The sequence below is a fragment of the Lontra canadensis genome, unplaced genomic scaffold (assembly GCF_010015895.1).
Source record: "Lontra canadensis isolate GAN:19392208 unplaced genomic scaffold, GSC_riverotter_1.0 scaffold12, whole genome shotgun sequence".
NCBI lineage: Eukaryota > Metazoa > Chordata > Mammalia > Carnivora > Mustelidae > Lontra > Lontra canadensis.
The window spans coordinates 16,006,556-16,120,023 of record NW_022631006.1 but is presented as its reverse complement, the minus strand read 5'-3'; the positions used below and the strand labels follow the sequence as shown (position 1 = coordinate 16,120,023).

The window sequence follows — 113,468 nt, the reverse complement described above, 5'->3', positions numbered from 1 at the left end:
TAATGCAATTTTTTAAAGATTTTATTTATTTATTTGACAGACACAAGTAGGCAGAGAGGCAGGCAGAGAGAGAGGATGTGGGGCTCGATCCTAGGACCCTGGGATCATGACCTGAGCTGAAGGCAGAGGCTTAACCCACGGTGCCACCTAGGCGCCCCTATTAATGCAATTTTCAAGGATCACCCATCTCTGCTCCTTTGGGGAAGCAAAAATATTTTCCTCTTTTCTTTCTTTAAGAATAAATGCTATCTAGAATGGATAAAGAAGATGTGGTATATATATACAATGGAATACTGCACAACTATCTAAAGAAATGAAATCTTGCCATTTGCGACAACGTGGGTAGAACTAGAGGGTATTATGCTTAGCAAAATAAGTCAATCAGAGAAAGACAACTATCCTATGATCTCCCTGATATGAGGAAGTAGAGATGCAATGTGGGGGGCTTGGGGGGTAGGAAAAGAATAAAGGAAACAAGATGGGATCAGGAGGGAGACAAACCATAAGAGACTCTTAATGTCACAAAACAAACTGAGGGTTGCCCGGGGGGTGGTGGGGGGGAGATGGTGGTGGGGTTATGGACATTGGGGAGGGTATGTCCTATGGTGAGTGCTGTGAAGTGTGTAAACCTGGCAATTCACAGGCCTGTACCCCTGGGCCTAATAATACATTATATGTTTATAAAAAAATTAACATTTTATTTTAAAAAAAGATTAAAAAAATAAATTCTATCTAGTCAATTGGATATTTGCAGTTCTTCAGCATTTCTCCCACTGTTTCTTCCTTCTTCAGTTTCCTCTTAACCACCTTTTCCCTTTTGAGGGTTGAACATTGATTTAAAAAAAAACAAACTTTTTTTTAAAAAGAAAGAGATGCTAAACATGACCCTTGCAGGTTGAGACATTATATGAAGTAAAATATACTGGGTGATATATTAGAGGATGTTATAGTTTTTAATTGCTGCACAAAAAAACCAACACACACCTAATGGGTTAAAACAGAAACCCTGATTTAAAAAAAAACTTTTTTGACACAGCTGTAATACAAATTTTGACTTGACAACCATTACTATAACACGTCAACTTTGACTTTTTCTGTGTTGCCAATCCTTGCTCTCTATTTTTTATGACTATGAAAGTGATATATACTTCTCATTTAAAAAATCTTAATTAATATACTTCTTACTAAAAAAAAAATGAAAGTCATTCTCAGTTCTACTCCACCCCCAAAGATAAGCACTAGTAACAATTCATAAATGTTTTCATAGTTACCATCAATACATAGACATGATTTATTTTTACCCAGTAATAAATATTAGTCATTTTTACATGTTCACAAAATCTTTGTAATTATAGTTTTTGCCAAAATACTTTTGTTTGGACTGGAACCCATTTAAAAAAAATTTTTTTTAAATTTTTATTTAACAGACAGAGATCACAAGTAGGCAGAGAGGTAGGCAGAGAGAGAGAGGAGGAAGCAGGCTCCCTGCTGAGCAGAGAGGCTGATGCAGGGCTCCATCCCAGGACCCTGGGATCATGACCTGAGCCTAAGGCAGAGGCTTTAACTTACTGAGCCACCCAGGCACCCTGGGACCCATTTTTTTTGAAAGATTTTATTTATTTATTTATTTGAGAGAAAGAGAGAGAATGAATGGGGGGCGGGGCAGAGGGAGAAGCAGACTCCCGATGTGGGACTCAGTTTGAGGTCCCCGGGATCATAACCTGAGCCAAAGTCAGACGCTTAACCCACTGAGCCACCCAGGGGCCGACTGGAATCCATTTTTTTTTTTTTAAGATTTTATTTATTTATTTGACAGACAGAGATCACAAGTAGGCAGAGAGGCAGGCAGAGAGAGAGGAGGAAGCAGGCTCCCTGCTGAGCAGAGAGGCTGATGCGGGGCTCCATCCCAGGACCCTGGGATCATGACCTGAGCCAAAGGCAGAGGCTTTAACCCACTGAGCCACCCAGGCGCCCCCTGGAATCCATTTTTAATGTTTCTCTTTTCCTCTTATTAGAAATACCTTGTATTTTTGAACAATGAAGAAAATTACAAAAGGAAAGTAAGATCAACCATAACGTTGTCACTTAGAAATGATCACTATTGCAATTTTGGTGCATTTGCATCTATAAATGTAAATCTTTGTCCAGATTTTTTAGCATTTTCTTGGGATAGGTTCCTACAAGAGGAATTGGTTGGGGAGGGGAGAGGGCTTAAATATTTTAAGCCTCTGGAGATATTTCCTATCCTAAATTTCCTAAGCATGAGATTACTCGTCTAATATTTCAAATATTAGACATATTTGACAGACAGAGATCACAATCAGGTGGAGAAGCAGGTGGGGGGCGGGGGCAGGAAGCAGGCTCCCTGCTGAGCAGAGAGCCTGATATGGAGCTCGATCCCAGGACCCTGGGATCATGACCTGAGCTGAAGACAGAGGCTTTAACCCACTGAGACATCCAGGCGCCCCACTCATCTAATATTTCATTGTAAATGGTTACATAATATTGTTTGGTTCTGCAGTTTACTTAACTATTCTTTTACTGCTAGATGTCCAGATGTTAGGGCTGTCTCACAGGGCTGCTGAGAAAATTAAATGAGAGAACATAGTAGGGAACCCTGCTCTGGGCCTGACTCGGAGGGCAACTCCATTACCTTGGAAAGAGCAGAGATTCTGGAATTTCAAGGGACCTGGGTTCAAATCCTGATTTTGCCTGTTACCAGCTGGATACTTGTGGGCAATTTGCTCTCTGAGCTTCAGGTGCCTCCTCTGTACAACTGGGGCAACAATATCTCCCCAAAAAGTTAGTATGAACATTAAATGAGGAAATTTATGTAAATATGATATAGAATCTTAAATGTCAGTTCCCTTCCCCTAGCCAATTGAACCTTGAATGAGAACACTAGGAAGCCTTTTTTCCTAATATGGGGGCTTCCATTCATTTGAGATGACAAGTGTAGAAGGAAATAGTCAAATTTCAGGTCTGGAAGGGATCTTAGCTTAATCCTTTTATTTTCTTGGTGAGGAAATTGAGGCCCGAAGAACTCAGGTGACTTCCCTAAGGTCATGCAGTGATGTTAGTAGGGTGGCTGGCGATCGAATCCAGGTCTTGATTCCAGCATCCAATGTATTTTGGGCAGTCTTTCCTAGAATCTCATGGCCAGCCTCTCTCTCTCAGAAAAGGAAGTGCTTTACATCACAGTTCATCTGAGGTCACCCTCCAGGGAGGAGAATTCCTGTGAAATTGGCTGGAGGGATTCTCACATCCTTTATAGAGTTCTGGAGACTGGGTTGGAAAGCAATTAGCTCACCTTGTCACCTTCCATTTCAGGCAAGGCAAAGATAGAGTGGCTTCCAGATGATTTGGGGGTTAGGTATCCCTAGAGGGTACCGTAAGTCTCCTCCTCTCTTTTTGGGGGGAGATGAAAAGGTGGGGGAGTTGTCACACAGGACAGGCCTGGACTAGAAACAAGGCATTAACATCACTCAAGAGCAAAACACTCCAGGGATACCTAGGGGGCTCAGCTTAAGCATCTGCTTTCAGCTCAGTTCATGATCCCAGGGTCCTGGGATTGAGACCCACATTGGGCTCCTTTCTCAGCCGGGACCTGCTTCTCCATCTGCCTGCTTCTCCTCCTACTTTTGCTCTCTCTCTCTCTCTCCCTCTCTGACAAATAAATAAATAAAATCTTAAAAAAAAAAAAGATTCTCTCTCCCCCTGCACCACCCCCATGCTTATGTGCTCGTATGCACACACTCTCTCTAAAATAAATAATAAATAAATAAACCTTTAAAAAAGAAAAAAAAAAGAGCCCTTATTCTCAACTACTTTGCTAGATTGGCTCCACTTACTCAAAAATTCTTAGGAAGTGAGTGGGAAGGTTTCCACATTTTGTCAACTTTCTCTCCTCTCAAGTGGGGTAAAAAGTCAGTCTGGAAAGTTGGAAAAAGAGCCAAAGAGCTAGCCTTCATTCCTTTTCTCCAGAGCTTAGCCTCAGCACTTCCCCATTCTCATCCACCCCTTCCCGCCTGACCCTGAAGCTTTTCCATCCAATTTCATCCTCATCCTGATCTCCTCTATCCCCATTCCCATTGCATCCAATCCCACATGATACCTTCTCCATCCCTGTTCCATTCTCATCCTCATCCCTAACCCTTTGAGGCAGAATTTGGGTTGGACTTTGACCCAAGTCCTGAGATCAACATCTGTGACCTGAGGTAGAGCTTTGTTCCTTTTACACTGTTAGTATGAACGTTTCCATGAATTTCCTCTAAGTCACCCTTCCCCAGTCCTCTTTCCCTGAGGAATTTTTGTGGCTTCCCTTGTGTACATAATTTTCCAGAGTCCATCCTCTCCCCTACACCCACTTGCACAGTTGATGACCTCATTTTCTCAGCCCAAAGGCACATCGTGTGATGTCTGCCTCTTCCTGACTTATCCCAGGGACACTTACTCTTATCTCAGCAATAAATGGCTTACTGGAAACCTTATCTCAGCAACAAATGGCTTACTGGGCAAGGTTAGGCTGAGCAGCCAGATCACAAGAATATATGACTAGCGGGGCACCTGGGTAGCTCAGATGGTTAAGCTTCTGCCTTTGGCTCAGGTCATAATCCCAGGATCCTGGGATCGAGTCCCACATCGGGCTCCCTGCTCAGTAGGGAGTCTGCTTCTCACTCCCCCTCTACTCCCCCTGCTTGTGCTCTCTCACTCTCTGTCAAATAAATAAATAAAAATAAAATCTTAAAAAAATATATATGTGACTAGGGTTGACATGTAGAACCTGCCTGGAGTAGGGAGTCAGAACTGAGGCCAGGCCAGCTGAGTGCCACCTGAGGCTATTCAAGATCATGATGGCACGTCCTGCTTTCCAGCTAGACATGCACTTGACATTTTATGGTGTCTGGCCAAGCGTGATCATGGAGTCTTCAGGAGATCCTCGGGCCCTAGCATGGCAGGGAGGGTGGGGCTGAGTAGAGTGTTATGGATAATCATGGCAGCCATATCAATAACATCCTCTAGTCTGGCAAGAAGAGGTGAGTTAAGATGGGGCAGATAAATACTTTATCTTTTAAAAGATTCAGTCTTTAGAGGCACCTGGGTGGCTCAATGGGTTGAGGCCTCTGCTTTCGGCTCAGGTCGTGATCCCAGGGTCCTGGGATCTAGCCCCGCATCAGGTTCTCCGCTCAGCGGGAAGCCTGCTTCCTCCTCTCTCTCTGCCTGCCTCTCTGTCTACTTGTGATCTCTGTCAAATAAATAAATAAAATCTTTTTAAAAATAAATAAATAAATAAAAAGATTCAGTCTTTAGAAAGGAATAAGGAAGGCACTGATGGGCCAGATTTAGGAATAAGCTAAGGTCAAGATTTAAGGGACTAGAGTTTAGGATTAATCACTGGTTGTGCACCAGTGAGGAGCAGGAGGGCTGGAAGTTATAGGCTTGATGCTGTTAATAAATAGATAGATTAATAATCATCACATACTGCAATTGTACAATACCTTCTTATACTGTAGTGCAAGCCCTGGTCATTTTTTCTTTCCTCTTTCCCCCTTTCCTTTCTCTTTTTTTCTTTCTTCCTTTCACTTTCCTTCCTTCTTCCTTCTTTCCATCTTCCTTTTCTATTTATTTTTGATTTTTTAAAAGATTTTATTAAGTTACTTGACAGACAGAGATCACAAGTGGGCAGAGAGGCAGGCAGAGAGAGAGGGGGAAGCAGGCTCCCTGCTGAGCAGAGAGCCCGATGCAGGGCTCGATCCCAGGACCCTAGGATCACAACCTGAGCTGAAGGCAGAGGCTTTAACCCTCTGAGCCACCCAGGTGCCCCTCTATTTCTTTTTAAATGCAAGTGACTAACTTAACTTTTGATTGCATTGGCACAGTCAGTTGAGCATCTGACTCTTGGTTTCAGCTCAGGTCATGACCTCAGGGTCCTGGGATAGAACCCTGTATTGGGCTCCATGCTCAGCGCAGAGTCTGCTTGTCCCTCTCCCTCAGCTCCTTCCCCTGCTCTCTTTCTCTCTCTTCCACAAGTGAATAAAATCTTAAAAAAAAAATTGTCAAATGACCAAAGAAGACATAAAAAAGATCAACAGGTACATTAAAAGATTCTCAATATTGCTAGTCATTAGGGAAATGCAAACTAAAACCTCACACCTATTAGAATAGCCATCATCAAAAAGATAAGAGACAACAAATGCTGAAATGGCTGTGGAGAAAAGGGAACCCTTGTGCACTGTTCTGTTAGGAGGATTGTAATTTGGTGCAGCCACTGTGAAAAACAGCATGGAAGATCCTCTAAAAAGAAAACACAGAACTACCATATGACCCAGCAATTCCACCTCTGGGAATTTGTCTAAAGGAAACAAAAATGTTAACTTGAAAAGGTATTTGTACTGCCTTATTCATAGAGGCATTTGTGTTAACCAAGACACAGAAACAACTTGAGTGTCCATCGATGGATAAATGGCTAGAGAAGTTGTGGTATATAAGTATATATGTGGACTATTATTCAGTCATAAAAAAAAGAGGAAATTCTACCTTTGAGGTAGCATGGATGGAGCTGGAAGGCTTTATGGCAAGTGAAATAAGTCACACCGTGAAAGATAAACCCTGTATGATCTCGCCTATGCATGGAACAATAACAGAAAAAGCCACCAAACTCATAGAAAAAGAGATCAGATTCGTGGTTACCAGAGGTGGATGTGGGGAGGGGGGAGTAGAGGAAGGGGATCAAAAGGTACAAACAGTTATAAGATATATAAGTTCTAGGGATGTAATGCACAGTATTACATTAGCTAACACTGCTGTATGATACACAGGAAAGATGTTATGAGAGTAAGTCCTGGAGGACCTGGGTGGCTCAGTCATTAAATGTCTGCCTTCGGCTCAGGTCATGATCCCAGGGTTCTGGGATCAAGCCCTGCATGATCTCCTTGCTCAGTGGCAAGCCTGCTTCTCCCTCTCCCACTACCCCTGCTTGTGTTCCTTCTCTTGTGGTCTCTTTCTGTCAAATAAATAAATTAAATCTAAAAAAAAAAAAAATGAGAGCGTGAATCCTACAAGTTCTCATCACAAGCAGAAAAAAAAAATGATTTTTTTTTTCTTTTTATGGTAGTTATATGAGATGATGAATGTTAGCTGAAGCAATCGTGGTGATTATTTCACAATATATGTAAATCAAACCATTATGCTGTACTCCTTAAACTTATACAGTAATAGAGTGATACAGGTTAATTATTTCTCAATAAATACGGGGAAAAAAAGAGGCAGTCATTTAAAAGATTGCTATCTCGAATAAACACATTGCCAGCCACACGACTAGATAAAGAGCCAGGCCGCAATCCCTCCCACCTCACCACTCAAAGCTCCATTGTTTAAGAAATCTACGTTGAGTTTGTTTGATAACTATTTGAGCTTCTTTCTTTTTCTCTTCCTGTACTTTCAATTCCCACCCTTATGGGGTTTTTTATTTTTATTTTTTAGAGATGGTGAGGGGCAGAAAGAGAATTTTAAGCAGGCTCCGTGTTGGGGCTTGATTCATGACCTGAGCCAAAATCAAGAGTCAGATGCTTAAATGACTGAGCTGCCCAGGCACCCCTCTTAGGGGTTTTAAAAGATTTTATTTTTAAGTACTCTCCACCTAACTTGGGACTCAAGTTAGAGTCCCCTGAGATCAAAAGAGCTGCGTGCCCCACCTACCAACCCAGCTCGCCAGACACCCCTCCACTCTTATGTTTTAAATTCACCAATAAGGAGTGAGCTTGCAAAACCCTAAACATCCATCCTCTACCCCAATAGAAGCAGAACCCCAGGCCTGAGCTATGACCTCACTGTGTGACCCCAGGTGTGCCATGTAATTTCCAACTCTTAAAAATAATAAGCCTCATCTCTTTCAAAGTCCCCTGATGGTTATCGCTAAGGACATCTTACAATCACAAGGAGAAATCCAAGGGCTGGCCCAGCTATAGCACTAATTATTTTAGGCTGAGACTGGCACACAGCACATACATTTTCTCATCTGAAACATTTTCTGTGCCTGTATCGGTATCTGACTTCCTAATACCCACATAGACATTTTAATACATGAGGAAACTGGCTCAGAGAAGTTAAGGGTTTTTTTCCTCTGTAGCTACTTAGGGATAAAGTTGGCCCCAGAATTCTGGTCTCTGATCCAGCATTCTTCCATTTTTGCCAGAGAGATTCCTTCAATATAGAAGGTTGGGAGCCAAAGGCATTTGGCTTGTAGGAAGAGAGTGGGTGGGATCAAGGAAGAGAGGAGCCTGGGGAAGGCATGTGGAGATGGACAGAAATTCTCCCTCCCACATGTTGGTTGGAGACTCCATGATCCAGCAACTCCATTACTAGATATATACCCGAGAAGAATGAGTGCAGTACGTGCAACAAAGACAGGTACGAGAATGTTCATCGACGCTTTATTGAGAATTATCAAAAACTAGAAACAACCCAAATGTCCATCAGTGGAAGGAAGGATAAACATTTTGGCACATCTCTATAATGGAATACAACTCAGCAATGAAAATGAATATACTATTGATAACACATAATATGGGTGAATCACAAAGACATTCTGCTTCGTGTAAGAAGCCAGTTTCCAAAGGATACATTCAGTATGACCAAAACTAATCTGGAGTGACAAGAATCACATCAGTGATTGCTTCTGCTGGTTGGGGAAGACTGACTGGAAAGGGTACAAGGAAGTTCCTGGGGTGATGGAAATGTTGTATGTCTTGACTTGGGTAGTGTTACCACATGTTCATGTAACTTTAAGATTTGTATCCTTTGCTGTATGAAAATTATACTTCAATTTATATTTAAAAAACTAAAGCTCAACTTTTTAGGAAAGGGTCAGTTACAGACGGAAAAGGAAGTGTCTCAAAGAGCCCAGTGTAGAAGTGACATCCCAGGCTGCCTCCTGTGGGGGGTGACCAACTTTGTCAGAGTTGCCTGGGACTGAGGGGTTTCCGAGGACAGGAGACCTTCGGTGGTTGTACAGGGAGAGCCCTGAGCAAACCAGGACAGCTGGTCACCCCGCTCCTGTGGAAGTAGGGAACTAAAAGGGAATTCTCGGCATCTGGCAGACAGGCTAGACTACCTTGGTCTCAGAACCCAGAGGTTATTCCACAAGCTCAAAGAGGGGCCACAGAAAGATCACAGCAGCAGGCATTACTAGTTGATCATGGGAACATCAGGACTAGGGAGCCATGTTTGTTCTTTGAGCTCTCCTTAGGGGCAAGAAGGGGTTAGGGGTGGAGCTGGAGGGACAAGGCCTCAGAGACTGAATACAGGCAGTTTGACTGTCCAGGTTCTAAGCATCATGGCTTCTGAGGTAGGCTCTAGGGGAGTCTCACTTAGCTCTCTCTTCACATCAGATATCCCCACCCCATTGTCCCTTAAATGCCTTGGTCAGGAAAATACCAAAGAAACACACTGATTTTGTGCAAGGAAAACAGAGACATGGGGACCTATCAGAGGCAAACCCTATTGTATCTCTTCACCTCTACAGATGTTACAAGGCAGCGGCTGTCTCCACACTGCTTTTGTTTGCCATAACCTGCTGTGACTTGAGCTGGAGGGGTCTTTTCTACCTTCTCAGATACGGCCATGAGGGAGGGGCTCTTCCAGCTTTCTAGCTGAGCCCTGAGGTGGATTCTGACAAAGAAGATGCCGACAGGGCTGGTCCACAGAGGGGAAACAGGAACCAGGAACTTCTCAGAGGTTCTCAGAAGTTCTCATAGTGGTGCACGAAGTGGGCCTGGTCCTGCCTGTTGATGAGCTGACAGGCCTTCTCTACATTCTTGGTCATTCCTGGAGGGCCACAGCTGAACACTCCAATCTTTGGTACCTGTCAAATGTGTTGAGGGGAGTGGTTGCAGAGAGGAGAGGCCTGAAAGCTTAAGATGCTCACCCCCTGGGAAGAAGCTGCTTCCAGTTCGCTGGAATGACCAGCGAACTGACTCCCGGCCCAAAGCAGGAGGCTTGAGCTGGGGGCAGCAGGGGGTTGGGCTTCAAGCCTTCCTCCAACTCTTGATCCTATCCTGGGGCTGACATGGGGTAGTCCTCCACTCAGATTACATCTATAGGGTGCTTGAGGGCAGGATATCCTGGCAGGGGAGGGCCAGGGTCCCAGGACAGGTGGGGTGGGACTGACCTGCGGGTGGACCTCCTGCAGGGACTTAAAGAAGCGCTCGAACGGGGGGCGGCCGAAGTGGGTGATAGAGCGCAGGCCCGTGAACAGACTCCGGTTCAGCACCTTCTGGAAGTGCCGCTCACAGATGTACTGGGAGAGGGAGTAGAGGAGGAAGGGCGCCGCCAAACGGAGCCAGAGTTAACTCTTAGTCTAGATGGTGGCCCACCTAGCTGCCCTGACTGCCGGCCCTGCCCTACCAGCATGGTGGTCCTGAGGTCAAACTTCTCGGCCAGCTGGGTGATATAGATGTGCACGGACACCAGGTCCTGGCAGTCATTCTCCTCCACCTCCCGGATGATGTCAGCCAGCCACTCAAACTGCCGCTGGGTTCGCGTCACCCAGATGAAGTAGATCTGGGGACACATGGCTGGAGCTCAGGACCTGGTTCCAGTTACGGTTCCTCTACTCCAGATGCCTTCACCCAAGAGGCCAGAAAGCCTCCGACCACCCACATACACCAAACGTTGGCAGCCCCACAGGCTTTTAACCAACAAACTCCAGTAGAGGCCCTTCTGTCTATACCTCCTACCCTCCCTCAAATGTTGAGCATGTGGACAACAGCATATGAATGACCCCAGCAGAATCGGTGTCTAGAAGCTGAGGGCTTTTCCTCTTATTGTTCTGCTGTGACGTGGGGCCACAATCAGGCAGTCTGTCCCCTTCAAAGGTTGGGAAAGAGACACTCACCTTTTTACAGAGCATTTGGCTGCCCAAGGATGACTTGAAGACCAAGTCTTTGAGAATGGAGGCAAAGGGGGTGACCCCAATGCCCCCTCCCACCAGCACTGACACCTCAAACTTATGCCATTCCTGGTGGCCCTCTCCAAATGGCCCATCGAGGTACAGCTGCAAGAAGAGTGGGTTGGAGTTAAGCTCCACCACCACAATAGTTCTGAAGCAAGAGTTGGGAGGCAGGGAAAGGCGGGTATGTTTATAGAGTGAGGTGAAAGGGGGTACCATGGCATTACCTGGAAAGACCGGTCTTTGGATTGGGGGAGGGGAGGGACGCTGGGGACCCTGGGGCTGCAAGGCAAGGCCTGCTAAGGGGATGTGGGGTGGGTAGCTCATCTGGCCTGGGTCTGCTCACCTTTGGGTATTTGGCACAGCCATCTCCTGTTGGAGGTGAGTAGATCTCCCTGAGCCGAATGGTCCAGGGCCCTACCGCCCGGATGTGCAGGCTGAGCGTGTCCTCGTGGGGCGCAGAAGTCAGTGTGAAGGGGTGGTACTCAGTGGTCCCCAGAGCCAGACAGGCAATCCGCACCCACTGTCCTGACTTGTACTCAAAGCCTTGGGGCCGCTGGAACTGCAGGTGGGTCACTCCTGGGGGTCATGGGCAGGCAAGGGCAGGGATCAGAAGGCTTGCTCCTAGTACCTGAGGACAGGTAGATACCCTGTCTTCTCCACACGCCTGAGGCACAGGGAGTGGGCATGTATGGTCTGAGCAAGTGTAGTTCCTGGGGGTGGGAGTTGGAAGATCCCCTTCTCTCTTTCCTGGGTAACCCAAGAGCTGAGTTTCTCTGCTCCTGGTTCCAGCTCTTGCCTCCCCTCCAATCCTTATTCCCATGAAACACCCAGGCCCTATATCACTGTCCTGAATATCGGCCTACAGGTCAGGGGACCTCGGGCCATCTCAGTGTTTACCAAACCTCTACCATTTGAGAATTACCTTTGTGATGGGCCATTTCTGCACACCTCTGCACTATTGTTTCCCTAATACTTTTATTTAAATTGACTTACTTTTTCAATTTGATTTACCTTGACAAACTTCAGCTCACTAAGATGGGTGGAAAACCAGTACCATGTGTTCTGAATAGAAGGCAGCACATTTTATCAGATTTTAGCTGGATACTATTTGGTACCTGACCGTGGCTGAGCTTCAGGCCTGTTCTCTCTTTGTTAAAAAAGTTGTTAAAAAAAAAAAAAAAGTTGACTTGCGAGTACTGGAGAGTACAAAGGGTATACTAACACCATGCTGAGCTTTTGTCCTTGAGTAATCTTAATTGACATAAAGTTGAAATTAGGTTAATTTTCTTACTTGGTCTTGAAGATTAGATGGTCCCACAATACCTACAATCATCTGCCAGCCTCTACAGTGATGTGAATCCCCATCTTGGTCAACATAGACTCTCAAAAACAGACTCTTGAAATGTGGGCCAGTTGCCCATCTCTGAATGGGGGGTTATTTGTGGAGAAGGGAGAAGTATATATGGTTCCCTAAGGTGCACTCAGGCCACACACAAGGCGGGGGGTCTGTGTTGTCCTTAAACCTCTCTGTATGCACTCCCAGCTGCCTTTTCTCATGGTTACTTCTCCTTGTTTGCAAGTCCTCCTGGGGGCAAGCATAGCTCTTTCTGGGGCTCCGTTTGCACCAGGAAAGGCACAGGTTCCCCAAGGGGCTCTCAGAAACCTCAGTGGTGGTCTGGAGGCCTAGGGAGCTGTCTCCACATATCCCTGGAGTTCACTTCTACTGCTCCCCCCCTGGGGTCAGGCTGGGCCTGGTACCTGAAGGCAGCAGCTCAGCCTTCACCACGCTGATCTCCACCTTTTTCCGGCTCAGGCTCACCAGCTTGTCTCCCACATAGATCAGTGCCGGGACCAGGAAGTAGATGTGGAAACGGGGCAGCTGGATCAGGCCAAAGCTGCCATGGATAATAATCTGGAGAAAAGTCCATTTAGTACAGCTCAGGCCCAGCCAGGCGCCCCACCCCCCGCACTCCCCTTGCCCAGACACTTCCTGCCTGGGCCCTCGGCCTGGGTTGGGTCAATGAAGCCAGTATAGACTTCATAGACTGGGGTCTCTGACCTCAGGGTCTCACTCTGAGATCTTAGGTCCAGTTCAGCCAGCTCCCTATCCCCTCATGAGTGCTTATCCCTGCCCTGTGGCCTGGCTCCGCCCAGAAGAAGCCCTCACCAGCACATAGAGCAGGATGTAGAGGTGGTGGGTCAGCCAGAAGCCCCGGAAGCTGCGGCGCCGGAAGTGGTGGGAGGCAAAGACATACATGATGGCCAGGACCAGGAGCAGCAGCACCCCCGTCATACCTGGGAGCAGGGGAAGAGGGCCAGAGAATGCTCTCAGGACCTCCGCATGGGCTGAGAATACAACAGAGCATGCCCCCATTCTGCCCTCCTTTTCCGACCTCCCACACCGTCAGAACAGCTTAACTGCAGCTGGGGCCTGTCCTGGAGACGAGAAAGAAACCATGACCACTACAAACAAGGAGGTACTCATGGGAAGAGGAAGTCAAGCAGAAATCCTCAGCTAGAACCCCCAGACCCCACATACAGCCCCACTCCCTACCTGGGACCGTCTGGAAGAACCACCAGTAGAACTTTTGGGGAAGCTGGGACCTGTGGGACAAAGGCATATGGAGCTTCTGGCTGGGGCAGGATGGCCACCGCCCACCAACTGTCACCATGTGATGCTGCTCCCACCAGCACTGACTGCTGAGCTTCCTGGACCACCACCACTCAGATGGCCAGGGGTCCACCCAAGGAACATGGCACCCAGCCTCCCACAGGTCTACCCTCCGCTCTCTCGGCCATTCTTCCTCCTGTGTTATCTTGAACTCTCCTACCACAGCTGACATTTGCTTCCTTGAGTGCTTGGTTCATATTCTGTAAGCACCGTGGGGGCGAGGGTGGGGCTCTGCTCTGCTCTTTGCTCTAATTCCTATGCTCAAAACAATGTCAGGCACGTAGTAGAGACTCAGTAAGTATTTGCTGAATGAGTGTGTGAATTTGGCCTGCCTGTTCTCTGCACCTGGATGGGCCCATAAGATGTGCTCTATAGATGTTTGCCCAGTGAATGGAGGATAGGCTAAGATGCCACGCTCTATGACAGGCACACGCGGGAAAGGGTCTCTGATTCATCTCCTGAACACCTTTCCCAGATAATTAAGGCCAGCTTCCTTCCACGACAGGCAAGTCACTTTCAGCTTCCCCAGCAGGGTTCTCACCCTCATTCAAAGACAGAGCAGAGTGTCCACGGCCATCTCTTGCTTTTCCATTATGCCCTTTGGCCTGCCCAAATGTCCCAAGGGGGAGCCCTCCCCAGAACTGACCCATCATTCACAAATACGTTGGGAAAGACGCAGGCCAGCAGGCTGAGGGGACTGACTGAGAAGATGAAGACATTGACCGCGTGGCCAGCACTGTGCAAAACTGAGAGAGACCCCATTCAAGATGCCACCCAGGCCCGACCCTACCTCCCACCCTGAGGGATAGAGGACGCCCAGGGGGACAGATGGGGGGATGAGTAGCTCCAGTCTCACTATTTCCCCCACAGGTAGACCCAGGAGGTTACAGCAATGGGGGTGGGAGAGGGGGCCCAGGAGCCACGGACTGGCCAGGACAACAGCAGCCATGGCAATCCAGCGGTGGAAGTCCACGGCGGCATCAAAGGGCACATAGCGGTGGAGGAAGGTCTCTCGCAGGAAGGTGATGAGGTTGCGGCACATGGTGAGCAGGATGTAGGAGAACATGAAGGAGATGCTGGCGGCCGTGCCCCGGGACAGGATGATGCCCACAAAGGTGGTCTCCGCAATGCCCGAGGGCGGCGAGGCAAAGGCGTAATCTGGGGAGGGGGCAAGGAGTGGATCAGCACGGCCCAGAGGTTGGGGGCCCGGGCCTGAGTTGGCACACCCGGGCTCTGGTGGAAAGAGCCCCCAGAAGGCTCTCCATGTCTCCCTTCCCACTGCCCGCAGCCCAGAGCTCTTACAGTACGCGCGCTCTGCAAACAGGCCCGCACAGATGGCTGAGAAGACCGCCACACACACGATGTGCCGCCGGTAGTTCTCCACGAAGCGCTTGTACTGCCGAAGCTTCTGGGCCAGGAGGCCCCGCTGCATCTTCTCCTTCAGCGCCTCTGTGTATAGCCGGGGAGTGGACCCTGCCACCCTGCAGCTGTGGGAGGCACTGGCCATGAGACCCCAGGGGCCCTAGCATCCCCTGAATGCCGCCCCATGAAGGAGACCTGGCAGGGTTAGGAGGGGCCGGGAACAGATGAAGGAAACAGCACCTGGTGAGCAGACCCCAACTTGTACCTGTCATCTTTATTTGCTCCATCTACGCCCACTCTTCTGTCTCTCCATTACTCCACCTCATCTCCCTCTGTCCGACTATCCTTCCCTCTTGCTATTCCCTGCACAGGCCATGCAGCTGTGCCCAAAGCAGGCAGGAGCCAAAAGACCCCCTACTGCCATCTCAGTCTTGCCTCTGTGTGCCAGGCCCTATGCCTGAAGATGAGGTTGCAGAGCTTGGAAGATGTCAAAGAATCATTGACTCTGTGCCCCACCGGTCAGGGAACGAGACACATGACCTTGTGTGTCCAGGAGGATTAGGCTGGGCCCAGAGTCTCTGAGGCTTCTCCCCATGTTTCCTTGGGCCTGATGTTCTGGAAAATACTCACTTTTTGCCAAACCTCTTCTTCAGCCCAGGGCCTCCGAGCTCTGAGGCTTCTGAGGGAGGGAGCTCCAGTTTCTGGGAGCAGGAGCTGAGAAATGGAAAAATGGGGCTTGTTCTCTCCTTGTCTTTGCAGCCAGGAGAAGAACCACCAGATCAGAACTTCAGAAGATGGGGATGGATCCTGGGACCCATGGGCTGCCCACAGAACCTGCCCGTAAAACTGGTCAGAGAGAAGCCAGGCAGGAGAGGCAGGGCAGAATGAATGAGTATGATCTGGTCTTCTGTTTTAGAAGATTCTGTCCTGGAGTGGCAAGGAGAGAGCCAGGCTCCTGAGCCACATGAGATGTGGGAAGCAGTGGAATTTGGGCCAGGATCGATCATGGACTAAGAGCTACTTTCAGACGGCAAATATCTGGTCCCAGGGACTAATGCAGCCAGTCCTCCTTCCTTCACTTCTCTTCAGGGGACCTGCTGATACCCCATTCCTGCTCACCGTTCCCCAGGAGTCCGAGTGATGAATGAGACTCGACAGCTGATATTTGGTTTAAAGATGTCACCAACACCTGAAGTGAAGAACGAGAGTCTGGACAGGCTTCCCCACCAGGGCGGAAGCATGGGAGACTGCCTCCGACCCCACCACCCCACTTCTCTAGGAAGGCTGCCACAGTACTTGCCAGTGGCTTTGTCACATTCTCATCTCTTGTTCCAGCCTTGTTCCCCTCACTGCCCACACTGAGCACCCATTGTGCACAGGGCAGTCACTGCTCGGTGAGGTAGTGACTTGGTACATTTGGGAAAGGGGACAACTGCAGGCAGATGCAACCCTGCATCCTTTGTATAAAGAAAATAATGCCTCTTCCTCTGACTAGGTGGATCCCAGGCAGTGCACACAAGCTCAGTGAGTGGCATGTAGGCTGGATTTCAGCCCACCCTCTGACCTCTCAGTGGGCATCTTTGTCCAGTGCACAAATGGTACAGCTGTACGTGACACCCTTGATGACAAGTGTTTGGCTCTATACCAGGCACAAAAGACTTGGGGAGACATACAACCCAGGTCCTATCCACTCTCATGTTGAAGGAACACCCCTCCCTGACTCCTACAACTTCTTACATACACACACCTCCACCTCTGACGCAGAGCTGTGTGCGGCGGAGCTCGCTGTCATGGTCCCGCAGCATGAAATGGAAGTCTTCCCACATCAGCTCCTCCTTATCCTGGAAGCCAGACTCCCGGAACATGGACTCCACCACCTCTGTCAGCTGGGCCTTGGATAGGCAGTTGTTGGAGATCTCAATGAAGGACCTTGGGGGAGGAGGAGAGACAGAGCAGCCTGTCATCCAGCAAGGTCAGGTTCAGGCAGGAGCTGGGTGGGGCGGGCCCCAGATTATCTTATGTGGTTACCAATGACCCGGGAAATGGCACTGAGAAGGTGTTCATCTAGCCTGCTGCTGACGTGAAGCTGGGTGGGGCGGCCAAGGGTTTGAAATTGAAAGCGACCTTGACCAATTACAGAAGGCAGCCCTCAAATGAGGGGGCATTGAGAGTTGGGATAATTGTCCATTTAGCGTAGGGACACGTCCAGATGGGCCATGGGCTTCTCACGTGACAGGCTCTCTGCCCACTCTCTTGCCTTAATGCATCCCATGCTGCCGCTAGCCTCCCCCTTTCACAGTCCAGTGAGGGCACAGATGGCCCAGGTGTGGGGGAGGAGATGTAGCTATAATGGTTGCTGCTTCCTTATGCCAACACCCCAGGGCCCATGCAGGAGTGTCTCCACACCCCATCTGATAGCACCCAGACTGGCAGATGCGGTGGCCACATTCTTTTTATAGGCTGAGCTTTGGGACACAAACCAACGAACCGTGCACATTTGTGTGAGTCCCACAGAAGACGTCTGTGCACATGGCCCAGCAAACACATTTTAAAAATGCATCATCCAAGCGAGACTGAGCAGGATTCATAACTGGGTAGGAGGAGATGGTGGTTGCTCAGCCCTAGAGGACAGGGACTCTCTCCTGGATTCCCTAGAGTCTCACCCGGGCCTGGGCCTGCAATGGCACCCCCAGTGAGGGATGGACTGCAATCGGCTTCACTCTTGCCTTTTAAAGATTGATTGATTGATTGACTAGAGAGAGAGAGAGAGGAGAGCAGAGGTGGGGGGGGGGGCAGGGGGAGAGGGAGGGAGAGAATCTCAAGCAGGCTCCAGGCTGAGCATGGACCCAATGCCGGGCTTGATCCCACAACCTTGAGATCACGACCACTTAACCAATTCAGTCACCCCGGCAGCTTCACCCCAGCCTTTTAGACGCCCATGCCCAATTGTGGGGATCTGGGGTGCAAGAGGGATGCAGCAGTTCGGGGAAATGATGAAGGCAATGGAAAGGTAGAAAAGGTAAAAGACTCCGCACCATTTTATGCATTCTATTTATTAATTTGTTCACTTATTCCATGTGATCCAGGTAAGTTTGTATTTAGTACCTTCTGTGTGCCAATCACAGTGCAGAAGAGGTGGATTCGGCGGGAAACAAAAGAGAAATCAGACCCTTGACCTTACGGAGCTGAAGGGGGCTGTGTAACCGGAACAGTGTTTTTTTTGGAATAAGAAGTCCATGCACTCAAAACTGGTCTTTATCAGCACACCCTAACCAGAAATAGCTTACGCAAGAGGAAGAAAGAGGGTTGGAATATAGAGGAACTTTCTATATTTCTCCTCCTGTATGTCACAGTGATTAATACAGGAAGAATGACCAAGCTCATCTTGGTCATTATTTCACAGGGCAAAGCACAGTGTTATGTACAGTGGACAAGAGTTTATAAAGGTCCAAAGGCATCCAAAAGGGGGATGATAGAATTTTGTTATTGGTCATATTGGTTTGGCTGTTGTTGCTTGTCTCTCTGTCTGTTTTTAACTAGGGAGGGAGAATTTTCTGGCTGGTACAGACAGTGCAGATAACAGACCCTACTAGAGGCAGGGGCCTGACCAGATAAACTTCTTATGAAGCTAGATGCTCTTCGAGTCTAGGAGGATGCAGCTAAGCCACCTTTCAGTACAGATGGTCACATACCCTCCTCACCCACCCTCTGATTTGACCTGTCTCAAATAGCAGGGAGTCTCAGAACTGGAAGGGCCCACACCATACCGCATCATGGTGAAGAACTCATCCTTGGAGAGGAAGCCATTTGCGTCAAGGTCATACATGGTGAACATCAGGCGGGACTTGTCCTCTGGAGAGCCTGGGAAGAAAAAGAGAGATGCAGGTCACCTCTGCGCTGAAAGACTGCGGGTTCCTGGAATGGACCACCCTTCCCCTACCTTTCATGAAGACCACCAGGATGTCCAGAAACTCCCGGAAGGACAGGTAGCCATTGCCATCTTTGTCAGCCAGGGAGAACATGGACTCCACAAACATGTCCTGGGGCTTGAGGCCCAGGGACTCGGCAAACTCAGCTCTGCTCAGCTCACAAGTCAGGGCCTCCCGTACTTTCTGGGATGAATCTAGGGGCAGGGTCCCTGCGTCTGCCTGGTCAATGTCCAGCACCTGCTCCCGGGCAGCAGCAGAGGAAGGGAGAGAGAAGGAGGTGAGGCCTGGGATGGGTGCAGTTCAGTGACACTTTCCATCTCCCCAAAGTCCAATTCAGAAAGGGTGAGCCCTGAGGCTATTCCCAGTCCTTAGATACACTTCTGACTTGGGCCTTGGCTCTCCTGTTGAGGGGGTGACTCCAATTACTAGCAGCCAGCCCATTTTCTCCCTGGACCCAAGATCCAGGAGACTTATACAGTAACGAATCGTGCTAACTGGGTGTGGTGGGGTTGGCAGGTCAGGCAGGGAGTGAGTGGCAAAGCTACGATTCAGTCAAGGCTAACTGTCTCCAGCCCACAGACCAGAAGCTTAGTTCACCCCAGGTAGGATCCTGTCCAGCCATGTCCCATCTCCAAAAGACACAGCCATGGCACCTGGGCAAACAGGTGTCTGAAGAAGATCTCCAGGATGCGGCCCCGCTGCTGCTTGGTCACAGCCCTCCTGAACAGCTCTTTCTCTCTCATCTCAGCCACGTCAAGGCCTAGAGCCCACTGTGCACAGAAGTCCCGCAGGTGCTTCACGAAGATGCTCCGCTCCTCATCAGAGTTAAACAGCAGCACCTGGGTGGGAGGAAGCCCGCGCAGTGCTTGGAGATCCAGCTCTGGCTCAGCCTCCCCTCAAAAGGACCTTGAGTTCAGGGAAGACGAGAAAAGTTGTCCCCTGCCCCCTCCCTCCATCCAGGCTGGAACCAGAAGAGTGGCCCAAGGGGGTCAGAGGGAGCGTCACGTGAAGTGCCGGGTCTGCCTCTCCCCAGCGCTGCCTTCACAGAGAAGCTCTGAGCTGAGGAGAGGGTGAGCTGACAGGACTTGCTCTGAGAGGGGAGACTGGTGAGCATTCCAGGTAGGGGAGGCAGGATGGCCATACCAGGTCATACTCCTTGGGGATCTTGAGCAGTAGGGCGCGACATCCGCGGTCGCCCGAAAGGATGAGGTTGACCTGCTGTGGGGAACGCAACTGGACGGTGCGAAGCACAGAGAGCCGCCTGTCCAGGACCTGCAGGCGCCTGTCTGGGAGCAGCTGGATGGTGATGGGATAGCTCTTCTCCTTGGGGCCTGGCCACTCCATTGCTGGGGAAGGACAGTTGGGCAGAGCGGTTCAGCAGAGGTAGGTACCCAGGCCCCGACCTCAAGCGAATTCCACTCTACCAGTCTGAGCAGGCACGCCAAAGCCTGGCTTTCTCCCCATATCAGTAATCTGGTTTTTCTCCCAGGGCTCCCTATCTGGCCCCCAGCTCCCTCACTCCCCTCAGCCCCATCTCACCTGGCACACCATCTTTGGCTGCTTCTTTCTTCACACTCTCTTTGCCTTTCTTCTGTAGCCTCTTGCGCTCTCGGCTCCGGAAATGGGCCACCACACCAGAGATAAGCAGACTCACTAAAAGGGATCAGAAGGGGACTGTGGAGAGGGGAGCCTGCCTGCAGCTTCACTGAGGGTTCTGCTGCTGTTCCTCCCTCAAAGAGTCCCCTGAGCCGGGCTTCGACAGTAGCAAGGAGCTCATGCCACAGACCAGCAGATTATGAGGGGCAGAGACAGTCAGCAGGCGCAGGGGTGGCCAGGGGAAAAAAGGTGGGTGAGCATGTGGAAAGCTCACCTAGCGGAAGACAGCAGAGAGCCACAATGGTAATGCCAAACCCAGGACCACTGCCCTCGAAGTAGTCCAGTATGGTCAGGGGCACACAGCGGGGCAGGCCTTGGGTTGTAAGCTGCCGAGGCTGAGGGCAGGGGTCACCTGAGGGAAAGGACACAGAAGACCTCAAAGTCAGCATCTCACTCAGGGCCAGGGACTCCTCCTCTTTCTCCTGTAAAGAACTAGGTACAATTCCCCTTCCAGGCCCACCTCTCTAGGGCTTGTTCTCCTCAAAAAGTTCCCTTCCATATCCTGTTCTCAGCACCCACCGCAGCCTGACCACAGAGTGCAGCCTGCAAACTACTCCAGTCCTACTAGGGGAGGCAGCCTAATGCAGGCTTCCCAGCACCACAGCAAACAGGCTGCCTGGCACCTGCTTCCCTGGACAGGACCAAGTGCTCCTATCCCCCTTCCTTGGTCCTCTCGCTGGTTACCATTCGCTATGTTCTCCAGGCCACCCACCGTCCTGCCAGATAAAGACGTTGGGCTGCAGGGCACTGGGGTCCACGTTGGTAACAGCCACCAGCACATCCCAAAGGGTGGTGTTTCTGATTTCTGTGATTTCCTCTTGGGAGAACAGCCTAAGTTGGAGAGAGTCAGGAATTGCTGGAATGGGAAGAGGCTGCCAGCCTCCAGGAATCTGGGACCCAGGGCCTCAGATGAGGGAAGAAACCCAGAAGGGCTGAGGAGGAGGAGGAGGAAGGCCAGCTGGGAATCAAGGGCCCATGTCAGCCACTGATGTTACACGCAGGCAGCCTGGGGCCCAGGCCAAGGTGAAGTCTGAGGAAGGGACCCAGGCAGGCCTTACCCATTCCCGGTGTTCTCAAACCAGTAGCGGTCGCCATCCCGCAGCCGCACAAACTGGTCGAGGACGATGGTGCTGAAGAGGGTCCCAGGGTCCCCATGGCTCTCCAGAAGCCCCCCGGGGAGCAGCTCCAGCCGGGACAGGTCCTGGTTGTACAGGGCAGCTGTGGCCTCCAGCACCTGGGCACCATGGGAGGTGAGGAGTGTGTGTGTGTTTGTGCATGCCCATGTGCGCGTTAGGGAGAGCACTCACTGTTGCTCCCTCCTTCAAACAAAGGACTCCGTCAGCTGCCTATCTTGCTGCTCAGGCCCGAGGGGGTCTCCTCTTCCTAGGCAGTCCCCCTCAGGAGTGGCAAGTCCGATGGAAGGACCAGTGTGTCCCTGCCCAGGCTAAGACCACCATTAAGTGCCTGAGGACCATATCCTCTGACCACCAGTGCCCAGACTATCTGGTCCCAGTGATGAGCAGCTTCAAGGTCACCCAATTCATTCCTGCAGGAGGGAGCCTGCAGAAATAGGACACTAGCACCCAACCCAGGCCACCCTGCAGGAGTGATACAGTGTAGTGGTGAGTAATGTACTCTGGAGTTGGTTGGCTGAATTTAAATCCTGTCTCTAGGACTGACTTAGCGGCTATGTCATTGGTAAGATAAGGATGATGAAAGTTTCTACCCTATAGCATTTTTTATATAGATTAAATGAGTTACATGTATACAGGTCTTAAAACAAGAAAGTTTTAGCTCCTATTGCCATCATTACTATTTCTTACCTGGGGGTCCACACTGGGGTTGATGTGACTCCAGTTCTGTGGGGTATCCAACCCCAAAGCCATCAGGGCTTGGGTATAGCTGGGCAGTCCCATATCTCGGCCACGTTGGATACTGCTGGCCACGTAGTCTGTGCGGGAGAACTTGCCAGGGCCTGGCCAGTAGTCTGAGAAGGAGAGACACCAGGCTATAGGGCTGAATCGTCCTGACCCTTCTTCGCCCAGCAACCTTACATTAGGCTGTTGGCACTACCTGTCCCTGGCACACTCCCCACATGTGACCTGTGCCCATATCAGCCTTGCCTCTATGTGGGAGCAATGTTACCATGTGTGATCAAGGGCAGTTTTTCTGGCAAGAATCTTCCCCCTGGGACTCAAGACTGTTCTAATCACCAAGCAGTATATTCCCTGTTCTTTACCTCCTCAACCTGAAGACGGGACTGGATGAAAATCTTTAGAGACCTAAGCACCAAGAAGATTGTGCTGTCACCCCTCTCCCCTACATATTCAGACACAGGTTAATTTAGAATGAAAAACCACACTAAACTCAAATTAAGCAAAAAAAAAAAAAGTTAAAAATGTTTTCTTCTAATGGCTATTTGCAGCGTGTATATCTGTGCTTCTGCATTGTAGGTACCCTAGGGTCTGCCTCTTGGTTCACTCAGGAGGGTGCCCAGGCTCCCGAGCCTCTGGCCTTATCCCCTCTGGCTCCCAAGCTCACCCCTCAGATCTTCAACCACTATCCTGTCCTCCAGCTCTGAAATCTGGGAGGCCATTCCCAGTAGCAGCTGATCCACGGCCTGGGCACTGTTCAGGCTGGCATTCTGGAAAAAACAAAAATAATAACACATTCAGGATAGACTCTTGGACCTCTTCCCGAAGCCTGGTCCCTGTCACCCTAAACCATGCAGTACCTCAGGACTGAGAGCTCTTGGCCCGTTCTCACTCTTGAGCTGCTATCTCCAGATAATTTTCTGATCATTCCCCCCTTCATCTCCTACTATCTGGAGTGGCAACACCCAAGATCTGGAATGGTTGCTTTTCCCAGACTGTGTGCCAAGACCGACATTGACCCACCGTCCCCTGACCCAGACCCCAGGCTGACCTCCCGACGCCAGTAGTTGTTGCAGACCCTGAGAGCTGGGGAGCGGCCAAAACCCTCATTCAGGACCATCTGGAAATGACAGCTGGCATTTCTGAAATGGGGAATCAAAGATGGGATGAGAACTCAGAGGGAAACCTGAGATGAGGTTGAATGGGGTGAGGGACTCCGAGGGGTTTGGCCAAGACTGAGGCGGAACTTCTTTGAACACAGCAGGGATGTGGCAATATGTGTGGATTGAAGGTATGGGTTGCTCTTTGTCCACCTAGAGTGGGAAGGGAAGGAGGGACCAGAGTAATAAGCTGCTGGACAAATCCTGTTGTCAGCAACTAAAGCTCAGCCATTAGGAGGGGTTGTTAAGGTTGAAACTCCTACCCCCTGGGTCTTATTTAGGGTTTCAAATCTGCTTCTCTTCCCCTTTAAACTGTGGAGGTCAGGACCTAAGGTCCTTGACCCTTTACCTCTGCCAGTGTGCTATGCCCTCCCACTGCCAGCCTCTCCCTCACCTCATGTAGATGCCAGGAGGCACCATGGTGGAGAAGAACTGCTCAGACGCTGCCAGGAACTCTGGGGAGATGCTGGGATCCAGGAAAGAACGATACCCTGCCCAATAGGGGTAAGAAGATAAACAGACTCCTTATCACACCCTGCCATCACATGCAGCCACCTGTCTTCTTTCCCCTGTATATCCTGACCATTGTCCCTCACTGTCCCCCCACCGCAGTCCAGGTGTCCCCCCCCCAACTCCTTTACCTGTATATCCTGGGGGTGTTTTCTGCAGGAAGCTGGGCAGCCACTCATACAGAGCTATGTTCTGAGGGTCAAGACAGGGCAAAAGGGAGGCAAGTGCTGGAGCAGCCACGCTGAGAGCCATCTGAGCCCAAGGAAGGCTTAGGTGGGAGGTGAGGGCCAGGCAGGGGCAGTCAGGAGGGAGGCAACTCCAACAGGACAGGGGCAGAGGCCTGTCCCCCACTGGGAACATGGGATGGCAGTGGGCTAATAACTAATAACCACAGCCAAGTCTCGTGTATAATGGCCCTTGGCCTGCTCCTCATCTTCGGGGTCCATTCCTAGACGTTAGCTCCAGTTCTGGGGGCTGTTTGTGTGAAGATGGAGGGCTCTGCGGGGCAGCGGAGTCACCCGCGCTGCAGCGGGTGTGTGTGTGTGTGTGCGTGTGTGTGTGTGTGTGTGTGTGTGTTCACCGAGCGGGGAGAGGCGGGGACGGGGCGTGTGACTGACCTGGTAGGTGGCGATGACCCTCTTGCGCGCGTGCTGGAACAGCTCCTCGTCCCCCCACTGCGGGTGCTCGCGGGCCAGCCGCTGCGCGCACAGGTTGTGGTAGCGGAACCACAGCAGGCCCAGCGCCTGCAGGAAGGGGTCGCGGTTCCCTCGCTCCGCCCCGAAGGCTGCACGCGACGCGGGGCCGCAGGGCGCCGGGGCCGCAGGGGAGGACGTGAGCGGCGGAGTGACCGCCAATGTGGCCACCCGCCGCCCGCAGCCCGCCCCGGCCCGCCCCGGCCCGCCCCGCGCCCCGGCCGCCACAGCCCGCCCCGCCGCCTCACCGTACAGCCCCCCGGGGCCCGCGCTGTCCGGTGGCCGGGTCGGGCGCAGTCCACATGAGCAGGGGGCTTTGCGCGTCCGGGGGGAAGGCGGGGTCGGGCCCCGACGCCAGCTGCCCCCCAGAGAAGCTCCGCAGCGCGTCGCTCCAGGAGTGCGAGGAGCCATAGATGGCGCTGCCGTCCAGCCAGCCCGTCACGTCGTTGGTCTGCGGGGACACCGCAACGGTGAGCCGCCGGGGTGAGCCGGCGGTCGGGGAGCAGAAGCGGGTGTCGGTGGGAGAGGGGGTGGGAGCCTCTCCCCGCCCCGCCCTGTCGGGCCGCGACCCCGCGACCCCGCGACCCCGGCCGCCTAGTCTCACCAGGTCGCGGGGATTACTGGGACTCCGCCCGGTCTCGGGGTCCCAGCGGCTCCTCTGGAAGGGGAGGACCACGTCCCCGCGCCCGTCGGGGTCGAACACCGGGTCGCCGGGCGGGATGTGGATGTTGAGGAACTCGGCTGGGCAGCCGGGGGTCTCCACGCTCACCAGGTCCGAGAGCACGTGGTAGCCTGCGGCCACGGCAAACTGATGAGAATCGCCACTCACCATGGGCTCGGAGTTTCTCTAGGTTTCTCAAGACTCAAAAGACATGTTGGAGTGCAAGCTCGGCCACCAGCTCCGCGTCTTTTTTTCTAATTTTCAAAGTGGGGGATATAGTACCCTCTCCAGCCACCTCATAACGTTGTTGTAAGAATCAAAATAATATAATTAATATAAGGGCTCCCCCGAATCAATTCCCGTCTTCCAACAGATCTTGCCTCCTCCTTTTACTTCGGAGGAAAGAGGATATAATCGTACGGGTAGGAGAGTGGTGGCAAGGGACTCAAGTCCTAGAGCTATAATGGAGGTCCAATGACACTCCTAGGTTTGGAGTAAGGAGTTAAGAGAAAGATTAGAGAAGCAAGTATCCCTGACTCGACACTTCCAAATCCCTCGAGATAAAGAAGGGCTGGAAGAGTTGCTTAAGGCGGAGGAGGTGCCTGGGAGTCTGCGGTCCGTCTCCCGGGCTTTTGCCGACGGGCCGCAGGGCCCCTCTCCCCAGGCGCTGAGCTAAGTGACTGCTCACCCCCGGCGTCTTCCCACTTGGCTCTCACCAAAGAATACCCCCAGCACCGTGCGGTTGCGGCGGGATGGCTGCCCGGCTGCGCCCCGCATGGCGGCGTCGCTGAGTCGGCGCGGGTTGGGCAGCAGCGGCTCCCCCAGAGCCTGGTAAACGCCGTCCGCGTAATTGGCTGGCACAAGGCGCTGCAGTCGGGAGCCTGTGGGAAGCAGGAAGCTGGGCTGTCAGAGCACCCCTGTCCCCTACAAGCCCACAGACTTCTCCCTACGCCTACTTCAAATCCCCATCCTCACCCGCAGGACCCTCTTCGCGGGAGTCTCCTGGCCCCAGGAGTGCGTAGGAGTTCGCTACGCAGACAGCCGCGGGGGCGGAGAGATTGGGGTGGGGGCGCGCTGTCTCTGCTTCTCCGCGCGTGGTCTCCCGCGGCCCCGCCCTCCACTAGTCATCTCCCTAACCCCTACCCAGACCACAGGACGCACCGGCTGCGCCACGCTCGTGATGCCTCAGGTTGTTGAACCAGCCGTCATAGCGCTGCACTTCCCAGGACAGTGGGAATGCGTCCTGGCCGCCTGCGGGTCAGAGAGCGGTCCCCTCAGCGCTTCCCTCCCTAAGACTGCTCCCGCTCACGGAGCGCCCCCAACTCTACCCAAGAGGCAACACCTGAGCCTCCTTGAGGCTGCGCTGGGAAATTTCCCATTCCGCGGAGCGGCGCTGCGATTTGACCGATCTTGTAGCTTGCCTCCATCTGTTTCTTCCCCCCACCCTCAGGAGGTGCAGGGTGACATCCCGAAGCTAGGGGCACCGGACACTTACCCGCTGGATCCAGGGATGCAATCAGCAGAGCTCCCAGGAGCATTACTGCCTCTGGCCTTGGGCAGAGCATGCTGACCCTGCCGCCTGGGAGGTGGGAGGTGAAAAGTGACGGACAGGGAGCTGGTGTCCCCCATGCCTACAGCCCACATAGGAAGGTGCCTGCTGTTTTCGTTTCTGGAGCAAAGCTTTTAGAAGCATCACCCTCTTTTCAGTACACCTGGTAGGCACTGACACTGGTCCCTGCTTTCCACCTGCTGGAAGAACTAACACTGGCTAAAGGATGCCCTCCACCCCTGCCCCAGGGCCACCAGTCCTCTGGGGTTTGTCAGTTCCAAGCAGAAATTTACATCCAGCCTGGCAGCCTTCCCCTACCCCCCAACTCCCAACCTCCAATCTCCATCCCCAAGCCTTCAGTAACTGCTTCTCCTAGAGGAGGCAGGCAAGGGAAAGTGGTTAGTGAGCTGGGAACCGGGACCTGCAGCTCCTCCTACTCTACGAAGAATGCCTGGGCATGGATAGGAGGGTTGGAAAGATCAGGCCCCAAACTCCCTCCAACCTCTGGTTTACAGCTTCCCGCTGAGGTCAGAAGTCTTTCTTCTTGGAATCTTTGCTTCTCTGCCCTCCTCGCAGGCTCCATCTTCCCACCACAGCAATACCTCTACCCCCCACCCCTCCCAGCTCTGAAGATCCTTCCACCCAACCCCAGCAACACCCTTACCCTCTTCTCCGGATCCTTTAAGGCCAGCCTCCGTGGTGTCCACTCAGGTCAGAACAGCGCCAAGTGACCACATCTGGACGGGAGGCTCGCCCTCTTACTGTGAAGGCTGGGCTCCCTCATTTGCATAGTAGCCTCCGCCTCTTATTTGCAAGATCTCTTCCGAGCTGCACCCAGCTGCCAAGCCCTGCCATCCGCCCAGCAAGCTGCCCAGGCTGCTATAAAAGGGCTCCAGGTCTTGTACCACTTTCAAACACAGAGCCTCGAAAGTAACTGGCTATAGCCAGTGAGAAATAATTCCTCTCTCCCGCCTACCCAACCCTGCCTGGGCCAACCCAGAGCACTTGAAGGCAGCCAGCCAGCCGCTGTGCTTCCTTAGGGGAGAGTTGAGGAGCTCAGACTTGACCAGCCCCTTAAGTCCTGTCCAAGAACGCAGGGAACAAGGTAAAGAGAAGTGCGACCCCAGGCTTGGTTGCCAGGTTTGCACTTTTCCCTCTCCAGCGGACCCAGCTTGGCCCAGTTGCAGCATGACTCTGTGGAATGGCCAGCTGCCTTTCTACCCCCAGCCCCGGCATGCCCCCGGCTTCAGCGTGCCATTGCTCATCGTCATTCTGGTGTTCTTGGCCTTGGCCGCCAGCTTCCTGCTCATCTTGCCTGGGATTCGTGGTCACTCGGTAGGTAAGCGGGTGCTAGATGCTAGGGCATGAGGGTCATGGGCAGCTTGTCTGTGAAAGACCTGGGACAGGTGCTACTGTAACAAGGACCTCCGTGACTAGTCAGATGAAATGTTGAACCAGAGGAGCATAGGTGGAGCAGACCCAGAAGTCTGGTAAAGCAGGGACCCCTCCCTGCCCAAGGACTGGGAGAGGTGGAGGCCCTGTGTAAGACATTCTAGACTGACCCTACCTGGATCATCCAAGAGGCTGCTGCGGAGAGTGGGTGCCCAGCCCAGTAATCCAGGAGCTAATGTTAGTCTTCACATGCTGCCGGAGTTCCCCTCCTCTCCTCAGACTGGGCTGCACTCTGATCTCAGCCTTCAGGTGCTTACCAGTCGACAAAGAGGACAGAAACCAGCAGCTGAGACTGGTGTGCTGGGTTGACATGCATGTGTATGTGTGCTCCCATCCTAAGGACTGAGGGACTTCTTCAAAGGATTCAAAGCTGTAGCAGACTGAGTACTTTTCCTTCAGCAATCCCCCCCACCCACCTCTCCCCGCTCCCAGAACCTAAGTTGTTTTTCCAGTCTAGGAGTACCTGGCCTCCCTGAATTTTGATCTGTGTCAGTTTCCTTGGGAAACTGGTGCACCTAGGAATATCTGAGAGGCTGCATTCCTACCTCCTCTACTTGGCAACAGGACCCTGGGGCTGCCCTCTCCTGGGGGAGGTGACCCCAGCCTGCCTGGCACTTCTGGACTCACTGAGCCTCATCATAGTAGTGACTCCAGTAGCCGGCAAGACCAGGACCAGGAGCCAGGTAGCCGGGGGAGTGAAGGTGATGTGATAACACCAGGCAGGGAGCCAGGTTGCAGGGTGGACTGGGAAATGGGTCTAGGGAGGCAGAAGTGCCCGGCTAGAAAACATCAGAAATGCCAGTGGTTCCAGAGGGACTTGGACAAAAAGCAAGACTGACTTTAGCTTTAAAACATCAGGAATATAAGTGGGAAAAGAGTATGGGGCAAGAAGGGACAGTTGCAGGGTCACTAAAGCTCTAGGTGGCATGGGGTCAAGGGAGGTCTTGGGGACTCTGGTGGCAGTTACCAGGCCTGACCTAGGTGCCTGTTCCTCCAGCGCTGGTTCTGGCTGGTGAGAGTTCTTCTCAGTCTGTTCATAGGCGCGGAAATTGTGGGTGAGTGTGTGGTGCCACAGATGGGGAGAGGACCTGGGGTGAGGATGGAGGTGGATGGAGGGCACCCAGGAAAATGGAGATTTGGGGTCTGTTTGCTGCACTCTCTTTCCGTTCTTCAGCTCATTCTAGTGCCCACTCTTCCACCCTTACCATGCATACCATCTCTCTGCACAATGTCCTACCTGCCATGACCACTCCCCTCATTCCATCTCCCCAGTCCTCTCCCTAACCCTCCCCTCCGACACTGGTGTCTCTCCCCACAGCTGTGCACTTTAGCGCACAATGGTCAGTGGGTGGGATGAACACCAACACATCCTACAAGGCCTTCAGCGCAGCACGAGTCAGCGCTCACATTGGTCTCCACGTTGGCCTGGAGGGAATTAATATTACGCTCACAGGTGAGGGGGCTGGGTCAAAGTGAACTTCTGGATTGGCAGACCCCATGGCTGGGGGAGTGTGGCAGGGGCAGCTGGAGGAAATCTCAGACCCCACAGGCTCGAATAGTTTTTAGCCCTCGTGGATCCGAGTCCCCCCCCCCCACCCGCCACAGCTGCCAAACCCATTTCTCTCACACCTCCCCTTTCCGACAAGTACTAGCTTAGTTGCGGCGTCCCGGGTTGTGCGCAGCTCCATGACCCCGGTCGCCCTCGGCCTCCCGTCGCAGGGACCCCAGTGCAGCAGCTGAATGAGACCATAGACTACAACGAGCACTTCAATTGGCGTCTGGGTGAGAACTATGCCGAGCAGTACTCGGAGGCCCTGGAGAAGGGGCTGCCCGATCCTGTTCTCTACTTGGCGGAGAAGTTCACGCCAAGCAGTCCCTGCGGGCTCTACCGCCAGTACCGCCTGGCGGGACACTACGGCTCCGCCACGCTGTGGTGAGCGCTGGAGGGAAGGCACGTGGGAGGGAGGGAGTGTCGGGGCGGGGCCAGAGGCTGTGAGGTCAATGTGAGCATAGGATGTGAGCAGCTACAGCCCCTCTGCCCCGGCCGTGAGAATTACCGCCTCTCGGGTCGCAAAGTCTTGAGGTCCGCACAGACCGTCGAAACCAAGAGAGACCCAGCAAAGGCTGGGAGTCGGTTGCTCCCCGGGAGGGTTCCCCTGCGCCTTCGCCATCCCAGCTCCGCCTTTCGTACTGTGGTAGGGACACAGAACAAGCGGGGCTGGGGGAAGCCAGCTCACTGTGCGGCGGGTTCCCTCCGCAGGGCGGCGTTCTGCTTCTGGCTCCTCTCCAACGTGCTGCTCTCCATGCCGGTCCCGCTTTACGGCGGCCTCGCTCTCCTGACCACCGGCGCCTTCACGCTCTTCTCCATCTTCGCCTTCGCCTCCATCTCCAGCGTGCCTCTCTGCCCGCTCCGCCTGGGCTCCTCCATGCTCACCACTCACTACGGGGCCGCCTTTTGGGTCACCCTGGCCACCGGTAAGGACCAAGGGGATCGATTCCGGGAGGCTGGGGGTGGGGGCGGGATTTATACTGATGTGTTCGTCTCCCGTTTACAGAATGAGTTCACATATATTATCTAATTTGCTTCTCTTAATAGTTCCTGGAAACAGGCAATTATGCCCATTTTACAGATGAGGCAGGGGGCTCTGAAGGGTTGGGGGGTTTACCCCAGTTAGCGCATGAACTCAGGTATCACGTAATCCATATTAGAGGTCTTTCTGCCGTGTGGGTGGGGGGAGGAAATGCAAGGGGTAGCCCCCAAGGGTTGTAGGGGACAGGCCAGACTCTGGCCTGGAGCCCTGACTACCCTGTTTCTTTCTGTCCGCGCCGCCGCAGGCATCCTGTGCCTCCTCCTCGGAGGGGCGGTGGTGAGTCTCCACTACTCTCGACCCCGCGCTCTTCGCACCTTCTTGGACCTAAGTGTCAAGGACTACGGTAGCCAGGCGAAAGGGAACTTGCCTCTCATCCTGAGCAACCCACTGCATAAGCAGTTCGGAGCCCTGGACTTAACGACCAGCACTAACCTTTGAGGGGTATTCAACCTCGGACTCCTACCCGGCCTCTGCTCCCTGCAGGCCGGAGAGCAATACCTGCTGGGCTCCGGCCAGGGGAGCTCCGGAGAGTCACTGCGCCGCAGGCGCCGGGAAAAGCAGGCGGCCTCAGACGTGCCGCATGCCTGCGCCCGGGGAAAGGTTTCCCAGGGTGAGATGTAAATAAATTTTTCCCTTTTTTTTAAAAAAAAAAAGTTGTTTCTATTACATTCCACAGCTTTTCCAGGCTTGGGGGATATAAGTCCTCGGCAGATTTCTCTGGGTTGGAAACAGCCCGCTCCATTTTCTCTGCCTTGCCACAAGGCTCTGTGAGAGGGGCGCCCTCTAGTGAGCCCAAAGGGGAACCCGCCTGAGCCAGCGTCTTCCTGAGCTGCCCCAAGGTAGATGGCAAGTAGCAGTGACCAGACAGGTCGCCTTCCCATTTGATCCCCTTCTGCTGGCTCAGCTGAGTGGACTAGGAGGGAATGGCATTGTCATTTGCTAACCAGTTTATTCACTAAGAGGTAGTGTCCAAGGGCCAAGGTAGATGTCAGCAAGGCATTAAAATGTAAATCCTGGGATTTTTTTTTTTTTTTTTTTTTTTTTTTTTTTAGGTCTTTGGCGAGACCTACAATCTTATTTGGCAAATTTGAGACGTGAAGCTTAAAGATAATGTAGCACATTCGGTTAATATTAGACCTGGGACAAGAAGTTTGGTTTCTTCTGCTGCCCAGGGCTTTCATTGTACCAAGAGATCACACAAGTAAAAGAAGGACAAAAGGGACCCAGGTAAAAGGAAAATAAGAGGTACAGAGGGATGAGGGGGACTACTTGGGAACCACATTGTAATACCCCCACCACACACACACACACACACACACACACACACACTATGTAGATGAAGCAAAGTTTCAATAAATGGCCCCTCAAAGAGGCAGGGCATCAAGGGAAGACAGGGTTGCTGTGCAGAAATGGACAGCACCTGCTTGCTTTTAACATGGAGACAGGATTTATAGGCAGCCCCAATGTCTGTTTAGCATATTAGGGCTTTTTGTTTGTTTTTGTTTTTACACCAGTAGGAAGAGGCTCTTTTTCTGACTCCACCTACAGATTGGGGCTGGGGACAGATGGGATATAACCCATCCTGCAGTCCGTTCTGGTAGGTTGATGGGGCTCCAATGATATCTGCAACCAGACTGGAAGTCCAGGTGTCCACCAGGGAGAAGAACCTTATAGGGCACAGTCAGGCTCTCTGTGATGCTCCTCCTTACAGCATGCCTCCGAGTAAGCTTCTGACAGAGGAATGTCCTGGGGCTCAGGACTCTCAGCTGTGGACCGGTATCGTGGGCTCAGGAGTCCCCCTTCCTCAGGATTCCACTCCAGTGCAGGATCCTCGCCTGTACTCTGGTTGAAGAAAGCCTTCAGCCTCTGGGGCTGCACCTTGTGGGCCACTGCCATGGCCAGGCCGAGTAGCATACAAAGCAGTCCTGGGGATGAGACAACAGGTGTCCTGCCTTGGTGATAGTAATGCCCTCCCAAGGACATCCTCTCCCAAGAGCATCAGAACAACTCTAAGAGAATTGCTGGAGTCCCTGTTTCAGGGCAACTTGGGCTCAGAGCAGTGACTGACTTAGGGTCATATGGCTGGTGTGGCTCTGTTGTTCTGAGTTTGAGACTCTAAGCCCAGTGCTCTTTGCATTACATCTCAAAAGAGAGAGAACTCTGAAAACAGAGAACCCTGGGGGAAAGGCCAAGCACAGAGGAGGAGGCATGAGAAAGGGCATGAGAGAAGAGGAGAAGAGAAGAAACTGCAGGACAATTTAGGACTATGTGAGGCAGGGGAAGAGAAGGATGGGGGACACAGAGAAGAGTGTTTAGTGGAAGTGAGCAGGGACATAAGACTGGAAGATTTGGGGAGGGGGTGGGTGAAGAGAGAGTGAGGGGCTGAGGGAAATGACAGAGCCAGAAGACACAAGGAGTAGGCATCTATGGAGGTGAAGGGGGTCGAAATTGGGAGAGAAAACCCAGAGATGAGTGATGTAAGAGAGATGGGGCTTTAACGAGAGGAAAGGCATCCTGGCCCCCAGAGGCAGACCCTCAACCCCCACCAATATGGTGGTCCCTGGCCCTCCCTCCCTGCCATTAAGCCCTCCAGTGTCTGGTCTTCAGGGCTGCACCTCACCTGTGGTCAGTGTGAGCCAGAAGGCAGGCCCATGGTGAGTGTGCAGCGTAGCAGTACCCAGGCGCAGGGCACAGGGTGATGTGAGTGACGTGGCCGTGGAGAAGAAGAGCAGTCCCAACAGCTGGAAGACGCCTGTGGCCAGCACCATGTGGCCACCGTAGACCAGCACGGGCATGCACAGCATCACGTTGGCCAGCAACCAGCAAAGGAAGGCCACCCTGGAGAGCCAGGACCTGTTGAAGGCTGGCCTGGACACCTCTACTTGGAAGGGCCCAGGTGGAGGCTCAGGGATTCAAGCATACCCCAAAGAAGGGAGATAGGGATTTCTGCCTATAGGTTTCCCAACCAAGCACTGTGGGGCTGGTGCCACCCTGTCCCACCAAGGATTTCCACATAAGTGAAAGAAAGATGGGTAGAAACTCCATTCCCGGGTCTAGGCCAGCAAGGCCTCCATCCCAACCTCACCAGAGCATGGCTGAGGTGTAGTGTCCCGCCAGGCGGTACTGGCCATGTAGACCACATGGGCTGTTCGGGGTGAACTTCTCAGCCAGGTAGAGCACGGGGTCTGGCAGCCCTTTCTCCAGTGCTTTTGTGTACTCCTCGGCATAGTTTTCACCCAGCCGCCAGGTGAACTTCTCATTGTAATTGATGGTCTCATTCAGCTGCTGCACTGGGGTCCCTGGGGAATGGAGCAGGTGTGCTCAGCAGGAACCCCAGGACCAGAGTGGGCATTTGCCTGGGTAGGGGCTCATCACATTGGACAGAGGTACAGGAGCTGGTCTCAGTCTCTGGAAATTTCCCTTCCTACCATCCCCACCCCCATCCTGTAGATCCAAATTAGATCCCAAAGACACAGAAGAATCTTCTCCTCCCTCCCAGGTTAGAGCCATCCCTCACCTGTGAGTGTAATGTTGACTCCTCCCAGACCAACCTGCAGCCCCACATCAGCGCTGATCCATTTGGAACTGAAGGCCTTGTATGATGTGTTGGTGCTGACCTGGCCAACGAACCACTCGGAACTGAAATTCACAGCTGGGGTTGGAGAGGTGGACATGTGGGGACTCAGTAAGGTCCAGGCATTACTGGGTTAGAGTCAGAAGGAGATCTACAAGGGGTCTAGGTCTGTTTTGCTCATAATTAAATATCTGTTAACTAGATCAGGGTCTGAATCACTGTTAGTTTGTCAATAGTATGTTTGCCCAAGATGAACAAAGGGTCAGAACCCAAGATTTCCTTTGGTGACACTCTGCTTACGGCCCTCTCACCCCTCCCTCCCCTGAAGCAGAAGATGCCATGAGGAAACAGGGAGAGGAGAGGCTGGCTGCAGAGGGAACTAGATGGGACAGAGGCAATTGACCAGGATTATACTCACCCAGGATCACAGCCCCGATGAATAAGCTGGTCACCACCCGCAGCAGCCAGAACAGCCTCTGAGTCACAGGGTAGGTGGGGTTAGGGACGAACACCCTCCTTCCAAATCCACCCTTTCTCTTTCCAGACTTGGGTGTGTGTGTGGGGGGTTTTAAAACTGGGGTCACTTGGTCAATTGTGATCAGAGTGTCTGGCATGTAATAGGTGCTCAATAATTATCCACTGAATCAATGAGTAGGAAACTCCCTCCTGGGGGTGGGGGTGGGTGACACTTTCTCAGGACTGAAGTCTCTTTCCTGAGTCTGGTTGTAGTCAAAGAGTCTGGCCCCCTCACCTTGAGGCCAAGATCTCTCTGGGGCTGGGGTCTCCAGGGCTGGGCTTGTTTCTCACCATCTTGCCCCGAATGCCAGGCAGGATGATGATGAAGGTGACCAGTGCAGTCACAAAGATGGCAACGATGACGGCCAAGGTGGTATCCATTGGGAAGATCGGCTTACGGCCCACATAGAAGGGGAATGTGTGTCCCAACGTAGCCATTTTGCCAGGGTTGTGCAGGGGAGGTGTATGCTGTAGGACAACAGGCATGTATGTCTATGTGCCAGGCACTGTTCTTGGTGCTGGAGATACAGCAGAGGATAAACTAGCCCAGGTCGCTCAACTCTGGAGCTCACCAGACGCTACTGCTACTGCCATTCCTCCGCCCCTCTGCCATTCATCTCCCTTTGTTTCGACTGTGAGGGCACAAGGGTCTTGGTCTGATCAGTCTCTGTTGCCCCATGCTCCTTTCCTAACCTGCAGATCCCCTAAATCAGGGACCCAACTACCCTCAAGCGTTCTCTGCTCCCTCTGGGACTGTGTTAAGAAATATAATTCTCTTTTATCTCTCTCAGGCCTCCAGCACAATCAGACAGATCACAGGACATAAAAAGATCTATGTTTACTATCAAGTGAAGGCATAAGGGTGAAAGATGGTATAGATTACAAAAAGTTGGCTTTCCTTCTCAGTCCCCAAAGAAACAAAGGCCAGAAAGCATTGCTAAGTATCTAATCCAACTACATCATCAGAGGACTGATTCCCAGGCCTGGCACGGCTCACACTGGTCTGTCCAGCTTTCTCCAGCACCCTGGCTCCTGCTCTGGCAGCTCCAGAATAAACAAATTAACTGAGTTCACTTTATCTTACAGTCAATGATCCCAGCTCTGCCAGTATCCCTGTGTGTGATCTGTACTGGAGCCTTGGTTTGCCTGGGAGGCTCCTTTATTTATAGTCTGACCCGGTAGTGTCTTGTTAAGCGATGTAGTGAAAGAATAAGTTTGGAGTTGTGCAGCTCTGTGTCTGATTTCAGCCTCTGCCACTTCAATAGATGGGAAAAAGGGGACATTTTATTGCTCCATTTATCTCTTTATCCAATCCTTCTTGGAGGGAACCCTGGGCTAGAATCAGTTCTGGGTCCAGTTCTATTCCTCACTAACTTTAAAACATTGGGCAGTCAAATGACAACCTCCCTGGCCCTTGTTTATGATGCTCATCTACATTTGTTTATGATGCTCTCCAGCTCCACTCTATTTCTAAATTCTGTGATTCTTCTTTAATACTTTGTGGCTCCCAACCTTCCACTCTCTTCCTCGGCTGGCCACCTCCTATGCTGTCTCTGAGGTAGCATAGTGTCAGGCAAAAAGACAAAGTGACAGTTTTCTTTTAATCCTGTCTTTTGGACAAGTCACACAACCTCTGAGTCTCAGTTTTCATATGAAGTTTGTTTGTTTGTTTTTAATTCTTCAATTCTTCCATTCCAGAGGAACAAGTATCTCTTTTCCTCCTGGGCTCTCAGTCCAATCCTGCCTGCCTTCACTACCACCTTTCTTATTAGCCATGCCCTTTCTCTTTACAATTTTTCAGCTTCTCTTTCGCTGCTGGCTCCTTCTTCCAGGGATATGTGTAAATTTCTCCCATCTTAGGAACACAAAGGAACACAAGCACAAAGACTCTCTCCCTTGACCTTCTTAGTCCCCTCCAGCTACTGTCTTATCCCACTCTCCCCTCTTCACAGCCACGCTTTCTGGAAGAACAGACTATGTTGGTGTTTTCACTGCTTCATCTCCTTACCCATTGCAGTCTGGCTTCTCTCTCCAAGAACTCTCCAACTTCTCCATTAGGTTACCACAGGCTAAATCCAAAGGGAAGTTTTCACTTCCCATCCTTCTTGACCTCCCTGTGGTATTTGGCATGTGGAAGTTTCCCTCTTTCTTGTCCTCTTTAGACCTCCATAACACCATGCTCTCCTGGGGTCTCCTACTTTTGGTCATTCCTTTTGTGGCTCCTTGGCCAGTCCTTCTGAAATGTTTCTGTTTCCCAAGAATCTGTCTCGGTTTTTTCTTCTAGCACTCTTCATGATGCCCTGAGCAAACTCATTTATTCCCGTGGCTGATGCATCTCAAATATATGTCCCTAGGTAGACCTCTTACCAGGGCTCCAAACACAAAAGGTCCAATTACCCTGTTGACATTTTCACTTGGCTTTCACATGGATGCCTCAGATTTAACAGTTCCCACACTGAATTCACTGTCTCTGCTCTACTTTTTATTCTGTTTTGTCTCTTTGGTGGCATCACCACTGTATCAATAAAATAAATCAGAAAGCTAGAGCATCTTACCTCCTAAACATTTCTTGAAACCATCCATGCATTTCCTTCTCTACTGCCCTAGTTCAGCCTCATATCATCTTGCCTGGTGCCAGAACATTTTTTTTCCTAGCAAGCAAATATAATCCTTTTACTTCTTTGCTCTGGGAGAGCAGAGATTAGACTTCAATCACAATCTCACAATCCCATATGAAGTCCTCTGTAATCTGATCTCACCTCTCATTGAGTCTCTGTCTTTGGCGCAGCCTAACCTCCAGACATACTGAATTATTGGCCTCTTCCTGAATCTGACATGCTCTTTCAAGTCTTCATGCCTTTGTATCTGCTTTTTCCTCTGCCTGGAATGCTCTTACCCGTTAGCAAACTCCTTTTCACCCTTCAAGTCTCAGCTTGTGTTACTTCCTCTGTGAAGTTTCCTCTGACACTATTGGGCCAATGTGGATGTTCCCACCTCTAATAATCTGATTACATTTTGAATACACCTAAATGATCACAGTAATTACACCCTATTGTAATTGTTTGAACATTGGTCTTCCCATTAGCTTCTAATCTCCATCTTTGCATTCCCAGCATGTAGCATATACTACTCAGTCTGTGGGGTGAATGAACGAATATATGAACGAGTGACTTCCTCTCCCTGGAGGTGGCATCCTCTATTTCACACACAAGAGGGAGCTCTAGAAGGTATTAAACTGTCATTCAACATTGTCACCAATATAGGGCTAAGATTGGGCAGGAAGGGATTTGACCAACCCTGTCCATTTTTAGTGCTTTCACAAAATTTTGAGAGCGCCTCTTCCAGTAGTTGGAATCCAAAGCATGAGTGGTCATGTTTAATCGAATCTGAAACATACATTTCAACTCTAGCTGAAGATAAATTATTAAGAACTTGTAACTTATCTTTTATAAAATGTGATATGCTACTTATTTTATTTATTGGCTTAAGAATATTTTATCTATGACACCTAGACTGAAGCCATTACAATTGTGATAGAAGGCTATATTTTTAAGAAAAGTCTATAAAATGTAAAACATCTTGGGTAATAAGGTAGGAAGATAAAGCAAGTTTCCTGATACTATGAATATATTTTATATGCCGAATTTTCAAAAACAAACATTTGCAATACAAGCAAATAAAGTGTAATGTATTTGGGTTAGTGTTATGTGTTAGCATTATTCCTACATATATTTTAATGGGAGTTTATAAAATATTTTACAAGAATGGCTCATCTCTATTAACATCATGCTTCAAAGAAACACTAACAAAAGTCTCTCTAAGTACAAAAGAACAATGTTAACTTATTTCCATTCTCCAGAATATTTATTAAAGATGACTAAAGGAAAAAGATAGTTGGTGGATAAAATTCACCTTCTTTAATTTCTTCTTACTTAACTTAATGAATTAGGTTTTCCTTAATCTGCATCCCCTAATCTAAAGTTAATTTTGGATGACCCTGACCCCAAATTAGTTTTAATTTATGAAGGTAACAGGCTTCCTGCATGAAGTGGTGGGACTGAAATGAAAAGTCCCTGTGCCCAGCCATCCTGCTCTTCCTACAAAGCTTGTAGTTTCCCTCTGGAACATTTTCCTCCTTGGCTTGCCAAAGAGGGTCTGACAGTAGAATTTCCTCCAACCTGAGAAAAATCTCTTGTCAGTCTTCACTTAGTTCTCCCCTCGCTCACCACCATGCCTGGCAGATATACACAATGGACACTGATATAAATAAGACAAGATACAGTCAGACATACACCTATAATTTCATGTACACAGAAATCTAGACACAAGAAGTAAGTAGTTCTCAGTAACATAGAGAACTGGACACAGAAGCCCTCAATTAGAGGCCCCAGTGACAAAACTGAGGTGCTTTCTCGATGGGCTGGGCCAATCCCCACACTCAGGTCTTCCTTCCTCCCTGGCCTGGAGAAGTAAGGGTCACTTTTTCCCCTTTCTGAACTCCTTTAAAATACTGAAACATTTCTAATGCTCAGTTGTGTTTCAGACAGTTATCTAAACTTTACCTATCTCAGGTTGAAGTGGGGTTCCTGTGTGTGTGTGAGGGGTGGGCAGGAAATAAAGTTATACATCTTTAAGAAAATTTAGCCTGGTACAGTTGGTCTTTAGTATTCAAAGTTGTCACATGCTTTCTTAGTGCTCTGTGGCCCCTCTTGTAGCCTCCCTCTGCCCACATCCCCCATCTTCTGGAACCCAGAAAGACTACGAATTCCCTACAAAGGGGGAATGGTTGACATGGCTGGAGTTGCCACAAGTTCTGGTTGATGACACACAGCTACTAGAATGTTGATGACACACAGCTACTAGAATCTCTGGTTGGGGTTGGTCCCATTCAAAGTTTACAGCTCTAGCTGGCTATGGGGACCCTGTCAGGAGCTCCTGTCCCGGCCTCTTCTCTTGAAGAAGGCGTGTGGACATTTGTGTGTGTGTTGTTGCACTAAGTGTTGAAATAGAAGATCTGAAAACTGGGGTTGGGCAGGAATCCCCAGTAAGGGCTGACGTGAGTAAGGAGTCCCGGGGTGCTGAATCATGCAAGTCAAACTATCTAGTCTCCAGGTAAGCCAAGATAAGGATCCCATGTCTGTAAACCTAGTGGCATTTATGGCCTTCTCTTCATTTCTTACCAAGGCTCCTTTGAGGAACTGGCTCTTGATCTGAACTTGCCCTTGGTTGGATGCCGGAAGTACGCCCCTAGGGGCCGGGGCAGGGACTGCACTCTAAGGCTCCCTTCAACATCCACCCCCCAACAGGGACCGCACCGACCCCAGCAGCCCCATCCCCGCCACTCACACCCGGACCACTGTTTCCTACCTCCGCGTCTCGCAAACGATGCATGCGTGGCAGCCCGCGCGACTCGCCTCCTCCTTGTGGAACCTCACGGGCAGCGCTTCTGAGGGTGGGTTTAGGGCGGGAACTAGGGCCCGATGTTCTGTCACCGAAAACGCACTCCCCTTTTCTCGGCGGAGCTCGCGTCCCACCCCCACGCTTCTCTTAATGCACTGAAGGACCAGGCTTCGACCGGGCAAACCGGGTCCGGGGTGCTTCCCCGCCCACCACTCCAAGTTGCTCTCAACCTTCCCAGACCGCACCCGAGGCTCTGAGGCACTGCACAGCCCCCACCCCCCTCCTCGGCCTGGGACAGAGGAGGGACGGCGCACAAGAGCCGTCCCCTCCGCAGCCATCCCTCTGGCCCCCCTCCTCCTGCCCCCTGCCCCAACCCCCGGCGGCTCCCGCACAAACCTAGCGATGCAGTCCGGGGACCGGCGGGGCGCGGGCGGGCTCTAGGGCCTGAGACCTCCGAGAGCTCAAGAGGAACCCTGCGGGGGGTGGGGGGCTGTTGGTTAAGCTTGCCACAGACTCTTTCAGGGTCTTAGGACGAGTGCCTTTCTTGGACGCCTGGCCTGGACTGCCGGCATTGACCGATCCTCTTGGTCTCGGAGCGCACATCCGAAGGTGTGGAGAGTTTGGGGGAGCGCCTCCCCCGTCCCCCCACGCCCGCTCCCCAGCCACAGCAGACTTGCCCCTTTCGCTGTCCAAGTGGCCGCACTAGCCGAGCCCTCGCCACGGACCGGACCCGCCTGAGCCCTGCGAGCCGCCGCCGTCTCACCTGGCGAGTCCCGGTCCCCTCGGAGTACCTCGGCGGGTCCCCGGCGCGCTGGCTGGTATCCCGCCCCACTCCGCCCCGCCCCGCCTCAGAACCCGCCGCGCAGTCCTTCTTCACCCCCAGCCCCGCCCGCGCCGCGCAGAGCTGCGGAGAAAGCCGGCCGGGAGCGGGCGTCGCGGCAGCGCTGCTAGCGGGGAGGAAGCCCATCCGCCCTCGGGGGTCCAGGGACGCCGCCGCCACAGGTCAGACCCGGACGGCCCGCGGGCCTAGGTGCTCCGGGGGAGGGTCTCCGCCCGCGTGGCTTCGGCGGAGCGTGCCCCTGCTCCGCCAAGCTTTTTGAGGAAGGGGAATTCTAGCCTTGGGCCCCCTGCGCCTCAGTTGTTAGCCTGGAGCTAAAATTGAGCCTGTTCAGACCTCTTCCTTCCACACCTCCACCACCAAAGTTTTGGGTTCTTCGAGAACTGGGAATGCTGGGTGGCCTGGTTTGCTTGGGCCTAAAGGATCTCTGCGGAGGGACATCAGGGAGGTAACTTTGGGCTTTTAAGAGTCCAGGCTTCCCCTCAACCTTCCCTTGGGACCGGACTGGAATCCCTATGGCCTTGGCTTATATTTCTCCCACCTCAGGGTCACCATTGTAGGACTTCAGGCTGGAAAAGTAGCCATGTGGGACAAGCACAAGGTAGGCCTGTGTTCCCTCTGGAGTTCTGCCATGGCCTGCAGCTTCACTGCCCTGTCATAAGGTTATGCCCTCCACTCAAGGCTGTTAGAAAGTTATTGAACCAATGTTGTATAAGTCATTGTGGCTACCCACCCGAAAGGAGTGGTTATTAAGCATGCCCACATTCCTCTTCAGGTTTATCCCCACAGCCGGGCCTGAAAGTTCACTGCATGCTTTTCCCGGCTGAGTGGTCTCTGGGGCCCAGATCCTGAAGACACAGTGGAAGGAGGGAAGGGGCAGAGCATCCTAGATCAGGGAAGGACCACCGTGACCAGTTCAGCATGCCCATCCTTATGACTTCAACCATTCAGGACCCTGCTTTTCATGCACTATCAAAGGTCACCATGTGGACAGTCTCTGGGATGGAATGGGTGGAGTGCTGACATTTTGAGTTATGACAGGGCCTAAGGTTTTTCACTTGTTTAATGGGAGATGGCAAGTTGGGATGAGCTCACCCTCTGGGACTAGACAACCTGTTCAGGAGTCCTAAGGGTTTGGTTTGAGATAAGGCTTTCTCTGATAGTTCCCCAGTCCCACCCCCAGCCCCCAGTTTCTATGCCACCTTTGGAAGGTCTTTACTGGTCTGAGGCACTTCCTGTGCCAGTCAAGAGTCCCAGCCTGAGTCCCCTGCTGCCTCTGTTTCCCTCTTGTCCCTGGGTGATTTGTTAGCCTAGGGAGAGAGAGCAGAAAGCTGGCACCAAAGACAGGAGAGGCTGGCACTGTATTCTTTGAGTCCACCAAGAGGAGCCTAGCTCCAACTCACCCTCTGTCTACATCACATTTATATAACACCTGTTGCCATTCTTGCTTTGTTCAGCCTCATTCTCACATTCGATTCTGGCAACCATGCTAGGAGATAGACAGTTCAGGCATGGTTACTCCCATTGCTGGGAGAAGTAACCAAGGTCCAGACCAGGTAAGTGACCTGCCTAAGACCACACTCGTGGACTAGCAGCAGCTCAGTGTCCTGGCCCCCAAGTAAGGCTCTGTCCAAGGAACATATACTTCAGGAAGCTGCCAAAGCAAGATGTTTCAGTTAATCTAAGAAGGTAAGTCCAGGAAGGCAGAAATTTCTGTCTGCTTTGTTCATCACTTAATTTCCAGCTCCTAGGTCAGCCAGTGCCTGCTACTTGTCAAATGTTTGTTGAGTGAGTGAAAGATGATTGGGAGACCAGGAGTCTCCTGCTCTTTGCACCCCACTGTGGTATTGGCCCAGGCCACATGTAGATTCCCAGGGACCTTCAGAGGCCCTGGCCTGACTCTCCTGAATTGCTGGGACTCATTCTTCCTGTTCTCTTCTTCTAGGGTCTCCATTTTAGGGTGCTTTAATATCTGAGCCCAATTATCATATTCATCATGGGTTTCTGTCTGGCTCTGGCATGGACACTCCTGGTCGGGTCATGGACGGCCATGGGTAAGTACAGATTGAAGAAGTATAGCTAGGAGCAGAGGAACCCTGCTCTGTCAGCATTTCCTATTTCATTCCTTACAGTCTGAAGGCCCTGTCTCTCTTCTCTGTCTTTCCTCTTTCTTCATAAAGTAAGGACCCCTGATCCCAAATGGGAAAAGACTGATGAGGCATACAAGATAATAAAGGATCCTGTGGTCAGACTAGACCAAAGCTGAAGGGAAGTCACCAATGTTTCAAAACAATATGAACAAAACAAAAACAAAACCAAAAACAAAACCAACCAACCACCACTACTAATATGAGCAGTCCGTTTGATTTCATCTTGTTTCTGTCAGCTTTGGACAGTCTCTTACTAGACTCTGAGGCCATTCTCTGAAGTCTGGGTCTCTGAGAAGGAAAATAGATTTAAAATGCTACAAGTTAGGTTAAAAAAGAGCCAGTTCCTGAAGTGCCTGGGTGACTCAGTTGGTTAAGTGTCTCCCTTCAGCTTGGGTCATGATCCCAGGGTCCTGGGATAGAGCCCCACGTGTCTTTGTTGAGCTCCCTGTTAAGCAGGGAGTCTGCTTCTCCCTCTCCCTCTGCTTGTGCTCTCACTCGCTAGCTCTCTCTCTCTCTCTCTCTCTCTCAAATAAATACCTACCTTTTTTCTTTTTTTGAGAGCCAGTTCCTTATCATCAGGGGCAGGTGGGGGAGATAGAAGAAAAGGAAGCATAGAAAACCTTTGGAAAGTCCTATTCTGAATGAAGGCAATAGACCCCTACAGCTTCTCCCAGGACAGAGCTGTTTCCATTCTCATTCCTTCTAGCTCTCTCTTTGCCTTGACCTTGGATTTTCTTTTTCTTGTTAGCTCTTGCCACTTATTCCCAGGAGGCATTCTCCCTTTTGCTCTCCCCCAAAGACCCTCCTCCCCCTTGTTCTGCCACCAGTTCATCTTTCTTTTTTTTTTTAAACGTTTATTTTATTTATTTGACAGAGATCACAAGTAGACAGAGAGGCAGGCAGAGGGGGAGGGGAAGCAGGCTTCCCGCCCAGCAGAGAGCCCAATACGGGGCTCGATCCCAGGACCCTGAGATCATGACCTGAGCCGAAGGCAGAGGCTTCAACCCACTGAGCCACCCAGGCGCCCCCAGTTCATCTTTCTTTAGAGATCATATGTATGTAGCTGTGCCAGTTCCTGCCCCAAGTCCAGGATTCTTAGCTGAGGTCTTCACTCGAACATCAGAGCCTGAGTCATTTTCCTTCTCTGACCTTCTGATGAGTGAGTGTGCACAGGAGAGGAGCTCTGAGATCTTGTGCTTGGTCTGAGTGGAAAGACTATCAGGAATGGGTCTCTCTCTGGCTGATGCGGGTCCTCTGTTCTGTTCACCGAAGTGAGCAGAGAGAGAGCTTCCGCCCTGTAGCCTTCTAGTTTGGGGAGAGAGATCTGACTGGTCATCTGATCTACGGACCAGAAGGACCCCCATTCCACTTCTGATTCTGGATCCTTCCCTCTCCCTTCACTGCCTGAGTTCTTCCCTCAACAACTGAGTGCTCCCTCCCAGATCCTAGTTTTTGGAAAGTATAATAGAGTCAATAAGAGGAATTACATGAGGAACATGATGCCTCAAAAGAGGAGGGGCTAAGGTTATCCCATGACCAGGCAGTCCCTGATCTGGTCCCCACCCCAGAACCTGGAAAAGAGACCAGAGTAGCAACAGGCCCCAGAGCCACAGCCCCAGGGCCCACACCCTTGCCCTCGCTCTGCTGAGCAGGAGAGGGCTAAGCCCCTCTCCATACTTCCCCTACCCAGGGAGTGGTCACAGCATGACCTCTCCTTCCCTGGTTGGAAGAGTGGTTGGCTTTTGGGGTGCCGCTGGCTCCTGCTCCATATGATATCTTAAAGCTGGGAATGGTTTCTGTCCTGCCTTGTCCTGGCAGGAGGTGTGAGGGCAGTAGAAGGCTCCTGTGTGCCCTTCCACACCACCACTGTTCTCCAGCTCCATCTTGTTCTGGTTATTTGTCAGCACACACCGCCTCTGGCTACACCGCTTCAGTGCTCCCTGCCATGTTTCCACGAGCAGCTGGAAGACTGAGCTTGAGTTTGAATATCACTTTGTCCTCTGTTCTCTCCCTCTGCTGCCCACCTTCCACACTGTGCTGGGTGTCCACCTTCTGCTGCTCCTCTTGCCAGGCTCCCAAGAGCCTTATCCTGCAGGCTTGCCTGTCCTCTCATGCCCGGACTCGCCCAGCTGCCCCTTCTCTCTGTTCTCACACAGGAGCTCAGAACCCCATTTCCTGGGAGGTACAGCGATTTGATGGGTGGTACAACAACCTCATGAAGCACAGATGGGGCAGCAAAGGTAGGTGAGGGCCAGGTAGAGACAGCCCCAGGGGCAGGGTTGCCCAAAGGGGCAAGGGCTGGCAGCCACCAGCAAAGGCTCATCCATTCTTAAGGTTTTAGGATCTGTGGTATGGAGGGAAGCCTGGGAGAGAGGGGGCAAGGGAGCCCCACTGAGGATTTATCTTTGTCCCTACTCCCTCCTACCCCAGGCTCTCGGCTGCAGCGCCTGGTCCCAGCCAGCTATGCAGATGGTGTGTACCAGCCCTTGGGAGAACCCCACCTGCCCAACCCCAGAAAGCTCAGCAACACTGCCATGAGGGGCCCTGCAGGGCAGGCCTCCCTACGAAACCGAACAGTGCTGGGAGTCTTCTTTGGTGAGGCCCTCAACCTCTGGGGGAGGGCAGCCAGTAGGGTTGGCTGGACACCTCTATGTCTGAGTGGGGAGTCAGGGAGTGAGGGAGAGAAGTGATGGAGGATCTTAGAAATGCGGGTGAGAGATGGAGGGAGAGGCAATGAGATGGGGTATTCTTACCCAAAACTGGATTTGCCTCTTGGAGGGTATTGAGCTAAAAGACACATCCAAGCCAAGGATAGGAAGAGTTTTATTTAGAACAAGTAGGGGAGAACATGGAGGATATTTCTCAAAGCAGTGTCTTCCTGAATAACAACACTGAGGAACTTTTAAGCTAAGGGTCCATATGGATTCATGAAGGCACTTTTACAATGGGGAATTCCCCCTAGAATTTAGGCAAAAGTCATCTGGGAATGACAGAGTCCAGGTCTTCTTTTTTTTTTTTTAAACAATTTTCTTTTGGGACACCTGGGTGGCTCAGTGGGTTGAAGCCTCTGACTTCGGCTCAGGTCATGGTCTCAGCGTCCTGATATTGAGCCCCGCATGGCATCGGGCTCTCTGCTCAGCAGGAAACCTGCTTTCCCCTTTCTCTCTGCCTACTTGTGATTTCTCTGTCAAATAAATAAATAAGTAAATAAAATCGTAAAAAAAAACCAAAACAATTTTCTTTTTTTTTTTCCAGATTTTGTTTGTTTGACAGACAAAGATCACAAGCAGGCAGAGAGGCAGGCAGAGAGAGAGGGGAAAGCAGGCTCCCTGCTGAGCAGAGAGCCCCATGCGAGCCTTGATTCCAGGACCCTGGGATCATGATCTGAGCCAAAGGCAGAGGCTTTAACCCACTGAACCACCCAGGCACCCCCAGAGTCCAGGTCTTAACTGATGGAACTCACAAGGGCTAGCAAGGGTTGGCATCAATTGTCTGCCTTAAATTGATCTGATATCTGAGTGGGCAAAGGGGTTTAAATCCTGCAAAGATAACTCAAGAATGTGCTTTGGGCAAGTAGTCATAAAATCACAAGATGTCTGGGGCCTAAAATGACTTTTCTTAAGTCAATAAAGCTATGTCTTGTATTTCTTTTTCTGGGGAAGAAAAAGTACAGGGAGAAAGTCTGGTTGGAGGAGGCATAAATTTGCCTTACATTGAGCTGTTGATGGGACTGCAGGTAAAGACAGGAATATGACAATAATCTGGTAGGGACTCTTGGTGGGACCCTATTCTCACTCTTTGCCCCTGTGACTCCTAGAACAGTCTCAGGGCAGGGTTTTGATTTTGGCAAGAGGGTTGGTGGGTGGGTGTCAAAATGGGGATGCTAGGGTGGTTGGCCAGACCCCAGTGACTGTGGGTTGCTGCTCCCAGCAGGAATGCCAGGCTCGTGCTGGTCACCCAGGTTGTCTATATTTGATTCCCGGTGTCCAATGTTGCAGTGAGACTGGGAGATTCTCTGTGTGGGCTGCTCTCAGCTGCATGTTGGAGCAGGTGTTCCCAGCCCGACTGCCTAGGCACACTCACCAGGGCACCTCCCAGTTACCAAGGAGAAGACCAAACTGGCAATGAAAACAGTTTGGACCAGGGTGTAACAAAGGACTGGGAAGGGTGAAGGAGGTCAAGACTTGGGCTTGCCAAGACTGGCTGAGGAGTCTTTTGAAGCTTTGGGGGAAGTTGGGGAAGGCTTATAGATACTTGATGAAGAAGAGAGAATGGTCCTTAGCTGGTCCTTGCCCTCCCTCCCCTGTTGCGGACAGGCTACCACGTGCTCTCGGACCTGGTGAGCGTGGAGACCCCCGGCTGCCCAGCCGAGTTTCTCAACATCCACATCCCGCCCGGCGACCCGGTGTTCGACCCCGACCGGCGCGGGGACGTGGTCCTCCCCTTCCAGAGGAGCCGCTGGGACCCCGAGACGGGACAGAGCCCCAGTAATCCCCGCGACCTGGTGAGACTAGGCGGCCGGGGTCGCGGGGTCGCGGCCTGACAGGGCGGGGCGGGGAGAGGCTCCCACCCCCTCTCCCACCGACACCCGCTTCTGCTCCCCGACCCCCGGCTCACCCCGGCGGCTCACCGTTGCGGTGCCCCCGCAGACCAACGACGTGACGGGCTGGCTGGACGGCAGCGCCATCTATGGCTCCTCGCACTCCTGGAGCGACGCGCTGCGGAGCTTCTCCGGGGGGGCAGCTGGCGTCGGGGCCCGACCCCGCCTTCCCCCCGGACGCGCAAAGCCCCCTGCTCATGTGGACTGCGCCCGACCCGGCCACCGGACAGCGCGGGCCCCGGGGGCTGTACGGTGAGGCGGCGGGGCGGGCTGTGGCGGCCGGGGCGCGGGGCGGGCCGGGGCGGGCCGGGGCGGGCTGCGGGCGGCGGGTGGCCACATTGGCGGTCACTCCGCCGCTCACGTCCTCCCCTGCGGCCCCGGCGCCCTGCGGCCCCGCGTCGCGTGCAGCCTTCGGGGCGGAGCGAGGGAACCGCGACCCCTTCCTGCAGGCGCTGGGCCTGCTGTGGTTCCGCTATCACAACCTGTGCGCGCAGCGGCTGGCCCGCGAGCACCCGCAGTGGGGGGACGAGGAGCTGTTCCAGCACGCGCGCAAGAGGGTCATCGCCACCTACCAGGTCAGTCACACGCCCCGTCCCCGCCTCTCCCCGCTCGGTGACCACACACACACACACACACACACACACACACACACACACACACACCCGCTGCAGCGCGGGTGACTCCGCTGCCCCGCAGAGCCCTCCATCTTCACACAAACAGCCCCCAGAACTGGAGCTAACGTCTAGGAATGGACCCCGAAGATGAGGAGCAGGCCAAGGGCCATTATACACGAGACTTGGCTGTGGTTATTAGTTATTAGCCCACTGCCATCCCATGTTCCCAGTGGGGGACAGGCCTCTGCCCCTGTCCTGTTGGAGTTGCCTCCCTCCTGACTGCCCCTGCCTGGCCCTCACCTCCCACCTAAGCCTTCCTTGGGCTCAGATGGCTCTCAGCGTGGCTGCTCCAGCACTTGCCTCCCTTTTGTCCTGTCTTGACCCTCAGAACATAGCTCTGTATGAGTGGCTGCCCAGCTTCCTGCAGAAAACACCCCCAAAGTATGCAGGTGAGGGGAGTATGCAGGTGAGGGGATGCGGAGGGAGAATGGGGGAGCTAGCAGGAGTTTTTTGGATGGGGGAGAAGAGGTGCAGAGGGAGCAGGGAGAAGAGGAGGGGAAGAAGGGTCGGTGGTTTAAGGGCTAAATGTTACTGTCCTCTCTCTTCTCACCTTCCCCCAGGATACCGCCCTTTCCTGGATCCCAGCATCTCCCCAGAGTTCCTGGCAGCCTCTGAGCAGTTCTTCTCCACCTTGGTGCCTCCTGGCATCTACATGAGGTGAGGGCAAAGCATAAATGTCTGTGTGTTAGGAGGATTGGGGATGTCATTTGAGAAAAATCTGCCCTCAGGAGCCCTCAGGAAAGGATTATCAGTCTGAAGTGTGCTAATTTCCCCAGAGAACAGTGAATTTGGAGGGGGGGAGAAAATTGTTTAAAAAGACATCATTGTGGTCTTGAAGCACTTTGTGTCCATTTTCCTACAGCTGGTGTATGTATAACCCCCCAATTAAACACAAGCTAATTGAGGCTTAGAGGGTGAGTCACAAACCCTCCTGGTCTGAAACTTAGGTCTTGACACTACACTGGGGGCATTTGTAGCTATAAGCACAGGACCTGGGTCTTGTAAGCCTTTCTAGGGAATTATAATTTAAAAAGTGTGAGACCTGAAGAAAAATTTTGACTCCAAAATAATGAAAAGCAAACTTTAAACTAAAAATATACATATTTAATTAAATGTATATGGAACAAAACATCAGTTTGCTTTTTACAATTGCATTATAATTTGAAACAATTTGTTGGTTAGGAGCACCTGGGTGGTTCAGTCAGTTAAGTGGCTGCCTTCAACCTGGGTCATGATCCCAGGGTCCTGTGATGGAGTGCCGCATCAGGCTCTCTGCTCAGTGGGGAGTCTGCTTCTCCCTCTCCCTCTACACCTCCCCCCTGCTTATGCTTTCTCTCTCTCACTCTCTCTGTCAAATAAATAAATAAAATCTTTTTAAAAAATTCATAGGTTTGATTTTCTTACTCTGGAACAACTTTTAGATATGCCTAATGATAGCCAAGAAATCATAGCAGTTGACTTATCCATAGACAAGTAATTTCAAAAGAACAACTAAAAATCCTTTTAAAATCTTTTAACTCACATATATATGTGTATATATATATATATATATATAATGAATTCCGTCTTTGGGAATCGGGAGAGGAGGTGCTCTGAATAGAGCCCCAGGTTTGCGTGTGTGTGTGTATGTGTGTGTGTATACACTCAGTATACACACACACATACACACACACAGAAATGGAGAAAGAGATGGGGGAGGGGAATTATGTGGATGCTTTGGGTACATTTTTAAATGTTTACAATGGCCTGGCCTCTGGCTATATCCAGTCTTGGAGACCAGCACTGACACCTGACTTTAGGACCCCATGGCCTAAGTCATCACGCCCCCACTCTTTGCATTTCAGAAATGCCAGTTGTCACTTCCAGGAGGTCATCCATACGAACTCAAGTACCTCCAGAGCTCTCCGGGTCTGCAACAGCTACTGGAGCCGAAAGGTCAGCACCGGGGGCACATATGTGGGTGGGCGTGTGTGTGTGGTATGTGTGTATGTGTGCACATGCATTTGTGTGCATCTGTGTCTGAGGTATGTGATGCAGGTGGCAGTAGGGCCGAGGGAGCCAGGTGTACATGCTCAAAAACCAATCCTCCACCTCCACCTGAGGGCTGTGTGAGGGACAGTGAGGCCTGTGCAGGTGTGGCACTACATTCATTGCTTCCTTGTGGGTTTTTCTTCTCCTTTGTCAGCTCTGAGTCCCTTGTAGGCCTTGGAGTACCCCAGCCATCCCATCCCTCCCCCCCAAGGAAATGTCCCAGTAAAACATACCTAAGGCAGTGTGTGAATGTGTATGTTGAGGGGGGGAGCAAGGAGGAGGAAAGAATTCTGAGATTATCAGGGATAATCTGTCCCCCTCAAACCAGGCCAGTGTGGGTGAAGAGCATTGACAAATAATTTAAAACAAAATCTGATACTTTGTGTAGAGAAGGAGAGGTGGGAGGAAAAGGGAAAAGAGGAAAGCACAGGAGAAGAGTCACAGAGCTGAACTGAAGAAGACCTCAGTGTTCTCCTAATTGTTTTATTTTAATTTAACTTAAATTAATTTTATCCCTAATGCCCTTTTTATTAAGGGGAAGGCACTGAGTTCAGAGAGGTCCTGTGATTTGCCCGTGGTCATACACCTGTTCACTAACAGAGCAAGGACCAAGACCTAGCTGTTCTAGTGCCTTTGTCGATCATAATGTCAATTCTCCTAAGTGGAAGTAAAGTTTTAGATCCCTTGTGTTTGTGGGGACTTGTCTCCCAGCAGCATGAGCTTTGGATGGGGACATCACTCACCCTGAGTGAGGAATCAACCTATGGAGGAGGAATGGCCTGCTAGTTTTAGAGCAAACACCAGCACCGGGTGGGCCGAAGACATGCACTGTGGTGTGGGGAGATCCTGGCTGCTCAACCTCCAACCCCGCCCTCTCTCCCCATTCCCAAAGCATCCAAACCTGCAAAGAGCTGAGGACGTGGATGCGCTGCTGCTGGGCATGGCCTCCCAGATCGCTGAGCGAGAGGACCATGTCGTGGTCGAAGATGTGCTTGGTGAGGCTGAGGCTGTCCCTTCAGCCTGTGCCCTGCTGGCCCCTGGGTGGGGCTTCTGCTGGAGCTCCCATGTCAGGGCAGAGAGGGTGCCTGGGATTAGGAACCTGTACTCTTTAACTGCTGAGAGACCTAGTGACCATGATTCCCTCTGTGTGACTTCAGTCCCCCTGGGGCTGGTTGGAGCCTGGGTCCTGGACTAGTGTTGCTGTGGTGGCCCTGAGCTCCCTCAGACTCTCTGCTATTTCATCCCCAGATTTCTGGCCTGGACCCCTGAAGTTTTCCCGCACAGACTACCTGGCTGGCTGCCTGCAGAGGGGCCGGGATCTGGGCCTGCCCTCTTACACCAAGGCCAGGGCAGCACTGGGTCTGCCTCCCGTTACCAGATGGCAGGACATCAACCCTACACTCTCCCAGAACAACCACACGGTAAGGAGGCGTTGGGACCCAGAGGGCAGGGTGGGAAGGTGGAAGCACATTGGCCCAAGACATGGAAGGCAGTCAGTGAGATACAAACACTAGAGACAAGTCCCTGGGGAGAGGGGTGGGACTCACCCAGGTGGCATCCCAGTGTCATACACCATGATGGGAGTTACCAGACCAGCAGGATTTAGCAGTAGACCTTGTAACTCTGCAAATCTAGCAAATGTTTGTTGAGCATCTCTTGCATGCCAGGCACTTAATAGGCATTATCTCATTTGCTCTTCCAACAACTATCTGAGCAGGTGTAGAAGGTCCTTGACCCAGGGACAAGCTGTACTATTTTACACTTTTCTGATACTCAAGCTGCCTTTGGGGAGTCAACTGTCACGCCCTGAGCTATCGCCTGGGCAAGCGACGTTGCTTGCCATCAACAGACCAGTTCTGGTCACCTTACCGTCATGGCATAGTGACATTTCTACAGTTGCATGCTTGCTTTATTGCTTTTATCCTTACTGTTTTATAAGATTGTTGAAAAGTGGAGAATTTGAAAGGTTGATGAAGAAGCACTATGCACATGGGGCTTGTAAGCTTTATAAAATCAATATAAAGATAGGGATCACCGGGCACACCAAAAGTAACAAATCTTTATCTTAACTGGGCCTTGCTGGAATTAAGCTGGGCAAATGTTTGTTTACATTGCAGAGAAAAGAACTAAAGTAAAGGTCAGGTAGAAAGCGCGGCTCATATAATGTTGAAGTCTGTCTCCAAAAAGCAATGTATATGAAGGGATTTGATTTTTAAGAATTTTTTTAGCTCTCAAGAATAGAAACCTTTTCTAACACATCATTCTACCTTTCCAACTTTTGTACTGATTTTGATCCTCAACTTTCATACCTTTTTGAGAACAATCCACATAGGGAATTGGCTGCCCATTTTATTCCAACTTTCTAAAATAGGCAGCTGAGTCTGTGAGCGAGTTTCCATAAATGAGTTAACTTGTGTAAAGCACTCAGAATGGTGCCTGGGGTTTAATAAGTGAGTAATTGTCACTGTCATTTATTACCATCATCCCTGGGGCTGATCCCTGCAAACTACCTCTTTGCCCCAGGGTGGGTGCCAGGTCCTTGCACTCACTGCTATCCCTTCTTGGCCCCAGGTGCTGGAGGCCACAGCTGCCCTGTACAATCAGAACCTGTCCCACCTGGAGCTGCTCCCCGGGGGGCTCCTGGAGAGCCACGGAGACCCTGGGCCCCTCTTCAGCACCATCGTCCTTGACCAGATTTTGCGGCTGCGGGATGGCGACCGCTACTGGTTTGAGAACACCGGGAATGGGTAAGGCCTGTCTGGGTCCCTTCCTCAGACTTCATCTTGGCCTGGGCCCCAGGCCCTCTGTGTATAATGTCAGCAGCCCCTTGATTCCCAGCTGGCCTCCCCCTCTCCTTGGCCTCTCTGAGCCCTGGGCTAGAGCAGGCATTTCTCTCCCAATACAACATCTCCCCAACTCTCCCACCCCCAGGCTATTCACTGAGGAAGAAATCACAGAGATCAGAAACACTTCCCTGCGGGATGTCCTACTGGCTGTCACCAGCATGAACCCCAGTGCCCTGCAACCCAATGTCTTCTTCTGGCATACAGGTGAGTGGCCCAGGGGATGCTTGGAGTGGCCTGGGGTCTGGTGTCTCATCCCTCCTCTGCTGTGGGCCTGGTTCAGGTGTGGCTGGGCAGTAGACTTCAAGGAGGCAGTGAGTCATGGTTCTGCCCTTGGGAACTTTGGTTCTTGGCACCAAGGTGGCCACATGTGGCTGTGTAGTTTCCCTTCTGCACAGCCCCAGGGGGTACCCAAGTGGGAGCAAGACAGACTCAGAGAGACCTAGGGAGGAGACTCTCATCTGCTGGGCTGAGCCTGGGGTGGGTGTGATATCAAGAAGGCCCAGTGCAGTGAGGCTATCCTAATCCCACAGCTGTGACAAGGGAAGTGCTGTGTGTGTGTGTGTGTGTGTGTGTATACATATGTGTGTGTGAGGGAGAGAATGGCTGAGGCTCATTTTTTACCCCACTTGCTACCTCACTAGGCAAACACCCCATTCTTGGTATAATGACAAGGGTAAGCAGCTCCCACACCTCTGCTACCCAGAGGCCCCCCCACCCTATGTTTCCTGCTACCCTAACCTCCTCAGTGGTTCTGTACCAGAGCCTCTGGCCCAGCACCCTCAGAACTCTAGCTTCCTCTGCCTCCCCAGGAGACCCCTGCCCGCAGCCAAGACAGCTCGGCACCGAGGGCCTGCCAGCCTGTGCTCCCTCCATCGTGCACGACTATTTTGAAGGCAGTGGATTTGGCTTTGGGGTCACCATCGGGGCTCTCTGCTGCTTCCCCCTGGGTAAAAGTGATGGGCAGGGTGGTGTTGGGTGAAATGCGAAAGCTGAGGGGTGGTAGTGGGGTGGTTTCATCTAGGACACTGACCATGCAGAGTACTGTTTCTCTGGGTGTATGACGAAAACATCAGAGTAGGAGGGGACATGAGAAGTGTCTGACCCGCAGATAAGTCAGCTTCAGGGAAATTTGCCTTTCTGTCCTCCTGGAGTCCCTCCAGGGCCCCGGTTGGTCAGGAGCCACAGGGAATCCAAATCTCACAGTTACTTGCAGGAGCCTGGGCCTGGGAAACTGTCCAAGGCAAACCCTGCCTGAGAATCAGTTGAGAACTAGCTGGGGCAGAGGCTTGAGACTTAGACTTTGGCATGGCCACGTGTGAGTCCACCAGGAGCATGGCAGAGCAGGTCCAGTCTCTGGCACAAGGACTCTGGCCTTAGTCTCCAGCTGGCAAGGGACCTGAGTGGTGGAAGCCACAGAGGCTGTGCTGGTCTTTTGGAGGATACTCAAAGCTCCCTCCCTACCCTACAACCAGGGAGCTTCACAATTTGAGACAACTGAATGAGCTGACCTAAGAGGTGGGGAAAGCATGGGGTCTTGCCTGTTAAAGGGGCCACTGATCTCACCAGACCCCCCACCCCTTCCTCTGAACATCCTCCTGCCTCTGCCCACTCAGTGAGCCTGCTTAGTGCCTGGATTGTTGCCCGGCTCCGAAAGAGAAATTTCAAGAGGCTCCAGGGCCAGGACCGCCAGAGCATCATGTCTGAGAAGCTCGTGGGGGGCATGGAAGGTAGGTCTGGAGCCGCCAGGGCAGTTCGGGGGAGGACATGACTCAGAGCTGCAGACCACCCCCACCTCAGCAGCCTAAGGAAAAGGCCTCCCTTTTCTAGGCCTCAAGCAGATCAGGGCAGGTGGGAAGAGCCATGGAGGCATCAGGTGGACTTTGGACCTCGACTCCTTCACCCTCCGTAGATCCTCCCCATGGTCCCACAAAAAGGGGGTGTGATGGACTCACGGGGAGGAGTCACAGGGCCCTGACTACATTTCATAGGCTTACCAGGACTCTTTAGAATCCTCTGCAATGGATGCTGTGTGGCATCTTACCCTGGAATTTCAGGCAACAGAGAAGAAATTAATGGAAGTCCAGAGTCACACTGATGGAGGACTGGGATCTGGATTCTACCACTTGGGCTTTTGGGCCTTAGGCAGATTTTTTTAATCCCTTTAAACCTATTTTTTTCTTATCTGTTAAACAGGAATAATAATAGCACTTACCTCACAGGTTTATGAAGATTAAATTAACTAGTTCACTCCAAGTGGTTGGTACAGTATTGGGCACACAGTAAACACTCAGAAAATGGTAGTTGTGCTTCACATGGGCTAGAGGCACAGCAGGACTCTTGGGGAGGAGCCTCTGTACCTAAGAAGGGGCCAGGAGCTACAGAGGCCTTGACCTAACTCCAGCCCGAAGCCGGCCTCATTCATCCTGGCCCCAGCTGACCCAGCCCTCTCTCTCCAGCATTGGAATGGCAGGGCCACAAGGAGCCCTCCCGGCCTGTGCTGGTGCACCTGCAGCCCGGGCAGATCTGCGTGGTGGATGGCAGGCTCTCTGTGCTCCGCACCATCCAGCTGCGGCCCCCGCAGCAGGTCAACCTCATCCTGTCTGGCAACCGTGGACGCCGTGCCCTGCTGCTCAAGATCCCCAAGGAGTATGACCTGGTATGGCCCAGCTGGTCCCATTCCTGGGCCACAGCCAGGGAGGCAGCCAGGTGGAAGGGAAGGAACACTGAATCAGGAAGGGTTTCCGGCTTCTAGTCCCAGGATATAGTACCTGATAGAGAGAGAAACATGAACACGTTCATCCAGCTCTGGGCCTGTGGGGTGATGTGATCTCCCCAGTGCTGCCTTCTTCCTGCACAGTTTTCCCCCCTTTCTAAGGATGCCCCAGTGGGCCCTGGCTGGGAGTCCTTGGAAGAAGTCAGGCCCTCTTCCCTGCCCTCTGATTATAGGATCTAGTGAATTGTTAGAGATTTTGGAGAGGAACTCAATCAGAGGCTGGTTTTCAGCTCTGTTTGACTCCTGGTCCCTCCCATCATCTGTCCTCCCTGCCTTCCCTTCTCTTCTCCAGTGCGAACAGAGAGGGAAGGATGGCTGCAGACATGTGTCTGAAGGCAGTCTCTGCACCTATAAGCGAGCCCAGAACCCCACTGAGCCCAGGACAGAACAGTAAATCCCTTTTATAAGGACACTCTTTCCATGGCCTCCGACAGAACTCATGCAAAGCTCCTGGCCCCAGGAGGCCTCCACAAAGGTTTGCTCTCCCTGTCACCACTCCGTAGGTGCTGCTATTTAACATGGAGGAGGAGCGGCAGGTGCTAGTGGACAACCTCCGGGCGGCCCTGAAGGAGAGCGGGCTGAGGTTCCAGGAGTGGGAGCTGCGGGAGCAGGAGCTGATGAGGGCAGCTGTGACGAGAGAGCAGCGGAGCCACCTCCTGGAGACCTTCTTCAGGCACCTCTTCTCCCAGGTATGTAGCTAGGCTCGGGTCTGTCCGTGCATGTCTGCTTGTGGCGGTGCCCTTGCCTGTGTGCGGCCATGGGGTGACTCCAGGGAAAGTCAGGAGCCCTGACACTGATAATCAGACCTACCGCACTTTGGGCCCAATCACCTGGCCTTTCTGTAAGGAGATGCTCTGAAGCCTACCTGTGCGACTCCAGGGAGGCCACATCAGAAGCTTATCTGCATGTTTCACTCAGCTTTCTCCTCAGTACTGTCCAGCCTTTCTGCCCTCACTTAACTTATTCTGGCTAAAAGGCTGCAGAAAGCCTGGGTCAGTGTGGGGGCAGTGAGGGCCTTTGGTCCCCCCCTCCTTGGTGGTGTGCTGCTGCCAGAGGCCTCCATGGGGCATTGGTGCCCACCTTGCATACTTCCAAGAACTACTGAGAGGATGTGGGGAAACAAGCCAGGAAGAGAAATGCAAGGACTCAAGTCCTTATCTGGCACGGTAATAAAGTAGCCTGGGTCCAGGAGGGTGGAGAGGAGAAGCTTGGTAGAGATAAGATCCATTCAGCCCAGGCCCCACTCAAGGACTCTGTCGTGCCTCTGGGAAGAAGGAACAGCCACAGAAGGGAAGATAACCAGCACAGAATGATGGCTACAAAACAGCTAGGAGCTAAGCAGTGTAGGAGTTCAGCAAAGGTGGTGAGTCTTTAGGCTGGTGGACAGTCATGGTTCGGGTCATTTTTGGTGAGAACTTAAAAAGAGGTAGAAAATTTTTGGCTCAGAGGAAAGGAACAGGAGGGACTGCACAGAGGTGCCCAGTAGAAGGGCAAACAATTAATATTTGAGGAGAAGGAGCAGGGTTGGCTGGCCTGGGAGAAGATTTGTGAGGGAAGAGGCCATTTAATGGTTATTTATGATGTACCAGGCACAGGTCTTTTGTCATTTACTCCCCAAGCCCATTGAACTGGAGTATGCGCTAGAATGGAGGGAACCCCAGGAGGGGAGAGTCATTGCCAGGGCCCGGTGGGGGGCCAGGGCACCTCTACTCAGTTGGGGACCCATCAGGACTACGGGGACTCCTTGTGCTGGGTGTGCGAAGGTGGGCTACTATGACTTGGGGGTAGCTGCCAACCTCTCTATCTGCACAGTGCTTCCAGTTTTCAAGACATTTTCCACACAGTTTATCTTGTTGATTCTCACAATAGCCCTGTCAGACAAGTAGGGCACATAAGGAAAATGAAGGCCAGACGACTGGAGAGACTTGCCTGTGGTCATACAGCAAGTGGGTGGCAGAGCTGGGACAGGAACCCGGTCTTTTGCCTCTAACCCCAGGGCTCTTTCCACTAAAGCTCCTTGTTTGAAGCAACCAGGTTTGCCTCATGAAATCATAGCCAGGTTTGTACCAGGGGCCCCCAGTTGACAGGCAGGAGAAACAGGTCCCGTGGCCTGAGGTCTGCCTCCTTCCCCTGCTGCCTGTTCTGATGCTTGGGAAGCTCCTGGATGGGCTGCAGATAGCCCACTGTGAGAATTCTCCTTTCCCAAGCCCAGCTTTTTCTCAACTCAGCTGAGGCTTTTTTTTTTTTTTTTTTCCCAGTCAAAACTCCTTTGGGTGTAAGAGCAAGCTTGTACTGACAAAGGATCAGTTGACTGAGGCTACGGTGATATCTCAGGAATTCCAAAGGGAAGACTGTGTCCTGGCCTGGAAGGGGCGAGGAAAGAGAGTTGCCAGCCAACAGGGTCACTTACTTCTCTCTCTTAGCCTGCCTGGTTTTCTCTGTATGTTTACTTCCCTCTGTCTGTGTCTCTGAGCACTTGGAAGAACATGGTGGTCCACAACTTCTGAGTTTTCTTGTGCTCAGGTCAAGACCTGGGACCTCTTAGTCCCATCCCACATTGCCTGCTTGAATCAAGTGTGCATCCCTGGTCCACCCAGCTAACACAGAGGACCAGAGCTCTGTAGAACAAATGACCCCAGGGACCACCTGCAGGGCACAGGGCAGGTGCTCAGGAGATGGTGGGGGGCAGATACCTGGAAAAGGCAGCTTCTATAAGCCTCAGCTGGACTTCAAATCAAGGATACCTTGTCTCCTTCTTTCTCCCTCCCTCTGCTGCTGCCCGGGGGTAGGTGCTGGACATCGACCAGGCAGACGCAGGGACCCTGCCCCTGGACTCATCCCAGAAAGTACGGGAGGCCCTGACTTGCGAGCTGAGCAGAGCTGAGTTTGCCGAGTCCCTGGGCCTCAAGCCCCAGGACATGTTTGTGGAGTCCATGTTCTCCCTGGCTGACAAAGATGGCAATGGCTACCTGTCCTTCCGGGAGTTTCTGGACATCCTGGTGGTCTTCATGAAAGGTAGGGGAGAAGGGAGTAATCATCCAGGTAGGCAGTGATGGAAGGGGCTAGAGACTGAGGCTGGAGGGTAGCTGACCCATTGGAGATGGGGAAGTGCCAGGCCAGGTCTCCAGCCACAGCAGACATCTGGGAGCACCCAGGTAGAAATCAGGAAGCAGAGTGACCCCTTGTTGTGCTCAGCAGGGGGTCACACTCATGTGAGGCCCCTTCTGGCCAGCCTGGGGTTTAGGCAGGTAAGTTGGGGCTCTCACAGGGTCCTCCTCCTCCCAGGCTCTCCTGAGGAGAAGTCTCGCCTTATGTTCCGCATGTATGACTTTGATGGGAATGGTCTCATTTCCAAGGACGAGTTCATCAGGATGCTGAGGTTGGTCCTGCGGGATGGCCAGAAGAGTGGGCCAGGACAGGGACTGCTGGAGGAAAGGAGTGGGGGCATGAAGGTGGGAACAGGAGGGTAAAGAGCAGGGGCCATATAGCCAAAGACTGTTATAAACTAGGAGGGGGCTTGGGATTTGGCCAGTTGGGGCCCTTCTGTATGGGCTCTGAAGGCCTGGTGGGATGGCCAGTAGGCCCTCTTGTCTAGGCCTCAAGCTTCTTTTCGGGGTCTGATGGCTTCCCTCCCCCATCCCCAGGTCCTTTATCGAGATCTCCAACAACTGCCTGTCCAAGGCCCAGCTGACGGAGGTGGTGGAGTCCATGTTCCGGGAGTCTGGCTTCCAAGATAAGGAGGAGCTGACGTGGGAGGACTTCCATTTCATGCTGCGGGACCATGACAGCGAGCTCCGATTCACGCAGCTCTGTGTCAAAGGTGGGGCGGCCTGGGCTTGGGGCTGACTGACGTAGCCATTAGACACAGCAGGCACAGTGCCTTGGGCCCACCTACACCTACTTTTAGAAGCCCACAGAAATGTTTTAATCTCTTTAAAATCAGAAGAAGGAATATAATAATAATGAATAGATGGCAACATATCCAGCCTGGATTATATCCTTCTATATACCAACATGACTGTAAAAAATATTTACCTTTTATAAATACATGTATTTACTTTTTTTTTTGTTTTGTTTTTTTTAAGGGCAGAAGTGGTTTAGTAAGTTGTCAGTGCCTAGGGCCCACAAGAGTCCTAATGCAGTTTTGCCCCAGGGGTGGGGGGCAAGGCCGGGATGGGGTGCAGGGACAGCAGATAAGATTCTGCCTCTCCCAGCTCTCTGTCAAAACCCCTGTCCTGGGTGCCCAGCACCGGGGGAAACAGTGTCTCCCTGTTACAGCCCTGGGCCATATTCATCTGAGCTACTCGGTTTGGTGGCAGGTGTTGATGGGGGGAGGGGTGGCTCTGGTTTTGTTTGCCTTTATATCCCTTGTCTGCGCGCTCAATTCATGTTTGCTTGAGTGCACGGAGACCCACTTCTGTTGTCCTTCCCCCTACTCCTGTCCCACTCAAGTCTGACTCAGGTGGGTGGGGGCTAGAGCCAGGGTGAGGAGGGGGCAGGTAGCAGGACTCTGTGGCCTCCTCCAAGCTGTTAAAGTACCATTACATTGTCTCACTGGGGCAAGTTGAGACCAAACCCAGCCCCTCCCAGGATTACGAGAACATGGGGGAGCTGAGCAGCTCAGATCGGGGAGAGGGGTGAGTTGGGCAGGACAGAGCTGACGCTCCGGGGCTAGAGAAGAGCTGGTGCAGTGCAGACCCAATACTCCCAATTCTCCTGCTTCTCACTTTTCCCAGGCAGCCAGGGCAGTAGGCACCTGGGCCTGAGGGCAGAACAGGGGCAGGTGCCTGGAGATGAGCCCAGGCCAGAGTCCCAGGAACATCCAGCCCCTGGGGTGGAGGACCAGGCTGGGGGAGTGAGGATTATGTAGAAGAGTACCTCTGAGTCCTATCTTGTTTTGCTTTTAGTCGTTGTTGTGTCTTGCTGTTTCCTTCAGATTTACTATGAAACATTTTAAACATACCTACAGGAAAGGTACAAGAATAGCACAAGGATCGTCCCTTTCCCTGTGCACCTAGATTTGCCTTTTGGTACCATTTTGCCCCTCAGTGCTCAGCCCAGAGAGGTATGGGTGGCTCATGGGAGAGTATCCCCCTCCCCAACATTTTATTATGAACATTTTTATTTTTATTTTTTTTAAGATTTTATTTATTTTCTGACAGACAGAGATCACAAGTAGGCAGAGAGGCAGGCAGAGAGGGGGGGGGGAAGCAGGCTCCCCGCTGAGCAGAGAGCACAACGTGAGGCTCGATCCCAGGACCCTGGGATCACGACCCGAGCCAAAGGCAGAGGCTTTAACCAACTAAGCCACCAGGTGCCCCGATTATGGACATTTTTAAACAGAGGAAGGTGGCAAGGATTTTATGGTGATCTCCATTTATGCACCTCCTAGGGCTACATTTAATTCCCAGTAGCTTTTAAGCTGGAGGGTTTAGCAGGGGTTTTGTGGCAGAATGGTCTCAGCAGGAAGACTGTACATAGTTCCTGAACTCTATCCCATAAGCCTGATTCCAGTTCCAGGAGTGGGGCTGAAGGTGGACATGCACCCAGGGGACACTGCCTGGCCAACTTTGTTTTAGGCCTTCTCCCTGCCCACTCATGGTTGGGACTGGGTCCCACTGGGAGCAGAGGTTAAGGCTGGGGCACCCAAAAGGCAAGGGTACTGGCCAAGGACCCTCTATGGTTTGGATATGGGGTGAGTGCCAGGGCTTCCTGGGCTCTGGGCCCTGAGCTGCTGCTCTGTGTTACAGGGGTGGAGGTACCTGAAGTCATCAAGGACCTGTGCCGGAGAGCCTCCTACATCAGCCAGGAAAAGATCTGGTGAGCTCTCATTGGGGAATGTTGGAAGGAGGGCTGAGGTGGGAGGTTGACTTTTCTCTCCCCTACCAGCCCATGTTGTGCCTTCCTGCAAATTAGAAAAAAGGGCTCCGCACTCTAGGCAGACATAGCCCTGCACCAGGAAGAGCAGAGAACCTGCTGGATTTCAGCCCTCATCTACTTCCTGGGTCAGATGCCCTTGTGAAGGGCACCACTGTGTGTGTATCCCCAGGACGTAACTCATTCCCTCTCTAGGTCTCTAGAGAATCCTGCTGTCCCCTGGCTGAGAGCTCTGACCCCTCTGAAGACAGACCGGGGCAGCAGAGGATCAAGTGGCTCAGGTGGCCAAAATCCTCTCTCTCTCATTCCTGTCCTAGTCCCTCCCCCAGAGTGAGTGCTCGCTGTCCGCACAGCAACACTGACGTGGAGTGGACAGCACAGAGACTGCAGTGCCCCATGGACACAGACCCTCCACAGGAGATCCGGCGGAGGTTTGGCAAGAAGTACGCCTGCTCCTCCCCTTAAGGCCAGGCAGGTCATTCATCCCTTCAGCATAAAGGGGTGCAGGCAGGAGGCAGAGTTCATGCCCAGGGAGATCGCAGTCTGACAGGATGGTCTGGTACATTGATAGAGTGTCCCACTGATGACTATTGTAATAGTGGTCAAAGCAAGGGGCTTCAGAGCTCAAGGAAGTTCTTACCTCTGCCTGGGAAGTCAAGGCAGGCTTCCTGGAGGGGGTGTCTTCTGAGCTTCCAGCAAAGGGTGAGAAGAGAGCAGGGTAAGAAGGGCCAGCTGCAGACTGGGAGGGGAGAGGGCTGTCTGAGTGTGAGTGGGAACTGGGCTACAGGAAGAGCATCCCCTGGGATGTACTGACCAAGTGAGCACTTGCAAGACTGTCCCTACTCTGACTGCTTGAGGAGTGTGGTAGAGCCTTTGGGGGTCTGCACACTGTTTGGCTTGAGCAACTGATGGCCTTTCTTTGCTCTGGGAAGATGGGTTTGCACTGGGGGAGGGGGCGCTCCATAGCCAGAGCCAAGACTTCCCATCTCCCAGGGTCACATCCTTCCAGCCTCTGCTGTTCACAGAGGCTCACCGGGAAAAGTTTCAGCGCAGCCGGCGCCACCAGACCTTGCAGCAGTTCAAGCGCTTCATTGAGAACTACCGCCGCCACATCGGCTGTGTGGCTGTGTTCTATGCCATTGCTGGGGGCCTTTTCCTGGAGCGTGCCTACTGTGAGTGCGGGCAGCCCTGTAGTCCCGGCTCCTGCGGGCCCAAGGGGACTTTTTGAACTTGAAGAGAGGCTGTGGGGGAGGTGGCCGGGGTGGGCCCTTAACCCGCCTCCACAGCTCTCTGTCCTTTGCACCGCTCTCCTCTCACCCGCCTGGGCTCCCCGACAGACTACGCCTACCGGGCTCACCACACGGGCATCACGGACACCACCCGTGTGGGCATCATCCTGTCCCGGGGCACGGCTGCCAGCATCTCCTTCATGTTCTCCTACATCCTGCTCACCATGTGCCGCAACCTCATCACCTTCCTGCGAGAGACCTTCCTCCACCGCTACGTGCCCTTTGACGCCGCCGTGGACTTCCACCGGCTCATTGCCTCCACTGCCATCATCCTCACAGGTAGGGCCCCGCAGTCCCAGGGGTTCTCTCCATGTCCTCCTGCACCCTGCTGCCTGCCCCTCTGCTCTCCTTTGTGCTTGAGTGTAAGCCCCGGATGTCCTTCTTAGAAGGATGGAGCTGGCCCCATGGTGGTGTGAAGTGAGCCCAGGAGCCCCACATGCTCTCTTCCCATGCTCTCAGGGCCCCCTCACCAGCCTCTAGCTGACAAGCTACACACACCCCAGAATGAGGGCGCATCAATGCCATCTTTCCCAGCTTTTATGTGGTAAAACATACTCTTTGAGAGAAACCCAAAGAATGAACTTCCAATGGTATAATTTCAGATTCCTGTGGCTGTGCTCACAGATGGTATATATGGGGCATGGCGGGGGTGGGGAGGGACAGGAGGATGATGAGAGACCAGAAGTGCAGACCCCTAAGGTCCTTCTTCAGGCCCCCAAGGCTGGGTGGCTGGAGTCCTCCAACTTGGGCTGAATGGGTTGAAGGCCCCCACCAGGCCGCCCCCTGACTCACTCCCACCCTGTCTGGTCTTCCTTAGTCTTGCACAGTGCGGGCCATGTGGTGAATGTGTACCTGTTCTCCATCAGCCCACTCAGCGTCCTCTCCTGCCTCTTTCCTGGACTCTTCCATGACGATGGGTGAGTGAGTAGATGACTGTGTGCGTGTGCATATGTGCGTGTATGTGTGTGTGTGTGTGTGTGTGTGTGTGTGTCAAGGTGGGGGATACTTTATGGAGCCAAATTTTCTTGGCTCAGAGGAGAGTGTCACCTTCCAGGTGATAGGACAAACAATGATCAGCCAGAGCCCTGGCCCCAAGTGGGCAGAAAGGGAGACTGGTGGCTGGGTTGAGGTGTTTCCTCTGGAAGATTCTTTCTGGAAGTCCCAGACATCTCTCAGCATCCTTCCTTGCTTTCCCTTCTCCACAGGTCTGAGTTTCCCCAGAAGTATTACTGGTGGTTCTTCCAGACTGTGCCAGGTAAGAGCCCTCCCTACTCTGAATTTCTGGGTCTGGCTCTGAGCTCCTGGCTCTGGGTTCCAATTGCCATGAGGCAGCACTCACTCAGCTCTCAGGGTGGGCCAGGCTCTGCCTTCTGGTCCCGAGGACTCTCTGGGGCAGTAAGAGCCTCTGCTTCCCAGTCCTTCTCTTGGGAGTTTGGCTGGGCTCCTGCCCCAACTCTGAACATCCTCTGCTGTGGTATGGGAGTGGTCCCCTCTCCCTATACCCCAACATACACACCTACCATGACAGTGGCTTTGAGGAATGCTATGCTCCAGCTGCATGTTGGAGGGATGGGCCTTGTCAGACTAGGCAGAGCCCTCCACCCCTTGTAGTCTGTCTTGACAAGGGCTGTTTAGGGACATATTCCTAACTCCCCATAATCACCTATTTTAGAACTATTAGCTGTGAATCTATTCAGAAGCTTCTCAAACCTATTTATATTTTCAGTCTGTTTCCTCCTTGGGGTAATACATTTTCTACACTCCTCTCTGTGAAACACAGCATTTTTTTTTTTTTAAATCCTAAAACAGTCTGCTTTGAACTTCAGAGTGCTTGCTAATTCCTGCACACTGGGATTTAGTGGGTAAGGCTGTGTTTATGCCCTCCTCTCTGTTCAGGCCTTTACAGGCTTTGGTTAGATCCCTTCTTAACCTCAGCTTTTCCATACTGCAGGGCTCTAATCTTCTTAATTTCTGCTTCTCTCCTCCTTGACACTTGAGAGGCCATTCTCTATCCTCGCTCTCCCATCCTGAATCTAGTACTGCTCTCTTGTGTACCCCAGGCCTGGGATCCCCTGTGAGAGGAGGGTCCTCCCACCAGCACTGAGCTGAACACAGGGGTCTCAGGTGGTTGTGCTTACTCATTAATGGTCCCACAGCCCACACTGTTGTAGCCAAGGCAGGGGCTATGGGGCTTAGACAGAGTCTTGACTCCATGGGAACAGGACCTGCAATGTCCAAAGTCTAACCCAGAGGGTTAGAGGGCCCAGAGTTGTTGCCCCTGCCTTCTTTCAGTCAGCACACATTTATATGAGGCCCACAGGGTGCCAAGCCCTCAGGAGGTGCTAGGATTCTGAGCTGAACCAGCAGCAGCCTGGTCCCTGTTCTTGTGGGCCCGACAGTGAGGGAAGTGACAGACAAAAAACAAATGACACCAGTACTCGGGAAATAACAATCAGGACAAGGCTTAGGAGGGATGAGCAGAGTCTGTTGAAATAAAAGGAATCTGTAATCAGTGGTGTGGGGAGAGAACAAAGGAGAAGCCTGGCTTCCATGGCCCCCACCCAGAGCAATGAAGTGGGATGGGAACCCTGACCCCTGGCCGCCTCAGAACAGCCCCGCCCTTCTGTCCTTCACTCCATGTTCATTTCGCAGGGCTCACGGGGGTGCTGCTCCTCCTGGTCCTGGCCATCATGTATGTCTTCGCCTCCCACCACTTCCGGCGCCACAGCTTCCGGGGCTTCTGGCTGACCCACCACCTCTACATCTTGCTCTACATTCTGGTGAGGGCTCCTGGGGTCTGGGCGGGATGATCCCAGGAAGGCCATGATAGCTTCTCCATTCCCTTAGTACTCTCAGGAATCCCCTCCACTTCTCACTTCAAAGCTGGAGAATCTAGTGTGGGGCTGCTAAGCAGATGGACCCGGGGATGCAGCACCTGAAAGATGGGTGCCCTGGCAGGGGTCTGGCAGTAGCAGCCCCACCAGGCTGGTCTGCCCACATCATTTCTGCCCAGCCAGTGATTCTGCAGTTCCGGTGGCTAGTGTGAGCTCCTGGGTGGGCTGCCTACATGCAGGGGAGCAATACCCTTTTTATTTGAGAGAAATGTATCTTAATTTGGTTCTGCCACTTTTGTTCCGATCCTGTTTTCTGAGGTCTTAGTACCCCAACCCCTCTGCCCAGTGGAGTGCCACTTGTAGAGTTAATGAGCTTGCTCAAAATGTCTTCACTTGGTCTGTTGATAAGATGGATTTTTAAGACTCTACCTGTTCCCTTTCCTTCTCCTTGACCCAGGCTCTGCCTCCCTCCCTTCTCTTGTCGTCCTCTTCCCTTTATCTTCGGTGGGTTTGCCATCAGTTGCATGAGCTAGTTAGTTCCAGAGCTGACTCCAATCTGTGCCTGTGTCATGGTTCTGCTTGGCTTGCCTTCCTCATGGACACAGGCAGTTCCCTAAAGAGCACCCGAGAGTCCTGCTGAGAAGCTAAACTAAGTCCCAAGGCCCCAGCGTCCCCACCGATGATATCTTGGCTACCAACATTCAGAAGCACAGAGCCCAGATGGTTGCCATCTGTCACCTGGCTCCAGGCAGAACTGCACACAGTCGTGAGACAGAGGAGAGAGTCCATGGTGGCCTGAGTCAGGCTGGCACCTGGGGGCTGCCCTGCCTCCTCTCAGGTGCAGTTCTGTCCTCACTGATCAGAGGGTCTCTTTCCCTGTTGCCCAAGGCTCAGCACTTCACGGTTCTGAAGATGAATACCCAGCCTTGGGTGAGGTCGTTTCCTAGAACTGATGATGTTTGTTTCCAAAGGGATCTCTGCGTTCTTTGGAAGCTGGCTAATTTGTCCCTCCCTACCCACTCTTGCTAGGGTGGAGCCCCAGCCTCCTGGGTTACAGTTTCTGCTAGGGGTAGAGGTGATGTTTTGGGTCCTGGTGAAAAAGCAGCTCTTCTCGATAGGAGATCCAGAAGGGTGGCCAGACTGACTCCCTGAGACCAAGACCCCTTTCTGACTTATTCCTGGGTTTTGGGGATCACTGGAGTTCAGAGCCACCCTTCCCGCCAGCAAGGAAGTCAGCGGCTCAGAAAGGTGCAGGACCCTCTGCTGGGCAGTCCTAGAGCTGGCCACTAGAGGGAGTCTCACCTGGGGGGATATCGGGGCTGAAACACCCACTTATCCCTCATGGCCACTTGACTTGGGACAGAAAGAGAAGCTACAATAAAGGACCCCAGTGTGGAGTGGACCCTGCAGAAGGACGTCCAGGCTCCTGATCCAGGCAGAAGAGGGCAGGGCTAGCTCCCCCCACCCCACCCCAGCTCCTCAGCCAACCATGAATCTGCAGCAGCTTTGTGGTTTAAAAGTAGAGCCAACACTAAATGGGATGTATAAACAGAGCGGTATGAGGTCACCCAGACATTGTGCTCAGCCTGGTTCAATGCTCAGAAAGCCTTGGGGGTGGGTGTGGGCTCCATAATGAAAGAGGAGCCAGTTCAGAGAAGAGCCCAGAGAGGTTTGGGTTAGTCCTGTGGGCAGAGGAACACTAAGCTGGGGAAAGGGAGAGCTGAATGAGGCGCCAGAGTTCAGTTTAACAGTTATCTGTTGAAGGGTCTAGTTACACGTTTGTTTGGTGGTATGTGGTATGCCATAGTAGTTGGGTGGAGGACGGGGAGACTCAAAGCTAGGCCCTCAGGAACTTGGGATTTGCTGCAGAGATAAGGGCCATGAACTTGAAATGGTCAGAATGAGCAGACAATATAGGATTAATTGCTGAGCTGAGTGTTCCAAACACTGAGTTTATAGTAGCTCACTGAAGGGAGTTTCATTTGGGCCAAACTGGTTAGGGAAGACGTTGGGGAGAAGATGGGACTTGAGCCAAGTCTTAAGGAGAGGTAAGCTAAGATTTGACAGGGCAGAGTGGAATCTGAAGAGCATTCCAGATAGAATAAAGGGCATGAGCACTGGTGCAGAGGTGGAAATGATGACAGAATATTCAGGGCACAGATGGGACAGGCCTGGCTGTGGATGGCCCCAGAGTATTAGGTGGTGGCAGGACCTGTGTGGGCTGCGGTGGCCACTGAAGGGCTGTGGCTCAGTGGAGGGGCCGGGCCACATGGGACAGCATAGACAGAGGAGACTGGGCAACATGCAGGATCAGGGCTGGGAGAAGGAATAGAGAGCCAGTGGAGGAGATGGAAAATGAGTGGCCCAAGAGAAGCAGAAGATGTGGCAAGGAGTGGGAAGTTGCTAGTGCCACAGATGGCCAACCATGGGAGCAAATGAAAGGAGACCTTGGGGTCTGACCATTCATGGGACGGGTGAACCCCCAGCAAGCAGGTCCTGAGAAGAGGTGGAAGCAGAAGCCAGACTTACCAGACTTAGGAACACGCAAATGGAAGCATGGGGGCAAGTTGTGTCTGACCTTGTTAGACCAGCTTGTTGGAGAAAGGACCAGAGCTGAACAATTCCTCAGTTATTTCATGGAAATACAAGTCCACAGAAAACAGTTATGTCAGTTATTTCATGGAAAAGGGGGACTGGTTAGGTGTTCTTAGTCTCCAAAGGCAGAGGATAAATTGGGGTAACTCCTTTTACTAACTTAGCAGTTATTAAATGCCTGCTGTGTGCCAGGCAGCAACTGCTAAGAGCTGAGAGTATGGTGGCAAAAAAAAAAAAAAAAAAAAAAAAAAAGGACATACACAAACCCCCAGTTTAGTGGGGAAACTTGTCAATGAAGAAACAACATTAGTGTGGATGATGACAAATGTTCTGATGGAAGTTGACTGGGGGATACAACAGAGGACCCAGGGAAGGCCTAAGGAGGCCTTCTCAGCCTATTTGCTGAGCCCTGACAAATGAGATTGAGGGGTACACCTGGGTCATGATCTCAGGGTTCCAGGAGCAAGTCCCACATCAGGCTCCCTGCTCAGCAGGGAGTCTGCTTCTCCCTCTCCCTCTGTTCCTCCCCACTGCTCATGCTCTCACGCGCTCTCTCTCCCAGATAAATAAATTTTAAAACAATGAGAGAGGTAGCCAGGGGAAGAACCAGGGAGAGGGCATTCCAGGGAGATGGAACAGCAGGTGCCAAGGTCCTGAAGCAGAAAGACTTGCTATGTTTGAAGAACAGGGAAGGGGAAACAGTGGCAGGCAAAGGCCAGAGCATCTCAAGATCCTGTGGTATAATGGGAAGTCCACTAAGGCTGGTTAAGTTGAGATGGCATGATAAAATGAACTTTAAAAAAGTCACACTGGCTGCCTTGAAAAGAATGGGTCACACTGGGCAGCCCCGTAGAAGACCACCCAGGAGGCTACTGCAGAAAACCCACTGAGAGTCAAAGGGGCTGGTTTAGGATGGTGCCAGAAAGGCGCAAGTAGTTGGGGTTGGAAGTGGTTAGATCTGGGAACCTGGTACACAGGTACACAGAGAGGTGGGGGTGGAAGGTGACCGTGGGGTGGGGTGGGGTGGGTGGAGGATACTAGGGAGTAAGCTCTGAGCTGGCCACAGGCACTGTTGTGGGTATGGCTTGGTCTGAGCCGAATTCTTCATTCTATCCAGCTCATCATCCACGGCAGCTTTGGCCTGATCCAGCTGCCCCGTTTCCACATCTTCTTCCTGGTCCCGGCACTGATCTATGTGGGGGACAAGCTGGTGAGCCTGAGCCGGAAGAAGGTGGAGATCAGCGTGGTGAAGGCTGAGCTGCTGCCTTCAGGTACCAGCCTAGAGGCAGTCAGGGATCACCTGGGTGGTACTGACAAGGCCCACAGGGCATGGCCAGAGCCTGGACCTTGCAGTCTCCTGGCCTGGCCCAATGGAGTTGGCAGGGGCCTTGGGGTGGCAGTGATGAGGGAGCTGGCAAGAGAAGCTCTTGGCCAGGGGACCTGAGCCTCTCTCACAACAGAGAGGGAAGGAGCCCAGGCCAGGCTGCCCGTTCCCTGTTGACCATGAGTACCGGTGCTTCACTGCCCTTCCTTAGGGTGGGCATGGCCCAAAGGGAGTAACGCTTTCTGGTGGGAAGAGGCCTTGGCATATTCTAGAAGAAGAGCTGAGGTTGCAGATGGGGGAACTTTCTAGAGGCCACAATGGTGCTGGGTCCTGGATAGCAGCCTCCTGCCCACTTCCTTTCCTCAGGAGTGACCCACCTGCAGTTCCAGCGGCCCCAAGGCTTTGAGTACAAGTCAGGACAGTGGGTGCAGATCGCCTGTCTGGCTCTGGGGACCACTGAGTACCACCCCTTCACACTGACTTCTGCGCCCCACGAGGACACGCTCAGCCTGCACATCCGGGCGGCAGGGCCCTGGACCACTCGGCTCAGGGAGATCTACTCACCTCCAACAGGAGATGGCTGTGCCAAATACCCAAAGGTGACCAGACCCAGGCCAGATGAGCTACCCACCCCACATCCCCTTAGCAGGCCTTGCCCTGCAGCCCCAGGCTCCCCAGCATCCCTCCCCTCACCCAATCCAGAGACTGGTCTTTCCAGGTAATGCCATGGTACCCCCTTTCACCTCACTCTATAAACATACCCGCCTTTCCCTGCCTCCCATCTCTCGCTTCAGAACTACTGTGGTGGTGGAGCTTAACTCCAACCCACTCTTCTTGCAGCTGTACCTCGATGGGCCATTTGGAGAGGGCCACCAGGAATGGCATAAGTTTGAGGTGTCAGTGCTGGTGGGAGGGGGCATTGGGGTCACCCCCTTTGCCTCCATCCTCAAAGACCTGGTCTTCAAGTCTTCGGTCAGCTGCCACGTGTTCTGCAAGAAGGTGAGTGCCCTCTCTTCCTGCCGAACCCTGCTCCCTATCACTGCATCCATCTCTGCCTGTCTCCCCTGCCTCTGTTCTTCATCTGAAGAACAAGGCACAGTTGGCCTGACCCCCGAGGGGTCAGGATATCCTCAGACCCTAAGGAACTGAGTTGGAGAGGGTTAAAAAACCCACTCTGTCTTACAGAGGTGGCCAGCCCCTGAAGGGAGCATTGTTAGGTTGGGAGAAGGAAGGGAACGTTTGGGGTGGGGCAGAAGTGAAACAGGCTCTGCATTCAAGAGGAAGAAGAGGGGAGGTGGTGCGAGGCAGGGCTGGTGGGCTGGGTTGGTTCCGGGAACACAGCCCAGGCCCTCAGGCCCCCTCCATCCCAGGTCCCTTCACCCCAGCCTGGACCCGGTAGCAGGCCCCAGCTTGTTTCTCTGGGCCTGGCGGGTGAGTCAGGGACACAGGAACGCAGCAGGCAGAGGCCCAGCCCATGCGCTGTCAGCACTTGGAGGGTGACAGGCAGCTCCTCTTCTCCTCTGTCCATGCCAGCTCTGCCTCTGCTTCTTAACTCACACAGCCCCGCTTCAACCTCTTCAGAAGTTGGACGTGGGTCTCTCCGTGGCAGCTTCCATCCTTTCAGTCTCTCTTTCAGCCCATTCCCATCTGCTCCAGGAAGCCAGCTGGGTCTTCCCTAAGGCTGCTCTGTGACGTGCCCCTTAGTAGAACCCTATCCCTCTGGGCTAGGGTTAATTTAGAGCCTCGCAGCCTGAGGAGGGCCCATTGGAGGGAATGGCAGGGCAGGCTCAGAGTGAAAAAGCTGCTTCCCACCCCATCAGACTTTCAGCTCACTTGACAAGTGTCCTTTTTCACCACCCCAGGTTGTCAAAGCCTTCTACCTCTCTATGCTCTGGGGTAACTCCACACACACCCCCCACCCAGAACCTGGCCTTGTGGTCCCTGCAACACACCATCCCCCAGGGTGTCTGGGGAGAGACACAAGCTGGCCAAGACCAGAAGAGTTCTGTTGCTGTGGGGATCCCTGGGATATGGGGACCCTGAGCTAAGCCAGGTCCTGAGCTCCTGCCATGTGTCCCCAGATCTACTTCATCTGGGTGACACGAACCCAGCGGCAGTTTGAGTGGCTGGCTGACATCATCCGGGAGGTGGAGGAGAATGACTGCCAGGACCTGGTGTCCGTGCACATCTACATCACCCAGCTGGCTGAGAAGTTTGACCTCAGGACCACCATGTTGGTAGGGCAGGGCGGCTGGGTGGGTACCTGGGTTGACAGGGTGACACAGATGGCCAGGCCAGGTGTGTGGACAGCCAGGTTCAGACAGAGGGGGCACAGAGATGGTGGTCCTGATCCTCAGCCTCCAGCTCCCTCCCCACCCCATTCTCTGTCTCCTGAGCTGCAGGCTGGCTTGGGCTAGGCATGGACCCTGACTGTCCTTGGCCTGACCTGCCCCTGTGCCCCCAGTACATCTGTGAGCGGCACTTCCAGAAGGTGCTGAACCGGAGTCTGTTCACGGGCCTGCGCTCCATCACCCACTTCGGCCGCCCCCCCTTCGAGCCCTTCTTCAAGTCCCTGCAGGAGGTGCACCCGCAGGTCAGTCCCACCCCATATGAAGGTTCTCCTGGCCTTTATCCCCTGAGGTCTGAGCAAACCTCCCAGGCCATCTCCATGAGGGAAGGAATTGACAGGTGATGAGAACACATCACCCAGGAGATAAGTGGGTTTCATGGAGTAGAGAAATAGTAGGGGTCACTCTGAGGGGCTAAGGGGGAAGCAGCAACAGAGACTTGCCTCTTTTAAAGCCAAGGTGCCTGTCCAGAGGGAAGGGTGCAGTGACTGAGCTTGTCCTTACCGTAAAGTCAGAGCTACGCTTACCATGAATACCCAGCCAGCCCTCACCCTAGATGCTGATCTTTACCATGAACACTGGGCTAGCCACTGTCTCATAATGGCCTAGCCCTCAGTGAGACACTAAGCTAGCCTTTAACTGGAACGTTTATTAACCCAGCCCTGATCTGAAACACTGATCATGTCCCCAAAGCTGACAAATGCCTTCAAGGGGGTGGAGGTTGGACCCACACAGAGCAAGTCTACCAAAACTGAGCTAGATGTAAATACACCGGGCCAGCCTTCACCACACATGGTGCACAGCAAACCTTTACCAGAAACCTGAAGGAGCCCTCATCAAGGACTCTTGCCTGTCTTTAACACGAACACTGAGCTAGCCTTCACGTTCCCCGCCCCCAACAGGTCCGGAAGATTGGGGTGTTTAGCTGTGGCCCCCCAGGCATGACCAAGAATGTGGAAAAGGCCTGTCAGCTCATCAACAAGCAGGACCGGACTCACTTCTCCCACCATTATGAGAACTTCTAGGCCTCCTGTCCAGGGGTTCTTTCCACTGCCCAGCTGAGCAGAGGTTTGGGCCTGTACCTTACTCTGTACTTCCTATTTCTGACTCCCTCTGCCTCCTCCCCATTCCCACCTCCAAATTTTGGTCCAGGTGGCCATGGTCAATCATCCATATGGGTTCAGAGACCCCCAAGTCCAGAATGTCTCAGCCTGGAGAAGGGGGAGGCACTGGCTGGGAAACACGTGGGACCTGGCAGGAGAGCTGTTATTACTTTGGGGCAAAGTGATACCTCTTCTTCCAAGCTAAGAAAAAGTCTCAAAAGACTGGAGCTGACAAGCAGTGTGTATGTGTATTAGGGGGCTGTGAGCCTAAGGATGGAGTGGGAGCACAGATGCTGGCATCTTGGAACTCCCCCACAAAAAAGCCTCCCTCTCCCCTAGGCTCCCCACTGTCAAAAGGGCTGGCACATGCCTTGGGGTGAGGTAGAGGCTGGGCCCGCAGAGAGAAGTCTACAGGAACTCCCTCAGCATTCTAGTCTAACAGCACAACTGATCTTCTCTCCCCAGTTTTTAAACATGTACTATAGTCAGAATCTGGCCCAAAATCTATGTAGTGCTCCTCACGCCTTGTCTCTTCTTCGTACTGCAGCAGTCTCCTTTACAAATAAACCACTTTTCTGCCCTCTGGGTTTCTTTATCCTGCCCCAGAGTGACGGTAGGCACTGGCAGAGGAAGCTACTCCACCAGCCAGCTTACCCAGGCTGGTGCAGACAGTCCTCTGAAACTGCCAGCACCTTCTGGATAAAGGAACCGGCCCAAGGCCGAGTGCTTTAGCTGGAGACCTCTTTCCCAGCTCCGGTTCCTGATGAAGGGCCTCTCAGGGCTGCTAGTGTGGGGCTTCTGGAGCCTGATCAGGAAGGGGTGGGAGTTCCTGAGAAGGTGGGCGGGGCACCAAGTGTGGGTGTGTGTGGCAGGACAAGGCAGGAGCCCACAGGGAGCCAGAGTCTGCCTGGCTAGCTCCAGGACCTCTGAGCAACAGGAGTTGGCCACTTGGTGCCTACATGGGTCTTCCCCATAAAGAGATGAAAGCGAGGACACGGATGAGCACATCCCCTAAACACTCTGAGCCTGTTTGCTCATCTCCAGGGTGACTCAGTACCCTTCAAGTTATAGGGCAAACCTCTGAGGGAATTTCTAAAACAGGGCCCAATTTCAAGTGAGACTTTCGATTGTCCTCACAGAATTCTATTTGTGAGATCGCATATCCTCGATTTCGATAAAATATTTCGATAAAATAGAAAATCCGAAATCCCACGTTGGACACTACATTCGGATGTTGCAGGTCCCAGGGAAGCGGATGTTTGTTCAGCCCCACGGGGAGCCGCGTGGGAGCAGGAGGGCGGGCCTGGGGCGGGTCGCCAGCGGTTCCGACCGGCGACCCGGTGGGTAATCCCGGGAGCATGGCCCACAGGCTTTGGCCGGTCCAGGTGTGGGCGCGGGCCGGGGCGTCTCCGTGGCCGGGCGCCCGCGACTCGCGGTTAGAGGCACGGCCAGCAGGGGGCACGCGCGGACCGCCCCGCCAGGCTCAGCAGCCAGCCGGAGGCCTCAGCCCGAACGTAGATCAGGCCCAGACCTGCAGGCTGCAAGTTTCCGGGGGCCAGGACTCCGGGTCGGCGAATGGGGGAGGCGCGGCAGGCCCCGCTTCCTCTGGAAAGAAAGCGCAGTCGGCCGCGCCAGCTTTCCCGCCTCCGCGGGTGCGCGGCTTCCGCGTGGCAGGGCCGCCCGCTCCCCCTCGCCTGGCGCGCTGCCTCTTTGTCTCTCCGCGGCTCCCCTCCTCCCAGACGAATGGCTGTTGGCAGGAAATTGGACGCGCTCTTGGGGAGCCGCGCAAGTCGGCGTGGCGGGGAGGGGGCGCTGAGCGGCCGGCCGGCCGGCTCCCGGTGCCCCCGGCCGCGGCGGGGGCGGCGGGGGATGTTTTGACATCTCGTCAAGGGAAGGAACTTGATGCTTCGAAAGTGCTTTTCACAGCCGGCCTGTGTCTGCTCCCAAGCTGATTTATAAACAGAATCTGCTCTCGCTTCGCAGCTCCCTCCCTCGACAGACCGGGGGGCGGCGCTGGAGGCGCGGACGCGGCTGTGCCTGGCAGGACTGGGTTTATTTATTGCATCTGGCCGGGAGCCGGGGCGGCCCGGGGACTGCGCAAGTTCCCTCCGGCCCGAGCCCTTCCCCTCGTCTCCCAACCCCCAAGGCCCGCTCCATCCTTGGTGGGGCGGGGATGGTGGTGGTTTCTGGCTTCCCCAAGCCCCGCACCGGACTCTGGACGGAGCCCGCCTGTGGTTTAGGGGTGGAGGCAGAAAGATGGCCAGGGCGCCCCAAAGGCCCGCGTCCTGCCCCACCCCACACTGACCCAGGGGGAAGGAGACGGTGAGGAATGGGGTCTCCCCCTGTGCCCTAGGGGCGGAAAAGGCGGGGGGCTGCGGATCTTAAACTCCTCTGGCGACCAGGGGCTCTGACGCCCCCTTCCTCCAGGGGCTATCCTCTCTCCCCAGAGATTCCTCTGTCCTCAGCTCCAGACAGCCTTTTACTCCAAGGCCCCATTAGGCCTTCCCGTTTAGAATAAATTAAGGAATCTCCAGCTTCCACTTGATCTTGGGAAGAGGGGAAGAAAGGTTTGACAGAACATGTCCCTGGGAAGAGCCACAGCCCTCAGCAGGGGGGTGGGCACAGGGCTGGGTCCAGATTTGTCACAGTGCCCAGGCCTCCCATCTACAGAGTCCGAATGGCCACAGGGTAGAGCAGGGACATGTGCTCGGCCCCCTTAATGGGCAGCTTGCGGCTGGCGTAGTGATGCACGATTTCAGGGACGCTGCTGAAGGGTGGGCTGTTCTGGCCCAGCACGTACTTGTGTTCCTTGGTCCGGGACAGCTTCATGTGCATGAAGCCCTGACTGCTCCTGGGAAGAGGAGAGGAGACCCTGGTGAGTAGGGACCCTCTCCGGTCCCCCTTCCCTCCCCAACCCTTACCCCTGCAGCAAATGCTGTGTCCGGCCAGCTGTGTGTGGAGGTGACTAGGGAAGGTGGAGGCCACTCCAGAAAATAGGGAGGAGGCAGAGAGGATTTTGTGACTGGGTAACAGTAGGCATTGGTTTTGTGGTAAGGGCACTGGGTGTGCCAAGAATGTGTGTAGTGAGTGTATAGGGCGTGTGCAGGTGGAAATGAGCGACCACTCTCCCTGCCCCAAACCCTGGGACCCAGGCACCGGTGTCCTCCAGTCTGTATGGCCAAGGCTGGTCTGCCCTCCCCATCTCTGAGCTGTGGAGGGGGTGGGGGTGGGGCTCCTAGTGACTCATGTGGAGACACACACATCCTTGGCAGGGCATTGTTGACAACCAAGTGAATCTTGGTTGAGGCTCTCTCTTGCAGAAACCAGGGGAGGGTGTGAGCTAGGGACTCTGGAAATCCTTTCCAAATCTGGAAGTCTCAACTGCCTTGTCCTAGGGATATCCCTTTACCCTCCTGCTAACTGGGCCTTGGGCCAAGCCCCCCCCCCCCCTTTATCCCTTCAGCCTGGGATGACATCATCGGTGAGGCTGTAACTCCCTCCCTCAGAGAGAAAACGCTCCACTGCCTCTCCCATCTCCTTGACACAATCCAGGAAATCCACATTAGTGCCTGGCCCTGTCCCCAAGACAAGGACCCTGCTGCTCAGAGCTCTGGCCAGCTCCCAGCTACCCGGACACCCTCTGTCTTAGAGAGAAAGCATGGGGGTGGGGTGGGGCCCAAGCAAGAACTGCGTCTGCCCAAGCTACCACAGGCCTGGCCCACAGGCAAGGAGGAAGCAATCCTTAGGGGAGCTCCAAAGCCTGAGTACTTGTTTCCCAGCCAGAGCCTACCTGGGGACAAGTGCAGGGCTCAGAAGCTAGTAAGGGAAGTAGGACTGGTGAGGGGGACCCTCATATGAGGTAAGGCTGGCAAACTTCATTTCCTTCCCCTGCCTGGGTACAAAGAGGGCTCTGACTGGACCCATTTCACTGGGCCCACAAGGGAAGATGGAGAGTGGATGACTGAAGAGAGGAAAGGGATGACAGGAAAAACCCTCCCAATTCCTTCTCCTAGGATACAGTACCCTAAAGCCTGCTGGGAGCCCCAGGCTGGGTGTATGGGGCGGGGGGTGGGGGACACAGGCATCCCTCTTCTGTAGGCCTGAGAGAATGACTGAGGCTGATGGTGACCACATAGGCCTGGGGAAACTGTACAGTCCCTGGGGGGCAGTGCAGAGAGGGGGAGGCAGTGAGTAGATCCTCTCCCCTGTCTGCCCTATGCCATGGCCCAGGCCCAAAGCTGTGGGTACTAGCTTGGGCCTTGCTTTCCCTCACCCTCTCACAGTTTGGGGACAAGCCTCTACCCACAGTCCACTTGGGATAATCACCTCTCCCAAAAACTGCATTGCATCTTCTCCTTGAGGAACAGCTCTGGCCAAAAAGGGCAATAAGTGGCAATAAGCCTCCATCTGGAGAACTGACCTCCTGGGATAAAGTCCCAAGCAGAGTCCTTGCCCAACCCTCAGGAGCCTGGATGGGACTAGCTGGGCCGCAGGGCCAGAGCTGACATGGATTTCGGAGGAAGCTGTTTAATTACCAGTGAAAGCCCTTCTATTACAGAGAGCAGAGAAACCATAATTGTATTTCAGAGAAGCCATTTATATGCAAACGAGGCTCTGGCAGACGGATGCTGGTGGGGCCAGATGAGGCTGGGCTGAAGCAGCATCCAGGCCTGCCTCCCCCTTGTACTCCCCAGGCTAGGGCTGAGCCCTGGCCCACTCTGTTCAGGGAGCCAGACCCTTGCTGTCTAACCCAGCCTTGGACTGTTCCAGATTTGATGTCGGGTGGAGCTATGCGATGGAAAACTGCGGTTCTTGTAGTCAGGCTGAACTGAGCTGGGTGCAAATCCTGCTTTTGGCACTTCATTACCTGTGGCCTCAACCAACTCACATAGCTCTTTGTATTTACTTCTGTCTATAAAAGAGAGATTCATCTTATAGGTTGGTGGTTTGGAGAGGGTATATACACTGCTCAGCACACAGGAGATGCTCTGTGACTCTAATCTATTAAAGCAATACACATTCCTGGTGTTATATCAGATTTTTGACAGATTAGCTTTTCCTAAATGCTCCTTTGATTTTATGATAATTTTCAGGGTATGAGAGTGGCAAGAAACCTAAGTGGTACCCATTAATGCATTTTGCAAAGGAAGAAACCAAGACCCAGACAGGTTTCATGATTTGCCTAGGGTCACATAGCTAGTTTTATTAAGCCCAAGAATAAAATTCAAGTTATTTGAATATAGACTGGCATGTTCCCATTATCTTTTAGTTGAAGTTGAATAATTATCCTCAAATGTATCTGTTTAATAGTCCCAACTTTTCTGTATATTGCATTTGTTTGAAGTGGGGGTATACCTGTAATCTAATGCCCCCAGAAAGTGTGGTAGGAGGTGGTACAGATGTCCCAGCAGTGTTGGGGGGATGTGAATGGACACACCATCTGACAGGCTGTCGTGTGGAGTGTAGGATCTACCAGGCAGAACTCCTGGGGACGAAGGGGAGGGCTGGCCATTCTACCAGGATGGCCTAGGAGGCCAATGCTGATCTATCAGTTCCTGGGAAGGAAGGCTGATGGGAGGGGAGGGTCCTGCCACCCCCTCCTCCTCCTGGATCCTTTAAGATTCAGTTATCAGCCACTAGTACCCAGACCGCCTGCCCACTTCTTCACAGTGAACAACAGCTTTGTGTCCGCTGTTCCACCCTCCTCCCAGGACCTAGCCTCTCTAGAGCAAAGTTTCTCTCTCCTTGCCTGCGCTTTAAGAACATTTGGACTTCTATTAATAAAGATGATGGTGATAATTTATTTAGCATTTAGCACCATGTTAAGTGCCTCCCATATATTACTTCATTTGATCCTTCCCTTAAGGTAGATATTATTATTCTTCCATTTTATAAGTAAGAAAGCTGAGGCCCAGAGAGGTTAAGGGGACTCCAGGCCACACAGCTAGTAAGTGACAGGGGAGGGGGTGGCAGGACCCTCCCCTCCCATCGGACAGGCTTGACTGTTTCCTCTAATGGACTCTGAGCTCCTTGAGATCAGGGGCTGAGCCTCAGACTGCTCCAGATCCCCAGGGCCTGGCCCAGGGTCAGCAAATGTTCATGGGGACGGAGTTCTCCCCAGCTTGGTTGGGTATGGGGAGAATGCTGGTCCTCCTGTCCTGCTGGTTGTCTTCCCATGGATTCTCCTTGGTGCCATGCTGATGAGCTAATCCTGCCTAACACTGCTAGTTGGCCCACCCCTACTCACTTGAGGGACAGGGAGAAATCATTCTTGCTGGTCTCACTGTTGCGCACCAGGTAGCTGGCCTCTTTGCACAGTCGGAGCAGGTTCTCGGCATCTGTTCGACTGATGGCCCCGTGGTACCAGCTGAGGACAAGAGAGAGGAAGGGGGGCATCTCTGCTGGGTCCCTCGCCGTCCTGGCCCACCCATTCTGGGTGTCCCCTGCAGGCAAGCCAGTGGCAGGAGGGGAAGGGAGGGGAGAGAGTCCCCAGCTGGACACAGACACTCACACCTGGTTTTCCAGAGGCAGTGCTGGGTCTGTCCACTCCCCAAGGGGGCTGCTGGGCTCCACGCTTAGGGGCTTTGCTGACTTGGGGTTCCCTGCAGAGAGTCGGGGAGGTAGCCGCCCCTTCTCCTCCCGGCCAGGTGATAGGCAGCTCTTCTCAGATCCTTCAAACTGGGCTGTGGGGAATATACCAGTCATAGACTCCAAGGACCCTTAGAGACAGAGCTCTATAGAATAACCAGTGCTCCCCCCATTTTCTGCCAAAAAGGGTCAAAGGAATGTTCTAGAAGGGTGGGACATGCTCCTGGGCTTGACTGGCTCTGGGGACAGAATCGTGGGTCCACTCTCCTTTTGGGGGTGGGGCTCAGCCCTCCTATACCACACTGTCCCTACCAGTCCCCATGCTGTGGGAGGAGAGGAGAGAGAAGCAACATGAGAAACCACTTCAACTTCTCCTTCTGGAGCAGCTGCCTGCCTTCCCCTATTCCATTACCCCTCGGGGTGGCTTCAGCGCTGATAATATTGTTTCTTTCTCCTCCTCAGAGTTCATTACCGTTCTCCATATCACCCTGCCAAGCCATTCTGTAGAAATGACTTATCGATTTGAGAACAATTATCCGATTCCCCTTGGTGCCATCCTGACAGGCTAATCCTGCCTGAAGCCGCCAGCCAGCCCGCCCCTCCCCCCGCCCCCAGGGCTGCTGCCCACAGGCTCCCTGCCCCCACCAGAGAAACCCAGCTGGGGTGGCTCTGCCCCACTGAACCAGCCCCCTGGAGGGAGGAAGCCAGTGAGCCAATGGGCACAGGCACACATGGACAGGTGACAGAGACCCTCTTTCATCCTATATTTACAAAATACCCCTCACACTCAGGCACAAATGTACAAACAGGTGTTCACAAACCCTTGGCTGCCCATTCTGTACAAAACTGAATGGAGATGGAAGTGCTCAATGCTTCCTTTCTTCTCATTTGGGTTTTTTCTCTCCTTGTAGCATTTTCAGGATCTTATTATCTCTCAGTTACCAGATGCAAGGATCAGACCCTTCACTTACTGGAAGGACTCAGACATTTCCTGTGCTAGCATCATCCCTGCCTCAAGAGTTATTTACACTGTCAAAGGGTGGGGTCAGGCAAAATCCTATGCAAAGAAGTGAATCTAAAATAGTAGATTTTTGTGGCATGGTGGGAAAGATATTTGGAAAGGGACTCCTTTAGGAGACACCTTCCCCACACGTTTCGGAGGAAGGAGGAATGTGTGCTTTGTCCCTTCTCTCTTCCTCCAGGATGAAGGGAATTCTTCCTGGGTTCTCCAAACCTTGCCCCATTCCAGCTCCTCCAACCCAAGCCCACAGGGCCTGAGGCACGAGAGAACATGTCACCCTGGCCAGAAGTTCCCACAGGACCCACCGCTGCCGTCCTCCAGGCTGGGCTCAGGGAGGGGTGAGGCTGGACCGGAGATGTCCCTGTCCCCGTCAGGGAGGGAGGGGCTGCTGTCCAGCTGTCCCACCGGCGGAGGCCAAGGTAGGTCTTTGATGACCTTAATGTCAACTGGAGCCAGCAGCAGGGAGAAGAGACACAGACAGGGACAGAGACAGAGAGAGAGACAGAGAGAGGCAGAGGTTGAGACACCAAAACCCAGAGCCAGGACACAGGATAGCCTAGAAAGGAGGAGGGTCAGAGCAAAGGCAGGAGTGGCTTCTGAGGGGGGAGCAGGACTCTCAGAGGGTTGGATGGAGCCACAATGACCACACCAGGCTAGCTCAGTCAAAGGGTGGGGGGCACAGATAGCAAACAGGATGCAGAGTCTTGCCCTGCCAGCTGTGTGGGTCCCCTTCATTTGAAGCCTCAGAAGCCTCCAGGGCCCAAAAGGAGCAGGAAAGGAAGAAAGGAGGGACAACGAGCTGCCCTCACCTCCCGGCACCACACCCAGGTTCCCACAGTCTCCTGGGACCCTCAGACTTGCCTCAGACTTTCCTCCTTTTACCCACGGTCTGGGAAGTCATGGGCAGCGAGACTGACAGCCCAGCTCCAGGCTGTCAGGAATACTCTGATGTGGGGGCAGATGTTTTATTGAAATTTAGCCCCACACCCTCAATCTTGAGCCCCGACAATTAAGAAAGGGATGCCACTGGTTAGCAGGACTGCTAACGAGGTTTCCTAATGACAAGCATAGATTTTCCCATTAAGCAATCCAAACAGTATTGATTCTCCAAGGAGACTTCTGGAGATAAATGGTCCCTCCTCAATGGTGCACGCTTTACAGGAAACAAATTAGAAACCTGTGGTTTCCCAGTCTAGCCGCCAGGGCGGGGAGGACAGGGCAGAGAGCTGAGTTCAGCTCTAGCATGAGCCCCCTTGCCCAAGGAGGGGTGAAGGGGCCATAGGAGTGGGGGTGAAGTCAAATGACATTTACATCTTTTATGTTCTCACTGAATCAAGAATCCAGGGGCTAAAACCCTCTCCAGCCGCACCCATTGAGCACCACCACCCCCAAACCTCCCTGGGTTGGACTCCAGGCCTGGGATCTGCACGGGGGTGTATGACACAGAAGAAACCTAACCCTCATTCAACCAAGGGGATTTCTCACAGCCTCCCTCTCCCCACCTGTTCCTGCTCCTCAGAAATACCCTCAGGGCACAGGTGCCCCTAGCCTGCTACTGGGAGACACAGCTCTCTGATTCACAGCTGGGATCTTTAAAGGTTACGCACACAGCATTTTCATTGTCTGGGCTGTTAAATGCCTTCTTTTGTTAAGGGTAATAAGTATTTAACATGTCACAAGTTTTATCTTTTTTTTTGGAATTTCTGTATTTTAAGATACACCCTGTCTCCCAAAAGAGGGAAGTGGCCTAAGCCTCTTGGGCTCTGAGAGGTGGTGATGCAGGGAGACCCTCCATCCTCCCTTACCTGTTCCCTGACCCGCACACAGCGCTGCACCCACATGGCCCAATTCACCAATCTCTGTGATGCACGCAACTATTCCTCCCTTGGGCCCAGCTTCAGGGCCTCCCCCCGTCCCTGGGGTACACTCCTTCCACTGCCCTGGGCCTGGAGAGCTGTTTGGAGACCCCAGCAGACCCACCAGCTCCACCAGGGGCTTACCTGCAAAGGCTTTGGAAATCCTCTCCTTCTTCCACTCCCAGGGCTGGTCATACTCCTCAGGGGGCCTCTCATCATCCTCTGGCAGCCGGGACTCCCGAGGCCAGGTGGCCCCCTCACCCTCAGGGGTGGTCCCCTCCTCCTCTGGCTCGTAGGGCGTGTCATACAGAGGCAAGGCCTGAGCGGCTGTCTCCTTGGAGCTCCGGATCTCTGCCAGGGCAAGGCAGGAGGGGAGGTGTGAGAGCGGCCCTGGCTGCCCAGCTCAGCTTCTCTGTCAGCACCCTCAGCCACACACCAAGCCTCCTTCAAAGGAGATGCCACTGGCTCTGGGGGCCCAATGGCCCTCAAAACATCTCTGGGGTTCCAAAAAGCATGGGATCCAATGGAGGCAGGGGCAAAGAAGCACCAGAGTGAAAGACAGAAAAAAGATCTTTAGATGGCCAGCAAGGGGTTGGGAAATGAGGCTTACACATTTCAGAAACTGAGGCAGGGTCCTCTCCTAATCCACCTTCTCCTGACTACACAGCTCGTTTTTTCCTTGCATCCCAAGTAATACCACTTGACAATCAGAAAATAATTCTTTGTTGCTCAGCTACTGCTGAGCACTCCCTCCTTGCAACTGTCCCCTTCTGACAAGTCAATTACGTGGTTGTCCTCTCTGGTTACCTGTTTGGACTCCTCCCCTGGCCCCTCTCTTGGTCTCTGTTCCCCAGAACCAGGCCTTATTCGCCCTCACTCCTTGCCCAGTCTCATGGCACCATATACACTTCCAGTTGCCAATAAGATCTTTCACTTGAATGTTTCAAACTTGCCACTTTCCCAAGAAATTCTTCTACTCTGTTCTGTGATTTTCTTTTTGGGATCACTGGCCCCATTGAAAATACAATAAAAGCTATGGAGCTACTCTCCAGAACATGTGCAAATTCTCACATACAATTCCAGGGCATTCATGAGCCTCCGAGGGGTACACACCACTCTGATCTAAAGAGGGTAGTCACCCTCCCACCTTCTCCCTTTCTGTCCACTACACTGCTCTCCTCGGTCCTGGCCCTCCTTCCTGCTCTAAATCCCACCTGTTTGCCCCCAGTACCTGAGGACTCTTAGCCTCATCTCTCCACATCTAGATTGTTGCTAGGGTGAGCCCTCCTCTACTGGCTCAAATTTCCATGAGCTCCATGGAGAACACTTCTGACCGCTCTCTGCCCCCTCACCCCACTCCCAAGGAGGGAGAGCAGCTTATCTGATCACCAGCGGATGTCCATTCTCTTTCTCAGCTCTGCCTTCTGGCTCTTTCTCCTCCTGCCTCCTCGCCCTGCTCCTGTGACGGGGCCTATAGCTGTGCTGCATTGCCCAAGCCTGAGTGGGGAAGTTTAATTCTGTGAATTATTAAGCAGCCCACTGTGGAGACATAGCTAAGTGATGTTCTCCAATCTACTGTATCACTAATAAAGCGGACATTCTTATCTTCATCCATCTATTTCCTTAATCTGACTTCTCAGTGATCTCCAAGCTCAGGAGGGGAAGAAAGCGGTGCTAATTATTGCTCCCTTAAAGCCTCAGCAGTTTCCACAACTGCTAACTCATCTTTCTGATGCCCAGTTCTCCTGGTCTGTTCTGTACACCAAAGCCTCAGTAATCACCTTAAAATGCCGTATTTGTCCTGTTTCTGTCTTGCTCAGGAATCCATATCGGTTTTCCTCCTCCTCCACAGCAAGTCCAAATGCCTCATTTCCGCCTTCAAGGCCCTTCACTGCCCCGGTGGCCTCTCTCATTCTGGCTCCTCAGTATGCCCAATACTAAAATTGTCTGCCCTTGAACAAACCTTCCTCCCCTCCTGCCTTGGGTTCTTGGCTTGGACCAACTCACCCCTGTCCTCCTCTCAGATCACCCCCGCTTAGTTCTCTTTCCCTGGACCTTCTCTTGACCTCTGCTCTGCTCCCCAGGACCAAGTCCTACTCATTGCTCTCTGCCTGCACTCCTTGACCAGCTTGCCCTTCTCCAGCCCTGTGGTTCCAACCGCCATAAAGCTGTTTCACTCTGACATCACAACCTCTCAAGCTCACCACCTTCCCTAAAGCTGGTGATTCTCTTTTTTGGGTTCCATGACCCCCAGCCCACACCACTTATCCTGCCCCTCCTGACTATCCTAACTCTATCGGCCTGACCTTTAGTTGTGTGGCCTTCTCTACCGCCTCACATCTCAGGCACCACAAGTCATGGCTCCTCCAAACCGATGCTCTTGAAGGCAGTGGCCAGTGACCCAAGGTGGTCCGTGGTGGATCCATGGTCTCCAAGGACCAGTAAGGAATCATGGAATCAATCTTCAGTCTTGTCGGTCCCAGAGCCTGTTGTGCCAATACCTATGTCTCAGACAGCAATCCCCCACCCCTGACTCCATCACGCACCAGCCATCATCTTTTGGGCCTCATAGGGTTCCATGTAGCCGTCATTTTCAGGGACCTTCTCTGGGGCTCCTGAAGCTCCTGCTGGGCCTTCACCAGTCTCCTGAACATCAAATGGGTCTGCGTAGTCTTCAAGGATTGCCAACTGTGGGAAGACAGTGAGGAGAGCAGGCTTCAGACATCTGAGAGACAGCTCTGCATCTCCCCAGATGCTTTGTCCATGGGAGTGAGTCCTGGGCAGAATGTCTTAGACCTAGAGGAAGAGGCATCCAGAGGCAGGCTCTGAGCTTGGATGGGGACAAGCTCTGGCTCTTCCTCTGCAGGTTTCCCCTACTAGGCTGCCGACAGAGTGGCAGATCTATCTTTTCTGTTAATTTTTTGCCTCTGGGTCATCCCTTAGGATAAATGGCCAGGACAAAGCACTGAGGCACTAAGGCCTGCCTCAGTCTGTGTCCAGGCAGAACAACAGAGGTGTTCAACACCAGATGGTTCAACAGAGGGAATCAATTCAGAGAACTGGTTACAAAGGTGTCGGAGGAGTTCACAGAACAAGTAGGGAATAGCAGGCAACTCAGAGATTAACTTGGTCCATGCCTACAAGTTCCATCCCAGATGCTGAACAAAGAAAACTTTGCTGACCACAGAGAAAAGCAAAGCCAAATACTCACTTTATGGCACAGTCCTGCTGGTCTAGCCTCAGAACATTCATCACCACGTCATGTGTGCATTGTTACACTCATTTTAAGGAAATGGAGGCTTAGGGCAGGTAGGGAATAATACAGCCAAGACCATTCCACCTAAGCGGGGGAACCCAGTTGGAACCTGTGCCCTTTGTGCAAAATGCTGCTGCCAACCTGCCACCAGTGGGCGTCTTGGCCATCCCAGGAGAGAGACCAACTTTGACAGCCCTGAGGAAAGCCAGGGTTTGGGCTCAGTTGAAATCCCCTGGTTCCTGGAGGCTAGGAACAGGGAAGGCGTAGCCTTGACACTCCACATCCCACACTGCCCCTTTCTCCCTCACAAGTGGTTCATGACCAAACCTCTTGTCCCTGCTCCAGTCAAGGCAGAGCGAACTGTAAGCCACACACCCTGAGGAAGAGCCCAAGGTGCTCAGGGCGGGGTGCAGCAGAGGACAATAGAGCCTTTCTCCAAGCTGGGCACAGGCTCCTTGAAGGGGGCAGGCCTAAGCGGAGACAGAGCCCAGCCCACCCAGGGCTGCCAGCACCTGAGGGGAAGCACTGCACTGAGTTGACAGGCATTGACAAGAGGTGGCTCTGGGGCCTGTGGCATGAGGAGGGGCCACTCCTGCCTCTCCTCCATTCTCAGTGTAGGCTTTGGGTCTGGGCCAGATCAGAACTGCAGGAGCCAGTTAAGCAGGGAGGCTGGGGGGTGATTGTCTGCCCTGGGTCAGTGGATCTGGGACCCCATAGCAAAGCAGTGACGGGGAAAGGAAACTGCCTACCACAGGGACTCCTCCTGCACGTTCCTTGGGCCCCCCACGAGCCCCTCCAGGGGTCTCTGAAGCACATCCCAATGACTCCTACCATCTCCCCCTTCAGTTCAGCTCCCACCATGTTCCACCTTGTATCACCCAAGTCCCCTATCTTCTTCACCTCCCTCAAATCTCCACCTGCTTCTGAGAAGACCACCATCTCAAGTCATACTATCCCCACCATCAGCTCACCCACCAGCCTAGAGTTCTTTGTTGTTTCTGTCTCTCTAGCTCTCACAAGCGCCTGGCTCACAGTAGGTACTATAAAAATGTTTCTACTAGATCACTGCCTGTCTCCCCTCGGAGCCCTCCACCCCTAGTCCTCCTCCTTCCAGGAAGGAGAGAAAAGAAATCCACTCCCACCCCAAGCTGCTTCCTCCCAGACATACTAGCACTCACAGCCCCACCCACCCAACCAAGGGGGCTCTGCAGTAGGCACTCAGCCTCACACTCCTATGTAACAGCTATTTAACAGGAACCGAGTTATCGGACGAGCTATCCTTAAGCAGTGTAATGCCCACAAGAAAAAGTCCAGAGTTAAAGGGATTTAAAGATTCCACTTCCCTCTTCGGCTTCTCCCTACCCACCTCAGATCCCTGTTACCTGAAAGGTCTGTGCTTTGTTTCTTACCAAAGAGGCTTTCCCTCTGCCTACATTATATGATTTTCTTTCTTCAGAATTCCTTTCCATTCTCCCCCCAGGTATGGTTAGATGCCTCTGTGCTGGGGTATTATTATTACACTGTGTAATAAATACTTGTTTCATCATCTGTCTTCCTGCAGATCCTGAGCCTCCTGAGGGTAGGACCATGCTTACTGCTAAATTCCCAGGACCTAAAAGTGCTCAGTAGGTATCTGTTAAATTAGTTCACATAAAACAGGAATAATGGACAAAGGAAGCACTTCTCTTTGTTTATTCAGAAGAGAAAGGCATCATGAGTCCGGTGGGGGGGTGGGGCACTGAGTCCTGGAGAAACTGCTCAGTGAGAAGTGCTGCGCCCAAGCCCCGGTCTCCCAGGCTCTGCAGAGCCCCCTTCCCTGGCTCTTCCCCCGCCCCAAGCCAGTGCCCTTCCTGCTGGAGCCCTGGGCTGGACTTGAGCTGTGACCTCTCCCTGGCCCAGCACGGGCCTCCCTAGGGCCAACCCACGGTGCCTATGGGCACCCAGGTGGCAGCTCTGTGGGCAGTTCAATGGCTCCTCTGTTCCACCCCAGACTCCACACCCTGCTCCAGGAAAACCTAGCCCCCCGCCCTGGGCGGGTTACCTAGAGGAGCCACCCACAGGGCTGGGAGACAGGAGCAGAAGCAGAAACACCTGCTGGGAAAGTTGGCAAGACCGGCACCCACCCGTGGTTTCTAGGCCATGTGAGAAGGCCAAACTGCTCAGTGGGGGGAAGCTGCCTCTTCAGGCTTCTGACACCTTTGCTCTATCACGATTTATTTTGTTCATGGGACCTTTGCCTGACTGCTGTACTCACTGCTGTATACCACGTCCGCCACAGGGCCTGGCACAAGGGAGGCACTCCGTGTACATTTACTAGATGCTCCAAAGGCCTCCCTCTCTAAGACTCTAGTTTCTGGAGCAACACAGACTCTCAGATCCCCCATTCACCCCAACTCTGAGCAGCTGTGAGACCAGTAGCAGCTGTGGGAGCAGGCTGTCCGGAGAACCGCACTTGAGCAGGTATCAAAGCCTCTGGTTCAAGGGCAGAAGGGAAGAACTGGCAGGGAAGGCACCTAAAACCAGGGCTAATATTTAGGCAAACCTCTGGTAGGCAGAATGCTACTGAAAGGCTGAAATACTCCCAAATTAGTAGGCAAGTAGCTGCTGCCCGGAGGCCCCCTTGTCCCCACGCCTCCTGCCAACCAGATCCCCTCCCTCCTGCCATCCAGCAGGCTCCAGACCCAGCTCTTGTGCCTGTTCCAACTGGGCAGTGCCCCTCCCAGAGCAGCTGTCCTGCTTTGACTCTCCTTCCTGCCTGAGCCTCTCCTAAGATAGCTGGCAGGCCTACCATCTGGTGCGACCTTCCATTCTGCAGTTGGGCCCCACTAGGAGCTCCTGACCCTACCCATGGGGCTCGCTGGTCCAAGGGCAGCTAGCAGGGGGCACATGTCACAGGATTTGGGCTCTGCAAGGTTGCCAAAGTCTACCCCTGCCCCTTTCCTCCATGTCTTCAGTTGACATTTAATGTCTGGAAGCCTCTGGTTTTTCACCTGTAGAATGGGGATGGTATTACTACCCACCTCATAGGATTGGAAAGAGGACAATGAGTGTAAAAGTCCTTAATTCAGAGGCTGGAATGCAGTCAGTGCTCAATAGATGTTGGCCCTGCCACTGATCTCTTCTATTCAGACACTAAAGCCCAGAGTTTAGGTGCTGGACAGGGGACACAGATGGCAGCAGTAGAGACAAGACTGGCACCCAGGTCTCCTGACTGTCACTGCCTTGCTGCAGATTTTCCAGACAACTCAGGAAATGTAGCATCCTCTCTCCTCCACTTGTAGATTTAAAATACACTTTAGCATGTTAAAGGCTCTGAGAAATCGTGTAGCAAAGAGAGCTGTCTAATTTTGTTTAACTCGGCATTTCTCCAAAGTATTTAACCGTGAAATCCTTTTTCTGCCGAAAGTCTGTCAGTTTTGGAAATGGTATATACTATTTACCTTTCCCAAAATCTAACTTTCTGTGCCCTCTGTTCCCGCTTATTGGAATCACCCTTCCCAATTTTATCTGCCATGGAAACTCCTTCCCACGAAACAAATCTGTTAGCATCTTTTTCTAATTACAAAGAAATGTCAAACTTGTAAGACATTCGAACATCACGAACATCACGGATACACAATGGAGGTCGACAACCCTTGTAAGGTGTGTCTGAGGCTACCTCAGGACTGGGTGGCAAGTGCTGGCCTTTTGGTTCAGAAAATGGAGAACCCAGCACGGGGTGCACTCTTCATTCCTTCTCTAAGTCTGCTCCCCACACTCGGTGAACAGCTCCCCGAAAGGGGCCGTGGTCCCACAGCACGGTGTTGGTAGCCAGTCTGCCATCAGGCCGCCTGGCTGTGAACCTCAGCTCTCCTACTAGCTGTGAAATCAGGCACATGTGACGCAACACTCCTGGGCTTCAGTCTCCCTCTAAATAACCTGAGGATAATGACAGAATCTTATCCTAGGGTCGTTGTCAGAAACAATTGGTCTATAACACATCAGCTGTTTCAAAATAGTACCAGGCACATGGCAGGTACTAGGTAATGGTCTGCAAGTATACCATGAAAGATGGAAAGACCAGATCTCTGGGTGCTCCAGGGGCTCACAGGGACAGCCACAAAGGAAGCTCTGTGAGTGTGGCACCCCGAAGGGCTGTGAAGCCCTGCAGCTGCGCCCCAAGCTCCAGACGCCCCGCAGGCTCCCTTTGTGCTGGTGGGACTGAGCCCCAACTCTGCTCTCGCACAGCATCCCCACTGGTTCTGCAGGGTGGGGGGCGAGCTGGAGGGGGCAGCAGCTGCCCTTCCAAGCCCCAGGCCCCAGCCAGCTGCTCCCACCCATGGTCCACAGCGCCCTAGCTGTTCCTGGCTCCCAACAGGTGGCGTGCCAGGGCTAACTGAGGTGTCCTTGAGTCACTGGCCAAGCTAACAAGCTGCAGATGCCTTCCCCCAAGAGTGAGTGCCGCAGTGTGAGGAGGCAGCAGTGGGAAGAGTGGTAGGCCCACCATAAAGTCCCCCGGTAGCCGCAGGCCTTGGCAGTACCCCTTCACCCCCCGCAAAGCCCCAGTGACAGCAAAGATGGCCAGCCCTGGCCAAAGGGTTAAGAGCTCTAACCAATCCACAAAGGTCCCTTCACCTGGACCCTTCTTTTTTCCTCCTCCTGCCTCCACTGGAGGACATGTGCAAGATAAACAGATCACAACTCCACAGACTCTGTGGAAGTCAGAAAAAGAAAAATTAAAGCAAGAACAAACAAACTCAAAAAAGGCAAGGACCAGGTCTTCTAGGAGGTGAGTCCCTTTCAGCGCCTGGGCTAGTGTCACTTAATGTTCTAGAACTCCTCAGTGAACACTGGCTGAGGCACGATCTTACGGCAGCAGTCCTCAGGTCAGACTCCTGACCCCAGAGCAGGAATGTCTTGTTTGCCTTCTGACACCATCAATGTCTCCTTCCTTTTCCTCTCTCTACCTGACTTTTCACTTGCTTCCAAATTTGGGCCTGGAGGATCCAAGTCCATGTGAACACCATGTATTTATTTTTTTAAAGTTCTTGATATTTTGGGCCCTATGAAACCCTTTAAGCATCTGGGAGCTGTTAGCCTTTTCCCAGAGAAATGCTCATGCACCCAAATATTTGCACATAATTTCTGGAGGTTCATGAACCCCCAAAGCCTCTCCATGAGCTAAGAACAAGAGCCCTAGTTTCTTTTTTTTTTTTTAAGATTTTATTTATTTATTTGTCAGAGACAGAGGGAGAGAGAGTGAGCGAGCATAGGCAGACAGAGAGGGAGGCAGAGGGAGAAGCAGGCTCCCTGCCGAGCAAGGAGCCCGATGTGGGACTCGAGCCCAGGACGCTGGGATCATGACCTGCGCCGAAGGCAGCCGCTTAACCAACTGAGCCACCCAGGCATCCCAAGAGCCCTAGTTTCAATGCATACAGGGTGTCTGTCTTATTGTTCACATCATCTCTTTCTCTGTCTCTCTGTCACTCACACACACACACATCTTGGCAGGATGGAGGCAAAGGACACACCGTGCAGATGGTCACAGGCAGCTCCAAGCTTTATCCAATTAGGGCCCCTTTTCCATACCCATCCCCCTTTCCTAATTAGACCAAGTTTTTCCTGTCACAGATCTGAGAAAAGGGAGCAAAGCAACTAAGGCCCAATTCTCTCACCCCTCTGCCCAAGTGTGGCCTGGAGGCCAGAAAGGGTCCACCACCATGAGGGAGCTCTTCCCATGGCCAGATGGTGCGGCCCTGACCGCCTGGTCCAGGGGGCAGCTCCTGCAGCTCCCACACCTGCACTGCCAGGCCCGCCCAGATGGCCACCCTTGCCCCCTTGCCAAATGCAGGAGTGGGTCTCAGGGAGGGCCAGTAGCCAGAGCCCTGCATGGGGAAACACTAATGGGCCTAAGCTCCCTAGGCCTCTCAGGGCCCTGTCAAAATCCCCATTCTCTCCTGCCCTCTAAAGTCACTTTCCACAGGGCTCATTTCCCCTCCATCTTCTCATCATAGCAGTATTTCCACGCATTTCATCAAACCTCACAACCAGGCCCTCTCACGGGGTTCTGAACCACCCGGCACCAGCTACTGGGCTCCAGGAAGGGAAGGAAAGTGGGCCAGCCTATGGCCCATCCCGGTCTGCAGTCCCCATCTCACCTCAGAAAGTAACCCCAAAGCAAAAAGCCAAGAAGACCCGCATGGTCGAGAGGACAGGAACAGAGGATTGGAACAAAACACTTCACAGAACAGGAACTCCAGCTCAACAGGCCGGCTCACCATTCAGGGACAGCAACTTGGGTTTAGGATAAGGGGCTCAGGTGCCTAGCTTGGACTCTTCCTAAGGGAAGACTCTGGGATCCCCCAAACTGTACTCCTAAACAAGTGGAGCTCCTCTCTCTCAATGGTGGGAGGCTCCAGGTTGGGGCCCGCAGAGACAATGTCCCTGCCCCTGAGCCAGTTTGGATGGCATCCTGGATCCTTCTCATCACACCCACTAAAGAAACCACAGATTGTGTAGCTCCTGGGAGATCCTGCTGGATTTCATTCCTGTCCCTGCAGCTGACAAAGGAGTCAGACACCTCTCGGCCCCTAACGTCTGAATAGCCCACAGATCACAGAGCCAACCCAGGCTGAGGCATGGATGCCCTCAGTGAGAAGAGACCATGGATCTCTCAGTTGTGTGGATGCAGCCCCTTCCTTGGGGGGTCTCTGTGGGGAAATGTACAAAAGGGAGCTGTAGTTAAGGGAGTCTCTGACCTTCAGGTCACCTTAGCAATGGACAGTCACCATTCAATGGATGTATTTTATTCACCCCCTTTTTATGCAAGCATGTCAGGCACTTGGGAAATTCAGACATGAGGAGGACAATGATCCTTGTCCTAGAGGAGCCCATGGCTTCAGGGGCAGCCTATTAGGCCATTCCAAAACTTCAGAGAGGAAGGCCAGGGATAGCTCAGGCCTATGTGCCAATGGGCAGTGGTCAGGGAGGACACTAACTGGTCAGTAATAAGAACAAGGCTTAATGCTTCCTCTGCCTCACTGCCACTGCCACCAACACATCACCCAACAGTGGGGGACAATGAGGAAGGAGAAGATCTGAAGGTCATGTGATGAAACCAGTCTCCTTCTGCAGGCTAAGGATCCTGGCCCAGGATGGACAGTCAGGTCCTGTGGCAGGAACGAGGGGGAAAATAATTCACATTCCTGAGGCTTCTGCTCTGATCCTGACACATCTCTCTTATCCAGGACAGAAGGGCAGTTTCTCCACCGAAAGCCTCAACAGGGGATCCTATGGATTCAGACAGCAACTTTGCTCTCCAACCAAATAAAACTGTGTTCTCTGCTGAGGAAAGGGATTAAGCCCCAGGGTTGAGCTTCCAGGGATGTGTGAGGAGGGGACAACAGAGCCAAGGCAGTCCACAGAGTCACTGTCATGGAATTTAGGGCCAGAGAGACCTTGATGGCTTTCAGCTATCAAGGAGGGATAAGACTTAAATGGAGCTGGGCAAGGGCTGGTTCTCCACCAGTGGCCTCTGAGGCCCAGCTCTCCCTTCATCCCATGCCTGCACGTCCCCCAAAGGCTCTAGCCTCCCTCAGAATGGACCCGGGAAAGAGGAGGCCAGGAGGAGACAAGTGGGCTCAGCTGCTCAGCCCCTTCTGGGCAACAGGTCCGAAGCACTGACTGCCCCCTTACACCAAGGGAAATAGTGCAGGAGTGAGCCTGCCTGGACCTCAGTGGTCAGTAATCCTTGGTGAAGAACTACCTACTGCTTGTTCTGGCTTCCTGAGAACAACAGTCCACCAGGCTCCAGTACCACTGGGTAAGGCAAAGGCCAGCTCTTGCTGTATCCACAGGGAGAAACCTCAGCCCTCACCTCCTTCCTGGGGCTCCAGCAACTGCAAGGATGCTTGGGCTCCCCCCGAGGAGGAGGAATGGAGCTTTGTGCTGCCTCTGTCCTGGGGGGAGGGGTCAGAGATCAAAGGGCAGGGAGCCACTGCTCCCGGAGGGCAGAAAAGCCATAAACTGGCTTGGGGTGGGGGGTGCTCAAATACCGTTAGAAAAAAGCTCGCTGATTAGGCCCTGGGAGGAGGAGGAGGGCTGACATGAGGAGGGCAGAGCCCCTGAAGAAGAGGGTCACTAGTCCTGGGGCGATAACAGGGACAGAAGCAGAGTTTGAGGCACACGTCCCAGATTAGTCTGTCGAGAATTTGAACAAAGGTGGATGAAGCCTCCGAGCCCCCGGGTCAAGGATTAAGATCTTGTCCGCCAGGAACCGTGACATTAAGGGGCCCAGGCCCGGCCCCGGGCCAGGCCACCTTTGTCCCTCTTGAAAGCCCCAGACCTCCTACCACCTCTCCTCCCGGCCACCCACGCCCGGAGCAGCACTCACCCTGTCGCTGCTAGCTGGGGGTCCAGAGATCCGCTCCTCGGGAGGAGGCGCTGGGGGACCAGGGGTCTCAACCCGAATAAGGCGGTGGGGTGGCGAGCCGTGGCGCGGGGGCGGCGTGGGGCCGGGGACGGCGGGGGTGGCTGGGGCAGCAGCGGAGCTGGACGGCCCCCCAGAGTAAGGGTCTTCGAAGTCGCGCTCTCTCTGCAGCCGATAGGCGGCCAGGATGTCCGGGGGTGGCGCAGGGGGCGCGGCCGGGGACGGTGCTGGGGGACGGTAGTCCGGCTCCGGGGGCGCCGGCTTGCCCCCACCTCCGCCGCCGCCCCCCCCCGCGGAAGCCCAGGTGCTCCCGGAGCCACTTGGCCACTCCGCCACTGCCGCCCCCTCCAGGGCCGGCTCCCGCTCCCCCGGCGCCCCGGCGCGACCCCCCCGAGCCGCTCCCCGCGCTCCCCTGCGCCCGCTGCCCCGGGCCGGAGCCCGCTGGAGGAGCTCCGCTCAGTAACATGGGTCCAGCCAGACTGAGCGAGGGGAGCTCTGTGGCCGGGCGGGGGGCGGGGTGGGGGCGGAGCTCCGCCGGGCGGCGGGAGGGGGCGGGGCTCGTCAGTAACAAGGGAGGGGCGGGGTTCCGCTCCCTATCGGGGTCTACCTCTCCCAGGCAGGGAAGAGAAGAGGGAGTGCGGGTTTCCAGCTGGTGTGGACGTACGAGAAGTAAGTGGGCGACCCCAAGGCAGACGATGCGAATCCTGCACTTGAAGGTGAATCCTCCACGTGTCCCCACACGTGCCCCTGTGGGGGCGCACCTGTCTCCATCTGTTCCCCTTCTCCAGATCGCAGCTCACACGCGGCGCCTCACACCCCTGGGTTCCCAGCCCTCGGACGCCTCCGGTTCCTCCCCTCCCTTCCCCCAAGGACTCCTAACTGGGAAATATCCCAAGAGGAAAAGCTAGGGAGGGCGAGAGATGGGGCTGTTCCTGTAACATTCTGTTACAGATGTGTTTGTAACAATCCCCTCTTCTGTGTACCACGGGAGCCCCACCTACCTCCTCCCATCCAGCTGCTCCCACTGCATTGCTTCCCAATCCAGGCAGACATATCTCACATCACAGATAATCAACTCTCTAGTGACACCCACTTCTCCCGTGTCTTTTCCACACATGCCCTCCTCACATGCAAACAGCCCTCATATAAACACCTCTAACCCAGGCACAGCGGCTTAGAGCAGGCCCACCCGGCCCTGATGGCAGCATGCACACACGCAGAAATCCCTTAAAGTCAAATCCCAGGTTTCATTGTCAATCAGATAAGTGACAGAATAGAAACAGACAAGTCAATAAATCAAGTCTAGAAACAGTTCCAATGTCGTCTATCACAAACCCCTTATCCTCTTGAGGCTCTGATGCTCAAGCCATAGGCATTTTTGTCTTAGAAATAAAGCCAGTTTCTCCACAGAAATAATGTAGCCCTGAAGCAAACGCCAACATTTGCTTTTGGCTCTGCTGGGAAGGTGGCAGCTTTGCCTCATCATCATCCCCCCAGGACAATGCCTCAGAGTCTGTCTCACCCTTGGGCTTGAATCTGCATGGGAGGGAGCAAAGAGCCACATTAGGCCCCAAAGGGAAGGGGTCTCAGAGGCGGGGGGAGTAAAGAAAGATGTGATGGCGAAACTGCGAATCCCCTAGAAATCTCAGGGCCCAGGTCTCCAAACATTGGTTGGGTTTCGGCTTTGTGCCAACTCTAGCTGGCACCATAAGACAGTGCTTCTCGAAATTTTTTTTTTTTTAAAGATTTTATTTATTTATTTGAGAGAGAGGCAGTGAGAGAGAGCATGAGCGAGAAGAAGGTCAGAAGGAGAAGCAGACTCCCCGTGGAGCTGGGAGCCCGATGCGGGACTCGATCCCGGGACTCCAGGATCATGACCTGAGCCGAAGGCAGTCGTCCAACCAACTGAGCCACCCAGGCATCCCTGCTTCTCAAAATTTAATGTGAACGCAACCACCAGGGAACTTGTTACATTGCCGATTCTGGTTCTGTAGGACTAGCTGAGGTGGGGTCCTAGACTGTGGTTCTAACAGGTTGACAGGTTTATACAGATGCTGCTGGTCCCCACCCCCATCCCCAAACATACACACATGCTTGGAGCAGTAGGGTTGCAGGACACGCTGACTCAGGAATCCAATGGTTGCAGGCTCTAGCCAGATCTCTGGGCAAGTTACTCAATGCAACCGATCTTCACTTTTATAGCTGCAAAGGGCATAATAACTGTTGTGGGAGGATTAGGGGAGATGATGGACAATGAACAGGTCTTGAAACCTGTAAAATGCTTATAATAGTAGGTGTCAAATGAAGCCACCTTTAAGAAGTAGGAGTTAAGGTGCTGACAGCTCAGAGGAACGGAATCAATCAAATCTATACAAAAGATGGCAGACTTCATGGGGGAGGTAGACCTAAGCTGGGTAGGATTTGGGCACTTGAAGCAAAAGAGCCAAAGCTTACTCTAAGCTATGAATGAGGTCAGCATGAACTGAACCAAGGCAATGAGGTAGGAAGCAGCATAAAGAAGGGGAGGATTCCTGGTGGAGAAGAATAGGAAAAAATGTTAGATGGGGGGGAGGGTGATACCATAAAGGTAGATTTAAATGATAATTTTAAAATGAATACCCGTGTGTACCTTGCACTTCCTGTTGTTTTAAATGATTTGTTAATGCACTTTCTTCCCTCACCAGAGTGTGGACTCCTGGAAGCAGTCTGTTGAACACCTCATGGGGGCCAAGCAGCTTGCTAGGAACCCAGGATGTAGAGGTGAGGTCATCATGGCAAGGCTCTCTGAGACTTGGGTGAGGTTTGCCAGATCCAAAGTCTTGCATTTTAAGCATCACACCATAAAATCAGGATTTTGGAGGGGAACAGGGTCCTCCCATCTCTTAATGCAGAGCTGGCAGGATCTTAACAAATGTTGAAATGAATAAAGATCACTTCTCTTGTTCTTATTTTTATATAGCTATAATTGTCGTATACACAATTTTATGTCCTTATTTTTTGTTCACTTAACATTGCATACTTTCCCCATTTTTATTATGTAAGCTTTATTTTCTTCCATTTTTTAAAAAATGTCAAACCTATAGACAAGTTCAAAGAAAGTACAGTGGAAATCTGTATACCCTTCACTTAAATTCACTACTTATTAACATTTTGCCACATTTACTCTATCCCTTACTCTTTTTTCCTTAACCGTTTGATGCAAGTTACAAACATCATGACACTTTTGCTTTAAATAACTCAGCAGCCATTTCCTAAAAATGAAGAATTCTTCTATAGGGCCATTCGGACACATCCATAATAGTGTTGTTTATTATGTAGTCCGTATTAAATTTTTTCCATTTTGCTGAAATATCTTTTATATATATATGTTTTTGTCCTGATTCAGGATTTAATCAAGGTTCTCCCATTGCATTTGTTTAAGTTTCCTTAGTCTTTTTAAATCTTGACCAGTTCCCCATTTTATTGTTGTTTAATTTTTCATGACATTGATCATTATGAAGCGTCCAGGGCCGTTGTCATGTAGAATGTCCCACATTCTGGGTTTTCTAGTTGTCTCATGATTCGATTCCGATTAGACATTTTGAAAAGGACTACTGCATAGGCGATGTTGTGGACTTCCCACTGAATTACACCGGTAGGCCGGTAGCTCACATTTGTCTCTTCATTGGGGATGTGGGCTTAATCACTTGGTTCATTTGGAATCCACCACATCTTTCCTTTACAATTTAAAGTAAGCTGTGGTGGGATATCCTGAGACCTTTGATTATTTGTTCCCAACAATGTTTTGCCCAGTGGTTTTAACTTCCATTGATGATCTCTCCTATTTGTTATAATGCTGGAGGATTGCAAAATGGTGACTCTAATTCTGTCATTTCTTCTGCATTTATTGTCTGGCATTCTCTTGTAACAAAGAACTGCTGCTGCTTCTCTGTCTCTCTGTTTCTCTCTCTCTTTCATTCCCATGGTCTAAAAAATTATCTATTTATCTATCCGTCTATTCAGTGTGATATAATCCATTATTGTTATTATTGTTATTACTTTTTGATGCTCAAATTGTTCCAAATTTGGCCAATAGGGGCCCTTTAAAGAGGCTTCTGTGTCCTTTTGACTTGATTCCATCAATCTTTAAGCAGTTAACTTGCTTCCTTACAGAAAATATTTCAGACTTGTAATTGTCCTGCTGGAGACCCGTAATCATTTTTTTAAGGGAACCTTACTCCTTTTGGTTGGAAGTGGTATTTAAAAGTTGACCTAGAACTTCATTTATGTACTTTAGATACTTTAAAAAAGACTATTCAATATTTCATCAAATTAACATTTTAATTTGGCTCAATGTTACCTTATTTGTTGAGCATTCAGGATATTTGCACTCTCTTTCTTTCTAAATTACCCTGTGATAATCATCTTTATACAGATTCCTTTTCCAAGCTTACGATTATATCCTTTAGCAAGATTCCCAGAAATGGAATTATTGGGGAAAAGGATGTACATTTTTTTCTGACTCTTGATACACATTGCCTAGTTGCTCTCATAGAAGATTTTTAAAGTCAACAATGACTTCTAAGTGTCAAACCCAATTATTTTTATCTTATTCCTCTTTCTCCTTTGCAGTACCTGAATCTGCTGACCTCTATCCCTGAAACCTTCTTCTCCCAAACTTTCCTTTAATGACACCGTTATGGTTCTCCTCCTTTCTTTTAGGCCACACCCTCTTTCTCCTTTAACCTCCTAAATTTGTGTATGTCCTAAGGCCTCGTCTTTAGCCCTTACTTTTCTTAGTAGGTACTAAGTGGGGTGTCCTCACTTCTGCTTATCTAAATTTGGATGCCCAGTCCTCTCCTGAGTTCTGATCCCTTCTGAGTTTTGCCTTCTCCTAAGACTGGTCCTTGCCTTCTCTCTCCAGCCTTGCCTCAGGCCCATCTCTGTTCACAAACTTGAGAGGACAAACATATCTCAGTATACTCACGCATGCACTCTGTTCTTTGAGATTCTAGATGTAGATGGAGTTTCATTTGGGCCACGTTTTCTATTTGTCTGATATGAAAATAACATGTATTTGAAAGAATACAACCTAAGTTACAATCATGAAGTAAACTGGCCCACTTCACTCATTTATGGACACCATGAGAAACCTTTCTTCCAATGTATGCTTGAAAAATATACATAGTAAGATTCAGTTCTGCCTTTGATTAACTTGAATTTTCTAACTCTAGTGGCCTATAATTTAAGTTTGATCCTTATAATAAAATAACAGAGAAATTGAAGTGAAGGGTCTCCAAATGGACTACCAAGTCAAGTCCCTCTTCCCAACCCCAAACCTAGGATGTTACCCTGCCCTTCCAGCATGAAATCAAAACAGGACCGCTTCTCAACAGAGCCCAGGCTCTGATCCAAAGGTTTTTATAAGCACAATAAGGAATCTCATTCCTCTGTCTCACCAACCCAGCCATCCCTCACCTGCCCCAGCCAGGATCCAGGGCCTAGGGAGAAAAAGGACAGGGTGGGTGAGTGGATATTCCCTCCCTGTATGTGTACTCTTCCTTGTAAAAGGAGATTGCCTATTAGTGCAAATATATCACCTCAAGTTCTGCCTGACTTCTAGGGGTGAGGGCAAGGAAAGGAAGAGGTCATTTGTATTATGCAAGAAGGGGAGTATATATTTTTACACATAAATGCTGTATAAATGTTTGTTTATACAAGGACTGCCATGGAAAGGTATGAAGAAAACTGCGATAATTGGTGGATGAGCTGCAAATATATCACCTCAAGTTCTGCCTGACTTCTAGGGGTGAGGGCAAGGAAGGGAAGAGGTCATTTGTATTATGCAAGAAGGGGGTATATATTTTTACACATAAATGCTGTATAAATGTTTGTTTATACAAGGACTGCCATGGAAAGGTAAGAAGAAAACTGCAATAATTGGTGGATGAGCTGAAGAATGAGGAGACTTACTTTTCACTGGACTTGTGCACATGTATTCTCTATTTAAACATAAACAACTCAATTTTTCAAAAATTCATAACAGGGAAAATCGCAAGGTCACGGGGGCGCTGTTTTGCTGCTGTAGAATGATTTAGATACCGATTTTCAATTTCTTCGGGAGGAAAGGGATTATAACTGCTGTGAAACTGAATTCATAGTGTTAAGTCAGAGTTACTGGAGGTGGCGATTTTAAGGGTGGCTCACTCTTCAAGGCAGAAAGACGCGGTGGTTCATCTCAAGAAAGCGAATTGTGTTCTCTGTAGAACCTCGCTGAAAGGAGAAAAATTTAAAAACACAGGCCCCTTGCCGTGCCATTGTTCCCACAATGCCGTGACTCGGATTCGAACCGAGGTTGCTGCGGCCACAACGCAGAGTACTAACCACTATACGATCACGGCGAGCTACCGGGGACCTGTAAGGATGGCTTTCTGATTGTACTCTTCAATAGTCATAGGCCTTCCCACTGTGCACGTCACCCAAAGACCCACCTATGGGGCGGAGTTCCAGCCTAAAATCGAATCTGAGAATGCGCAGGCGCATGGGCTCTCGACGTTGCTCGGGTTCTCTCAGGTTTTGGTTCCTTAGCCACAGAAGTGGTTATGTTGCGGTGGGGAAGGCTGGGTTCTGTGTGAATAAGGTGGGAGTTTGGTGGGGGGGGGGGGGGGACACTTAGGTATGCAGGGACGGGACTGGCCGGAACTCAATGTTCACAAGTTGTAATTCCCCCTCCTAGGAAGATGCCATCTCCTGTGCTTGGGAGATCTTTCCAGCGACCCGGGTCTGCTGGGGACGCTACTAAGGGGTTCGTGTCCCTGCTGATTCCCCTAGAAGTGACCCAACATCGCCTGGTTGGAGGATATGGACGCCCCCAGGACCGGTTGGTCACGCAGAAGGAGTTCAATGAATGCATCTCGCCCTGCCGATCTCCTCCCCGCCAACATCCATGCAGGTTGCGTTCCTGCCCGGACCGCCCTGACTCCTCCCTTACAGTACTCCCGCCGCCCGAACCGGTGGCCCCCTCGGTTGTACCCCGGGCGGCAGCAATCACCAGTCCGGTTTTTCTTCTTGTCCATCGGTGCTCCCGCCCCCACGGCGCCTAGAACCAGGCCGAGTCCACAGCAGGCAGAAGCTTTTTGCTACAGTGAGAACGTGCCACTGGTTCTAACGAGAGAATCCACCGTGACCGCCTATCTGCTCTAATCATTACCCCCACCCCCTGCAGAGTCAAGGGAGGGATGCTACCAAACACGATTTGAATCCTTTCATTCCTCCACCCCTCACCCCCCACCCACAGACTGCGGGAGATTTGTCCACCTTTTCCAGCTCATCCCTTGGACCTCCGTGTCATTTCCCATTCCTAAATTACTTGTATTCATTTACTCAACAGGTCCTTCAGAGGTGGGGAAGGAGGAAGATTTATAAAGAATTGCCGATAATTCCTTTTTGAGACCTCCTTCAGACCTTTGCACACAGGAGTATCCTGGCTGCTCGTCAAATTCCTTCTCTGCCTTTAAGAGCTACTTCAAAAGTCACCTCTGCGAGGCCTTCTCTTCCTATTATTGGGAGTCCTTTTCCAGTGCTGCCATGGAAATTCGTACATATGTCTATGACAATTATCAGCCTTACGAGAGCTCTGTGCTTTGTCCCCACTGAACGGTATCGCGGGTAGGATGGGTAAACGGTAGCCTACATTCTTCGAAAGTCCAATTTAGCCAGAGCTGGCGTGACGTAAACCTAGTTTCCAGCTGTCACAAGGGGATTGGGATCCATTTTCGAGAATGTTATTACAAATTCGGGAAAAAAAAGAAAAAAGGACAGCGATAAAAGCCGAACCCCTTGCCGTGCCATTGCTCTCGCAATGCCGTGACTCGGATTCGAACCGAGGTTGCTGCGGCCACAACGCAGAGTACTAACCACTATACGATCACGGCGAGCTACTGGGGATCCGGCCTTTGGTATCCTCGCCTGAGTTCTTCTGTGTTGAAAGCCCCGCCCCCTTGTCACGTCACTATCGGTTCCCGCGGATCTCTGGCTTTGCTATTCCCCGAGCACCAGCAGACGCACTGATCTCCCTGCGTTCTCGATTGCGATCCGCACTCGGCGTCGGCCAGACCCCGCCGCTTCACGGGTTTGGCGGCTGCGCTGGAGCTCTCCCTGGCCCCCGCGCCTTGAAGGAAGCAGTGCGGGTGCTTGGAACTAATGTTTCCTTCTTGTTGTAGAATTCGAAAGACAGCCCCATTCCCAGCCAGAATCCTCTCAGATAGCGTGAGCGCCGGGCACGGTGGGTGTGAGAAGGACGACCCCGGGGCGTCATGTCCGTCCTCCTCCGACGGAATCCTTTCGTTTGCCAAGCACTCAGCAGTCCTTTCTTTTACGATGCGTGCGCACGACCGGCGGAGACCGGCGGAGAACACGGCACCCCAACTTCGCTTCGGGGTCAGCGCGAGGGCCAGGCGGGCCTGGCAGACCACGGGAGATGTTGGAAGGCTAAGGCGGCGACCGGCTAGACCTGAAGGCCCATTCGCGGGAGCCCGAGCCCCGTGGCGTCCCGGTAGCTCGCCGTGATCGTATAGTGGTTAGTACTCTGCGTTGTGGCCGCAGCAACCTCGGTTCGAATCCGAGTCACGGCATTGTGGGAACAATGGCACGGCAAGGGCGCCTTTTTAGGTTTGGGAAAAGCACATTGCATCGCGTGGTTGTGCTCCGACTGCCTCCTAGAGAGTAGGTTAGGGCAAGGCCGAAATTATAATGCGGCCAAAGTGGACAGAAGTTCTGCGGATTTCTAGGACTTTACTCCTTTAATTATCTAAGTGCGAGGGGAGCGGCCCACCTCCAATCCTCTCCGCTGTTTGATCATTTTAGGACTTCGTTCTGTGTGGTACTTCTCTCTTTCCTCGTTTGGCCACTGTCAGTGGTCAGATAGTACACACCAGGTCCTCAGAAAAGCCGCCCCCGGCTACAACTTCAATACTTGGAGTGGAGGGCTTATAGGAACAAAGGGCAAACATTTCCTGAGCGTTAGAAGAATGCACAATAAGGTGAACCATTTCTGGTTCAGATCCTGTGACCAGTGAGAAACATGACCACACTAGAGGCACTGTTTCCCATAGCCCCTGTGAGAGGTGCTAATGAGGGGCTTGTAGCCTCCGTTTCCACAGCCACCTAGGTTAGAGGGTGTTTTCTCCTGGAGGGCTCTTCCCCCCACCCCCAAATCTACCTCAGATTTAAAGCAAACTTCATTTGTTAGTTTGTTTTATGTGCACTTAAAAAATCTGAGCCTCCCAAATTCGGGTCTGTCATTTGGCATTGGGCAAAATGGAAGTGAGTTTTGGATTTGGCTCTCAGGTGGCTGCTGGCGGCTGGGGTCACTGCCAAGGAGGGAATGGGATAGGACTGAGTGAGGAATGAGCCTCTCCAGCTCCTCAGGGGATCTGGAGGTGGCAGAGCAAGTCAAGAAGCATTCCTGAAAGAGATGGACATTTTCCTGGGGCTGTGCCCCCTCTACCCACAATCCATCAGCAAAGACTCACTGAACAGCATGTAAAAAGCAAGACACTACAGCAGATATAATTTCCTAGGGTCTCCCCGCTCCCAGTTCCCTAAATTTGAGTTTAAAGCCACAAAACGGGACACGAGAGAATAGAACAGCATAAAGTCAACCTGGGAATTTGCTCTCCCTTCCACCTTGAGGTCTTTTCTAGGTATCAGAACCAGGAAGGTGGCAGAAGTTGTAAGACCTCTCTCTATTCACATATTCCAGCTCCAGCTATTTCTGTTTGAGTTGGATTTGTTATTTTTTGTAGGTTTCCTGTCTCCACTGTAAATCACTTAATTTTTTTCTTTTCCTCTGATGGACTCTGTAGTAGCTGACATCTTTAGCTTAGTCCTAACTCTAATTTTAAAGGTTAGCATAGCTTTAATTAAGCCAGTGACACCTAGAAACAGGCTCCCCAAGGTTTGAATCCTGACTCTTGAATTAATTAGCGGGGTAACTTTAGGTAAGCTACATAATGTCTCAGTGCCTCAGTTTTCTCCTTTGTAAAATGGGAATAAAAGCAGGCTTATTATGAGAATTAAATAAGTTAATATTTGTAAAGCAGCAGGGCCTGCCACTCACTAAGCCCTATTTAAGTTTTACTTAAATAAACTAGTAATGAAATCAACTCCTTAAAATGGAACGAAGTGGGACTAACAATCTAAAGGAGTGTTGTGTTTCAAAGGAGATATTCCACTTTCTCCAATCAGCTGACCCAAATATTTTTGGAACTCTTGTTTGGGGATTACCGTGAGGCCTAATTTATAAGTCATACAAGTAAATCCATCAATATTTATAGGCAATATAGTCAATAAATCAATGTTTATAGTCACGTTTTATTTTGACATGTTTTTTGACTGCTTTTAAATCCACCTTCAAAGAAAAAGAAAAACTGAGTTTTTAAGGTGCAACAAGCTTCAGCAACAATTCCAAAAATGTTTTTGGCAACATTCCAGCAAAATACTTTTTGGTATCAGTGTGTTGGCTTCTTTAAAAAACATTATTTTTATTAAGTTTTTAATTTTAATCCCAGTGTAGTTAACATACAGTATGCTATTTTTTTAAAAAAGATTTTATTCATTTATTTGGGAGCTGGAGCCGGAGCGGGATGCAGAGCCCAGTCCAATGCAGAGTCCAGTCCCAGGACCCCAGGATCATGACCTGAGCCTAAGGCAGAGGCTTAACCGACTGAGCCACCCAGGTACCCACAGTGTGTTGACTTTTAAGTGGCAATCCTTGAAGGGGACAGCTGTAATTTATCAACTTCAGAATGTTTGCATAAACAGCCAACCGCACGGCTTATGGGTCACACCTGGTGCATCTGGGGGCTTCTGTTGCTCTAATCACTGGCCACCACAGAGGTGCAGTACAGACTGGGCCAATAGCCTTGGTAGCTCCTGGAAGATGGTTGGTAATTCAGAATCTTGGCTCACCACCCAGAACTACTAGATCAGAATCTTCATTTTAACAAGATCTTCCCAAGGTGATTTATCTGCACATTCAAGTTTGAGAAGTAGGGCTATTGTCTAGAACATTTGGCTGGAATGTAGCCCTTCGCTGTTCACGGGGTTACTAGAAGGGACCTGCCAGAGTCTATGGGGCCTCATTTAAGGGAGTAACATTAAGGTTTTGAGGAATGACAAGATGTAGTACTGGGAGGGAGTCACCAAGAGGCCTGTATTTGGGGGATCTAGGGAGGAGGTAGCACCCCTGGATTTCCACTAGGAGGTGCTGCACCCCAGGAAGTGGATATAAAACGCTGAGGCTGGAGAAGACTCCCTTTTGGAGACACCACTTTGGCCTTAACCCCCAACAGGGAGCCCATTCCTGAGAAGATTTCTGGATATTCAAGACTCAAGTTTCATCCATTCATTCATTTGGTAGACTAGCATCTTTTAGCTCTCATCCTGGGGAGCTGCAAAGGTATATAGTGATACTGCTTGCCCAAAATAGTTTCGTTTTCCAGCTAGGAGAAACAACTAGCCCAGAGGCAACAATCAGAAAGCAACACAAGAGGGGTGCCTGGGTGGTTCAGTTGATTAAATGTCGGACTCTTGATTTCAGCTCAGGACATATTCTCAGGGTCCTGAGATGGAGCCCCTTCTCCCGCATGGAGCCTGCTTAACATTCTCTATTCTCCTGCCTCTCCCCACCCTACACACACACACACACACACACACACACATATACACATACACAGGAAATGGTAGAAGGAAGAGGCATGCATTTCTTGCTTCAGTGGAACAAAACTTTCCAAGAGAAAACTGATACAAACTTCTACTAGAATGTAAAAGAACTGAAGTTAATTTTTAGCACTTCCAGCCTCTCACTCTGACACTCTTTGTATTGTTCTTATCTCGTCATTCTCATTCATTAGATCAACAGTATTTATTGAGGGCCTCCTATGTTCCAGGCACTATTCTGGGTTCTGGAACTATGGTAATGAGTAAGACAGATGTGTTGTTCTCGTAGATCTATAGTCTAGTGCAGAAATCAGGAAGGAAAACTAAACAAAAAATAAGTAAGAGAGTTTGAGCCATTGGAAAATAATGTGATAATGTGATACAGTGTCCTCCTATTCTCTGCCTGTTGTCCACCCTTTTATTCCCTCAGCTCCTTCGTCTGTACAAAGTACAGTGACTGATAATAATAAGTGTTAGGGGCACCTGGGTGGCTCAGTGGGTTAAGCCTCTGCCTTTGGCTCAGGTCATGATCTCAGAGTCCTGGAATCTATTTCGGCATTGGGCTCTTTGCTCAGCAGGGAGTCTGCTTCCCCCTCTCTCTGTGCCTGCTGCTCTGCCTACTTGTGTTCTCTCTCTCTCTGTCAAATAAATAAATAAAATCTTTAAAAAAATATTTAAGGAATAATAAGTGTTACTGTTAGGGTGTGTGACCAAAGGTGCGAGACTGATACAAAGCAAAGGTATAGCATTTTATTTCGCGCCAGCACCCAGAATTAAACCGACCCGTCGGGGCCACCTCTTACAGAGAGAGCGACCCCTCCCAACCTGACCGACTAACTTTTATAGAGCAAAGGCCATGTGGTTGAGCCCGGCCACACACAGGTGGCCAATGAGATTGTAACACACAAAGAAAGTTGCATAGTGAGGCTAGGTCACACATGGGTGGCCAATTGAATTACAGTTCACCCTATAGTAGTTATTTGAACTAGCCTATCACCTTGGTCAGAATTGGTGCCCAAAAGGCGGGGCCCACATTCTTTAGGGAGATAGTGATTGGATGTCTCCACCTAGCCTGACCTGCCCTTGTATTTGGGCTCTGTTATCTGGGACTGGTCGGCCATATTTTACTAGTTTCCCAGACTTGCTTTTAAGTAAGTCCCCTGGCAGGGGGGCAGGGTCAGTTTAAGTTTTACTGCATAAACAACAGAATAGCTGTTCAACCGAGATGGAGCTGCTCTGGCTAAATAGGAACTTACATTACATTTTAAAAGAGATCAAAGTTTTACACTGAAGAGAGAAATTCTAACCCTGAATGGCTGAGATGTGGCTTAAAGAGCCTTCAAATCTGAGGCAGTCTTTTGTGTGAGGACGACTCTGGTCATCTGCATGGACCCACAGTAAAATCAAATATATCCAAGTGGATGCTAAGAACCAATGAGCAGAACCAGATGACCCCACTGGTAGGCCTAGAACTTACCAAGGACAGCAGGGAAACAAATCACCCACCCAAAAACATAAGACAGCTTTTCGAAAGAGTAAAAAGCATTGAAGTGATAATTTAAGGAGAGAAAAAAAAACCCTGAGAACTTTGCTGGGAAATAACAAACTGTATGTATTTAAAATTTTTTCTTTTTCTTTTTTTCTTTTTTAACCCCTTGCCTGTTTCTTTCTTTAAAAAAAAAAATTAGTTAATTAATTTATCTATTTGACAGAGAGATACAGAGAAAGTGCAAGTAGAGCAGCCGGCAGAGCGGGTGGGAGAAGCAGACTCTCCGCTGAGCTGGGAGCCTGATGCCGGGCTTGATCCCAGTACCCTGGGATCATGACCTGAGCTGAAGGAAGCCACTTAACTGACTGAACCACCCAGGCACCCCCCAAAATTTTTTCAATTACATATGAGACATCATAATCTCATCAGTGCTTAAGACCTTGAGAGGTTTCATCAAGCCCTGCTTGTGCACTAATTCAGTCCCCTGGATCAAAGATGAAAGAAAGGGAGAGGAACCCTGAATTAAGATTATATTTGTCACCCACTGGGACATATTCAAATAGAAAATAAATTCAGTAAGAAAAAGATAAGGTTGCATTTCTCATAGTCTTGAGTTTTTAACTGCAATGATAAGTGCTCATATGCACTTCTCTCTATTACTGCAATAAGAAACCCATAGGGAGATCCTGCAGGACTATTCCTGGCATGAGGCCTAAAACTCACTCCTGAGGAAAAATGATGGAGCTACCTCTCAGAAGCAAAGGTCTAAATCAGTGGTTTCCAAACATTGTTCTAGAACTGATAAACAGGGAGGAATTTTTCTTCATGGAATGAGAGAAAATAAGGTCAATGTGGTAAGGTTTTCAAAAGGCTAAATGTATTTAATACCAAGGACTATCTTCTAGGCTGATTATGTCCTTCATACTTTTGAGGTTTTAAAGTGACTTTTCTTTTATAACATGATGGAGAAGGTAAGTGGTAATTTCTACTGAAGTCTTTCCTTGGAAAAGTAAAAAATTGGCGATCCTATGTTGATCTCCAAAATTATTTTTGAAATTTTGCTGGTCAGTAAAATCTAAAAAGTACAAAGCTCACTACAGAGCAAAGCATTAGGGAGAGAAGAAATGGTCCTCAGTTTATAGGGAGTCTGCAGGGGAATGCTCATAGGAAGGTTATCCCTGTTTTGTCAGGCAGTGGTCCAAGCTAACACCCATTTACCTACCCAACAAACAGTAGGCCCTAGTATGATTTATGTTAGGCCTTGGAGATATAAATTTGAATAAGACTCTTTCCAACTCTGAGATGATCATTTTAGTCCAGGGTTAATCAGAAGAGTGAAGAAACAATTATGTTAGAAGTATATACAAAATGTATTACAGCTTAGATCATTCATTCCCTCAGGATATGATATTTGAGCTGGGTTCTAAGGCATGCATACTAATTTTCCTGGCAGAAAAGAGGGAAAGGTATTCTAGGCAGAGAGAAAGGCAGAAACAAAGGCAATGAAGCATGAACATACAGGTAGCGTAGGGAAAGACAAGTTATAGCTGTGACATAAGATATGGAAGGGAAAGGAAAGGTGGAGTCAAATTCTGATGATTCTTTTGCCCGTTATTGAGTCAGGCCTTTTTTCCTGGAGGCTGGTGGTTCTTGACATTTTGTGTAACTTACTGTTTGGGGGATCCATTTAAAGCCATAGCATTATTCTCCAAATGATGTCCCTATGACGAAAATGTCAGGAATTCACAGATTTCCTAAGAGCCACGTATAGACTTTGCTATAGGTATTGGGGGACCATGTAAGCCTCCATTTTTACACAGAAGAGGAACATAATCATATATGTATTTTAGAAGGATGAGGTACAAATGGGTAATATTATCAAGTCTTAATCCAAAGGAGAGACAGAAAAGAATTTCCAGTTCTGGTTCTGGTTGTCGAAGGTCAGGGCTTGGGGACTAATCCCCAGATTAGAGTGAAGGAGGGACTCTTCCCTCACATCACATCCATAGGTGTGTGATCAGAGGGCAGTAAGCTCAGAGGGTCTTGAGCTCAGAAGTAGAGGGGATGGGCATGTTGGATGAAGGAAATGGATGAGAGGTTTGAAATGAAGCTCTAATATCAAGGGTGGCATACTTTTTGTAGTCATGGTAGTTAAAATAGTATGAAATTTGTATGTTACTCTAATAGCCTTGCTGATATTGAGAATCTGACATGATGACAGAATATGCAATTTTCAAGTGTAATTTTAAGTTAAAAGGGAGAGACACATGTTAAAACTGCAAAAAGATGACTTGACTCTTTTCCCAATTTCTGTTAAATTTCAAAGTCAAAATACTTCTGTATCATGACTACTCTTTGGTTCACTGGCCTCATACTGAGTCTGGATGACTTTCTATATTACTATATCATCAAAATTGCTAAGGACTTTTTCCTCCTTAAATCTCTTTAGATCAAATGCGTCAAGAGAACTTGTGATTTTAAAATATGTTCACAATTTTTTGATGTTCCTCCCTTCCAGAAGTAGAGCTTCATTTCTCTCCCCGGCATGTGGGCTAGACTTAGTGACATCTCCAAATGAATAAAGTAGAGGTGACGGCGTGTCATTTCTAGATTAGATCATAGAGTGCATTGTGGCTTCCTTTTTGCTCTCTCTCTTGGATCTGTCAGAGGGGCATAATTTACCCTACAGGGTCCTTCTAGCTGGACTAAGAATTAAATTGACATGAGACAGATTAACAGGAGAAAATAACATTTAATAGTGTTTGTACCAGGAATCCACACAGACATGGAAATTCCAGACAGTAAGACAATAAGAGGCTTTTATGAGCTAAGGGGAAAGGGGAGGAGGGATAGGAACTTGAGGACACAAGGGGGAGAAAGACAGTTAGCAAGAAGGTGAGAAGAGATGTTTGGAAAACAAAGGTCGCACTATTATGTAGGTAAGTTACTTAGGTAGAGAAGAATCTGTTAATAGCTCTCTTCTTAGTATAAGCAAAGAGCTGAGGGAGGTATAAAGAGCTTTTCCTGAATCTACTGGCTTTTGATTGTTTTTAAGTAAAAATAAAGTTCGTGTCAGAGTGGCCCATCTTGGGTCAGCCTCCCCTTGGCACCTACAGATCACTAGCTCCAGAGGAAGCCAGCTGCTATGTCATGAGGAGACTCAAACAACCCATGGATAGACCTCTGAGGTGAGGAAGTGAGGACTCCTGCTAACAATCATCAAGAAAATGAGGTCTTTGACCAATAGCTGTGTGAGTGAGCCATCTTGAAAGCCCATCCTCCAGCCTCAGTCAACCTTCAGTTGCCTGTATTCTGGCCGACATTTTGACTGCAATTTCATAAGAGACTCTGAACCCAAACCACTCAACTAAGTCACTTCCAAATTCCTGAATTAAGAAACTGTGAGATAATCAGTGTTCATCAGCTTAAGCTGCTAAATTTCAGGTAATTCTTTACACTGCAGTTGATAATTAATACAGATTTTATTACCTAGAAGTGGAGCACTGCCATAATATAAACACCTAAATATGAAAGTGGCTTTGGAACTGGGCAGACAGAAGAGCTTTGAGGAGAGTGTTAGGGGAAGTTTGGGTAGGGTCCCCCTCCCCTTTAGGGTAAGTGTAATCTTTAATCCCCATCACCTATCTCACCCATTCCCCACCCACCCACCTCCCTTCTGGTAACCATCAGTTTGTTTTCTGTATTTGAATCTGTTTCTTGCTTTCTCTCTCTCTCTCACTTTCGCCTTTGCTCATTTTGTTTCTTAAATTCCACATATGAGTGAAATCATATGGTATTTGTCTTTCTCTGACTGACTTATTTCATTTAGCATTCTACTCTAGCTCTATCCATGTTATGAATGGCAGATTTTATCCTTTTTTATGGCTGAATAATATACCATTGTATATGTATACCACATCTTCTTTATCCATTCATCTATTGATGGACACTTGGGCTGCTTCCATAGTTTAGCTATTGTAAATAATGCTGCAATAAACAGGGGCACATGTATCTCTTTGAATTAGTGTTTTTGTATTTTTTTGGTAAATACCAAGTAGTGTGATTACTGGAACATAGGGTAGATTTATTTTAATATTTTGAGGAACCTCCATATCGTTTTTCACAGTAGCTGCAACAGTTTGCATTCCCACCAGGAATGCATGAGGGTTCCTTTTTCTCCACATCTTCACCAACGCTTGTTGTTTCTTGTGTTTTGATTTTAGCCATTCTGACAGGTATGAGGTGTTATCTCTTTGTACTTTTGATTTGTATTTCCCTGATGATGAGTGATGTTGAACATCTTTTCATGTGTCTGTTGGCCATCTGGATATCTTCTTTGGAGAATATCTGTTCATGTCTTCTGCCCATTTAAACAAATAATTTGTTTTTTGGATATTCTATCAGTTCTTTATATATTTTGGATACTCATCCTTTTTTTGATATGGCATTTGCAAATATCTTCTCCCATTCACTAGGGTGCTTTTTAGTTTTGTTGTTTCCTTCACTGTTCAGAAACTTTATTTCTATATAATCCCAATAGAGGGCTTACTTTGGCTGCACATATACTAAAATTGGAACAATGCAGAGATTAGCATAGCCCCTTTGCAAGGATGACACACAGATTAATGTATAGTCCTAATAGTTTATTTGTGCTTTTATTTCTCTTACCTCAGGAGACATATCTAGAAAAGTGTTGCTACAGCCTATGTCAGAGAAATTGCCTGTGTTCTCTTCAAGGGTTTTTATGATTTCAGATCTCACATTTATGCCTTTAATCCATTTTGAGTTTATTTTTGTGTATGGTCTAGTTTCATTTGTTTTTTGTTTTTGTTTTTGTTTCTGTTTTTGCAGGTAGGTGCCTAGTCTTCCCAGCACTATTTGTTGAAGAGACTATCTTTTTCCCCATTGTATATTCTTTCCTCCTTTGTTGAAGAATAATTAATCATATAGTTGTGGTTTACTTCCAGTTTTCTATTCTGTTGATCTATGTGTCTATTTTTATGCTGGTACCATACTGTTATAATTACTACCACTTTGTAATATAACTTGAAGTCTGGAATTGTGATACCTCTGGTTTGTTTTTTGTTTTGTTTTGTTTTGTTTTTTTCAAGATTTCTTTGGCTATTCAAGGTCTTGTGGTGCCATACAAATTTTAGGATTGTTTGTTCTAGTTCTGTGAAGAATGCTGTTGGTATTTTGATAGGGGTTGCATTAAATTTGTATATTGCTTTGGGTAGATAATATAGACATTTTAACCGTATTTATTCTTCCATCCCATGAAGATTGAATGTCTTTCCATTTCTTTGCATTGTCTTAAATTT

The 113,468-nt window shown here is 51.5% G+C and overlaps 5 protein-coding genes and 4 non-coding genes across 9 annotated transcripts; 4 read left to right on the top strand and 5 right to left on the bottom strand.

The window, feature by feature from the left end:
• Nucleotides 1-8,405: 8,405 nt before the first annotated feature.
• Nucleotides 8,406-27,710, bottom strand: DUOX2 (dual oxidase 2). Its single transcript, XM_032856608.1, is given in 35 exon segments — nucleotides 8,406-9,862; nucleotides 10,169-10,297; nucleotides 10,405-10,560; nucleotides 10,895-11,053; nucleotides 11,295-11,527; nucleotides 12,710-12,863; nucleotides 13,119-13,246; nucleotides 13,506-13,555; nucleotides 14,269-14,368; nucleotides 14,550-14,780; nucleotides 14,925-15,109; nucleotides 15,615-15,698; nucleotides 16,104-16,173; nucleotides 16,732-16,913; nucleotides 18,752-18,845; nucleotides 18,925-19,150; nucleotides 19,567-19,752; nucleotides 20,057-20,259; nucleotides 20,453-20,566; nucleotides 20,784-20,921; nucleotides 21,282-21,400; nucleotides 21,628-21,803; nucleotides 22,393-22,556; nucleotides 23,111-23,213; nucleotides 23,495-23,585; nucleotides 23,998-24,094; nucleotides 24,245-24,305; nucleotides 24,731-24,897; nucleotides 25,054-25,072; nucleotides 25,074-25,256; nucleotides 25,410-25,597; nucleotides 26,183-26,347; nucleotides 26,628-26,717; nucleotides 26,962-27,045; nucleotides 27,680-27,710. Coding segments are annotated over 34 exon segments (4,638 nt in total). The 5' UTR covers nucleotides 27,032-27,045; nucleotides 27,680-27,710; the 3' UTR covers nucleotides 8,406-9,739.
• A 229-nt stretch (nucleotides 27,711-27,939) lies between these two features.
• On the top strand, nucleotides 27,940-31,668 carry DUOXA2 (dual oxidase maturation factor 2). The gene is made up of 6 exons (XM_032856605.1): nucleotides 27,940-28,350; nucleotides 29,465-29,522; nucleotides 29,786-29,920; nucleotides 30,187-30,400; nucleotides 30,728-30,942; nucleotides 31,303-31,668. The coding sequence occupies exons 1-6, from the start codon at nucleotides 28,204-28,206 to the stop codon at nucleotides 31,494-31,496; spliced, it is 963 nt and encodes a 320-aa protein (XP_032712496.1). The 5' UTR covers nucleotides 27,940-28,203; the 3' UTR covers nucleotides 31,497-31,668.
• A 545-nt stretch (nucleotides 31,669-32,213) lies between these two features.
• DUOXA1 (dual oxidase maturation factor 1) lies at nucleotides 32,214-40,549 on the bottom strand. Its single transcript, XM_032856606.1, has 7 exons — nucleotides 40,516-40,549; nucleotides 35,440-35,616; nucleotides 35,051-35,108; nucleotides 34,576-34,710; nucleotides 34,144-34,357; nucleotides 33,679-33,896; nucleotides 32,214-32,983 (listed from the first exon to the last, which is right to left on the bottom strand). Exons 1-7 carry the CDS (start codon nucleotides 40,537-40,539, stop codon nucleotides 32,727-32,729), a joined length of 1,083 nt encoding a protein of 360 aa, XP_032712497.1. The 5' UTR covers nucleotides 40,540-40,549; the 3' UTR covers nucleotides 32,214-32,726.
• A 918-nt stretch (nucleotides 40,550-41,467) lies between these two features.
• Nucleotides 41,468-74,513, top strand: DUOX1 (dual oxidase 1). Its single transcript, XM_032856604.1, is given in 35 exon segments — nucleotides 41,468-41,550; nucleotides 43,332-43,440; nucleotides 45,693-45,776; nucleotides 45,967-46,131; nucleotides 47,853-48,040; nucleotides 48,186-48,269; nucleotides 48,271-48,388; nucleotides 48,545-48,711; nucleotides 49,139-49,199; nucleotides 49,371-49,467; nucleotides 50,655-50,745; nucleotides 51,734-51,836; nucleotides 52,090-52,262; nucleotides 53,413-53,588; nucleotides 53,773-53,891; nucleotides 54,497-54,634; nucleotides 55,301-55,414; nucleotides 56,144-56,343; nucleotides 56,964-57,149; nucleotides 59,250-59,475; nucleotides 59,746-59,839; nucleotides 60,105-60,280; nucleotides 62,211-62,280; nucleotides 62,655-62,780; nucleotides 63,331-63,509; nucleotides 63,675-63,905; nucleotides 64,444-64,543; nucleotides 64,832-64,881; nucleotides 66,279-66,406; nucleotides 70,173-70,326; nucleotides 70,746-70,978; nucleotides 71,220-71,378; nucleotides 72,461-72,616; nucleotides 72,844-72,972; nucleotides 73,630-74,513. Coding segments are annotated over 34 exon segments (4,656 nt in total). The 5' UTR covers nucleotides 41,468-41,550; nucleotides 43,332-43,382; the 3' UTR covers nucleotides 73,753-74,513.
• Nucleotides 74,514-75,864: 1,351 nt separating this feature from the next.
• On the bottom strand, nucleotides 75,865-95,424 carry SHF (Src homology 2 domain containing F). Its single transcript, XM_032856603.1, is given in 8 exon segments — nucleotides 75,865-76,681; nucleotides 80,078-80,197; nucleotides 80,342-80,513; nucleotides 81,745-81,885; nucleotides 83,440-83,646; nucleotides 85,842-85,983; nucleotides 94,923-95,249; nucleotides 95,251-95,424. Coding segments are annotated over 8 exon segments (1,470 nt in total). The 3' UTR covers nucleotides 75,865-76,494.
• A 5,842-nt stretch (nucleotides 95,425-101,266) lies between these two features.
• On the bottom strand, nucleotides 101,267-101,338 carry TRNAH-GUG. Its single transcript has one exon. It is a non-coding gene; the product is annotated as a tRNA-His (tRNA).
• Nucleotides 101,339-102,799: 1,461 nt separating this feature from the next.
• TRNAH-GUG lies at nucleotides 102,800-102,871 on the bottom strand. Its single transcript has one exon. It is a non-coding gene; the product is annotated as a tRNA-His (tRNA).
• A 627-nt stretch (nucleotides 102,872-103,498) lies between these two features.
• Nucleotides 103,499-103,570, top strand: TRNAH-GUG. Its single transcript has one exon. It is a non-coding gene; the product is annotated as a tRNA-His (tRNA).
• A 9,118-nt stretch (nucleotides 103,571-112,688) lies between these two features.
• On the top strand, nucleotides 112,689-112,792 carry LOC116867580. Its single transcript, XR_004382626.1, has one exon. It is a non-coding gene; the product is annotated as a U6 spliceosomal RNA (small nuclear RNA).
• The last annotated feature ends 676 nt before the right edge of the window (nucleotides 112,793-113,468 follow it).

Coding starts and splice junctions, on each gene's coding strand:
- DUOXA1 (XM_032856606.1), bottom strand. CDS start 40,539: ATGCATCGTTTGCGAGACGCGGAG. Junction 34,711..35,050: donor CATCGGGGCTGTGATCCTGG/GTGAGTATAATC, acceptor CTCCAACCCCAG/CTGTGAATTTCAGTTCCGAG. Junction 32,984..33,678: donor CTGGCTCACACTGACCACAG/GTGAGGTGCAGC, acceptor TCTCATCCCCAG/GACTGCTTTGTATGCTACTC.
- DUOXA2 (XM_032856605.1), top strand. CDS start 28,204: ATGACTCTGTGGAATGGCCAGCTGCCTTTCTACCCCCAGCCCCGGCAT. Junction 29,921..30,186: donor AATTAATATTACGCTCACAG/GTGAGGGGGCTG, acceptor CTCCCGTCGCAG/GGACCCCAGTGCAGCAGCTG. Junction 30,943..31,302: donor TTGGGTCACCCTGGCCACCG/GTAAGGACCAAG, acceptor GCGCCGCCGCAG/GCATCCTGTGCCTCCTCCTC.